General features: G+C 49.2%; 3 protein-coding genes across 3 annotated transcripts; 1 reads left to right on the forward strand and 2 right to left on the reverse strand.

The window, feature by feature from the left end:
• The first annotated feature begins 41,780 nt into the window (after positions 1-41,780).
• MMP24 (matrix metallopeptidase 24) lies at positions 41,781-84,167 on the forward strand. The gene is made up of 9 exons (XM_063172130.1): positions 41,781-41,879; positions 44,256-44,404; positions 50,302-50,418; positions 52,417-52,721; positions 69,512-69,673; positions 77,555-77,769; positions 79,069-79,207; positions 80,104-80,370; positions 81,639-84,167. Exons 1-9 carry the CDS (start codon positions 41,781-41,783, stop codon positions 81,974-81,976), a joined length of 1,791 nt encoding a protein of 596 aa, XP_063028200.1. The 3' UTR covers positions 81,977-84,167.
• Positions 84,168-86,456: 2,289 nt separating this feature from the next.
• On the reverse strand, positions 86,457-93,729 carry EIF6 (eukaryotic translation initiation factor 6). Its single transcript, XM_063172131.1, has 6 exons — positions 93,374-93,729; positions 93,214-93,299; positions 92,297-92,472; positions 90,912-91,088; positions 88,942-89,123; positions 86,457-87,822 (listed from the first exon to the last, which is right to left on the reverse strand). Exons 1-6 carry the CDS (start codon positions 93,478-93,480, stop codon positions 87,813-87,815), a joined length of 738 nt encoding a protein of 245 aa, XP_063028201.1. The 5' UTR covers positions 93,481-93,729; the 3' UTR covers positions 86,457-87,812.
• Positions 93,730-94,609: 880 nt separating this feature from the next.
• On the reverse strand, positions 94,610-117,462 carry FAM83C (family with sequence similarity 83 member C). Its single transcript, XM_063171975.1, has 4 exons — positions 116,722-117,462; positions 109,558-109,725; positions 105,188-105,312; positions 94,610-95,954 (listed from the first exon to the last, which is right to left on the reverse strand). Exons 1-4 carry the CDS (start codon positions 117,274-117,276, stop codon positions 95,024-95,026), a joined length of 1,779 nt encoding a protein of 592 aa, XP_063028045.1. The 5' UTR covers positions 117,277-117,462; the 3' UTR covers positions 94,610-95,023.
• Positions 117,463-122,653: the final 5,191 nt, after the last annotated feature.

Here is a 122,653-nt window from a genome sequence, read left to right on the forward strand (position 1 = left end):
GGTTGTCCACTAAATGCATTGTTCCCATGAAGCTGGAGTATTCCGATGGCCCAGGCAGTGTAAGGCTCCAGCCCATTTGCACTGTGCAACTGACCTTGTCAGGGTCATTATGCTGTCCATCCCTTGCAAAATGTTTCTCCATTACTGACATTTGTCTCAGAGTTGGAGGTTAGGATTTTTCCTTTTATTTCTTTCTCTTAGGATATTTTCTCCTGTTTGTTGCTAAGAGATTGATACTTAAGAGAATGAAAGATGTGGCTAAGAGGAGGAGGAGGCAGAAGGGGAGTGTCTTACTGTAGGGGTTTTCTCTTGGGAAGGGCAGGGATACAACAAGATTGTGGCCAGGGGGTGAGGGGCTAGGCTCTGCCCCTATCACTCTCTCGAGGTCAGAGGAGGGGCTGCCTGGAGGATGTTATGAGTAAAAAAAGACTTACTCATTTTTTTTAGAAGAAATGTTGCTGAGTTACAAGTTGAGTTGGGAGCTGATTGCTGGCCGAGGAGAGTTCTTTGTTAGCTGCATGTTGTAACCACCTGTTAAGTGTCAGTCGTTATAAACCCTCTTTTGTTGAGAATTCCCCTTTTTGTATCAGTACTGCCCTGCCTAAAGCCAGGTTGATGGCCCTTCTCGGAAAGTGCAAGGAAGAGACATCAGAGTACATGCAGATAACCTCAGACCCAGAATTCAACAAGAGAGGACTCCCACCAAACTTACCAAAAGACCCCAAAACCAATGAGCCAACACAGAATTAAGAGGTCAAAGTGATGTCTGGACGTGAGGAACAAAGTACAAGAGCCTGCAGAGACGCTGAGACCCTTTGTTGCCCCTCGCCCTAGCTAAGGAAGGACCCCGGCGAGAGGCAGGGCCCTGGGAGGCAAACCCAAACGTTGTAACATGGGGTTTACCCACACTGCTCAGGTGAGGATAGAACCCCCACAGCCCTGCCCCCTAGGGGACTAAGCTGAGCATTCCTCCTCCTCCAAGGCACTCCTGGGAGCGATGACAGCGAAACCACCAACCGGTCAAGCCTCCCAACCTTGAACTGATCACTTTTAATAAAGGCATTAAAAAGAAGAAAAGATCTCCTGCCCTGTTTATTTCAGAGGATTCTCTGCCACTATAGAGCTTTTGTCCTGCCACTGCTTCTCCTACCATGGCTCGCTGCTGCCAAGGTTCCTGCTGCAGTCCATTTCTCCAGCCGGAGGTGCAGCGGGCCCGGCCGTCCCTGAGGGTTCCCAAGGCAGCCCCTTGCGCATCCCTTCCGCCAGCCCGGCCGCCATTGCCGTGCGCAGAGAGGCGGCCGAGCTCGCGCCACAGCGCCCCCTGCAGCCCCGGGGGAATCATCGCCCCGCCCTGCCCGGCCAGGAGCCACCAGCGCCCCTGCTGGCTGTGCCCGGAACTGCAGCGCAGGGGAAGGGGCCTGCAGCCGCGACAAGGCCGGCCCTGGGGCTCTGCGTCTGCTCGTCGGTGCTGCCGGGCTTGGGGTTGGTTTGCCACGTTATACACACACACGCTAGTAAGGAACTGCTATTCCTCTTCTCCTGTCTTTGCCTGTAAGCCCCATCATTTCAAAGTTATACTAATTTAGAGGGAAAGGGGTCATATTTTCCATTCTAAGGGAGCTTCCTGCCTTCCTTGGCAGACCCCTGTCTTTCAAACCAAGACACTCAGACACTGGATCCTTTCCTTCCTGGTCTTCAAGGGCTTTTTATGATGCTGTTTCTACAGGCTGTCCCTGTAAACAAAAATCTCTCCTTCATTTGTTATAAGCTGCTCCCAGAGAGAAAGGGGCCTTAAATTTTCATCCTTTACCTGTTTTTCAATTGCTGCAGCAATTTTTTCCCCAAATTGCAGAAAAGGCTCTTTAAGACCTTGTCTTATAGTGACATTTCTTGGTTTTGGAGCTGCCATTTCCATTGTTTTACTGATAGGACTCATACCTAATTGTTGAGCCTGTGTTAAAACCAGGGGATCCCATCATGCCTGTAAATCTGGATTAGAAAAAGGCCCTTGACCAAGCAAAACATCAACTCCTACAGCATGGCGAGGGTCCTGCTGAGGTAGTTGCATATTATTTAAAGCTGTTCGCTCGGCTAATTGCCTCCAATTGTCTTGAAATATTCCATACTGCACTGGTTGAAACAAAACTGCAGCCAAATGCACAATATCATAGGGAGACAGCAAATCTGTATTAATAATACTGATTAATTGCATTACTTCAGCAGAATTAATACCAAATTTAGCTACTTTAGACTGAAGATCGTGCACAACCTTCCATGCAAAAACCTCATAACTATCATTTTGTCCAGAATTAGGAACTGTTTTAAACACAGGAATAGCCATTTTACCATTAGCAACATCCATATCAACAGCATCTGAGCCCTTTGGTGGGCCTATTTTCTCCACTAAATCCCAGTCTCCTATCTCATCTGCTTTCCTTTTAACATATTCCCAACACTGAAAAGAATGACAAACAGTTACAATAACACTATCAGAAGGCAGAGTTTTTGAAACACCAAGCTTATTTCTATTACCAGTTTTACCAAGCTTATTTCTACTACCAGTTTTACTAAGCTTCTCTCTATTACCAGTTTTACAGCAATCAGAAGTATGCATTAATTCAGACCTTTTAATCCCTGTAATTTCCTCATTGTCACTATCAGAATCAGAAGTCAAAGGAGGAAAAAGAGTTAATATTTCCTTATGTTTGTGCAGTTCAGAATCAGAAGCAGAAGCAAAGGAGCAGATGGCTCAATTTGTTTCTTTTTTAAGGTCATCTTAGCCAGCCGCTGTGCCAAGGACTCAGAGTTAGATTTAACATTGAGTTCAGCTAGTTACTCTGTGAGTGAGGGGTACATGGATTTAAAGCCTTTTGCAGACAAACACGAAGAAGCCTTATCAACTTGTTGTCCATTTCCCGTAGCAACAGACCCAGCAACAGTCTCTGCAGAAAAAATCCCAGCAGAACTCTCAGGCTGAGCTTCTCCCCTTTGCTGCTCCCCAGCAACTTCAAGTTCCTCCTCCGATTCCCTTTCTACCTCCTCCAAGTCTTTTTTATTCTGCTCCACTTTCCACTCCTTTAAGGTGTTATAAAGCAACCTCCCAGTAGAAGATAAATCTGCAGCTGCTTTTTCCCCATTCTGAATTACTTCCCAGAGTGTTTCTCCAACTTCTTTCCAAGATCTAACACTAAAAGTAGTAGTTACATCAGTCTTAAACTTTTGAGACTTTGCCCATATTAAAATATTACACAGAGCATAGTCTGTTGTTTTAACTCCTTTTCTTTTGAAGAAAGTTTTCCATGTAGATAAAACAATCTGTTCTTCACTTGTTAAATGATTTCCCATTGTTTCAAGCAGCTCACCTCTTTTCCAGGTGTCAGAATCAGATCTGGACTGACAGCTGCAGCCCACTGCTCTCAGCTTGACTGGGCTCTGACCTCACTGCCCCTCGCCTGGCAGTTCCATCATGCCAGGTAGGCACCAAATGTCACTGTTAAGCTGGATGTGACATACATACGTGATCAGGGTCCAAAAGGAAAAAGGTTTTTTTATTCTGCATGTTCTCCAGTTTATATACTCTTAACAAAACGTGCTCTTAAGTCATTAACTACATCACAATAACCTATTATATTCATTGGTGCAAAGCAATTAGCGTCAATATCATTGGCAAAAGTTTTACAGAAATTTAATAAGGCACGTATACACATCTACTTAGGCATGTGGTCTAGCTACAAAAAGTTTCATGTTTCTTTTCTAATCGGTTTCCATGCTGGCGGCATTGTCTTCTTCCTTGCTGTGGATGCACTCAAAAATCATCTATTGTTATTTCTTCTATTAACTCAGCTTTGCCTGGAGGTCAGCTGTCAAGGTCCTCCATATGCAAGCTATTCCATCCTCCCCTTCTCGACTGTCTAAATTCTCCACAGCTGGGTGCCCCCAGTCCAAAGCCACTAGTCTCCCAGCAGACATCTGATATAAACCTTCTTAATATATTCTCTCATTTCCCCTGTCTATCCACTAGTTTACTGAATTCACAAACTCTCACGAGTCGAGCCCAAATCACTGAAGCAAAGGAGTTCCTCCTATCTGTCTGTCCAGATTGGATTTTCAGATCAAAACTACCCCTATTATGTTTACAAACACAAACCCCGTATTTAAAACCACAAGTGAGCCCTTAGCAAAGTCTCCAAACAAACCAGTTCAACGACTTCACACTCAATGTGTGCTACACTTACAACTTTTGGCACAAGATAACAGTGTTGCCTCAAAAATACACCACAGCTCCAAACATGACTACAACAACACAATCTTCTTATTCCCGAGGGAAACATTTCACACAATCTAACAATCCAAATACATTACACTAAAGCACTCAACTTCTATTTTTCAAATTCCGCAAACATAAACACCCTTTTACTGTGAACACCATCTGTTACCATAAATTCCATCCCCCATAACTAAAACACAGACACACACACAGTCACACTGGGGAGGGGATTTTATTAAGGATCATGCACCTCACTCACTTTGTTTCAGTCACCCAAAAGGGGAACCGTGGGCCCAAGCTCCCACTTGCATCATGCTAACAGCACGTCTCAACAAATGCTCTCACAATTGTTTTCACTGTCAGGACACATTCACAACAGCACAACCACTTTAGATTTGCCCTTATGACTGGTAGCCCCAATTGCTACCAGACTGAGCCCTATACAATGAAACAAATGGCAAAATCCTCTTCTGTCAGCAACAGAAGCCCAAGCTCTGCACAACAGTTCAACAAATCTTTCTGCTGACAACCAGATTTCAACTGCAACTTCAGTCTGCAAGCACACTACAGAGGCACAAGTTGTGCATGGAACGTCTCCCACGACTTACCAAATGGCCTTTCCTGACCAGGCGCATGCCTTACAGACCACTGCGTACAACTGTTAAATTTTTAAACATACCATTTTGTCCAGAGTTTTAGGAGTCAGGGGTCCTTGTCTGCTGCTGGATGAACAGTCTGGGCAGCAGAGGCGGCTTTTCCAGGAATATCCCTGGGGTCATCCCGAGGACATCCATGTCCTGAGCTACTCTCACAGCCGAGCAGAGTTTCCTCCTGACTTGGCTCGCCAACTGAATCGTTAGAACCGAAAATCACGGACAAAGACTCTCTAAACTCATCGAATTTAGAAAGTGTTATGCTTATTATGCAGCAGGCGGCACTGTAGGGGTCATCCCCCAAAATGCGTGACTGTGCCACACAAGGATTTTTGGCCTCTATTTATTTCCCAAAATAATACATATGCATAACCATAACCCCAGCACCTCCCATCCCCGCTTTGTATTAAAATGAGTTTATTATTCCCTCATGCCTGCGCAATTTTTCTCTTGAATTGGGTGGGTGATCTCAAACTGGATCAGTGATCCTAAGGATGAAGTCAGGAAAGTCTTCGTCAGGTCTCTGGGACCCTCTGACACAATCCAAGCCCCTCTGCTTCATGATGGATTGACATAGAGTCCAGGTGATGAGCATTGTCCTGGTTTCAATAATGGTTCCTACAATGGTTCACTTGCTCTACTTTCTTCCACAAATGAGTTCATAATATAACAGTTAGCTTTAGCTTAAGCATCTTATAATTCATTAACCTATCGCTGGTGTATCTAACTTCAATGTGAATTGCCTCTAAATCTGAGCTGAAATCTTAGTGCTTTAAAATCATTGTTTAATTGGTTGTTGCTCTTGTCTCTGCCCCTTTATAGCAGTAGATATCTATATCTCACTGTCTTTGTTCCTTGACCCCTCCAGAGGGTCGGTGAAATAAACTACCACTGGAAACCAATACAATGAAACTCCCTGCCACTGTCGTCATCGATAATCAGCTGCTGCGCATGAGTGTGGTGTTTGCTGCGTGCTTGGTGGTGCACTCTCCTTGTGGGGACACTTTAGGTAGATTGCAACAACCAACCATCTGCCCACAATGCAACATGCACCCTCCTGGAGCTCTCTCCAGCTGGCAGAGGAGAGGAGCCAAAGGGACGAGCACTTGCACCAAGCCCTTCCATACCTGGACAGGCCACAGGAGTCCCTGGGCTCTGCTCCCTGTGCGCAGCAGGGCTGCCTTGGCCAGAACACACACTCCCATTTCAGGCCTATGTGGGGCAACAGTGTCCGGCAGCTTCGGGCTGATCCCCTTGCTCCCGGCTCCCTCCTGGCCATGGCCAGAGCCGGCTGGCATGGCCCTGCCTCCGGCGTCTCCTCGGCTCCCCAAAGATCCGGGATCTGACCGTGCCTCTGTTCCTCTCTCTTGCAGCCCTTGAAGACAAGGCAGAGGACATCAGCCCTGCCACCAGCAGCCTGGCTCTCGAAACAGCCTTTGTCCTCCGGGCTGTGGAGAGAGCTCCGGGCTCCATCTTGCAGAAGGTGCAAGATCAGTTTCGCAGGGCCCGCAAGAAACGGCCTTGTCTCTGGGGCCACAGCTGGCTGTGCTGCTGGCGCTCTGAGGAGAGCTGATTTGAGAGGCTCTCTGTCTGCTGGGGCCCCCTGAGCCAGAGGGGATTTTTCTTGAGGATTGGTTTTCTTCCTTCTTTTTCATTCTTTTTTAGGCTATAAATATAGAATATGTTCTAATACTCAGACTCCCAGGAGCTCTCCTTGGTGCCCAGCATCCGCAGGGCACGGGGAATGAGGGAAAAACGGCTCCTTGTGCCAAGTGAGCTGCCCAGGTGTGCAGTGGGGAAGGGAAAATGGCCAGAAGGCCCTTGGCCTTTGGTGGTTCTGCTGAAGCCTTTGTGCTGGCCACAGAGCGGCTGGGCAGGGGCCGGAGCTGCAGGGATCGCTGCCGGCATGGTGCCTGGAGATGGCCACAAGCCCTCCTGCCCAGCCAGGAAGGGCCATCTGTGTCCTCCTGCCCGTGTGTTGCTGGCTGCATTGCTGAGGCCTCTGAGGTGCCTCTCAATGCGGCTCCCTTGGAGCTCCCTTGGGGCTGCGCCACTGCCAGGCACCTGGGCCGGGCTGGGGGAGACCCTGAGGGGACGACGGGACAGTGGGAGGCCGTGAAGGCATGAGGTGCTGCCGAGGCGCTGACGGGACAAGGCGCTGGGAAGGCACGAGCGCCCTGTGAGAGGGAGTGGGTGGCAGGAGGCTCCAAGGGGACAGGAGGCCCCTGAGGGGCTGCGCTGCTGGGAAGCCCTGAGGAATTGGGTGTCATCCTTGTTCCTGACAGCCGGCTGCTCTGGCGCTTCCCCAGAGAGGCTCCCACGCCTGGGGCAGAAGCCCTGGAGGCTGGGCCTCAGCAGGAGGGTGGGGACACCCCAAGGTGCCCAAACTGGGCTGGCTGGGAACACGGAGGGCAAGGGGGCCCTGCCGGGGCACGGTCACTGGGTGCTGCCAGGGCAGTGGGCAGAGCAGGGCTGGCGGCCAGCCCGGGCCCCCGCGGCTGCCCAGGCCATGGTGCTGAGGATGAGGCCCTCCTGACACAGAGCTCTGGGCCCAAAGAGCTTCTGTCTCCGTGGCCAGGGCGGCGATGTCTCCTCGAGCAGGGCTGCTGAGTCGCTGCTGCCAAAGCGCCTCTGGACGCCACAGAAACAGCACCAGAGCGTGCACAGGAACAGCAGCACCCCGAACGCTGGCACCTGCTCCAGGAGGCGTCTGCACCAGCCGCCATTCCAAAGGGGCCATGCTGTGGGCACTATTGCACGTGGTTTAGCAAAAGGCTTCAGCACGCTCGGCCACAATGGCTTTCTCTTGGCTTGCCAGCCTCACAGCAATGCTTGGCAGCTGCTGCTGCAGCCTGTGCCCCTGACTGACTACAATGGCTGTGCTTGAGGGCAGACTCGCCTTCCACTGGCGGGTGTCCCAAGGCAGCGACATTGATGCGATTGTGAGAGGCAGCACGAGCCCTGAGCTGCAGTTGCCATCCCTCTCCTCCATGCAGGCACCTTAAAAACATGTGCCTGAACTTCCAACCTAAATCCTGGACTGGCTTGGAACAAAGGAAGCAGCAGGAGGCGCTGAAGAAAGGCAGGCACTTGTGGCCACCATTCAGGGCTGGAGGGAAGCACTTTGCTGTCTGCTGAGGACATGGCTCGCTTAACGAGCTCAGGCTTGGCTGCTGGAAGATCCAGCTTTGCTCTTGCTGGAGCCCATTCCCTACCACCAATGCATGGGCTTCCATCGTTCCTGAATCAAGTCTGCTGGACCTGTGGGCAACAAGTCTGTCCTGTGTGCATCTGACAGTAGAAAAGAGCAGGACATGGCTGCTTCCAGCACTTGTCTTGGCTGCTCCTTCATGGTGCTTGCACCACCATCAGAGACACAGAACGGCTTCTCCTCCCAGAGTTATCCCTATCCTCTGCACTTCCCCAGGTGTCTGTCTTGTTGTTCACCGGGGACCTCCCTGTTTGTGGCCGTCCATTGCCGTGCTCAGCAGGCAGCCAGTTGTGTTTGCATGGAAGCTGCCACAGGAAGAAACGCAATAAGTGGACAGTTGAATAGCAGAGGCTGGTCCAATTATTTTTCCTTCCGAGTGCAAGACAGACAGAAAAGCACAAGGAAACATGACAGTGTTTTCCTGGTGTCTTTTTGTCCTGTGAAATTCAGAAGCTGCTGGTCTTTCTGTGCTACTCCTAATCCCTTCCTTGAAAAAATCATTCCAGGAAGGAGCAACACCAGCTGACACGTGCCAAGTGTTGCCACCAGTTGCTCCAGGTGCTCCTCCCAAGAGCCCCTGTAGGATGGAGCACAGCCCCCAGTGCACGTCGGCTTTGGCTGCCCTCTGGCAGAGAAGCCCTCTCGAGGCACAGGTCTCTGGGGCAGGAGATGGGCAGCAGCGCTGCCAGGGCTCGGGGGGACTCTGCTTTGGCGGGGACTCTGCCACACCTGCTGATGTCAGTGCTCCCTGAGCCCCAGGGCTCAGAGCAGCATTTGTGCCCTGGCTCACACGTTCCTTGCCTCTGTCACACGGCCACACTTTGCACCAGTGTCACTGAGTCCTGTTCAGACGATGTCTTTGCCTTTCAGAGTCACTTTGCATTGGCATGTCGGGCACTGATTGGTAATACATTGTGTCCAAAATTTCTGCCAGACCCCTGTGGAACCAAACCCCCACCCCTTTGTTCAGCTATGAAGGGTGCAGATATGGGTGCTCTCAGGAAAAGCATTGTTATAAATACATAGTATAATATGGACTTTTTGCAAATATTTAAATGGATTCTATATGTGTATTAGAATAACTTTTCTATAAAAATATAGAGTTTTTTCAGTTCTACACTAAACCTTGACATAGTAGTCAAATGGGTGATATAATATGCCTGTGTTAAACTGCCTGCTTGGTTGGGATAACATTCAATGAACATATGATGGAGACCCCTCTTGCTGACATGCCAGTTATCAGCACTGACCATCTGTAGAAAGAATGGACCAAAGCCCAAACTGGAGGTGATAACAAGGGTGTGCTCAAACCATAGCCATGAAATGCACATGCTCTGAAAAGGTGGACCTGAGGAGGAGCCATGATAAACAATTCTTGGAACATGTAAACTACTTTGGGGAAAAGTTTAAATATGCTTAACTGGTTATGACTGTGCAGTAGGCTAATGCAGTAGAAAGGGTATGTAAAGGACATCTCTGAAAGAGCAGGTGTGCTCTTGGCTGAATGCCAAGCACCTGGCCACAAAAAAAATTTGCTTTATTTGACTCTTATTGTCCTTTATTCAACTTTTAAATTTTACAGGAGAGTGAATCTCATTTTTCACAATGGGATGTGTAAAATGGGACTTGAGGTACTCAAATGCCTCAAGAATGCACCAAAAAACCCAAGCACCACATTCCGCTCATGCCTGGGCTGGTGGTCCAGCAGCTCAAGCAGAAGAGTCCTCCAGGAGCTCAGGGGAGCAGCAGCCCTCATGCTGAGGCACAGCCTGTGGAGAAAGGGGTCAGTGGCCCAAATGTGTGCTCCGGAAATCAGAGCTGGGTTCCTAAATCCCATTGGAAGTCTCTATAATAGACCTGTGGTGGCTGAGGGATGTAGGTGGGAAGGGTTTGGCAGCCTTGAGCTGGACTTGTTGATGCTCTGAGCTCTGTTGTGTGTGGGAGCCTGTTCCTTTCCCCTTGCCCAAGGGCAGAGTGTTGGTGAGGGCTGGAGTTGGAGGCTGTGTGTGCCCCGAGAGCCGGTACCGTGGGGCTGCAGGTGCTCCTGCCAGCGTGGGCTTGTCTGAGCGGGGCCTTGTGCCTCTTTCAGGTGTCCCTGCTGCAGTCACAGCTGGCCCAAGAGTGACAGCAGCGGCAGAACTGCACTGAGAGCTGTGCAAGGACCAGGCAGGAGCTGTCAGACCTTCACCAGGAGCTGTGATGCTCCTTTGCAACTGTGCAAGGAGCCCAAAGCTGCTCTTGTGGAAGCTGAGACTTGAAGCTGCATCGCTCTCTGAACCTTAACTTGGCACTGACATCCTTGGGCCGTGTGTCTCTGGAGAGACAGGCCTTACAGAAGGCAGGTGCAGCTCTTCTATTCCATGCAGGAGGTGTGCCTTGCTCAGAAGCCAATTTCTGTAAACAGGGGCACAAAAATCCTCCCTAGGACACAGATGAACACTGTCAAAGATGAGGGCAAAAAATACCTGCCAAAGCTTCTGCAAAGAAACCCATTTGGTTCTTGAAGGTCTGTTTTAGTGAGGAATCTTTGATGGAAGCAGCAAGACTTTTCTTCTACCTACAAGACCTAGTGATTTATTGCCAAACAGAGAGCAGGGAAAAAATGCACTCGTGGCTGTCTCAGAATTCTTAATCTATTTTGTGAGCCTTAAACACTGCACCTCTTGGGTTTTCTCTGTAGAAATTTGAAAAGCCACAGAAACACCATGCTTCCTCCTCATATTGCTGTTCTAAAGGCAAAGCTTTACTTTCCATGAATATTTGTAGGCACCAAGAATTTTTTAGGCTTTTTCTTTCATGTACCCCTTGTCAGGGAAGACAGAAGAATTCCTGTGACTCAGGAATTAAGCGCATCCCTAAAGAGCCTGCAGGTCTTGAGGATGCTGAGCCTTCAAACTGACTTCTGAGCCAGGTCCCTGCCCAGCTGCCCAGGAGGCCTCTGGGGACCCAAGGGAGGCAGGGCCCGTGCCAGGACCAGCAGGGAGCTGGGATGGGGGGAGAGCCAGGTAGGGCCTCTCCAACAGCCCCTGGAATGCTGGGCTTTGGGCCCTGGCAGCCATCACAAAGGCCATGGAATGTTGGGGGTATGACCCTGGCAACTGTCACAAAGGCCATGGAATGCTGGGGGTTGGATCCTGGCAACAATCAACAGCTCCTGGCTATTGGGGTTTGTACCCTGGAGCTGTCAACAGCTCGTGAACTTTGGGGCTTGGACCTTGCAAAGGCCAAGGGCACTTTGTGCTATTGACCCTGCAAAGGCCAAGAACCTTTAGAAATTGGTGTTTACACCTTGCAAAGGCCGAGGGCCTTTGGATATTGGTGTTCATACCCTGCAAAGGCCAGGGGCCTTTGGGCACTGGGGTTTAGAACCTGCATAGACCAAGGGCCTTTGGTCACTGATAGTTTCTCACTCTTCGTGCGAGGGGCGGATGGAGACCCGGAGGGTGAGTGACAAAGCCACTGCTCTCCTTGCACCAAGCCCAGCCGGGACCTGGCAGGGCCTGGGCTGCGCCTCGGGGAACAGTTCCCTTTGGGATTAGCAAGGGATTGACAGTTGGCTGTTGCAGAGCTGGCAGCAGCTGTGGTGCTTGCCCTGGGGACAGGCCTGGCAGGGAATGGGGGGCTCCTGGCTATCCCCAAGCACAGCCACATCTCCTCCACTGTCCTTGTCCCACTGGAGGCCATGGGCACAAAGAAGGGAGCAGCTTTACATTGCCTTCCCCTCACCCAAATTACAGCACAGCCTCAGTGCTTCCCAGAGTCAAGAATGAGTTTCTCCCTGACATCTCCAAAATGATCCCCAGTGGCTTAGAGAAGGTCACAAGGATGATAGGAAGATGCTGCAAGGGCTGGAGCACCTGTGCCAAGGGGAAAGGATTCAAGAGTTGGGGTTGTCCAGGCTGGAGAAGGTTCCAGGGTGACCTTAGAGTCCCTTCCAATGCATGAAAGGGCTTCAAGAGAGCTGGAGAGGGACTTAAGCCAGGGGCCTGCAGGGACAGGACAAAGCTTCCCACTGAGACATGGCAAGGATGGATGGGAGGGAATTCTGCCCTCTGAGGGTGCTGAGGCCCTGGCACAGCTTGCCCAGAGAAGCTGTGGCTGTTCCTGGATCCCTGGGGGTGTTCATGGCCAGGTTGAATTGGGCTCTGGGCAGTTCCCCTTCTGGTGTTCTTAGAAGTGATGAGACACCTTGCAGCATGTTGGTTTGTGGTGCTGTCAAAGTCCTGGGCTGAAAATATTGCCAAGGAGGGGAGGAAGAGCTCAGCTGGAAGTGCTGTGCTCTGGGACAGGCTGGGAAGCACTTAGAGGCAACTGCCTCAGGGGCAGCCATGCAGTCTGAGTGTGCTCTTCCCTGTGCACTTGCAGGGAGCTCGAGGGCTTTCTCACCAGGGACGTTCCTCCAGAGCCCCTGAGGTGAGTAAACTGTGCTGAGCTCACTGGCCTTTTGAAACTGGTTCTCCATGAATGGACACTGGTTCTTGTGGGATCAGAAGAGGCATCTCAGTGCTACTTTGGAACAGGAACAGAATATCTGACTAACAGCTGGATGTGGGCTTTCAGGTGCTGGTAGACAACGGTGACAGCATGGACAATTCCATCATCCGCACCGACAATCCTGGAAACATCCTCTCAACTCTGACATCCACTGACGAGCAGCATCCCTTTGAATTGGCTCGGGAAGCTACAGAGAATTGTGAGCGCATGTGGCAACAGTTTGATCAAGTAGAAGCGAGAACCCAGAGGATCAGAAGCCAATACCAGATCATAGACTCGCTGCTAGAAGAAATCAGAAGGTGAGCATTTCCTCCTCCTCCTCCTTCTGCATTCCAGAGGCAAACTGCTTCCAGGTCTGGGAGGTCAGAGGTGTCCTGGGTGAAGAAATCACCTTCCCACCATCTGTAGGCCTCAGTGTGGCTCTCGAGCATTGTCCTGTCTGGGTTTTTCATGCTCTACTGTGACTCCCAAGGCTGTCTGGGAAATGCAGAGCCATGTTGGAATAGAAGACTCCTTCCTTTTGTCGCTGCTGCTTCCCTGAATTCTGTTCTTTGCGTGCCCCTGCCCAGCCACTGCTTCTGGCTGAAGGAAGGCAAAATCCTGCCTTCCTTTCCCTTTGCCTCTGGAGGATTTCCTTGGGAGGGAAAGAGCAAGGTCTTCCTTAGCCCACTGCCCCCAGATCCATCCTGGAGTGCTGAAAATGGCATTGCTGACTCTTCAGGCCTCTTGCTTCTTCTGACTGAGCCTTGTCTCTGCAGTGACTGTGCAAACTTTGAGAAGTCCAAGGAAATGCTGCTGCAATGCACTGGAATCCCGGAGACAGGAGCCTTTTGTCTGCAGCAGAAGAACACCATGCAGCAGAAGGAAGCATCAGCCCAGGCAGAAGAGGCAGAGCAGCAGGACAGGATGGAGGTTGGTTTTGGAAATGAGACTGGTTTTCTCTTGAAAACTTGTCTTGCTCCTTCTTGTACAGTGGAGGACTTGGCTGCACTCTAGGGACAAGAGCCATCCTTGCAGAGGCAGCTGGAAGTCAAGAGGCAGACACTGGAGGATTTGAAGCTTGAGAGGGATGTGCTGGAGCAAGAGAGGGATGATGTCAGCAGGGCTCTGAACACCTTATTGCTAGGCAGCACCTGTGGGAGTGGGAGTTGTGGCAGCCAGATCAGCTCAGATGCTCTTTCTGGCACTGGAAGACAGGCACACTGCTGTGCACACTCTGGCTCAAGATGGCACACGCATTTCTTAGCCAGGGATATGCATGTTCATCAGCAAAGTGTTGCATGCTTCTGCAAAATGTGTTGCTTTGGGCAGCCACAGAGCCTCTAAAAGAGGGAAGGGAGCTGGGGAAACTTTGAGCCCAGAGCACAGGTGCTCCTTGTCCTCTGGCTGCCTGTCAGGTGGCTCTGGCTGGCTCTGCACAGGGCTCTCCAGGAAGGGCTCCAGCTGTACCTTGTCCCACTTGCAGGTTTCCCAGGAGCAAGAGTCATCGAGCCAGTGTCTGGAGCAGCTGAGCCAGGAATCCTCTGGCCAAGGCCATGAAGTGGCCCAGGTGGGCAGAGAGGAGGAGCTGCTGGCCCAGAGGGCTGACCTTGAGGGCCGACTGGCAGCCAGTGAGGGGCTCCGAGAAGACCTTTCCAGGCAGCTGGCAGAGACCAGGTAAAGGAAGGGAGCTGAGCCTTTTCAGATGTTTTTACATTGCATGGACAGAATACAGAAGAGTCTCAAAAACAAAACAAAACAAACAAAACAAACAAAACAAACAAAACAAAACAAAACATGAAAATAAACAAACAAAAAAAAAACCAAAAAACCCCCAAAAAAACATAATAAAAACATGATATGAAGTTTATTTTTCTGGCACGTAGAGCCAGAAAAGCTTTCATGAGCCTTGGGCTCCTGTTTGTGCCACCGAGCACACTCCTGTGGGATGTCAAACGCAATCCAGCCAGCCCTGAACTGAGGAGTACTTCAACCATGCAGATGCTGAGTGAAACCTCAAGTTTCTCTTGGGTTTGGTTCCTCGTTCTGGGCATTGAACATCCCTCGTTCCTTTCCATGTAGCTTGCCATGATCCTGATCTTCAGACCAGGAAGCTTCATCTTCAGCATTCCAGGCTCTTACCTTGCCACGCTGGGAGTAGCACGCTGCCATTCAGGGTGGAGCCAGAGGCTCCTGCTGAAAATCTTGAGGCATTTCTGCTTCCAAGCACACTCTTGAGCCGTGAGGGACAGGATGTAGTGCTGGTTAGAGAGCAGCAGGGAAAGCTCTTTGGAATTCTCAACAGCCTCTGGGCATTCTTGCTGATTGTTGATGGGCACCCAGCTGCCAAACCTGCCAAGGTCCCTTTGCATGGTCCCTCTCACTGTGTAAGGAAGGACAAGTCCCTTGGGCTCCTGCCTGCTTGTTCAGCAACACTCAAATAAAGGCAGCAAGTCTACTGCTTGACCTTGCAGGGGTTTAATCTGCCAGTCTCTGCATTCAGGTAGTTGTAATTTGGACAAAAAACTGTTCTGTTTATTTGCAAGTGCTGCCATGACCATGAAATTTTACTGGATCTGCAAAGTAGTTCTGAAGGCTTGTTAAATACAGGGTGTCTGGAAGATGATGTACCTTTCTGTCCATTATCAAGAGCATTAAAAAGTCAGGAGTCAGCCAGGACAAGAGTCTGTTCTGTCCCCCTGCAGAGCAGCTTGGAAGTGCTGATGAGAGAAGGGCTGTGAGCAGGGCCTGGGCTTTTGCTTGTTGCTCCAGCCTGTTTGGGCACAGCTACCCAGAGTCATAGGTCAGGAACAGCAAGTGAAGGTTTGGCTGTTGAGGCCAAGTTGGGCTGGGCAGGCTGTGCTAGGCCAGGCCATAAGGAAGGCCTGGGCAGTCCCTCAGAGGCCCTGCTCTGCTCTGGAAATGGCCCAGATGTGCCTTCTCTGGACAAGTTTCCAGGTGACCCATTTTCCATCCTCAGGCGTGGGGATCTTGAGCCACGTCGTCCTGGAATAAGCGGCTGTGGGTGTCTGGAGCAAGCAACTCATGTCTGTCCATATTTGCAACTTGTAGGTCAGCAAAGGAGAGCCTGCAATCCAGGCTGTTTGCTGCTCAGCAGCAGATATCACAGCTGGAGATCACCAGGAACCATCTGGAAACTCAAGTGCTCACAGTCACACAGGCCAAGGAGGTGATTGAAGGTGAGAACCTCGTGTGCTTTGTTTGTGGTGCTGCCCCTGCCTAGAGAAGCTGAGCACCCTGCAAAGCTGACTCTGTCCAGAGAGCTTCTGAGGAGTGGTGGGGCTGGAGACACTGAAAGGGCCTGAGGTCAGTAAAGTCAGTAAAGAGCGTGACTCTTGCTCTTGGCCATGTTTGCAGGAGAAGTGAAGGGCCTGCAACGTGAGATGGAAGCAGAGAGAGCTCTCAGGAGGCAGGAACAGGAAGACACAGCTCAACAGCTCCTGCAGGCAGAGCAGCAGCATCAGGAAAGCCTCAGGCTTCAGGGAACTGCTCAGCAACTGGAAATAAAGAAGCTCCTGCAAGACCTGGTAGGGGACAATATGCTTCTGAATTGTCCAAGCCAGCCCTGTGGGCTGGTGTAGCACAAGCAGAGGCTGAGGGTGTGAAATGGCAGCAATTCTCTGCCAGAGGCCTCCCGCTGCTGGGCTGGGCAGCAGAGCCAGCAGCTGAGACTCGGAGGAGCATGAAGGCCCCCAGGATGGTGCTGGGACAGTAAATGCAGCCATGGCTTCAGGGAGGGTGTAAGAGGAGATCCAGAACAGGTTGGGCTGTGCCCACCCAAAGCGTGGCAGCCCAGGGCAGGATCATCCCTGAGTCCCACCTGCCACAGAGCAGATGCCAACGTGGAGCAGATGCCAACAGTGCTGCAGGCTGCAGCCTTGGGAACTTGTTTCTTTTCTTGCTTCCATGGTGGACAGAGGGATTAGCTTTGGGCTGGAAGCAAATGGAACAGGCCCCTTTGTCCCTGGTCCTTCAGTCCTTGTGACTGGGGCAGCAGAGAGGGGAAGGTGACACCTTCTCTTCTGAGTGCTTGGACTCGGTGCTTGGGAAGGTCTTTGCCAGCAGAAGGGATTCCACAAGTCTGTGATTCCTGCACCTGCTGAGCCTCCTTTTGAATTCCCTGACAGGACACAGTTTCTGGTGTGCAGAAAGCCAGTGCTGTTGTCTTTTCCAGTTGGGGGTTGTGGGAGGGATGGAGCTTCACATCTTTCAGCCACGAGCTTGCCTGGGACTTCATCTTGCAAATTTTTCCTCCCCTCCTCAGGCAAGTGAGCGTGAAAGGCACCGTGCAGAGATGCAGGAGACGCTGGAGCAATGGGAAAAAGAGAAGGCAGGGAGAGAGCAGGAGCACAAGAAGGAGCTGTCTGAGATGAGGCAGAAAGTTGCCACCCTGCTGGCACAACAAGAAGAGGAACAAACTAGATTTGAAAATGCCAAGCAAGAGGTAATGATTGTGAAAGGAGAGAGAACTGGTGTGAGTTTTTGCAAGGCTGGAGCTGTGGAAGATGGCAGGATATGGGGCTGTGGGGAGCATGCCCTCCGTGTCATCTGCACTGAATTAGGGGAGGTGAAAGCTGAACGGGGCTGTCTTTGGCACCAGGAATGAGCCCTCTCATAGGAAGCCAGGCAGAAACATCAGCTGTCAGCTGAGAGTTTTGTGCTGCTCTTGTGCTCTGTTGTTCTAAGATGTACCTCAGGGTACCTTCTCTGCTCTCCTTCTGCTGCCCTTTTGGTGTGTACTGGTAGATGTTCATGGCCAAGGTGAGTTTGTAGGACTTTTCTTTTGTGGGCATGCAGAGGGTGCAGCAAGAATGCTGACCAGAGAACAATCTCTTTAAAGGCTTGCCTGGAGTATTTCTGAACAGCAATGCAGAGATGTCTTCTGGGCTGTGTTTTAAGTCACTTCCTGGGTAGCTGTGTCTCCCCCAGGGCAGGCAGTGGCCCAGGGCAGCAGCAGCCAAGGGCTCTGAGAGCACAGGAGCCCATCAGTCTTTGCCCCTTGCCACGGGGATGTTGCAGGAGGAGTGTGAAGCCGTCTGCTCTTTCCTCCTGTGCAGGTCCTGCTGGAAGAGCAGAAGGAGAAGAGTGCTTTATCAGAGGCACTGCTCCAAACTCAGGGAGAGCTCAGCCGAGCCCGCCAGCAGGCCCAGCAGCTCAGGCAGGAGGTGACAGAGCAGCAAGAGAAGGGGCAGGTAAGTGTGAGTAGGCAGGCAACAGAGGGCAGGGCAGTGACAAGGGCACAAAAGGCAGCTCCTGGGACTGAGGAAGCAAGGGCTGCTTCAGGCCCGGGGAGCACAGAGCCTGGTAAGCTCCAGAGCTCAGCCCCAGGAAGGAAGGCTTGCAGTGGAAGCAGAGCTGGGTACAGAAGCCAAAAGAAGCAGCCGAGGGAATGGGATTTTGAGGCAGCAAGTGGAAAAAGCTGAGCCTGAGGGCAGGTGCCAGGAAGTGGCTCTGCATTTTGTTGCCAGACCATGAAGGCAAATCTGCAAGCTGAGCTGGAGGAAGCTCACAGTGAAGCCCAGGCAGCGCAGAGGAGGCACAAGGAAGAGCTACAAGGCCTCAAAGAGGAAATGAATCTCCTCCTTGAGCAGAGGGAGGCTCTACAAAAGCAGGTGAGTGTTGTATTGCACTTCATAATCTGTGTCAGAAATAGGTTGACGCTTTTCCTTTAATTTTAACAGAAAAAGGGGGAGGTGTTGTATTGCACTAAATAGTTCATTTAGTTGCTGTTTTTGCACCGGGGGATTAGAGTATTTGCACTGAGTGGTTGTCATATTGCACTGAATAGTTGATGTTATATCACATGGTTTGTTTTCCCCCCATCAAATGGTCTCTCCTTCAACCGCCCCAGTACCCCCCCGGTGGTCTCTTCCTGGGGTACCCCTCCCCTCCCCACTCCTCACTGGTATCCCATGGGCTGTGGACCTCTTCCTCTGCCCCCACTCACTCCCCCGGGCATAAACGTCCCCTGTAACCAGGGAACGCCCTCTTCTGCCATCTGTCCATCTGAAGTGTCTCTTGGAATAAAGAGAGAATGTTACCACATGCAGAAGAATGCTTCTCAATCTTTTGCTTTTGTCTGTGTAAGACCGTGTGGGCTGGGGTCAATAGTTAGCCAGAGTAGACCCCAAACAGCCCGTCCGAGACACAGTCTAACAGGTGAGTGAGAGAGCAGTGGCACTGCAGTCATGCAGCGAGGGGTCTGTGGCCTTCTTGCTTTTCCACGGCAGAGCAGCAGCTGCTGGGCTGAGCCCTGGGGCTGTCTCGTGCTCTGGGGGCTCCATGGCAGCTGCTCTGAAGGACACTCAGTGCTCTGCTGAATGTCAGCTGCTGCTCTGCACAGCTGGGCTAGTCCTCTGTGCTGTTGGCCAGCAAGCAGCAGCATGGATTCCTGCTGGCCTCTTCTTGCTCGCCTTGCTTTGGCAGGTGCTTTCTCAGGTGCCCTTGGTGCTGGGCCACTTAGAGCCTGAAACAAGTTGTCCATATCCTTTCTGAATCTGGTGCTCTCAGGACAGGGAGGAGAGGAAAGTTGTCCTTTACCTTTGCTCACAGCCTGTGCTGTGGCTGACAGTGACTGTAGCTGTGGCTGTAGCCTCTGACTGCTTTGTTCTGTTTGATTGGAGGTGGCAGAGTTGACATCTCAGCTGGCAGCCTCCCGAGAGTGCCAGAAAAGGACTGTGCAGAGAGCCCAGCAAGATGTGAGGGAGGCCCAGGAAGAGTCCAGGCAGAAGCTGCTGGAGGCTGAGCAGATGCAGAAGATGCTGGAGGAGGCAGAACATCAGAACAAGGAGCTGCAAGTGCATCTGGAGTACCTGGAGAGGGAATGGATTCAATGGGAAGAAGTGGCTCAGCAAAATTCAGAATTGCAGGCTTCTGTCAATGCCCTAGAGAGGGAAAAAAACAGGTAAATGAAATTCTGGGGGACTCTGCATTGTGGTGAATGGATTCCCTCTTTGCCATCTTTGCACCTGCCAGGGCCTCTCTCAGCATTTCCTAAGTGGCGGATTCTGAAATCTGCATGTAGACACATGTAATTGTCTGGATGTTGAGTTTCATTTTCTTTACTTTTAAGCCTTCAGATAGAGTTTTTCTGAAGAAAAGAGCTTTGGGGTAGACCTTTCCCTCTAGGGGATATTGTGTTGTTAGGTGGGGGTGTTGACACTGCCCCAGCTGCACTGTAAGGAGCTGGATCCATCCATCAGCTCCACCTTGGGGCCTGTAACTTGAAGCCTTTGGAGTCTGGATCAGCCTGGCATCTGATGCTTTTTCTGGGCAGAACCATTTTAAGGCCCTGATTGCTGCTCTAGGCCAGATTGGCCTCGGAGGCAGCCCAGAAACAAGAATGTCTCTGTTGCATCGTTCCTCATCAAATGTCCCCCGGTGCCTGCAGGGGGTCAAGCAGGGTCCCTGCCACCCTGCACAGTCACAGGCATTTCTGACTGTGCAAAGAATGCAAGAAACAGGACCAAGGTATGGGGGGCTCCTGCAGCCAATCAAGTCCTGCCAGGCTTCAGTGCCACAGGATTCTTCTTCCAAGAAGAAGACAAAGGAAAGGCAGGGCACTCCTGCTTGCCTGGAGCCTTCTGCATCTTCCATGAGGTTGTGCTCCAAGTCTCTGTTGCCACTTTGGCCTTTGTTTCTCCAGCTGAAAGTAGGATGGGTGCTGGTGAATGTTAGGGAACTTGCCAGAGATGCCCTGGCTCTAGGGTGCTGCTCTCCCTACCTGGATATGTAAGATGGGGGAGGAAATTTCTCTTTCATGCTGACCAAACCTCCCTGCTTTGGAGCCTGGTTAGTGAGAAGGAAATTGTTCCTCTCCCCTAATGTCTTCATTGCAAGACTTTGTTGGGTTTGTATTCACATTCCCATCTCAAAAAGAAGGTAGGGCATGGAGGCAGGAACTCACTGTTCTTTCAGGGACAAAAGCAGAGCAGGCACATTCTGGACTGGGACTGCAGGGCGAACAAAGAGCCAAGTTGTTGAGACAAACCTCATCAGGCAGAGCAGTTTTTCCCTGAGGTGTGGAGGTGCAAATCCTAAGAGTTGATAAAATGTGATATCATTTAGTAATGAGTCACTTGCTTCCCTTCCAGGTTGATTCTGTCTCTGGAGGAAAAGAATGTGTGCCTTACAACACTGGAAGTACAGAACTTGGTGCTGAAAAATCAGGTGTCTCAGTGTCAATCTGCTCTTCAGGAGACAGAGCAGCTCTATTCTGAGCATAGAAGAGAACTGCTGGGGCTCAACACACAGGTATGCTGTGCAGTGGCATCCTCTTCCCCAGGGACACACAGCAGCACCTTTGCCTTGGAGGCCCCAACCTCTTTCCCCTCCCAGCAGCATCCACAGCTGCCGTGTTCTGCCCGGGGCTGCTGCTGCACCCTGAGCCTGAGGCTGGATCTGGTGTCAGCTGCAGAAGTTTTCCCCCATCCTCTCCCGGGTCCCAGCAGGAAATGTGGGAGGAGAAGCAGCAGCAGACTCCTCTGGAGCTTCTCTGTCCCTCTGTTAGCAGTGTTGTCCCAGACAGAGTTGGTGCCTGTGCCAGGCTCTGAGCAATGTGGGGACACAGAGGTGGCTGTGGCAGGCTGGGCAGGGCACTTCCAGCACAGCCAGTTCAGCCGCTGTTCAGAGCTGCAGCCCAAGGATGCCCATTGCCTCCCTTTCCCTGTTTTCTCTCCATTTGTCTCCATTGCAATCCTTGCTTCTGTGCATTCTGGTTTTGGCTTGAAGTCATTTCTCCTCCATTGCTCTCCCTGGGGCCCACTCTGTGGCCTCAGGAGCAGCCCTGTCCCTGAGGCCCTGTGCATCCATCTTCCAGGCCTGGGCCCTGCTGGAGGCAGTGAAGGAGAAGGGAGCTTGCCTTGAACCTCGACAGAAGCAGCTGGAAACTGACGTGTCTGAGCTGTGCATGAGGCTCCAGCGCTCTGACCAAAGAGCACAGGCCATTGTCACACAGTGTAACGCCTTGGAGCTGGAGCTGAGGAAAAGACAGGCTCAGAGAGACAATCTCACGGCTCGCAATAGGGAGCTGCTGAAACAGCTGGAGCAAAGTGTGCAAGGTACAGCTTCTCCTCTACAATCCACTGCCCCATGCTCTCTCTCATCAGCGGAGATCTCACTGATGCCTCGCAGAGGAAAAGTGCCCAGAGATGGCAGAGGGCAAAAACAGCCAGCAGGAGATTTCTCCATCCAAGTGCCAGTGAAAGCATTCTCCTGAGAAACATGCTGTGGCTGGCAGTGCCATCTGGCTGTGCTAGGGCTGATCCCGTGCACAGCTGGTGCCTCTCAGGTGCCGTGTCTGTGCTAAGGAGCTGTAGCTGGATGCCTCAGCTCCATTGCCCCAAACTCCAGGCCCTGCCAGAGTCTCCAGGCTATCGGCCTCTCTGGAGCAGTGCTGCACAGGCATCCCCTCTCCTTTGTCTTGGCTTGCTCACTCTGCACAAGGCCAAGAGCAAACACACTTTCCTATCCCTCAGAAACTTGTCCCTTTCATTCCTGCCTTTTTCTGTGCCTGGAATTTTCCTTCATTTCTGTCAGCTTTGGAGCCTTTGTGGGCTTAGAGCCTGGCAAACTCAGGCAGGTAGAGAAGACAGTGCTGTTGAATCTGCAGGATGCACATCAGTTTAACTCGACTTTTCTTTTCCCCTCCTCCTTCCCCTTCCCTCCTGCAGCAATGTTGAAGGCAGAACACCAGAAAATCTCTCTAGAAAGCACCCAGAAGAAAGACGTCATTGCCCTGAATGAAGAGGATGTGACTCATGGTCACTCTCTGCAGAGGAAATCTGAAAAGCTGGAGAAGGAAAGGAAAGATATGCTGGTGAGATTGGCAGATGCCACAAAGTGCCATTTCCTAGCTATGTTTGGACCTTGTGTTCATAGTTCTAAAGAGCACCTTTTCTCAATTTACCTTTTGTAATTGAATTTTTCTGAATAAGGAGGAGAAGATGTTGTAGTCATGGCAAAGCCAGTTAATGCTGAGAATGCTGATTTTCCTCCATGCTGGGCTTCTCTGCCCTAGGACCTTTAGTTCTCAATGTCCTCAGTGTCCCCACTGACATTGCATGGCTTGGGGAACTCCTGGTATCCAATTCCATGTTCAGATTTCTAAATACCTGGATCTGGAAGGAGGGGGAGAATCCCAAGTTTGCTGTTAATAGAAAGGTGTTTGTCCTTGGCCATTGGAGAGCAGCCAGTGGGGAGAGAGAAGAGGAAAGGCAAGTGCTGATCCCCAGCAGGACGTGTGCCTGCAAGGGGAGAACTCGTCCTGAGTGGCAGCAGAGAATGACAGACTGATGTGGCCATTGCTGCTGCCAGAGAGGGCAGTGGGGCTCTGGGGGATGGAGCCATGGAAACTCTACACAGGAGAGGTGGGAAACCACTGCTGTCAGCCCAAGGGCAGGGAATGAAAGGCTGGGGCTGTTTGCTCTTCCCTTCCTCCCTGATGGAGAGCACACCCTCGTGGCACTGCCTGAATCCTGCTTAGCGTGCACTTGCAATCCTGGCTGCAGTTCTGGCAGCTCCTGCCCAAAGGAGCACTGGAGTGGAGCTGCAGGAGGTCAGGGAAGGGCAGAAGGGAAGCTGGGACGGGCTGAGTGAGCTGGGAAAGATGCAGCATCAAGGGGGGCCCAGCAAAGCTCTGCAGCATCCCGAGGGGCAGAGAGAGAGGGGCAGCCTGTGCCTGCCCCTGCAGCAGGAGTCCAGATCTGGTATGAAAAGCAAAGGGAGAGAGGGAATGAGTGACCCTTTTTCTCCCCGTTTTGGCAGTATGAACGGGAATTGTACCAGCAGCAGACGAGAGATCTGGAAAAGAAGAATGAAACGCATGCACCTGAGATGAGAAATCATAAGAGAAATACTCAGGAATTGGAGGTGGAGTGGGAAGACCTGCAGGAAGATTTGGAGCATGGTGCTGCTGCTTTGAAGAAATTGAGGGACACAACTCAAGTACTGAGTTCTGCACTCAACAAGTGTGAACTTGCCAAAGGGGCTCTGAAGAAAGACTTAGACATCCTGAAGGGAAAGACTTCTATCCAGGCAGGCACTGGCATTGACCTTCAGTCCACTCCAGTGTCCCTGACTTATTCCAGAGATGTTTCCCATGAAGAGGTGGGTCTCTATCCCTGTCAGTCCCATTGGGTAAAGCAGCCTGGGCAGCAGCAGGCAGCCTTCTCTGTGTGCCTGACTCCAGCCAGAGGCCATTGACTGCCAGATTGTTTCCTGGCACACCTGGAATGACTGATCCAGCTCTGGAGCTTGCTGCTCAAACCAGCTCAAGGCCAAAAGCTGGGCATGGGGAGCTGCTTCTCCTGTGCCTGTAAAAGGGGAAACATGGGGATCTGGATTTGGTGTGAGAAAGAAGGGAGCAGGTGAGCAGAATGATGGACTTAAGCCGGCTGAGTTTTGGATCAATGGCTGAAAATGTTCAGCAAAGCTGGTGCTTAGAGGAAATTGTATTGGCACTTGTGGAAGATGCAGTGTTTTTGGGGGACAACCCAGAGTTTGGAGTAGGGATGTTGTAGGGAAGGAGCTGTCTGGTCCCGGGCAAGGCAGCAGGGCCTGACACAGCACTTCCAAGGTAACAGTGCCAGAGGCTTCTGGCAGGCCAGGCTATCAGAGCTGCATGGGGCAGGTGCTGTGAAACTTTGAGCCCAGAGCACAGGTGCTCCTTGTCCTCTGGCTGCCTGTCAGGTGGCTCTGGCTGGCTCTGCACAGGGCTCCCCAGGAAGGGCTCCAGCTGTACCTTGTCCCACTTGCAGGTTTCCCAGGAGCAAGAGTCATCGAGCCGGTGTGTGGAGCAGCTGAGCCAGGAATCCTCTGGCCAAGGGCATGAAGTGGCCCAGGTGGGCAGAGAGGAGGAGCTGGTGGCCCAGAAGGCTGATCTTGAGGGGCGACTGGCAGCCAGCAAGGGACTTAGACAAAACCTTGCCAGGCGGCTGGCAAAGACCAGGTAAAGGCAGGGAATTGAACCGTTTCAGATGTTTTTACATTGCATGGACCAAATATGGAAGAGTCTCAAAAAAAAAAATTAGGCCACAATGTGAAGGTAATCTTTCCGGCATGTAAAGGCAGCAAAGTTCTTGTGAGCCTTGGGCTCCTGGTTGTGCCGCCAAGCACACTCTTGTGGGATGTCAAACGCAATCCAGCCAGACATGAACTGAGGAGTACTTCAACCATGCAGATGCAGAGTGATACTCAAGTTTCTCTTGGGTTTGGTTCCTTGTTCTGGGCACTGAACATCCCTCGTTCCTTTCCAAGTAGCTTGATATGATCCTGATCTTCAGACCAGGAAGCTTCATCTTCAGCATTCCAGGCTCTTACCTTGGCACACTGGGAGTAGCACGCTGCCATTCAGGGTGGAGCCAGAGGCTTCTGCTGAAAATCTTGAGGCATTTCTGCTTCCAAGCACACTCTTGAGCCGTGAGGGACAGGATGTAGTGCTGGTTAGAGAGCAGCAGGGAAAGCTCTTTGGAATTCTCAACAGCCTCTGGGCATTCTTGCTGATTGTTGATGGGCACCCAGCTGCCAAACCTGCCAAGGTCCTTTTGCATGGTCCCTCTCACTGTGTAAGGAAGGACAAGTCCCTTGAGCTCCTGCCTGCTTGTTCAGCAACACTCAAATAAAGGCAGCAAGTCTACTGCTTGACCTTGCAGGGGTTTAATCTGCCAGTCTCTGCATTCAGGTAGTTGTAATTTGGACAAAAAACTGTTCTGATTTTTCACAAGTGCTGCCATGACCATGAGATTTTACTGGATATGCAAAATACTTCTGAAGCCTCATTAAACACGGGGTGTTTGGAAGATGATGTACCTTTCTGTCCATTATCAAGAGCATTAAATGTCAGGAGTCAGCCAGGACAAGAGTCTGTTCTGTCCCCCTGCAGAGCAGCTTGGAAGTGCTGATGAGAGAAGGGCTGTGAGCAGGGCCTGGGCTTTTGCTTGTTGCTCCAGCCTGTTTGGGCACAGCTACCCAGAGTCATAGGTCAGGAACAGCAAGTGAAGGTTTGGCTGTTGTGGCCAAGTTGGGCTGGGCAGTCTGTGCTAGGCCAGGCCATAAGGAAGGCCTGGGCAGTCCCTCAGAGGCCCTGCTCTGCTCTGGAAATGGCCCAGATGTGCCTTCTCTGGACAAGTTTCCAGGTGACCCATTTTCCATCCTCAGGCGTGGGGATCTTGAGCCACGTCGTCCTGGAATAAGCGGCTGTGGGTGTCTGGAGCAAGCAACTCATGTCTGTCCATATTTGCAACTTGTAGGTTAGCAAAGGAGAGGCTGCAATCCAGGCTGTGTGCTGCTCAGCAGCAGATATCACAGCTGGAGATCACCAGGAACCATCTGGAGGCTCAAGTGCTCACAGTCACACAGGCCAAGGAGGTGATTGAAGGTGAGAACCTCGTGTGCTTTGTTTGTGGTGCTGCCCCTGCCTAGAGAAGCTCAGCACCCTGCAAAGCTGACTCTGTCCAGAGAGCTTCTGAGGAGTGGTGGGGCTGGAGACACTGAAAGGGCCTGAGGTCAGTAAAGTCAGTAAAGAGCGTGACTCTTGCTCTTGGCCATGTTTGCAGGAGAAGTGAAGGGCCTGCAACGTGAGATGGAAGCAGAGAGAGCTCTCAGGAGGCAGGAACAGGAAGACACAGCTCAACAGCTCCTGCAGGCAGAGCAGCAGCATCAGGAAAGCCTCAGGCTTCAGGGAACTGCTCAGCAACTGGAAATAAAGAAGCTCCTGCAAGACCTGGTAGGGGACAATATGCTTCTGAATTGTCCAAGCCAGCCCTGTGGGCTGGTGTAGCACAAGCAGAGGCTGAGGGTGTGAAATGGCAGCAATTCTCTGCCAGAGGCCTCCCGCTGCTGGGCTGGGCAGCAGAGCCAGCAGCTGAGACTCGGAGGAGCATGAAGGCCCCCAGGATGGTGCTGGGACAGTAAATGCAGCCATGGCTTCAGGGAGGGTGTAAGAGGAGATCCAGAACAGGTTGGGCTGTGCCCACCCAAAGCGTGGCAGCCCAGGGCAGGATCATCCCTGAGTCCCACCTGCCACAGAGCAGATGCCAACGTGGAGCAGATGCCAACAGTGCTGCTGGCTGCAGCCTTGGGAACTTGTTTCTTTTCTTGCTGTGCTTCCATGGTGGACAGAGGGATTAGCTTTGGGCTGGAAGCAAATGGAACAGGCCCCTTGTCCCTGGTCCTTCAGTCCGTGTGACTGGGGCAGCAGAGAGGGGAAGGTGACACCTCCTCTTCTGAGTGCTTGGACTCGGTGCTTGGGAAGGTCTTTGCCAGCAGAAGGGATTCCACAAGTCTGTGATTCCTGCACCTGCTGAGCCTCCTTTTGAATTCCCTGACAGGACACAGTTTCTGATGTGCAGAAAGCCAGTGCTGTTGTCTTTTCCAGTTGGGGGTTGTGGGAGGGATGGAGCTTCACATCTTTCAGCCACGAGCTTGCCTGGGACTTCATCTTGCAAATTTTTCCTCCCCTCCTCAGGCAAGTGAGCGTGAAAGGCACCGTGCAGAGATGCAGGAGACGCTGGAGCAATGGGAAAAAGAGAAGGCAGGGAGAGAGCAGGAGCACAAGAAGGAGCTGTCTGAGATGAGGCAGAAAGTTGCCACCCTGCTGGCACAACAAGAAGAGGAACAAACTAGATTTGAAAATGCCAAGCAAGAGGTAATGATTGTGAAAGGAGAGAGAACTGGTGTGAGTTTTTGCAAGGCTGGAGCTGTGGAAGATGGCAGGATATGGGGCTGTGTGGAGCATGCCCTCCGTGTCATCTGCACTGAATTAGGAGAGGTGAAAGCTGAACGGGGCTGTCTTTGGCACCAGGAATGAGCCCTCTCATAGGAAGCCAGGCAGAAACATCAGCTGTCAGCTGAGAGTTTTGTGCTGCTCTTGTGCTCTGTTGTTCTAAGATGTACCTCAGGGTATCTTCTCTGCTCTCCTTCTGCTGCCCTTTTGGTGTGTACTGGTAGATGTTCATGGCCAAGGTGAGTTTGTAGGACTTTTCTTTTGTGGGCATGCAGAGGGTGCAGCAAGAATGCTGACCAGAGAACAATCTCTTTAAAGGCTTGCCTGGAGTATTTCTGAACAGCAATGCAGAGATGTCTTCTGGGCTGTGTTTTAAGTCACTTCCTGGGTAGCTGTGTCTCCCCCAGGGCAGGCAGTGGCCCAGGGCAGCAGCAGCCAAGGGCTCTGAGAGCACAGGAGCCCATCAGTCTTTGCCCCTTGCCACGGGGATGTGTCAGGAAGAGTGTGAAGCCGTCTGCTCTTTCCTCCTGTGCAGGTCCTGCTGGAAGAGCAGAAGGAGAAGAGTGCTTTATCAGAGGCACTGCTCCAAACTCAGGGAGAGCTCAGCCGAGCCCGCCAGCAGGTCCAGCAGCTCAGGCAGGAGGTGACAGAGCAGCAAGAGAAGGGGCAGGTAAGTGTGAGTAGGCAGGCAACAGAGGGCAGGGCAGTGACAAGGGCACAAAAGGCAGCTCCTGGGACTGAGGAAGCAAGGGCTGCTTCAGGCCCGGGGAGCACAGAGCCTGGTAAGCTCCAGAGCTCAGCCCCAGGAAGGAAGGCTTGCAGTGGAAGCAGAGCTGGGTACAGAAGCCAAAAGAAGCAGCCGAGGGAATGGGATTTTGAGGCAGCAAGTGGAAAAAGCTGAGCCTGAGGGCAGGTGCCAGGAAGTGGCTCTGCATTTTGTTGCCAGACCATGAAGGCAAATCTGCAAGCTGAGCTGGAGGAAGCTCACAGTGAAGCCCAGGCAGCGCAGAGGAGGCACAAGGAAGAGCTACAAGGCCTCAAAGAGGAAATGAATCTCCTCCTTGAGCAGAGGGAGGCTCTACAAAAGCAGGTGAGTGTTGTATTGCACTTCATAATCTGTGTCAGAAATAGGTTGACGCTTTTCCTTTAATTTTAACAGAAAAAGGGGGAGGTGTTGTATTGCACTAAATAGTTCATTTAGTTGCTGTTTTTGCACCGGGGGATTAGAGTATTTGCACTGAGTGGTTGTCATATTGCACTGAATAGTTGATGTTATATCACATGGTTTGTTTTCCCCCCATCAAATGGTCTCTCCTTCAACCGCCCCAGTACCCCCCCGGTGGTCTCTTCCTGGGGTACCCCTCCCCTCCCCACTCCTCACTGGTATCCCATGGGCTGTGGACCTCTTCCTCTGCCCCCACTCACTCCCCCGGGCATAAACGTCCCCTGTAACCAGGGAACGCCCTCTTCTGCCATCTGTCCATCTGAAGTGTCTCTTGGAATAAAGAGAGAATGTTACCACATGCAGAAGAATGCTTCTCAATCTTTTGCTTTTGTCTGTGTAAGACCGTGTGGGCTGGGGTCAATAGTTAGCCAGAGTAGACCCCAAACAGCCCGTCCGAGACACAGTCTAACAGGTGAGTGAGAGAGCAGTGGCACTGCAGTCATGCAGCGAGGGGTCTGTGGCCTTCTTGCTTTTCCACGGCAGAGCAGCAGCTGCTGGGCTGAGCCCTGGGGCTGTCTCGTGCTCTGGGGGCTCCATGGCAGCTGCTCTGAAGGACACTCAGTGCTCTGCTGAATGTCAGCTGCTGCTCTGCACAGCTGGGCTAGTCCTCTGTGCTGTTGGCCAGCAAGCAGCAGCATGGATTCCTGCTGGCCTCTTCTTGCTAGCCTTGCTTTGGCAGGTGCTTTCTCAGGTGCCCTTGGTGCTGGGCCACTTAGAGCCTGAAACAAGTTGTCCATATCCTTTCTGAATCTGGTGCTCTCAGGACAGGGAGGAGAGGAAAGTTGTCCTTTACCTTTGCTCACAGCCTGTGCTGTGGCTGACAGTGGCTGTAGCTGTGGCTGTAGCCTCTGACTGCTTTGTTCTGTTTGATTGGAGGTGGCAGAGTTGACATCTCAGCTGGCAGCCTCCCGAGAGTGCCAGGAAAGGACTGTGCAGAGAGCCCAGCAAGATGGGAGGGAGACCCAGGATGAGTCCACTCAGAAGCTGCTGGAGGCTGAGCAGATGCAGAAGATACTGGAGGAGGCAGAACATCAGAACAAGGAGCTGCAAGTGCATCTGGAGTACCTGGAGAGGGAATGGATTCAATGGGAAGAAGTGGCTCAGCAAAATTCAGAATTGCAGGCTTCTGTCAATGCCCTAGAGAGGGAAAAAAACAGGTAAATGAAATTCTGGGGGACTCTGCATTGTGGTGAATGGATTCCCTCTTTGCCATCTTTGCACCTGCCAGGGCCTCTCTCAGCATTTCCTAAGTGGCGGATTCTGAAATCTGCATGTAGACACATGTAATTGTCTGGATGTTGAGTTTCATTTTCTTTACTTTTAAGCCTTCAGATAGAGTTTTTCTGAAGAAAAAAGCTTTGGGGTAGACCTTTCCCTCTAGGGGATATTGTGTTGTTAGGTAGGGGTGTTGACACTGCCCCAGCTGCACTGTAAGGAGCTGGATCCATCCATCAGCTCCACCTTGGGGCCTGTAACTTGAAGCCTTTGGAGTCTGGATCAGCCTGGCATCTGATGCTTTTTCTGGGCAGAACCATCTTAGGGCCCTGATTGCTGCTCTGGGCCAGATTGGCCTCGGAGGCAGCCCAGAAACAAGAATGTCTCTGTTGCATCGTTCCTCATCAAATGTCCCCCGGGGCCTGCAGGGGGTCAAGCAGGGTCCCTGCCACCCTGCACAGTCACAGGCATTTCTGACTGTGCAAAGAATGCAAGAAACAGGACCAAGGTATGGGGGGCTCCTGCAGCCGATCAAGTCCTGCCAGGCTTCAGTGCCACAGGATTCTTCTTCCAAGAAGAAGACAAAGGAAAGGCAGGGCACTCCTGCTTGCCTGGAGCCTTCTGCATCTTCCATGAGGTTGTGCTCCAAGTCTCTGTTGCCACTTTGGCCTTTGTTTCTCCAGCTGAAAGTAGGATGGGTGCTGGTGAATGTTAGGGAACTTGCCAGAGATGCCCTGGCTCTAGGGTGCTGCTCTTCCTACCTGGATATGTAAGATGGAGGAGGAAATGTCTCTTCCATGCTGACCAAACCTCCCTGCTTTGGAGCCTGTTTAGTCAGAAGGAAATTGTTCCTCTCCCCTAATGTCTTCATTGCAAGACTTTGTTGGGTTTGTATTCACATTCCCATCTCAAAAAGAAGGTAGGGCATGGAGGCAGGAACTCACTGTTCTTTCAGGGACAAAAGCAGAGCAGGCACATTCTGGGCTGTGACCGCAGGGGGAACAAAGAGCCAAGTTGTTGAGACAAACCTCATCAGGCAGAGCAGTTTTTCCCTGAGGTGTGGAGGTGCAAGTCCTAAGAGTTGATAAAATGTGATATCATTTAGTAATGAGTGGCTTGCTTCCCTTCCAGGCTGATTCTGTCTCTGGAGGAAAAGAATGTGTGCCTCAGGACACTGGAAGAACAGAACCTGACACTGAACAATCAGGTATCTCAGTGTCAATCTGCTCTACAGCATGCTGAACAGCTCTCTTCAAACCGTGCTGGACAACTGCGGGAGCTCAACAAACAGGTAAGCTGTGCAGTGGCATCCTCTTCCCCAGGGACACACAACAGCACCTTTGCCTTGGAGGCCCCAACCTCTTTCCCCTCCCAGCAGCATCCACAGCTGCCGTGTTCTGCCCGGGGCTGCTGCTGCACCCTGAGCCTGAGGCTGGATCTGGTGTCAGCTGCAGAAGTTTTCCCCCATCCTCTCCCGGGTCCCAGCAGGAAATGTGGGAGGAGAAGCAGCAGCAGACTCCTCTGGAGCTTCTCTGTCCCTCTGTTAGCAGTGTTGTCCCAGACAGAGTTGGTGCCTGTGCCAGGCTCTGAGCAATGTGGGGACACAGAGGTGGCTGTGGCAGGCTGGGCAGGGCACTTCCAGCACAGCCAGTTCAGCCGCTGTTCAAAGCTGCAGCCCAAGGATGCCCCTTGCCTCCCTTTCCCTGTTTTCTCTCCATTTGTCTCCATTGCAATCCTTGCTTCTGTGCCTTCTGGGTTTGTCTTGAAGTCACTTCTCCTCCGTTGCTCTACCTGCGGCCCACTCTGCTGCCTCAGGAGCAGCCCTGTCCCTGAGGCCCTGTGCATCCATCTTCCAGATCCAGGCCCTGCAGGATGCAGTGCTGCAGATGGAGGCTTCCCAGGCAGCTCGGCAGAAACAGCTGCTGAAGGAGCTGGAGGAATCCCAGGCAGGAGAACGCTCTTTGAGGGACTCTGTGCACGTGCTGGAGGCTGAGGTGTCTGAGCTGCGTGTGAAGCTCCAGAGATCTGATGACAAAGCTCTTGCCTTGGCCATACAGTCTAAGGCTGTGGAGTTGGAGCTGAGGAAGACAAAAGTTCAGAGCGAAAACCTCAGAGCCCGCAACCTGGAGCTGCAGAAGGAGTTGGAGGAAATTGAGCGAGGTACAGCTTCTCCTTTCCCACTCACTGCCCCATGCTGTCTCACCAGCTGAGGAGCTGTAGCTGGAGGCCCCATTCCCCCCAAACTCCAGGCCCTGCCAGAGTCTCCAGGCTATTGGCCTCTCTGGAGCAGGGCTGCACAGGCATGCCCTCTCCTTTGTCTCTCTTGGCTTGCTCACCGTGTACAAGGCCAAGGGCAAACACATTTTCCTATCCCTCAGAAACTTGTCCCTTTCATTCCTGCCTTTTTCTCTGCTTGGAAATTTTCTTCATTTCTGTCAGCTTTGGAGTCTTTGTGGGCTTAGGGCCTGGCAAACACAGTCAGGTAGAGAAGACAGTGCTGTTGTCTCTGCAGGGTGCACATCAGTTTGCCTTTCCTTTGCTTGTGTCTTTCTCCTTCTCCTTTCCCCTTTCCTTCTGCAGATTGGTGGAAGGAGGAAACCAAGCACAACTCTCGAGAAACTGCTCTGGAGAAAGAGGCCACTGAAAGGCAGCAAGAGGCTGTGGCTCTCCGTCAGGAGGTGGCATCTCTGAGGATGAAACTGGAAAAGCTGGAGAAGGAAAGGAAGAATGTGCTGGTGAGATTGGCAGATGCCACAAAGTGCCTTTTCCTACCTATGGTTGGGCCTTGTGTTCATAGTTCTAAAGAGCACCTTTTCTCAGTTTAACTTTTGTAATTGCATTCTTCTGAATAAGGAGGAGAAGATGTTGTAGTCATGGCAAAGCCAGTTAATGCTGAGGCTGCTGCTGGTTTTCCTCCATGCTGGGCTTCTCTGCCCTAGGACCTTTAGTTCTCAATGTCCTCAGTGTCCCCATTGACATTGCATGGTTTGGGGAACTCCTGGTGTCCAATCCCATGTTCAGATTTCTAAATACCTGGATCTGGAAGGAGGGGGAGAGTCCCAGGTTTGCTGTTAATAGAAAGGTGTTTGTCCTTGGCCATTGGAGAGCAGCCAGTGGGGAGAGAGAAGAGGAAAGGCAAGTGCTGATCCCCAGCAGGACGTGTGCCTGCAAGGGGAGAACTCGTCCTGAGTGGCAGCAGAGAATGACAGACTGATGTGGCCATTGCTGCTGCCAGAGAGGGCAGTGGGGCTCTGGGGGATGGAGCCATGGGAACTCTACACAGGAGAGGTGGGAAACCACTGCTGTCAGCCCAAGGGCAGGGAATGAAAGGCTGGGGTTCTTTGCTCTTCCCTTCCTCCCTGATGGAGAGCACACCCTCGTGGCACTGCCTGAATCCTGCTTAGCGTGCACTTGCAATCCTGGCTGCAGTTCTGGCAGCTCCTGCCCAAAGGAGCACTGGAGTGGAGCTGCAGGAGGTCAGGGAAGGGCAGAAGGGAAGCTGGGACGGGCTGAGTGAGCTGGGAAAGATGCAGCATCAAGGGGGGCCCAGCAAAGCTCTGCAGCATCCCGAGGGGCAGAGAGAGAGGGGCAGCCTGTGCCTGCCCCTGCAGCAGGAGTCCAGATCTGGTATGAAAAGCAAAGGGAGAGAGGGAATGAGTGACCCTTTTTCTCCCCGTTTTGGCAGCATGAACGGGAATTGTACCAGCAGCAGATGAGAGATCTGGAAAAGAAGAATGAAATGCATTCACTCAACATGCAAAGTCAGCAGGAAAGATTTCAACACTTGGATAGTGAAAAGGAAACCATGCAGGAAGATTTGGAGCACAGTGCTGCTGCGTTGAATGAAAGAGGGCGCACTCTGAGTGCTGCACTGACCAAGTTTAAAATTGCCAAAGGGGCTCTGCAGAAACACTTGGCCTTCCTGAAGGGAAAGACTTCTATCCAGGCAGGCACTGGCATTGACCTTCAGTCCACTCCAGTGTCCCTGACTTATTCCAGAGATGTTTCCCATGAAGAGGTGGGTCTCTATCCCTGTCAGTCCCATTGGGTAAAGCAGCCTGGGCAGCAGCAGGCAGCCTTCTCTGTGTGCCTGACTCCAGCCAGAGGCCACTGACTGCCAGATTGTTTCCTGGCACACCCAGAATGACTTATCCAGCTCTGGGGCTTGCTGTTCAAACATCTCCAGGCCAAAAGCTGGGCATGGGGAGCTGCTTCTCCTGTGCCCACAAAAGGGGAGGCAACACGTAGGGGTTTGGAATTGGTGTGGGAAGGAATGGAGCAGGTGAGCAGAGTGATGAAATAAACCCAGCTGAGTTTTGTACCGAGAGGGCTGAACAGCAGCTGCACTGCTGGTGCTTTGAGGATGCTTCATGAGATGGAGATTTCTGAGGGACAGCTTCTGTGGTGTTTGAAATATGGCAATCATCTCCTCTCTGAACACCCAGCAGGCTGTTGGAGCACAAGAGAAGCAGCTGTTATGTGGCTCAAGGACCAGCCTGGAATCTAAGAAACCGCTTGCATCAGCAGAGAAGGAGAAGAGAGAGAGGCCTGAATTATCCACTGTGCACAGGAGAAGTGGTGAGCAGGTAAATTGGGCTTTGACAGCCTCTGCAGAGCCTCAGGCTCCTCTGGAACAGAAGCCTGTGGTGTCACGAAAGAAGAGTTAGAGGAATTTCAAGTCCTCGGCATTGCTTCAAGTCTCATTTTTCCCCTGGGCTTGGTTGCCCACACTGTGCTCTGCTCCCATGTGGAATGCTCTGATGTTTGGGAGAGGGAGAATTTGCTCCCTGACCCTGGGCTGCCTGTGCAGGAGCTTGCTGTTCAAACATCTCCAGGCCAAAGCTGGGCATGGGGAGCTGCTTCTCCTGTGCCCACAAAAGGGGAGGCAACACGTAGGGGTTTGGAATTGGTGTGGGAAGGAATGGAGCAGGTGAGCAGAGTGATGAAATAAACCCAGCTGAGTTTTGTACCGAGAGGGCTGAACAGCAGCTGCACTGCTGGTGCTTTGAGGATGCTTCATGAGATGGAGATTTCTGAGGGACAGCTTCTGTGGTGTTTGAAATATGGCAATCATCTCCTCTCTGAACACCCAGCAGGCTGTTGGAGCACAAGAGAAGCAGCTGTTACCTGGCTCAAGGACCAGCCTGGAATCTAAGAAACCACTTGCATCAGCAGAGAAGGAGAAGAGAGAGAGGCCTGAATTATCCACTGTGCACAGGAGAAGTGGTGAGCAGGTAAATTGGGCTTTGACAGCCTCTGCAGAGCCTCAGGCTCCTCTGGAACAGAAGCCTGTGGTGTCACGAAAGAAGAGTTAGAGGAGTTTCAAGTCCTCGGCATTGCTTCAAGGCTCATTTTTCCCCTGGGCTTGGTTGACCACATTGTGCTCTGCTCCCATGTGGAATGCTCTGATGTTTGGGAGAGGGAGAATTTGCTCCCTGACCCTGGGCTGCCTGTGCAGGAGCTTGCTGTTCAAACATCTCCAGGCCAAAGCTGGGCATGGGGAGCTGCTTCTCCTGTGCCCACAAAAGGGGAGGCAACACGTAGGGGTTTGGAATTGGTGTGGGAAGGAATGGAGCAGGTGAGCAGAGTGATGAACTAACCCAGCTGAGTTTTGTACCAAGGGGGCTCAACAGCAGCTGCACTGCTGGTGCTTCGAGGATGCTTCATGAGATGGAGATTTCTGAGGGACAGCTTCTGTGGTGTTTGAAATATGGCAATCATCTCCTCTCTGAACACCCAGCAGGCTGTTGGAGCACAAGAGGAGCAGCTGTTACCTGGCTCAAGGACCAGCCTGGAATCTAAGAAACCACTTGCATCAGCAGAGAAGGAGAAGAGAGAGAGGCCTGAATTATCCACTGTGCACAGGAGAAGTGGTGAGCAGGTAAATTGGGCTTTGACTGCCTCTGCAGAGCCTCAGGCTCCTCTGGAACTTGGCACCTTAGGCCAGGCAGTGCCTTGGAGACCTCTGCTTGTTCCCTTGCCTCTCCCTGTCCCTGCTGTGGCCCAGCCCTTTGTTTGCTCTCTCTCTTGTGGCAGCCCATGGCTTTCACAAGGGCTTTCACTGCGCTGCCTCCCTCCCTGGCCCCGTGTCCCTGCACACACACACTGGCCTCTCTTGCACAGCCTCCAGCGAGAGCTTTCTGCCCCCAGTGTGGTCTGGTGCAGTTCAGGGTCTCAGAGCAGGGATCTCCTTCCTTGATGTCCAGAGGTGCTTTTGCTCCATGTTTGCTGACAGGTTTCTGTGACCCTCTCTCCCATCCAATGTGCAGGTGGACCCTGAAAGGAGAAGAATCAGAACTTTTAGGAGAGTGTTCCCTCCAGACTACTATACCTTGCCTGTCCATGACTCTACCGATAATAATTGGTCGACTTCTGAAATAGAAGAGTCCTCCAGTAGCTCAGAGGAGCAGCAGCCTCTGTGTTGAGGCACAGCCTGTGGAGAAAGGGGTCAGTGGCCCAAATGTGTGCTCTGGAAATCAGAGCTGGGTTCCTAAATCCCTTTGGGAGTCTCTATAATAGACCTGTGGTGGCTGAGGGATGTAGGTGGGAAGGGTTTGGCAGCCTTGAGCTGGACTTGTTGATGCTCTGAGCTCTGTTGTGTGTGGGAGCCTGTTCCTTTCCCCTTGCCCAAGGGCAGAGTGTTGGTGAGGGCTGGAGTTGGAGGCTGTGTGTGCCCCGAGAGCCGGTACCGTGGGGCTGCAGGTGCTCCTGCCAGTGTGGGCTTGTCTGAGCGGGGCCTTGTGCCTCTTTCAGGTGTCCCTGCTGCAGTCACAGCTGGCCCAAGAGCGACAGCACCACCTGGAGAGCTGTGCAGGGAGCAGGCGGGAGACACAAGGTGCAGAAGGGACCTCCTTGCTTCCTGAACGTCTCAGAGAGGAGCCAGGCTGCAGCTGGATGCCGTCTTAGACTTAGTCAGTAGTTTATGTTTAAAGGATAGTATAGGTGTAATTGAACCTTTATACAACTCTGTTCCATAGGATTAAGGACATATTTATAGGAAAATAAAGAGTTTATTATGATCATGAATAAACTAAAAGATCTTTGTCAGGGCTATTTACTACCCAGTGCAGAACGATAAATTCCATTATAGTGCATTATATCTGAAGCAACATTGAAGCAATTCCAGTCAAGCCCGCAAAATCAAGTCTTAATTAAAGATTGATGCTACTCACCCAAAACCAATGACCATGGGAAAACATTCCTCTCAGCCTCAAGGCGTGACCTTGATGAGCATCCTCACTCCAGGGAGGAATCTGCAGAAGGGAGACGTGTGCCACGAAGCACTTTGGTGGGGGCAGGAGAAAGCTGCCATGTGTGGAGCTTTTTCATTTGTCCTTAGGAAGCTGCAGCCCGTTTGTTCTCAGAGTGACAGAATCTCAGGCTGGGGGAGGCTGGAGGCACCTCTGGAGGTCACCTTGCCCAGCCCCTGCTCCATCAGGGCCAGCCAGAGCCGGCTGCCCAGGGTGTGTCCAGGTGGCTTTTGAGTCTCTGCAGGGATGGAGACTCCCCCAGCTCCCCGGGCACCTGCGGCAGTGCTCGGCCACCCTGCCAGTGCAGCAGCGTCTCCTGAGCTCGGAGGGCCCCTCCTGTGGGTCACTCTGTGCCCGAGGCCCCCGGGGCTGTCCCTGGCCCTGTCCCCTCTGCAGCCTCCCCCTGGCTTTTCATGCCCAGGCATGAGATGCCCTGAGCCTGCTCTGCTCCAGGCTGGGCAGTGCCAGCTCTCTCAGCCTCTCCTCATGGCAGAGACGCTGCAGTCCCTCCATCAGCTTCATGGCCCTGTGCTGGACTCTGTCCAGTCTGTCCCTGTGTCCCGTCCTGGGCAGCCCAGCTCTGGGCCCAGCACTCCAGGGCTGCCTCACTGCAGTGGAGCAGAGGGAAAGGATCCCCTCCCTCTGCCAGCTCTGACACAGCTCCCAGTGCAGCCCAGGACGCTGTTCTGCATTGCTGCAGGAGCACATTGCTGCCCCATGGGCATCCTGGTGTCCAGCAGAACCCTGCCAAACTTCAGGTTTCCAACTGGGTGGCCCCCAGCAGTCACCGCTGCCTGTGGTTGTTCCTTGCCAAGGACAGGACTCAGCACTTGTCATTGAACTGTCCCCCTTGTTGAACTGTCCCTCTGCATGGCAGCACTTCTCTCTGGCAGATCAGCCACTGCTCCTGGTGTGTGGGAGGGCACAGCCTGGCCCCCTCACCCAGTTCAGTAACAAAGGTGTCAGGAAGGACTGGACTCAGCATTGTCCTTCCAGCATCCTCTGCTAGATTCTGTGCCACTGATCATCAGGGTTCCAAGAAGGTAGAGTCTGTACAAGGCATCTTTGCTTGTACGTATAAATTCAGAAAGAATAGGCCGGATTTACAACAGGAATTTTGGCTCCATATCTTATGTGGGAAAAATGGAATGATCCATGCTCCCTCTCACTGGTGGTGGGTAAAGTGGTCCTATTGTTGGTGGCAGTGGATGTCACCTGCACAGGAACTGTGCCAGACTGGTGTGACATACTGTGGGAAGGAGCACTCTGAGGGAGGTAAAAGCTGGGCTGTAGAGATCATTCCAAGACTCTTCTTCAAGCCGTAGAAGTCCCAGTTTTGTGAAGATCAGGAACAATTCCTAGGCAAGGGCTGAAGCTGCATACATCTGTGAGTTCCTTTACCTCCTAGGTCAATTTCTCCATTAATGATAGCAGATTGTCCTGGTTGAAAAGACAGATGTCTTCCAAGGAAGCTGGGAATCTTCCTGGAATGGAGAGATAGGCCCCTCCCTCCAAATCATTATAGCTTGAAAATACTGGGCCTCCAGGCAAAGATATGGGAAGAGAAATATCAGTTCTTCACTAGAATATAAAGATATGTATATGTAGGTGAAGAGGAGAGAACAAGCAGCAGCGCCCCCAAAGCAAAGCCAGACTCTTCCCACCCGTTGGGCAGTTCTGCCTTTGCTGTAGTTCTGAGCACACCCGGCAGAGGGCGCTGTGAGCTGAGGCGGGGCAGAGGGGCGGCAGTGACTCTGCCCTGGCTCCAGGGGGCGCTGTCGGCCCCGGCGGCCTCAGGGGCCACGGCTGCGAGCCCTGAGCCAGCCCCGGGGTTAACGGCAGCCTCGGGGACACAGGCAAGCTGGGGCTCTGCTTTTCCCAGCTTCTCACCTGCCTTTTGCAGGATCCTGGCGATGGCAGCTCTGCTCTGGTTCCAGTCAAGCAGCCCCTGGGGCTCCCTCTCTCCAGAGAGAGAGAGAATAGCTGGGGTGGTCCCATTTCCCATGAAGCACCCACACAGATGGTGAGGATCTTCCTTGGTGATGGCGAGTGTGTAAAAGTCTCCGTCAACCAGCAGCTGCAGCAAGCAATGGGCTCACCTATGGAGGGCAAGGAGAATTCTGAAGCAGTGCCGGATCAAGCACCAAAAGCTGCCCAGAGTGCCCTGCTCCTAGCATGGCCAGCTGGTTCTTCCCTCAGCAAGCCAGTGCCCAACCCTGCCCTCCCTTCCTGGAATTTTCCAGTGGAATGGGAGAGTCATTGGCCAGTTCTTTTGCATCTCAGTTGCCCCACAGGCAATTCATTCCCCACAGGCATCAACTGCTCTCTCCTCGCCACATCCCCCTTTTCAAGTAACACATGAGAGAAAATTCACCAAAAAAACCACCCCAAACACACACCATTTTCCACCCTGAATTCTTTCCATACCAACATGCTACATCAAACTTTGACTTTTAAACTATATACATCGATGTATTATCCTAATTATATACGTACATACGTAACATGCAGATATGGATACTGGCACAATGTTTTGGGTAATTCACCCCAAAAACAAGGTCCCCTGGAGATATGCATTGTGTTTATCCATCTTTCTGCATCACCCACCAAGTCCAGTCCAGTCCCTGAGCAAAGACAACCCCACACGTGCATTTGTCTTTGCTCAAGGCAGAATTAATCCCAATAGTCTTTCCTAGCACCCCTCTCATGTGCACCACCAGAACTTTGTCTCCACCAGCTGTGCACAGGGGTTTGCATTGGGCATGGCCAGCTTGGTTGGTGGAATCTCTGCTATTAGCTAACCATGCAGCCTTTGCTAAATGCAGCTCCCACTGCTTGAGGGTCCCATCCCCCCATTGCCTTCAATGTGTTTTTGAAGAGTTCATTGCACTGCTGACCTTTCCTGGCCGCTGGTGCATGGTCGGGAATGTGATACACCCACTCCATGCCAGGTTCTCTAGCCCAGGTGTTGATAAGACTGTCCTTGAGATGAGTCCCTTTGTTGGACTCAGTTCTCTCACAGGTGCCATGCCTCCAAAGGAGCTGCTTTTCAAGGCCCAGCATGGTGTTCTGGGCAGTGCCATGAGGCACAGGGTAGGTCTCCAACCATCCAGTGCTGGCTTCTACCACTGGGAGCATGTAGCACTTGCCTTGGCTGGTTGGAGGCAGCCTGATGTAGTCAATCTGCCAGGCCTGGCCATACTTCTGTTGGAACCATGGCCCCCATACCACAGGGGCTTCACCCGCCCAGCTTTCTTGATGGCAGCTCCTGTCTCACAGTCATGGATCACCTGGGAGATGCTGCCCATGCTTACATGCATCCCTGGCTCTTGTGTCCACCTGGAGGTGGCATCTTTGCCCTGATGGCCTGAGGCACCATGGGCCCATCTAGCTGTGAACAACTGTCCCTTGTGTTGCCAATCCAATCCTATCTGTAACACCTCCTTTTTTGCAGACAGGACAGAGTGCTGCCCTGAGGAGCCCCCGCAGGGCACACTCATTTCTTGCTGAGCAGAAACCAGTTTAACTCACACCCCCAGGAAGGTTTAACCAGACCTCTGTAGTTCTAGAATTTTGAAAAAAAAGATCAGTTCAGCTTTGTAGTACATTTGGGTCACAGTAAGGATTCTCAGAAGCGTCTAAAAGCTCCATGTCAGCTGGCATAGACTGTGTTGTTGAGAGCATAGGGTTGTCCCTGCAGAGAAATACAATGAAGTTTACAGAGCAGAACTGTAGGAGCTCAGGGAGAGTGGGAGGAAGGGGTTCTCTGCCCAAAGTCCTGGCAGGGGCTGGTGGTCAGAGGGGACACAGGAACAGGCTGCTGCCTGCCTCCATCCTCACAGTCCCTCTGGTTACACAGTATGGCCCAAATGGAATGTGGGCTTGTCATTCCTATTCCAGGAGAGGGCAGGAAAAAAAGAAAACTCAGAACTAAGAGTGATTTTGCTGGGCTGAAGCAGCAGAGGGAAGATCTTCTGGCTGCTGGTACTGTTCAGTGCTTACCTGGCTAAGAAGAGGCTCCAAGGTGCCAAGCTGCTCCGGGGCAGAATTGGCTGCCTGCAGCAAGCAATTCCCTCCCTGCAAGCAGACCGAACTGCGGGGGAACAGGAGAGAGCTATGATTTGGCCTGGCAGCAGGGAAGGGCTCCTGTAGCCTGTGAGAGATGGGGCTGGTTGTGCAGGTGTCAGGGGGAGTCCTGCTGATCCTGATGTGCTGGAAGTGTCTTGGGAAATGGGGTGCAATTGGAAGGAGAGAGACTGGTGAAGTTCGTGGCTGAGCTTGATCCGCCGCCCGCTACCTCTGGTACATAGCAGTTCATCTGGGAAGGCCTTCCACAAGCTAGAGCTAGTAAATATCTGCACGACACAGCCCTCATTCCCTGAGGAATGTCCCTGCTGACCGCCCGTCCAGCTGTCCCGCTGTCGGCTACCCGCAGCCGGTATCACATTCTTTCCGGAGACAGTCACACCGAATAACAGCCTTTCTTAAGAAAACTCTGCATATTCCTTGCAACACGCCGGCCGGTCACGGCGACCCGCGGCCGCACTCCGCGCAGGGCAACCCCCGGCCGACCGGCAGAGGAAGCAGCGGATTCCGCTGCCCGCCTTCCCTTTCCCTTTCCTCTTTCGCCGTCCCCCTTCCCCCTTCTCCTTCCGGGCAGCCGCGCAGCCGCAGCCGCGGCGCCGGGGCCGGAGCGCTCCGAGCCGCGCTGGTGCTGAGCCGGGCCCGGGCCCCGCCGCGGCCATGGCGCGCTGCCCGCGCCGGGCGCTGGGCGCGGCGGGGCCGCTGCTGCCGCTGCTCTGCGCGCTGCTCCGCGCCGCCGCCGACACCAGCACCGGCCGGGTAGGTCCGCGAGCGGGGCCGGGCGGGGCCGCCGCTGCCACCGGCGTCCCGGGGCCGCGATGTGCGCCGGGTGTCTCGGGGTGGGCCGGAAAGCTGAGCGGGCAGCGGTTCCTCCGCCTCCTCCGCCAGAAGCCTTCCATCATCTCCCGCAGGGCCGGGCTGAGCTCGGGTGTGCGGGCACAGCTCCTCCGCCCGCGCCTCGGCAGGTTGGGACCGGCCGGAGAAGCAGCCGTACTCCTCCTGTGTGATCATAAGCTTCAGTCTCCGGGAGCAGCTTCTCGGGGTGGCCATCGTGTGGTGCCCCGTTCCCGCTGCCGCCTCCGAGTGCGGCCGGGAGCTAAGGGGTTTACGCGAGGGCAGCCCCGCTCCGAGCTGTTTTGGTTACTGTGCTCTCGCTGCTCCAGGCGAGCTAATGTTGGTTATAATGAATTGTCCCAGCATTGTTGTGCTTGTCAGAGGCCAAGGCAGGGATAGCAGATGGTCTTGGAGCAGTTTTGCAGCTTGGCTTTGTCTGAAGCCATTGGTGATGTCTGTGTTTAGTAGCGTTGTATGTGCCCTTTGTGAACTTGGGCATGCCCGGTCCGTGCTCTCGTGTCGCTTCCCTGCCCCACCCGCAGCACTGCCTCCGGCTCTGGGGCTCCTGACACAAGACCATTAGGGAGCTGCTGGTGCTCGGCCAGAGGAGGCCATGGAGATGTTCCGAGAGCTGGAGCTCCACTGCTCTGAGCCAGGCCGGAGAGCTGAGGATGTTCACCTGGAGACGAAAAGTCTCTGAGGAGACAGTACAGCCCCTTCCAGTGCCCAAAGGGGCTCCAAGAGAGCTGGAGAGGGACTTTGGACAAGGGTCTGGAGGAACAGACACAGGGACTGGCTTCCTACTCCCAGCAGGCAGGGTTAGGTGGGATTTTGGGAAGGAACGTGAGGGTGAGGAGGTACAGGGTGCCCAGAGCAGCTGTGGCTGCCCCATCCCTGGAGGTGTCCAAGGCCAGGTTGGACAGGGCTTGGAGCAACCAACAAGACCATAGTGGCAGATGTCCCTGCCTACAGCAGGGGAGTGGAATGAGATGGGCTTCTAGCCCTTCTATGATTCTTTCTCCTGCTTTGGAAGCAGGGCGGTTCCCTCTCCCTAATGGCTTCTGGCATCTCCTTGTTGCCACAAAGAAACAGGGATTGTTGTCCCACTTTTGCTTCTCCTGACTTGAGCCCCTTTCCTGCTCCTATGTTATGTTAAGGGAGAGCAAGCATCTTCCCTCCCCCTTCCCTGAGCGATCATGCTGTCAGTGGGAGAGCAGGTCAGGCAGATGATTTACCAGTGCTGATGTGGTGAGGAGTGTCCTGTGGGTCACATTGATTGGGGAAAAGCTTACAGGATATATGCTGGTCTCATAATAATCCTGGTCTAAGAATTGAATCAACCAGAAGAATGAAGCACTAGGGAGTGTGCACGAAAAGTTATGGAGAAAAGTTCATGAAAACAAGTTTTTATTCTGCTACTGCTATTGTTGATGTTGTTGTTATTGTTACTTAATGTTCTGGTTTCTCCTCATATCAAAGTGAGGGAGGGGACGACAGGAGAGGAAAAAAAATCCTGAATAATTGTATAATAATAATTGTCGAAAATGTTGTCCTTGGCATTTTGACAAGTTTGATATGCAGTTTTATCTAAGGCTGCATTTTAGGTGGAGGCAGGGAGAAGGGACAGAACTCCTTGAGGAGAGTTGGCTATTTTCCTGTTCTGACAGTTGGCTAGTATTACTATTAGTTGAGGAAACACCCACCTAATCAAGTTGTTTGATTTTTTTGTGTGTGTTTTAGGTTTCTTGGTGATTTTGTTGCTGTTGTTTGTTTGTTTGTTTGTTTTGGTTCATTTGGGTTTTTTTAGAATTACTCCTGTGTTCGTTTGCAAATGCAAAGGTGAACTCGTGTTTCCAGGGATTTCTCAGGACTGTTAAGCTGTTTTCTTGGAATGATGGGCCAGAGACAGCAGTGTGTAGTGGGCTCTTGGGAGCTTGCTGCTGTGGGGACTGAGGAGTCTCATGGTGGCAAGAGGACAGGGTACGCAGGAAGTCCCTGGAACAACAACAAAGCTTCTTGGGCATTTCTGGTGCTCAAAAGATTTAAGTCTGCCCCAATTGCTCAGTACAGATGATGCTCATTTTTAAGTGGCAGGTCTACCTGTCCTGTCAGGACAGGTGATATTAAGCTGGGTCTTCAGCCCTTCCTAGGAATCATCTGATATTACCAAACCTAACCAAAAAAAGAGAGATGACTGAATATTTTGGGCTAGTTTGTCACTTTTTCTTTTGAGGAAATGTTCTGAACTGTTATGTTGAAAAATTACTGTGGCATCTTACCATCTGTTTCTTTCTTTTTCAGGGTTGGTTAAAAACTTATGGCTACTTACTTCCATCTGACAGCCAAATGTCTCCCTTGCAGTCAGGAAAAGCTGTGCAGTCTGCAGTTGCCACTATGCAACAGTTTTATGGAATCCCAGTAACAGGAGTTTTGGACCAGACAACTCTTGAGTAAGATTAATATAGGCTACTTTTGTCTTTCTCTTTCTTAATGCACTGTCATATTTCAGTATGAAATATGTATTTCATACTGACAGTATTTTTTGTGAGTGTGAGGAGAAGTTCTTGTTACTGTTGTTCTTTGAGCAGAGATCCCCATTGCTGGTGCACAATCAAAGCCTGAATCCCGTGAGCTTTTGAAAGTGGAAGACATCAAGGATTTAATTTACTTCCATCTCTGTCTGAATTTAGGTTAAAATTCTGGCTCCATAAATGGCTTCTAATCTATTTCCTAATTAATGGATTTGTTCATCTCCGTAGATGTTATTTGTGGAGATGCATAGTTTGAACTGAAGTGAGTTATTGTAGTCTGATGATGGTAGTCAAGGCTGCTTAGCTGCCCACAGTTGCCATTTGTTGGACATTGGATGTTTTCTGCTGGATGTTGGCCATGCGTTGTTGTTGGTGGTCAGGGTTTTGATAGCTCAGATGCATTGGTGTAAATTGCCAGGGCTGGAGGGAATTTGGTTTTTCATCTTCTCTTCAATGTGGGCTCCAAAGGGTGGTGTGGAAGTGGCTCCTTGTCTGGCTGCCGGGTGTTGTGTAGCGGCTGGATCCATCTGCTGTTGGTCTGGGGAGCATCTGCTAACTACAGCAGAATGCAGAGGAGGTCTTACTGAGGCTGTCTGGGGAAAAAAGCGTCTCATGGTGAGCAAAAAGAGAAAGTCCGATGGAACTTGCTTGGGCCCTGCCTTGCTACATTAGGAGACCCTTTCAGAGCATGCTCTGCCTGGTTCTTCATCTCTCCTCAGTGGGCGTGCTGCTGGCAAAAGGGGTGTGGTAGCCCAAAAGAAAGGGCCATAAAGTAACCAAATTAAAAGTAACCAAAGTAAAGAACAAAGTGGCTTGGTTTTATGCCTTCCAGACTGCAAGAAGAGGGAGAAATAGAAGAAATCAGTGAGTTGGACAGGAGGGGATCATTCTGGGCTGGGACTACCTCTCTAGTGAATGTAGCATTCCCTCCGTTAGCTCACAGGAAAAGCCCCTTGTTCTCCATTGAGGAACAGAGAGAATCCTGTATGCTTTTCAAATTACTTGAAAACAAAGTGCTTTTTAAAGGTGGGGATTTTCCTCTGAGATCTCTTTGCTATTTATAACATGGTTTGTAGGTGAATGCTGAAGCAGAGCCATCGAGCAATGCTCTGTGTGTGCAGTTGGTGTGTAGAAGCTTGGATTTGGGATGCTGATGATTTGGAAAGGGATAGGGAAAGAAGAGGCTGTGATACTGGGGTACTAGTTTGGAAAGTTAAGGAGCTGCTTCTGCTGTCTTGTGGGTGACAGGGGAAGGGTGCAAACTGCGAGTGGGAGTCCCTGCTTTAATAAGTAAAAGTTTTTCTGAAAGAAAGGAAGGTATTGCCCACATTTTAAGACTTTGTATTTATAGGCAGGGCTTGATCAGTGCATGAACACCCAAAGGCTGATGAGTGGAAAACCCAGATGGTTCCCTCTTCTGAAACTCAAGTCTCGAAAGCTTGAGACCTCAGCTCCAACCAAACACTGGTGTGCTTTGGAGGCATGTTGGGTTGCTCTGCCTCCATCTGTCCTGAGTCAGTGGGTCCATATGTTGTATGGCAGGGTGGAATTTGCCTAGAATTTGGATGAAGGGGAAAAGAGGTCCAGATTGCTGTTAGCAGTGAGCCTGTCGTTTGAGCTGGAGGGGCATCTGCCTGGGCTGTGTTGGGCTGTCACTTCCTCAGACCTGGCTGTGGAGGCTGAGCAGGAGGAAGAGAGCTGGCAAGGCAGCCTGCCTCCAAGGGCTCTGAATTACTCAAGCATTCACTGAGCCATTGTTTCAGTCTGTGTTAGGAGTTTTGAGATTGCAATTAGGAATTTTTCTGTCACTTCTGTCAGTGTCATAAGTTCTGTCTCTTTAAAGTGACTTTAAGAATCAGAGTTATTTACACTTACTGTGGAAGGCTAAAGTTTCTTATCTCCTTTCACACATGCCCTCAAATCTGGAGCTTGTTTTTTCCTCCAAGATTGGTACCCAAGCATGTGGAAGCCACCATGCAGGTGCTGCTAGTGGGAGATGAGAAGAAGCATCACCACAGGTGATGCTTTTTAGTACCCAAACGGAAGTTTGAGTGGGGGTCCATTCAGCAGAAGATAAGTAGTTTCCTGTAAAGAGAGCAGGGAGAACACATAAAACAGCTTCTCCAGACCCTGCAACTGATGATGCCTCAGCAAATCTTGTGTCTGCCTGCAGCTGGTGGGCTGAACTGTGGTTTTGTGAGCAGCTGGGCAAGGAAATAATCCTGGAGCATGCTGGAGAGAAGGCACAATAGTGCTGAACAAAAGTGGTGATTTGTCTCTGTCATGGTCAATCACATGGCCTTAGAAGGAACCAAGAAATGATCTTACTTCTGTTGGAAGCATCTTGTGCTTTGTCTGGAGCTTGTTGTGCAGGTCTGTCACCTTGGGGTGCACCACAGCTGTTTAAAGATACCACTCCCACCGGCTCAAGAGTAGGGGATTGGGAGTGACAGCTCCTTCTCTTTAGGAGAGTCTTGTGAAAGGCTTGGAGCCTGAGCTGGGGAGAGCAGCTGTATCTGGACAAGAACTGGATGTCACTGCTTTTGGAAATTGCTTGTTTCCTGATGCCAAGCAGCTGGAGGAATGCAGTAGTCTGTGCCTCAAGAGTGCCAAGTATAAATTTTGATGATCCAGTGTTAGTGGTGTTCCCATTTAAAAAAATAAAGAGAGGGGAATCAACCATAAGTATCTGAATCTTGCTTCAAGTAATTGTCTTTTGTTGTTTCTGATGTGATGATTTCCCCTGGAAATCGAGTGGGGTATCCAAACTGCTCAGTAGAGAATGACTATCATAAAGCTCAGCTACAGATGATTGGCAGCAGCAGCTACAGCTTTGTGGATATTTTGCCACAGACCTGGTCTGCTGAGAGGAGGAGAGATGGCTGCATTTGTACCATGTGATGAGAGCAGGGCCCATATGTCTGGGAAGTAAGTTGAAGCAGGGAACTGATCCAGATAAACATTCTCAGCTTGACATTAGCTCAGGCTGACGACAGCTCGGGTGCTGCTGAGCTCCAACCAGGTAGCTGAGCTCTGTTCCTTGGCTTCACACAGGCAGTATCTGAGCTCTGGAACAAACTGTGGGGGAATATGGGGGTTCAGACAGCCTAAGTTAAATAGGGTATTTATATAGTTTAAATGAGGAGTTAGGGGCCATGGGCAGCATGAGTCTCAGTAGCTCTACCTTGGAAGCTTTGACTCAAGAAATCCTTGAAGGCCCAGGGGTTGGTATTGCAGCTTCCTCTGGAACAGCCCCATTCTCCTGTGCCTGTACCTGGAGCTGGCAGACAGGCAGGGAATTTGGCTGTTGGAGGGCATTCACTTTCTGTGGGGTCTCTGTGCAGTTCTGGCTTTGATAACAATGGGCTGAGCCGTGAGGGGGTTAATTCATGTGGCCAGCTGGGCACAGGGCAAGTGTTGGGAGCTTGGCAAGGTGTTCTTACAGGACACAGATGCTGAGGTGTGAGGTCCTGCTGGTGTGCCAGCACTGCCCTGGACAGCCCCAGTGACTTCTCTACACACGCAGGCTGGTTTGGTAGTACTGCTGTGTTAATTCTTTATCTTCTAGATGATACTGGTAAGTATAAAACAGAAAGTAATTTTCTGACTGTAGTCAGGGCCTGATGATGGTGGTGTTCAGGCTACTGGAGTTCCCATGAAGCTCAAGAGGTGAAAACCTGATTCAGACTATGGCTTGTGTAAGGTTATGATGAAAACATTGTATCATAACATATGAGTGGAACTGAAAAAGACCCTGACAACTCAGGAGGTCATCTGGGAGAATACGGGTTACAGAAAGCTTGAGGTCTCTTTAGGAAAGTGCTAGAAGCAATGCAAAAGAGCACAAATAAAGGACACTTGGAAAAACACAGTGTGTTCAGGTTGAATTGATATTTCTAAAAGCAAATCTTAGATGTACTGATTTTATTTGAAGGTGGCAGCAGTTGTGTGGGCAAGACAGATCCAATTTCCACAGGTTGCCTGGATTTCTGAAAGATGTACAGTGCTGATAAATGTGAGGTGATGTAAGTGGGGAAGATCTGTGCTGGCTTTATATACACAGCTTGGGTTCTTGTCAGGTACAGTGCAATGTGTATAACAGCTCTCATTTGCTCTGTTCTTGGTGGGGAGACGATGACAGATGACAGCATTGAAATTTATAAGCAACCAGAATGACATACAGGAATTGGAATCAGGAAAGGGCTGCATGGCTGCCTGAATAGGGAGCAGGTGTGTGTGTTCTGAAAGAATTTTCTGCTGAGGCACAGTGTCTGTGTGTCTGGTTGGTTTTAATTTAAAAGGTGTCCAAAAGTCTTGTAAACCATCTACTGGTGATGGGAGACTCTCCCTTCCTGAAGGTCTGGGATTAATATTTTTTGGTGAATAAGATGTACATTGTTTAGGCACAAGTGTGGACTGCTTGCCATTGGCTGGCTGCAGTTGATGGAGGAGTGTCTGCATTTGGAGACCAAAAATTGTCCCCTGGATAACCAAGGATGTAGGAGAAACCTTACTGAGGAGGGGGGAGAGAATTTGCTGTCCTGTGAAAAATGGGCCAGCGCTGGCTAGAATGCTTTTCCGTGGCATGTCCTGCAAAGTGTTCTTAAGAGCTTTGTGTCACTTGTCTTTGCCATCAGAGTGGGTGGATCAAATGCATGAAATGCCTGAAGAAGTCCAGTGGCTGAGGCAGTGCCAGTCTGCTTAGGGGGAGGCTCTGGCCAGAGATTGCTTGTGTTGTTCCTGGGCTCTGCTCTCCTGGGATGCACTGCAGAGTCTCAGAGGGTGTGACTGGGCACCTGTGGAGACTAGTGCTTGTAGTTCCTCAGCCTCTGCCCTTGTCTCCTTCTTCCCCAGCTGCCACATGCAGTGATGGGCAGATTTGTTCCTCCATAAGCCACTTCTGGCTTCTCTGGAGTGTGTCCACATGAGCAAGTGTAATTTGAGGAACAGTCTATTTCTCCTTGATTCTGTCAGAGAATCATTGAAGGAGGGTCTTGAGTTCATCTACTCTGACCCTCTGCTGAAACAGGGACGTCTAGAGCAGGCTGCCCAGGACCATCTCCAGTTGGGTCATGAGTATCTTCAAGGATGGAGATTCTGCCACTTCTCTGGGCAACCTCTGCGAGTGTTTGACCACCCCCAAGCTGCTGTAAGAAAGAAACAAAAGATCTGTCAAGGCTGGAGGTAAAGGAGGTAGGGAAGGAGAGTGGACTTCTGTGATAATACTGCCTGGATCCCTGTGCAAGGGACTTTGCTCTTGCAGTTCACTTGGCAATAGAGACTAGAGTTTCCTGCATCATGAGTGACATCAAGAGTCAGGGGTTATGGAAGACCTGTTCTGGTCATTCCAGGTGAAAGCCTTAGTTATTATCTGGGAGGGCTGTGTTTGCACTTGTTCAGTTTTACCTAGTGAGGTATGAACTGGATTTTTTTCAGTGGCACAGGACACTTTACCAAAAGGAGAGTGGATCCAGTGGGTGATAGGTGAGTTTGATGCCAGAGGACACCCACCTGCAATTTTGATTTGGATCTCTTGTGGCATTATCGTGATTGAGCTCTTGTTGAACTTAGGGACAGCCTGATCTGGGCTCTGTGTTTCCACAAGGAAAAGTGAAGTGGCTTTGGTGTGTGGATTGCCAGCAGAGGTGGGTAGCACAGCCCTGTGCAGAGGACAAACCTGACAAAGGGAGGACTGAACCCTTCTTGCTGTCAGCACTGGCCATCTCTCAGAGGTCTTCCAGTCACCCCCCGAGTTGTTTGGAATCTCTTTTCCAAACTCTTAGTGTAGCTTGTTGTTTTGTTCCCTTTACTTGCAGGTGGATGAAGAAGCCTCGATGCGGAGTTCCGGACCATCCCCACCTGCGTCGCAGCCGGAGGAAAAAGCGGTACGCGCTCACTGGCCAGAAGTGGAGACAGAAGCACATAACCTACAGGTACAGCCCCCTCCCTCCCCCTTCTGGATGGGGAAAACATGGTCTGGACTGGTTTGGCATGCAGAGTTTGTCAGTACTTTTAAATTGAAGCTGGATCCTCCCTGTAATGTCTAGTCTGGGCTTTGGTTCTCAGAATGTGATGGGGGAGAATACTGTCAGAGCACTGGAGTAACTGAAGAGTGTTATCAAGTCTGTTATTATTTATTAGAAAATAACTGATCAGTAAAGGCACCTGAATTGCAGCCATCAGTGGTGTCATTTTGGTAGAAAAATCTTAGTAAAAGGCCCTTTTTCTTCTGTTAGAAATCTAAAGCTCTAGCCTTTAGATCATGTGTCACCTTTAACAAACTATTAAAGCAAAAGGAACATCAGTGTTTGGGGATGAGATGCTTTCTCCTTCTCCTGATTTGCAACATTTATTTTTGCAGAGGTTTTATTTTTGCTCCTGTAGTAGAACTCTTGCTTTTATCCAGACTTAGGCCAGCTGAGGTTAGGCCAGCTGGGGTGAGCTACAGTATCAGGGGGGTGTTGCAGAGGGGCAGTTGTTTCCCAGAGGGGTGTTCTGAGTCAGTCAGGCTGTGAGCTTTTGGAAGGCAGTTGCTGAAAGATGGTCAGTGGAGGTTCCTGGCAATAGGAATGTCACTTCAAATTAAAACTAACCCACCCTCTAGTTGAAATTGCAGACTTTTAAGTTGTTTGGAGGGGGAAAGGAGATTGCAAAAAAGTGAAAATTAGTGATGTAGTCATTAAGAAGATCTGGGTAAGACTAAGACAGAAAGAACGTGTCTAGTGAAGAGGTAGAAATGTGAGTGACCAGCACAGGAAAAGTACCAGAATGTGTAGGAAAGAACATGATGGTGTGAAGGGAAAGAGGATCAGGGAATGGGGCTCTGTCTCTTCCGCCAAGAATTCTGAGAAAGGAGGAGGATGCTTCAAGTTACAATGAGGGGCTACAGAGACTGGGAGGAAGGACTAGTTCTGGGCACTAGTTCAAAGCTTCCACCAATAATAATTGCTTTAACTCAAATTGTAAAGGGACACCTTCTGTATGCAAAGGTCTGAGAATCAGATCCTTCTTCTAATCTTTTTCTGGACCATAGGGGAAAGTGGTATGGAGTCATATAAATAAAATAAGTCTTAAGCATATGCATAAGCAAGAGAAGCAGCTTGGCAGATGACTGCACTGCTGCCCTTGTCAAACCAGTAGTTGTTTGGCTTTCCAATTTCAGTATTTGTTGTGTGCATTCAAGTGATGGGTGTCTGGATTCACCGCTGAATGTGTTACAGTGTGTTTATATTAAATTGAGCCAGCTTCATTAAAGACTGAAAATTGTTCCCATGGCATAGATACTTTATATTCCCCAAGTCAAGTTTAATATATCATGAGGCTATTATGTGCACATGCACAAAACATCTCATGAAGAGTATTTTTAACATAAGGTTTAGAATTATGGGACATTTAGGTGCAGTTAAATGCCCCTTACTCTCCCCAAACTCTGTATCTTTAGCTCTCATGGACTTGGGCTGCACAAAACTGGCAGATCCATCACCCTTATGACCTCTAGAATATTTTAAGTAGTTTGGAGAATGAAGCAGGTCATATAAGTAAGGTTGTGTAGTTTACTGCAAGTTTGTTTCTCAAAATGTATTTTAGTGATCCGTTTTTTTCATGTAGTAGATTCCGTCTTAGCATAACTTCAGACAAAATCTGAAGTAATTTACATTTTAAAAAAAGTTACTCAGCTGTCTACACCCAGATTTGAAAGGTTTTTAGGAAGTGATCCAAAATCAACCAAAGCATTATGAAGGTTCTTGCTAATAAATGTAGAATTCAGATCAGGGTGGTAGTTCTGTTGGTAACTTTCTTTGTAACAGCCAAACTTTGCATGCACAGAGTAAAAAAACTTCCTGTGGGAAGTTGAAACTGTGTGGTTATGTATTGATAAGTCTCAGATGTGTTCTGCAAATTGAAACATCCCTTCTTTCTCATTCCCACAGTGTACACAACTACACCCCCAAGGTTGGCGAGATCGATACCAGGAGAGCCATTCGTCAGGCCTTTGATGTTTGGCAGAGAGTGACACCACTTACCTTTGAGGAGGTCCCTTACCATGAAATTAAAAATGACAGAAAGGAGGCAGATATTATGATCTTTTTTGCTTCTGGTTTCCATGGAGACAGTTCTCCGTTTGATGGAGAAGGTGGATTCCTGGCTCATGCTTACTTTCCTGGACCAGGAATTGGAGGAGACACTCACTTTGACTCAGATGAGCCATGGACCCTGGGAAATTCTAACCATGATGGTAAGAGTGCAGGTCATCTTACCAGCAAGGATAAGTTGGATGCAGACACACTGACAGGCTTTCAACTAGAAAGTATTTGCTTGGTGGAGTTTTCACCTCCCATACAGTGGTTCAGGTGCTTTCTAAATACATATTCTATCTTAAATGGGAAAATGATAGTATTTATTTGTTTGTGGCTGTGCATGGTGTGAATTTTAGGAGTGAAGAGAAGAGTGTGTCTGCTAGCTTCTTACATCTCTCAAGATTTGGGCCTTAATTGCTCCAAAAACCACAACTCTGGGAGGAAAAAGATGAATAAAATAGTGTTGAAATTGTATCAAATTAAATACTTTCCAAGGGCAAATAAAGTTAGTTGTAAAGGTGAATAGAAAGTTGAGAGTGAAGACATTTTGAATTGCCAATTTGTTTTGATCCATATTTGTTTTCTCATACTCTGGAATTCCTTATTCTGTCAGAGTTTGGGGCTGGCTGAAAATGTTAAGGGAGGCTGATGATTGGGACAACTCTTTATCTTAATAAGCATGAAGAGTCTGCGTCTTTCTAGCTTTATCTTACTGTCTAAAGGCAATGAGCTCTTTCTGTTCTATTTTCAAACCTTTGATTGAGGATAGTGATGTCTTGTAAAAAGTTTAGGCTGATAATCAGAATTTCACAGTGGCCTCACCAAATATCTCTCCATTTTCCACAGTCCTAATGGTTTGGGAAGAACGAGGTGTCCTCAAGCCTTCAGGGATTCAAACCCATGTTTTAAATTTTGATAAGGACTAAAAGTTTACTTGGACTGTAAATATGTCTTGGTTTTTGAACTATATAAAAGCAGCAGTATTGTGCTCATGATGCCTAAGGACATAGGCAGAAGTGATGTCTTTCTTTAGACCAAAAAGTGTTGTTTTAAAAGAAAAAGCTTTCAGGCACACAAGCCACTTTCAGGCCTGGCTTAAAAGTGACAGCTTGCTTTCAGACTGGGTTGCAAATGGGGAAAATCCCTCAGAGTTGAGAGTTGGTGTCAGATCATCTCTGCCAGGAAGTGGAGCTGTCAGGTTCAGCGAGGGAGTGCTGATTTGTAGGAAAGCAGAAATGAGACAATACTTGTCTTTGTAGGGAAAGAGGAGCAATGTTTCCTGGCATGTGCAAATGACTACAGGAGGTGTAGGCTGAGAAAGGGAGGTGGGGTGTGGTGAGTGGGAGAGTGTGGAGACTGTGGGAAATGATAATGTGGCTGAGAAAAGCTGTGTTTTGCTGTCTTGGAATGTTAGCAAGTTTTATTCCTAGGTTTGTGGCTGGAGGGCTCCCTGCAGGATCAGGAGTGACAGACAGGCAGAGACTGAGTGGTTTCTGTGTGAGAGCTGCAGCAGTGAGGTGTGTCTGTGTGTGCCAGTGCTCTGTGCCACTTCAGTCTGGTCTCAGCAGTTATTTGAGCTGAGCTGTGGCAGTGTGGGAGCCCCAGGTATTGGATATGACTTCCCAGGAAAGCTCCTGTATGAGACCTGGGGGTGCTGGTGTCTGGGGTAGAAGGTCCTTGCAGGAAGGTGGAAGGGAAGGTTTTGACAACTTGTTCTTGCTTTTTTCTATTCTCATTTTCTGCACAAAATGCTTCCTTCTGAGATAAGCTTAGCAAGGTTGGGTGCCAGCTTAAAGGCTGGCAGGGATGGCTCTGCAGAAAATATTCCATCCCTTGGTAGGATGTTCCACCATAGGTGGTCACTTCTTTGAGGATATCTTTAATGCAGTTTTTAGGATGATGTTTGAGTGCAATGCATACAATGAGTAGAGTGTCTCTCTTTTTATAAAAGCTTTTTTATGCTATTCTTATCCATATGGCTCTTTCAAAAACATGCTGTATTTCTCTGCTGTTCTGAGTGACTGTCATGAGTGGTGTCCTCAAAGTTCATGAATTGGTATTTGATGGGCTGGTGTGCTCTTTGTGTAAGAATTGATAGAGGAATTGAGATTTCCTTTTCAGAGGATGTCACCTGTGCATTTACTGTGCTGCACAGACTGGGCTGCACAGGCTCTTTTCAGAAGTCACCAGTGAGGAAGCTGAGAATGGTGGGGTTGTATTTGACCCTTCCATCTGTGGGAAGTGTTGGTGGTAGGAGAATTTGATGTTTTGAAGGTGACAGGGGTAAGGCTGTAGTCAGAGCATTATAGACATGTTGTTTTTGGTTTTGCCTGCATCCTTATTTTTGGTGTGCAGTTGTGAAGGTGTCCTGCTTCCTCCCTGGGTGGTCCAGGCCTCTTCAGGGAGGAGTTTCCTTCTGTTTCACTGTTCCTTGTCACTGGAGCACTCACTAGCTTCAGGTTCACAGCTCTGATGTGTTCTATTTGAAATGCTTTTAGGAGGGCTTTGAAGAGTATCTTCTTGGTCAGAGGTTTACTGCTCAGTTCACTGCCAATTTTCATTGAAAATAAGTTATTAGAGGGGACAATATAATCTGTTTAACAGGAAGTGTTTCTTCAAATATGATCTTGCTTGTCCTTAAGATATGTATTTTCTGACAACAGGATTGATCAGTCTGGAATTGAAGAAGCCTCAGTAAAAGAACAAGAAAAGCCCAACCAAAAATCATTAGCAAAGCTCTCATTTATTCACGTGCAAAAGAGGAACTGGTTTGGCCATTCAGTATCTGTTCAATGATTATAAGAGTCTTGAAATAAGATTGAAGTAACAGTGGTATCTTTTCATCAACCCACAAAATACCACAGTGTAAAATGTTCACTCCTGACAAGAATGTGTCTTAGTTGGAGGGAAAAGTTGAGCCATCTACCTTAGAGCTCTCTTAGCCTTGCACTTGGGAAGGTAAATCTCCTGTCAGCAGAGCAGAATGCTGAAACTGCTGCCATAGATCCTTAGAACATTTTGCTGACCTCTCACCCATAAAGTTTTATTACAATTATTCCAGTCTGAATCCTTGCTTTTCTGAGTCTGCATCTGTTTCACTGTGTTGTGGCACCTGCAGAGATCCAGTGCATCTGTGTTTGGAAGCAGCTCTCACCCCACAGAAGAGCTGCTTTGCAGTCTTCACTAGCAGTACAAATTATATGGATAGAAGTGAAGTGTTTCACATGAAATTTCATCCACTCAGGAAAAATAAGAATGATTTGATTTGAGCAGATCTTTCTATGCAAATAGCCATCTCAAATTTGTACATGGAGAATGTGGTATATCCTGTTGATGAAAGCTTCTGTCTTGTAAAGAGGCCTTGTGGTAATCCACTGGGGTTATTGACAACTTTATCATCCCAGCTAGGATATAGTTAGTTGGGATTTATATACTCATTATCACTTTGCATTGTTATTATTATACTGATTTTGCCCTCGTGGACAGCATGTCCACTGCCACATCCCTTAAAATTATTGGTGTAATCATAATAGCTGTGATGCAGTTGCTTGTCCTCTTGAGCCCTTGGTAACAGGGGCACATGAACCAACCCTTCTGTTTTCTTCTGCTGTGAAGAATGACCCCTGCATAGGCTTTCAAAGTGAATGCAAAGTTTCCTTCCCCCTGGATATTACAGTTCCACTCAGACATTCAGTTTCATTAGCCAAGTAAGATTGTACTTTCAATTTATGGTTGCTGATTTATCTTCATAATTGTACTGCCTTCTCTGGCATTCTCATAAGTAAGCTCTGGAAGATTAATTTAGATAATCTTATGATGAAGATGGGCAAAACCAGGTAGGAGGTTGAACTCCTGGAGTGGCTCTTATTAACTGGGACCATGGGATAAAGAATTTGTTTGTTTTCCCATGAAAATGTTGATGAGAGCAGCTGGAAGCACAAAGCAGAACATTGGAATTTGGAGGAAACAAGGGAAATCAGAGAAGTCATGCAGCAAACAAGATGCAACTGAAAAAGAGAGGGCACATTCAGAGATAAATCATCTACAGAACCCCACATGAGGAGCAGCTGGCACGGTCACAGTGGTGGGGGCTGACCTTGTGATTTTCCTGGAATGTGCTCTTCAATAGGGATGAAAGCAGCTGTTGGCTGCTTAGCTGGCCCCAGCCCTGTTGGGCTTTGGTGCCTGGCAGCTGGAGGCAGGTGAGGCTGTGTTGGAGTCCCTGTCCCTCAGCAGGACCTGGGCTGCAGCTGCCCCCTGCCCACGGGACCCCTCTTGGCTGCTCACATGCAGCATTTGGAACCTGCACGTGTCAGCACAGCCTCAGTTCCCAGTGCTGGTTTTATCAAAAGAACACCAGACTTTCCTCTCCTTTCTTGAGGTTTTGGGCATTTTTTACTTGAAATGCGCTGTAGAAACAGCCAAGCAGGCTTTGAACTGCTCGCCTCAAGACTCACAGCACCAGCACGTTGCTCAAGCAGCAAAAGCCTGAAAGGGGATTGTCACGGTTTGACGCTGGTGCAATGTGAGGGCCTCCATGAAAATAACTTCTCCCTGGTGTCTGCAGTGAGATGGGACCAGGAATAGAGCAAAACAGGCTCTCACTTAGAAATAAAGAAGAGAAAACTTTATTAACTTACAACTATATGTAAAAAGAAGCACACAGAAAGAATGAAAACCTTCCAAAAGCATTTCCTCCTCTCCCCCACCAAAAAATTCACTTCCTCTCAAACCACAACACTGATGAACAGACTTGGCAGGGCTGGGGTCTCTCTCCCTTGGCTCCTAACTTGGCCCAAGCATAGAGGAGATGCATGGAATACATTATTAACTGGCCAAATTGAACACTTGCTAGCCTTTATATGGAAATAATAGTTATAGATGTATGTAACTCCACAGTTGAAAAGGAATCCTGAGCGACTGAAAGTTCTGTCACTTTAAATATCCACATGACACATAGAGCTCTTACACACCTCTGACAACTCAAACATTATTTTGATCCAGATTAATTACAGAAAGTAAATTTTTATCTCCAGTTTAACATTACAAACAGTATTAATAATAATCCCAGGGAAATCTCCTTCCTGCTGTTTTAAAAACAAAAATACATTGCTGTTATGCATGTCACTAACACCATACCACTAAATCTGTGGTGTCTGTTAACCCCCTGCATGTAGATTAGAGAATCTTTTTAATACTAAGGTGAGGTAAGACCTGGGGTATCCATACTCTGCCAGGGATCACTAGATTTTATTTATTTCACCATGCCCACAGTTGGCCTCTAAGAGCCTCCCTGTCATCTGTTGTCATGTGGCATTGTGGCTGGGAGTGTGCCCAGGGCAGCCACTTCAGCTCCTTCAGGAAACACCCACAGCTGATGAATTATTTCTGTACCAGCTCCAGTGTGGCTCAGCTTCACATTGTGTGGTCACTGTACAGACCACAGGGTTCATCTTCCAGTGCCTCTCTTCCACACCTGTACCAAGTTTTCTCTGTAAATGTTGGATGACCACTGTGGCAGCTTTTTAGATGTTGGCAAGAAATGCTGAGCTTTGCTAACAGCAAGTAAACAAATCTTATAATTATTCCAACTGATTGTGTCCCCCACAGATCCCAGTGGGTTCCTGCAGAGACTTCTTTGGAAAGCTTCCTGTTCATGGCTTCTGAGAGAAAGCCAACCAAAAATACTGCCAGAGTTTGCAGGACACTGGCAGAAGCAGTACAGGAGATGAGATTTCCCAGGTCACCTTCAATTAATTCAGTGCTAATTCAGCACAGGAGCTCTGGAGGAAAAGGGCCTGAAGCACCTTTGGGAAGGTTCTGTCAGCCACAGAGCAGAGGAACTGGAGAGCTTTTTCCCTGTGATTCTGCCACAAGGAGAAGCATTGTTTCAGTGGACACAGCAGAGCAAGCACTCCTGGAGTCACCATCTGGACATGGCATATGTTCAGGAACCTGACCAGGTTTTTCAGGACAGCCAAATATTGTCTAGGCTGACGAATGTGAATATTCAGCAAGGATCTGAAGGAGAAAATTTTGATTAGGATAGCTAATTTTGGAGCTTACTGACAGCCAGTGATCATGACAGGCCTGTTTGGGGAATGCAGAGCTTTAAGCCAACATTTGCTGATCAGTGTGTTCAAAGCACTGTCTCACTAGAGGTTTGCTGTTTTCTGTCCTGTCAGTATTAACATCACAGACCTCCTTGATTCTTTGGACATTTGTATCCCTGTAAGCAAGATGAAACCAGGGGAGATGGGCTTGGTCAGCCTAGTGAGGAGGATGGGGAGGAAGCATCTAATAAAAGTCCTCTTTTACCTGAGGAGATATTAGGGAGAGGAGGGAGACACACTCTCTTGGAGATGGAGGAACAGAAAAAGGAACAAAAGGCAAGGGGCACAAGCTGCAACAAGAAAAACTCCACCTGGGGTGTAAGGTAAAAACTTCTTCAGCTGCAGAGTGGTAGAACTCAGAGGCTGCACCTGGAGAGGCTGTGGGGACTCCATCCTTTGAGACTTTTGGAACATGGCTGGATGATGTCCTGAGCAACCTGATGTAGTTTGGGGATTAGTCCTGCTTGAAGCAGAAAGATAAACTTGGTGGCTTCCAGCCATGCCTTTCAATCTACATTTTTCCATAATTCTTTAGTGCTGCCATAGACAGAATTTGAGTTCCTAGAACTTGAAAGCAAATTGTAGTTATTTCCCATGGCAGCTCTGAGCCATAACAAGGTATTCAGCTCATAAAATTCTCTGTTTCTATCAGCTAGTTCCCTTCTAAAAACAGGACTGTTTAACATTGAAATTGCTCATGAGGGAGGACTGGTGATGCTCACAGGTGCATGAAAAGGTAGCTGGCAATATTTTTTGCCAGCTGCTTGATCATTTTGAAGAAACACCTCTGACTGTTCCTTTTTATTTTTTTCTTTTTTCCATGCCTGAATGTACAAAGTTTCTGGAGCATTGACTAGACTAATCCTATAAACATAGAATGTATGTTAGAATATCCAGCAGATTCTCTGGTATTTAGGGTGGGATGTATCAGTAGGTTTGGCTTTTTCTAGGTAAAAACTAGTCATACAATTTTTCTTTATCAAAGACTTCCAGGTGTTTCCAGTCACTTTGGAAACACTGCTGGCTAAACATGATTTATCCTATTTGTTTTGTTTGATTACAGTTGTGATATTTTATGTGGGGGGAGGGAACTAAGAGGAATGCAGAGTACCCAGCTGTAGCTTTCTTGTTGTGTTTGAGATTTGTGTTGGTATCCATTTTCCTAGATTGACTCTCTACTCTCTGCTTGCTTCCCACTTACCTGACTTGTGCAAGTGCAGTGCCTGCTGGAAAAAGAAAATGCACCTTAACCCCTGTGCCTTCACCCAGCAAATTGCCAGAACTTGGCAGTCTTCTCTCCTTGATTAATTCCTGTTTCCTCTGCGTCTTGCCTCGCTTTCTCTCATTTCTTACTTATTTTACCACTTTTTCTCATGTTCATTTTCTACGGAGGTACTGAGATTGGCAATCTACAGAGAACATGTGCAATTTTTGTGCTGTTTGGCTGCTAAGTAGATTTTTAATTTTCTTTCTTTGATTTCTCAGATACAGAACATGTTCACATCTAAAGAGTTTTGTTCTAACAAATGGCCTTTTGAATCCATCATTATTTTTCAGGCTTTTGACACTGTTGTTGAAAATGAGCATCAGCGTTTTCCAGAGCAAAAACCAGAGCTGCTTTGAAGTTACTCACGAGTCCCTTAACACAGAAGACCTGGAAGACTTTCATGTACACGTTGGAAGTCAAGTGGGGCATAAATTGTATTAAAATTTCAATTTATTCTCTCATGCCTTTTGATGATACATCACCAGGTCATGCTGTTGCTTGGTATTTTGTTCACTGAAGACCAGTTCAGTGTTTAATCTCCAGGACATACCTATTTAACACTGGTTTCACCCTTTAGCTGCTTGGAGAGAGACTCCTTCCCATAAGCCAGAGCTCTCTCACATCCTGTGCTAATATTGAACAGATTTGAGCAAGGATAAAAACACATGATTTCCAGACAGCCAGCCACAGTAAAAAGAAATCAAATCAGGCAGCTTAAATCAGCAGCAGTTTGAGATTATACTCCTGTTCTGTCAACCTGAAGGAGAAGAGAGGAAGCCCATCAGCACTTGGGGAAGATTTGTGTCTTCAGATTCTCCTCTCCACCCCTGGACAGCTTCTCTGTAAGTAATACTTTCTTTTGGTGTGTTTGCTGTCATTGTACAAACAGGGCAGTGGCTTCACAATGCAGGCTGGATTTTAAAGCTTGGCAGTGCTAGTTATTGATTACAGCTGAGATTCATTAATAAGGGTCACCTCCAAATTCCAAATGTTCAAAACACTGTACTTGTCAATACCTGAGGTTCACAGTGTTCTTTAAAGAAAAATGTTAGCCCATTGCATTTGTTACTAGTCTTTCAATACACAGAGTATGAATATAGTTATGTAGGTATTTGGAGTCCTATTAATTTATGTATAACCAAAATTAATATTATTTTAATATTTTAAAATATTTTACTTCTTTTCACAGAGAATCAAATACTCTGGGATTCACAGTAAAGAGCCAGTAAGGACCAAAATGGTGTGTCATTCCCTTAAAAAGGAAGAAGAAGAAAAACAAAACTGTGGAAAAAAACAGGTCACAAGAATCAAGGTGAACCAACAAAAATTCTCTTTTTATCACTTTCCTTTTGTAAAGCAGAAACTGATGATGTGAAATGAGCCAAAACAGAGCTGTGTCTTTAATAAAGTTGTGTCGTTCCACTTGCTGAAGGGCAGAGGAGAAAAACAACAGGCCATCAGGAAGAAAAGAAAATAAAAATAGAGGAATTCTTGAAAAGACTTTGTGAGTCATCAGAGGCAGATTGTAGCATCAGCAGGGAAATGACACCCAGTACTCTGGATTTTGACATCACACACAAGCAGCAGACTTGGGAGGTGCTTAAATTACTTTTTTCTTTGCTGTTTCTGAAGGAGAGCTCACAGTGTGAAAACAGTTTGACTAGCATTGCCTTCTCTACCCAAATCCACCAGAATATCATTCTGAGGGGGAGATCTCTTCCATCCCCGCTCTCTTGTGTCTCAGTCCTACTCAGCCTCACAGCCCCATCAGGAACGTCTGTGTTAGGGGAGCACAAAGACAGAAAGTCTCCTGCTCCAGAGAACACCCTGGCTGTGGCACAGAGCTGCTCTTACAGCCTCCAGAGCAACACTTGCTCTGTTGTCAGCATCAGGAATTAAATATCATTTCAACTTGATGGGCAAAAAAGGATTCCAAATGTCACAGACTGGATTGTCCATACTGCCTATGCCAAGGCCTGGGATTTTTTAGTTACCTTCCAGTGTTTCCACAGCTGGCTCAGAACTTAATTCTGTCAGTAGATTCTGCTGTTTAAATACTTTTAAAGTAGAAACAATAGCTCATTTTCAAGACTGATGGAATGAAGGTCATACCTACACTTTTTTGTGTTTCTATGATTTTTTTTTCTTTACTGCTTTACCATCTGTTCTACCAAATTCTCTGCTGGTATAGGCAAATAGGAATTTTCATTTTGGGATTAGTAATTCTTTGATATTGAATTGTTTATGGAACTACAACCTACATTTGTGAAAGATGGCTTTAATTTTTCAGCAGAACGCTTGCTCCACTGACTGTCACGCTGCTGAGCAGCAGAAATGGCACAACTGCCCCTCCCTCTGGCTGCCCCCTCTGTCAATATTGGTCTCACCATTCCAGACCATTAGTTTGTATTTTTCCTCTTGAGTTTCTACAGGAGGTTGTGCTCATAGTCCCCTCTGTGCATGTCAAATAAAGCACAGCTTGCACCATTAGTAAGGTGTATAGCACAGCTACCAGCCCTGATTTGCACACTGCCTTTGGGCAGTAAAGGCAAATTACCTTTCACGATGGTAACGTGATGTGGTTCTTGTCCTTCTGCAGTCCCTTGGTCTCATGGGGATCAGTTTAATATGGCTGTGGTGCAATTGCTGTTAAAACTGCAGATCACTCCTTCTTTCTGCAGGGAAGCTTTTCAGAGTTTTCAGTAATTCCTTAAGAAGCAACACATAATTGCTTATGAACAGAGGAACGCCTGTATTTCATTTTAACATGTATTTTCTTCCTTTCTAGATAGAAAAGCTGTTTTCCACAGGATTCCACAGAGCAGTATCACCCCTTCTTCAGGGTCTTCAGAAGATTGGAAAGCTTTCCTTGAGCAGAGAGTGTCGTGGAGGTGAATGGAGGAGCACAGACAAATCACATCTTCTTCTCTTGGACAGGTCAGACCTGCCAAGTCTGAAGATGGAAGAACCAATGCACAGCTTAGAGTAGCCCTAAAGCTTCTTTAAGTTGTGCTTGGGAAACAATTGTCTCTGCGTGGCTGTTGGGGTGGAAGGAACATAAGCATGTTTAGTTCACACCATCTCTTCTGTAATTACCTGAGGCATGCTATTGTCACACACAATCAATCCTCTGACTTCTTAAGTATCATTCTTACTTTAATAAAATTTCAAAATATAACCCTCGTATGTCTTTTTGTGTCTGAGTACACTGCAATATGTAGATTTGTTGGAAGAGTGATACAGTTCATAAAGGATAAAACTAACATTACAAAGAGCAGAGATTCAGTCTCTTTTCTGCTGTTAATCAGATATGCAATATTGTTGGTACTTCTGTTGTCTTAGAAGCTGTGTCCTGGATTTACAGTCCCCAGTGCAGTGTGCTCTCCAGAGCCTACCCACATGCACAGCTGAGGGATAAACACTGATGGCAGTGGCTGATACACTGCCCTGATGGAGTCTGTGACCTGCTGCTGTGTGCTGACAGGCATTTCAGCAACCTACAGGAATTATTCAGTGAGTTACATAGCCAAATTAATTGTTTTGGTATGGATTTCTATATTTTAAAGGAATGACACTGTACAGGAAGGCATGTGCTGGCAACTTCACAAAGAACAGCTGTCTCAAGGTGTCTCTGTTACCTATTGAATGGTTTTTCCAGAGGAAGATTAAAATCAAAGAATCAGGAGGGGTGGAGTTTGAGAGTTACAGGAAGTTAATACATAAATAGTTTATCTATGATTCCAGTGTTCTCTGTTGTAATAAAACCATGTCTTTCTTTATTCTGCAGGGAAAAGTAGAATGTTACAAACAATTTGAGAGGCCTTTCACCAAAGATCTGGGTTTAATGTGGGATTATATTGCAGTTTATCTAAAGTAAGGTGGCTCATCTGGGAGCACACCAGCTAATGAGGTGTGCACACAGATTGTTTTTACTTAAGAAAATTAAACTTAAACCTATGTTTCAAGTTGTATAGAGCCATTGAGCTGGATGTAAGGTAAGCAGTGTATTCACCTGTGTGTCATCCCAGGATGCTTTTATAGTGCTATAGGTGTGTCCTCAGTTGTCATTTTCTGTGGTGATAACATGCTGGTAAGGAAAACACATCAGCAGCTTCAAAACTAAATTAGCTGTGTTTCTTTGTGTTTGGTATAGCAGGTCAAACTGTTACATTCAATGAGCCAACTTACCCCTCCAGTTTTACAGAGTCATCCTCTCTCTGGTGCTCACTGGTGGACTTTTGGCTGCCTCCTGAGAGCTGGGAAGGGGAAGCTCAGGCAGGTCTCTGACCAGGCCTGTTTGTTTTGTACAGATGGTGCAAATGAGCAAAAGTTGTTGTATTCCTCTTGGGACTGTTTCCTCCAAGTACAGATCCTTCCTAACCCTACTGTTTTACCCAGGTCCTGAGATACTCTGAGTGGAAGTTTTTCTTGTTACTTGAGTGGGTTGAGCAGGAAATTAAGGAGCTGTATCCCATTGCTTGACCATGTTTCCATGGCAAAGCATCAAGCTAGGCTGATGCTAGCCTAGCATCCATCTGAATCTTTCTCCAAGAGGATGGACACTATGGGGAATGCTTTTGTATAAGAAATGTGGAGAACTGGAAGGTCAGAGACCTTCCTGTACATTCAAGAACCAACAGAAACAATGTGGGAGGTACAAGCTCCTTTCCAGACTTGTCCAGCTCAGCAATGGGTGAGAACACAGAGAGCCCTCAGAGCCCCAGGCCGAGTTCTGTGGAAGGAGAGAAAGAACTACACTGGTGGTTTTATACCTCAGTATTTTCTTTTCAGAGCAAATCCTAGCCTACCCCTTCAAAAGGAGCAACGTGTTCTCTTCCATGCTATGGAATTTGCTCCCATTAGCAAATTAAAAGGAATTTGTTCCTTAACAATGTTATTGATTGAGTGACCCTTCAAGAGAAAACAGGATGATGAATCCAGAGCTGGATTTTTGAGAACTCTGGGCTTCTGAAATGGTCTTAAGGCTTCTCTCTCCCATCTCCTCCTCCCATGAAATGCTGTTTCACTTGTTCTCTGAGAATGATGTGGTTGTCTCAGACCCAGGACCCCCTTAGAGTGTGCAGCAGGATGGAGAAAGGAGATAACAGGGGCATGCTGGAAGAAAAAGATCAGCAGATGTGTCTGGGAGGAGGCCAGAATAGAAATATGAGGGGATTAAACAGAGGTGAGAGATTTTTTGGCCAGGGCAGGGAGCAGAAGGAGAGGGAGCTGTGTGTGCTTCTGCCACGGCTGCCTTTCAGCAAAAGGAGATGAGAAGCAACCACAGCAGTGAGAATCAGGGCACTTGGAGAGAGCTAAGGGGAGCTTCTTGTCCTGCTTTCTGTGGAGATCAGTTCACTTCCTAGGAATTCTCTTGAGCTCTACTTCCTCTGCTCCAGCCATTGCCCAGGGTTTATCCCTGCTTTGGTTCGGGTGGCATCCTGGCCATGGAGGAGGAGAACTTTTCCACTCCACTGCTGACCTGCCTGCTGTGCTGTGCTGGAACTGGGACAGTTTATTTCTTGGAGTTTCTTATCTCTAGTTGCAACAAGGCTTCCCAGCCAACATTTTCTGTGCTCTGTGACATCCTCACACACAACTGCCAGCCAGAATGGTGGTTTAAAACTGGACAGCAGCAGCTGTTTTCCACAGCTGTTTTTCCAGGAATATTTCCTAAGCATAGCTGGGAAAAGGTGTGTATGTGTTCCATAGGGGAGGAGCTGGCCTGACCACCGTGGTGGTTGAGGTACTTCCTCAGAAATGAGCCTTCATCTTGCTGATCATCACAGAACTCTTACTGGTTATCTCACTGGTGATCAAAGAACAAACAATGATCTGCTGGACCTGACAGCTGAAGAAGTGTGGGTAGTATGAAGATCAGCTGCATACTGGGCTGTGGTAACCACGAGATGGACAAGTATTGGAATATGAATCCCAATATTACCAAGTTAGATTGTGCCTGGGCCAGTCTGACCCTCGCTGCCGGGCCAAAGGCAGCAACTGCGGTGTATCACCCCAGAGATACCTTGGCTTGCTGGAGATTGCAGCTGGGCACTGAACAAGTCCAGGCTTGTTAGGAACCCCGTTTACCTCAGGAGGAATGGCTTCAGGCGATGGTGAAGAGAAAAAGGAGAGGATTCTGCTGGAGGGTTTAATGTCCAGAGGTTTATTCCATGGTTACAGAGGTCTGAACGTGAGCAACTGCTCCAACAGAATCCGGCCACATGGTCTGATCACCTTTTTAAGCTCAGGGACAGGGGGAGGGGAGGGACAGGTGAGCCACCAACCAGGTGAGAGGGGCAGGGTCTCAGGGGAAGATGACACCCAGACAGGCCAATGACCTCTGGGCACAGGGGCATCCTTTGAACTTGACCAACCACACGACGCCTTGCTGGAATGTTAAGCCTGAGTGACGGGACTCACTCAGCAGGGGGGCAAGGGGGAAGAGGTACAGGCACACCTGGGAGGTGACCTGGAAGTCTAAAATGGGACATTACAGCACACCGCAACAGACAAGTTCAGGATTTGTGTCAGAGGAGCTGCATGAGATCAGTGCTGACTAATACCTTGATGGAATTACATCAGTGATGCAGCAGAGTGCACATTCAGTGACTTTGAAGATTGTCACTGTGATATTTTCTGAAAAATACCTTCGCCAGGATTTCTTCTCCTGGGAAGCTGAGAAGTCTCAGTGAAAAAGGAAAACAATTTTATCTCATTTGCTTCTCCTGTGTTTGCTGCTTTGGAATGTGCTTTGGAGATTGTTTATCCAACATGTGAATTGTTTTGACTTAATGACCAATCATGGTCCAGCTGTGTTGGGACTCTGGCAAGTCACAGGTTTTTCATAAGTATCTTGTTAAGCCTTCTGTAAGAATCCTTTCTCTAATCTTTAGTATAGTTTAGTATAGCATTCTTTAATATAATATCATAAAATGATAAATTAACCTTCTAAGAACATGTAGTCATTCATAATTTCCTTCCTGCCATGGAGGACCCCAGAAAATACCACAGAAGATGACAGGGACTTTGGAGGAGTGTTTGATAACACTGCCCGGTGATGCCTTTGTTCAGAGACCTCGAGAGGCTGGAGGAGCAGCCTGACAGGAGCCATGGGAAGGTGAGGAATGCACAGCCCTGCCCCTGGACTGCTGGTGGCCCAGGGCCTGGAAGCAGCTTTGCAGAGAAGGACCTGGGGCTCCTGGTTGGCAGCAGGTGGAACATGAGTCATGAGCAAGGAGATGATCCTTCCTTTCCACCTGACACACCTGGAGAGCCCTGTGCACCCCAGTGTGAGAAACTTGACACTCAAACCTGACCAGACAATTGGCTTTACCTGACCTTGCTTGAGCTGGGCACTGGACCAGACAATCTCCAGAGGCGCCTTCCAGCCTCAACCATCCTGTGAGTCTGTGGGATTCATTTTACTCCTATAAAGTGGGCTGGCATTTACTTTGGGCAGAAACAGATGATTGAAAGCTATTTTAAACTAATCTAACTTAAGTTAGTGTTTGATCTTGTGCTCCTAGTGAAGGATTAGCATACAGAGGCAAGTCACTTCCATAGATTTATATGTACCCTTACACAGAGACAGGTTCTAGATCTGCTGGCAGCACCAGTACTGCAGGTACTTCAGCAAGGAGGGAAATGCCACCAAGGGAAGGTGAGGGAAGATGTCCCTGAGCACGGGCAGAGCCTGTGAGCCCGTGCTGAGCAGTCTCATGAGGTCAGCTCTGTACTGAGTGACCTTTGCTGTGGGCTTCCACATGTGAATAGTTGTGGCAGCAGTGAAAATTATGCTTTCACTGGCATTTAGCTGATACAGGAGACTAAGTCCATTCAGTTTTGCAAAAGGACATTGATTCTCTGAATCCCATTTGGAATCTGGGTGCAGCTTTGAAGCTTGAGTGTTTTTGAAAACCTGTGAGGAATGATCAGTCCTCCAACCTTTGCCATAAAACTACTTCATGGATTTTATATTGTGCTGTTGGACATTGTATTAAACTGTTCTGCACACACCAGAATTTTCAGCAACAGATGAGAAAAAATTACTAAGTAGGTATTTACTTGAATTTCCCAAATACAGAAATTCTAAAATTTCCCATAAATGTGTGGCTAAATTTTAGGCTTTATATGTTTTTGGACAATTGTATTTGAAAATTTATTTGGAATGCATTTGTATATTTTAATGCGTCTTGCATATTCAGATGCTTTAACCATCCATCTCAAATGTTTAGAACATTTAACCATTTTGGGGTGGTATGTGTGGCTGAGGAGCACTGCTTGGTACTGACTTCAGGTATCTTCATCTGCTGGCAAAGCTCCCTGCTGAGGAGGCTCACAGACCCCTGAAACTGCTTTGTCATGTTTTTATGGGTAACAGTGAAGCAATAACTGTTTAAAAAGTGGGGATGGTTCTGTGTGTGTCACTGTTGCAACTCCTGTCTCAGGCAGAGCTCAGCACAGAGCTGAGCTTTGTTCAGCTGGAGGCGTGAGGAAGCTCTTTGGAGACACTGACAACTGATTGCAAATGCTCTTGGTTTCTGCCTTGCCATAAAAACCCAAAACCAGAGGAGCCCAAATTCAGGCAGAATTGAGGGCTCAGACATTTTACTGCTGTGAGGAGACCCTTACATCCATTCTTGTTGGCTGTGTCTTCCTCCCTGCACAGCACTGCTGGGCCACTTCCCAGTGCCCTTATGGAGCAGGACACCCAGGGACCGCTCTGGATCAAAGGGATGAGGGTCCAGGCCCGTGGGGCTGAAGAGGAATGTGTGCCTGTAGAGTTGAAGGTACCCCCACGTGGCACTGCTCCCAGCTTCTGCCCCACACAGGGCTCCTCAGCCCTCCTGCCTCCTGCCAGGAAGAGTCCTGGCCCTTCTCTCCTCCTTCTTCCTTCTGTCTTCTGCCACTGGGATCCAGCCCAACCTGCTCCCTGTGTGGGAGTGGGGCAGGATGGAGCTGCCTGTGCTCAGCTCCTGCACACGTGGCAGTGCCAGGGGTCCAGCAGAGTGAAAGCCCTTGCTGGAGGGGATGGGGCTGCCCATGTGGGACAGTGAATGTTACCCTGCTCTTCTCTGTCCTTCCTCCTGCCTTGCCAGGTGCCTGTAGACCTACCCTGCCATTTGTTGGTCCAGAGCTGATCAGAGAATGGCACCAGAGGACCCAGAAGGGGCACAAGGCACTCACCCCACCACTGAATAGCTGACTGTGCTCTCACCTCTCCTGGCAGCACTCTGATAAGGAGCCAGTGGTGTCAGTGACCATTTTGATGGCCATTTTCTGTAATCTCTCTACAAAGGAGTCTACAGTCAGTATCCCTTCACTCCAGGCACTGCCTGTTTTACCTGCTCTGGGGCTGGCAGCCTCTGGCCCATTCTTTGACAATGGCTAAAGGCTGTGCAGACTTTTGGGACTAAACCCATCTCCAGGAGCTGACCCTGCCACTGTGACCTGCTGTGCAGTAGGAGAGCAAAGCATTTGCTTCTGGCTTTATGGGCAAGAGGGGCTTGGGATGGGCTGAGGGTTGGCTGTGTGGTGCTGACCGGGCTGTGCCTTCCCCCCACAGGGAACGATCTTTTCCTGGTTGCTGTCCACGAGCTGGGGCACGCGCTGGGGCTGGAGCACTCCAACGATCCCAGCGCTATCATGGCTCCTTTCTACCAGTACATGGAGACACACAACTTCAAACTGCCCCAGGACGACCTCCAAGGGATTCAGAAAATCTATGGTGAGCAACCCTGCCTACTTCTTTCCTTACACCAGCCTTGAGCCTAGGGAGCGTTTTACAACTCACCCCTGCGTGCTGCAGATGGGGGCTGCATTTCCTTGCCAGAGCTGAGTGGGGAACTACTTAAAGCCCTGCTTAAAGCCCTTCATCCAGGACTAAGTGCCAGATGACTGCACAGGTCAGGAGAACCAAACCTCTGTGATTCCCCTGCTGCTCCCTCCCTCACTGTGCCCCCCTGCTGCAGAGGGTTTGCTGTACCCAAGGTTTGTCCATTAGGAACGACCAGTGCAAATAAAGGAAAAGAATGCAAAGAGCCTGGAACACCAAGGAAAGGTAAAAAGTATTTTTGCTCTTCTTTTTTTCTCATTATTTATAAGGTAAGGGAAAGAAAGTTTGGATCTGCTTAGGGAACACTTTGCTTGCTTCAATCTCCAGCTGAACATGTTGTACAGCATGTGCCACAAAGATATTGGACTCAAGGGAAATAGAAAAGGAGCAGAGATTATGGGAGAAAGCCTAGAGGCTGCATGTAATGTGGTGCCATGTGATTGGATCATGGATACCAGGGTGTGAGGACAGGAATTCACAGAATTATTGGCTGAAGGAGACTCTGAGAGCAAAGAGAAATCCAGGTTTTAGGAACACAAGGGGAGACTGAGACTGATGGCCACAGTCTGTGGCAACCTGTGATAAATAGGTTTCATCAAACATCCCTGATTTCATTCTTAGTGGAAAGTACAAGTTTGACAGAGAGGTTACCTAATAAATGCAGCCCAGAGCAGTTGTGCTGTGTAACTGTGCAGCTGGAGTCAAATATCAGCTCCCAGAAGCAGCAGGGCAGACATGGTGTGAATTAAAGGTGAAAAAAATACTTGTGAGGTGGTGGTCACTGGGAAAGCTGGTGTTTCTCAGGGCTTGCTGCAGAGCTTGGTGGCAGGCCTGGCACTCAATGTTTCCGTCCATGGTCTGCCAGTGAATTTGAGATTGCTGCTAATAAAATGTGTGCCAAGACCTGTGAGACTCTAAAGCAGTGTAGCAAGACTTTAGACATCTAAATTGCATCTCAGCTGTTTGAGTCAGATTTGGTGTTTGATTTCTGTGACTGGATTGAGATTCATTGTTTAAATGCAGATGCCTGGAAAAGTCTTTTTCTGGGCTAATTTCTCTGACTTGTGAGGGCAGTGGGGAAAACCAGGCATTTGTAGAGAGCAGTCCAGCCTCAGTGTGAGGCACATATCCAAGTAAGGTCCAACATCTAAAATAAGATGGCTTAAAATACACCCAGGATAACTATCTCATCTCATTGCTGCATCTTCTTATTGATCATTACCAGGTGAAGTTGCATGTTAATTGTCCTGTGGTATTGTTTAATTATGACTACTGTAACACAGTTAAACACAGTTACATGTTCTGGTGCTCAGGATAGCAGAGGCTCTGGAGGGTTTTGAAATAAATTGCTGGGGTAGTCAGTGTTAAACTTTCATTAAGTAATAGATCTAAGTGTTAATTTTTGAAAGCTGCCAAAATGCCATTATGCTGTTTCTATTTTGAAATGTTGATTTAGTTCCTGTGAACTTTGATTAATCAGAAAGAAAAAAACCTGCAATTTATTGCAGACAGTGGAAGTACAATCAAGAAAAAATGACTGGTTTCTCTGTTTTCAGACATGTTTTTGGAAAGGGAGCAGATAAGGAGCTGACAGCCTTCCTGCTTCACTTTTGGGATTCAAACCAAGACCAGCAGGGGCTGAGCTGGGACCAGCACTCCCCAGAATGGGGCTCTGGGGCCCTGGAGCTGGGATGGGCTGGGGATGGTGTTGGGGGTTGTAGAGATAACTCATCCTGTGGGGAGAAGAAGGAGCAGCTTCTGCAGCAGGAGCTTTCCTTCCCCAGGGAGAGATTTCAGCCCTTGGTACAGAGTTACTGTCCAAAAATCAAAGTTGAATTTAAAATTAGGTTTTCCACTTATGGTTCACAAAGAAATTTTGGAAAATGTGATGTTTCTCCCTGGAACTAATGGTGAAAGAACAGAACCCTTCATCTGATCTCAAAACTGAGAAGGGCCTGCTGAAATATCCTTTCTGTAGCTTTAGCAGGAACATTCAACTAATGTATTTTATTTCCACAGTGCCACTCTGCTTTGTTGTGCCTTGGGAATACCAAAAGCCCATCTACCAGAGAACCTCTCCAAAATCCAAAATCTCCTGCTTTCCTGCTGCTTTGACATTCTCTAACACAGCAGCATGTGCTCAATATGTATTATTTAGCTACCTACTCTGGAAAGTCAGACACAGAGCCACTGTCTTGCCTGTAGGGTCCTTTTAAAAAAATAGTTATAATCAAAACTTCCAATTTTTAATTCTACTGAAGTTCCTAGAACAAAGAACAGAGGCTCTACTAAAGCTGAAGTCCATTTTGCTGCCTTTTGAAAATGATGCATTTCAAATGTGGTTTATATTGTGTCTGTGTTTATCCATTAAAAAAGAAACATGTTCAGATCTGTCATATAATGACTTCTTGAATTTTTAATTTATTTTCTGCTGAATTTATTTCAAAACTCACTCTCAGAGCCAGTAGGTGATGTGAACTCTTGTTTGTGCTTCATGCTGATCAGTATAAGATCAATGTTTAAAATGATAATTCCATTTTGAGCTGCTGAGAGCAAGGCCAGCAGCTCCCAGTGTGACAGAGCTGTGACACCAGTCAGCAACATTCCCATCTCCTGAGAGCTCCTTCCTGCAGCACATTGCTTGGCAAAACAAGGAAATAGCAGGGCTCTACTTTGTGTGTGTTTTTCAGAAGGGTTTCCCCCTCTGCATTTATGTGCCTGTGTCACAAGTGACATGCCCAGGAGGGAATTAAACTGGAAGTGACACCAGTTTGGAGGTCCCCTGGATGTCCTGCTGAGCTGCCTTTCCTTTGCTGGAGCTGGGGCTGCAGGTGGAGAGGGCAGAGCTGTGGCTGTGTGACAGGGCCTGAGCTGGTCCCTCTGCAGCCCTGTCCTGGCAGGAGGGCTCAGGGCTCTCCCAGGTGACAACTGGCAGGACAAAAGGAAACAGCCTCCAGTTGTGTCAGGGCAGTTTCAGCCTGGGTATTAGGGAGAATTTATTCACTAGAAGGGTGGTCAGGCACGGGAACAGCTGCCCAGGGCAGTGGTAGAGCCACGTCCCATTCAGAAAATGTGTGGATGTGGCACTTGGTGACACGGTTTGGTGGTGAGCTTGGCAGTGCCGGGTTAAGGGTTGGACTCGATCACCTCAGAGGGCTTTTCAGCCTGAATGATCCTGTGATTCCATGATTTTCACATGCTGCTCTCTGTACTGGTCTACAGGGGGTGACAAGGGAGCCTCCCATGGCAGTGGCTCCTGCGGCCCTGTCTGAGGGCCTGGCCTGAGGTACAGGGAAAGCTCATGATGTGCACAGGGCTGGTTGGCCAGGCCAGCCTTCCAGGCCTGTCAGAGCCTGAGGTCTCAAAGGGGAGGTCTCCCAATCACTCAAAGGTAGACCTGGCCATTAACCCTGGAGACAGCCTCAAAGATCTGGGACATCCCAAACCTCACTGAGGAACTCCCAGCCTCACACATCTTCAGGAGAAGAGATCCCACTCATGGCACATGCTGAGGGCTGAGGTCCAGAGGGGACATGAAACCACTGCAGGCCCTGCCTGAGGAACTGGACAGCACCAGCTCTGACGTCCAGAATCAGCTGGGCACAGTGTCCATGTGCAACCAAGGCCTTCTGCCGGCCTCACCCCCTCAGTGCAGCCCTTCCATCACCTCCCCTTTTCCAGTGGCAGCCATGGAGATTCTTGTAACCTGCAGACCCTTGTGACCATCCCAGGACACTTGTGAGCTGCACACATGTGTGAGATGGCTTGTGAGGGAACAGCAGAAAGACCTGGTGGAGAATTTCCATGTGGTGATACTGCACTGTGAGTGGGACCATCAGAGCAAGCTTTGCTGTCATGTGGGACCTGGAAATGTTCTCTGGTAATGTCCTCTTGGACATGGGGAGGAAACAGAGTAACATCCAAGACCTCATCTGTAGAAGCTGCAGGATTTGGGACTTGTGGATCCGTGCCCCATGGTCCTGTGCTCCCAGGAGGAGAGAAGAAGGAAAATGCTTGGCAGTCAGGAATCTGTAGGGATGTGCCCTGGTGCCACATCTCTGGCACATTGCAGAGATACCTGACACCCTCTCTATGTTGCATCACTTCATTTGCACCTTTCCTCCTGTCCACAGACTCTGTTGGACCCAGCAGAAAACACCAGACTCCAGCTCTGGTGCATCCACAGAGCCTCCCTCACCTGCTGAATGCCAGATCTTCATTCCCACTCCTCTGAAACACAGGGAGCAGCTGCCTGGCTCCCAGTGCTGTCCTTGGGCTCACCTGGATGACTCTGCCAGAGGGGAGGCTGAGAGGGAGCCCATCTCTCCTGGGAGGTTTCTCAGCTGGTGGAAAAACACTGGTGTGTGTTATGGCTGGGCAGAAAATACTTTTTTCATCCTACAGATTCTTCTGAGTATAGAAAAATGTTCTGTTTTTCTGTGGAGCAGATGTCAGGCTTCTGAAAGCTTTTCCAGAAGGAAACTGGAGCATCTTGCAGAGCCCTAACCTCTCATCATTTGCCTGCCTAAGCCTGGGAGTTTCTGACCCAGTTTTCTGGCACCAAGTGCAGGGTGAATCCAGAGCCCAGGAAAGCATTCCTTTGGCTCAGAGCAAGAATGTCTGCTCTGGACTCTGCTCTGGACAGAGCATTCACCTGTCTCCCAGGTGAAAGTTCTGTCACCTGGGTGGCAGCTGTCATCCAGAGGAGAATGTCTGTGTGAGAAGGGCTTGAGAAAAACCTTCCTGCCACCCAGTGATGATCATGGGGGCCTTGACTGTTCCCCCCTTGTTCTGTGGGTGCTGTGGCCTGTTCTGCACTGTGGCATGGTCCCAAGCTAACTGGGACATCTTAGCTCACTTCAGCCCTGAAGGCTGAACCCAGAGGTGCAAAGTGCTCTGCTCTGTGGGTGAGTTTGTCAAGGGACGAGGAGCCCTTCCTGCACTTGGAGTTCTGTGGACAATCTCTGGCCCCTGAGGCAGCTTGTTGGCAGCTACATCATGTGGTGTGAGCAGGGGCCTCTCTGCACCGCCCTGGAGCCTGCAGAGCAGCTCCAGGTGGTTTCTCTTGCTCTCCCTGGCTCCCTTGGATCATAGGTTGAGGAGCCTTGCCTGTGTCCCTGGACAGCTCCACAAACACACTGGCAGCTCAGCTTTTTCAAACCAGAACCTCCCTTGAGTTATTCAAACCATAACAGTTGTTTGGAGGAGAGTTTTCTTCTCAGAGTGAAGAAGATAAGGACAGGTCTTTGTTTGCAAGTGGTTCTCTCCCCTGAGCTGACCCAAAGCCTCCTCTGTGCTGGCAGACCTGGGAGCTGCTGTCTGGGACTGGCTGAGCCAGGCAGGTGCTGTGCAGCTTAGGGAACACTCTGTCAATAGCCAGGAGGACAGTACAATTATATTTTGTCCTCAACTATCGACACAGTGGCTCCTAAATGCCTCCTCTCTCTGTGTTATCTTCACAGGTCACCTTGGTATTCAGATGGGCTGCGACAGAGGAAGCATGAAGGGAGGAGGCTAAGTGCCAGTGGTGGAAGTCACACTCTAAAGGTGATCTGCTGTGACCCAAAAGCTTTCTGACATCCTTTGCCTTGCTTCTGATAGAGAGGAAGAAACTCTTCTTCTCCACAGAGTGTCTGTAGAGTCCCAGCAAGCTGCTTCCCTCCAGAATGGAGATTTCCAGCTCCAGGAGATTTCTTACCTGCTTCCCGTGGGGAAGTGGCTGCAGGATCAGTCCCAGGCATGGACTTGGCTCTGCTGCTGGGATCACACATGATAGCTAGGTGACTCTGTTCAGGCCCATTTGCACTCCCATGCAATAACCTCTCTCACTTAGATTTTTCTAATTAGAAACTTTTCCTCCGTCTGATTCTTTGAAGCTGCTCAGAAGTGTAGTGGCAGAGGATGTGGTTTGTGTGCTCTGCTGCCTGCTCAGGCTGGTGGATGTGATCAGTCTCTGCATTAATTACCACAGTGCCAGCACATCTTAAGTGACTTTTTGCTCACACACTCAGGTGAACCTGTTCCATCCTGCCTTGAGCTGTTACTGTGATGGAGTCTGGAAATAGGAATGACCAGTGGCCTTTCCCAATGGATGGGGTCTGCTCATTCTGCTTTTTTGCCAGGTTGGACTCTGCAGTGCCTCCCTTATGAGGGACCACCTTCTCCACCAAAGGACAGGCTGTGCTTCTGCTTCCCATCCCCCCATAGCTGTGCACCAAATTCTGCCTGAGTGGCACTTGCACCTGAGGATTTCCATGTTTTTATGTTTCGCTCCTCTGCTCTTTGCATGTGCACAGCTGAGGGATCACCTCCCACCCTAAGCCGCACTCAGGGACTAAGTGGAGGCAGCAGATAAAAACGAAAATGCAGTCTAGAGAGACAAATCTTCAATCAGAATGAATTAGAAGGCCTAGGTTATAAAAACAAAAATGAGTGCAAGGTAGCAAGGAAACATCCATGGCTAGCAGAGAAGGACAGTAAGAGGAATATTTGAAGTGAAATGGCAAAGTCTGCATCCAAGCAGGTTTCAGATCCCCTGCAGCATGTGTGGGAAGCCTTGCCAGGGCTGGTTTGGCCACGGCCAGCATTGAGTACACACAGGGCCAGCTTCCCTTGTTGGGCCTGACTTGAGATCTCTTCACTGGTCTAGAAAACGTTTTCCTTAAAGCAAATCCCTGGTTCATCTGAATCTTTGCTGCTTGGCATCATCCTGACCACGGTGTGCACAACTGCTTCTGCCATGCCAGTTCTTCAGTGGCATTTTAGGGCTGATTAAAACCTTTACATTGGTGCCCTGGGTTGCAGGTGCTGTGACTCTTCCAGGCTGTGAAGATGAGCCTTGTCCAGGGCCAGTGTTCACCTCCAGCTGGGGTGCAGCTCCTTGGCCCCAGTGTGTGACACTGAAACAGCACCCATGACAGCAGCTCCCATGGTGGGGCTTTGTCCTACAGGCTCAGAATGAAATTGAAACCATGATCCCTGCAAATAAACCATCTTCACATCTCAAGCCCACTAAAATCCCTTGCTCTAGTGGCCTTCTGTTTATTGCCATCTTAACTCGTGGCCTTCTCTGAGAAGCAACAGGACGTGACTCTCTGAGTGAGATTTGGTCCAGATTTAACACTAACAGTTAATGAAAATATCCTGTGGCAAGAGGCTGTTTAAGACCTCTGCTCCAGTGTAGCTCACTTGTATTTTTATTTCTCTGGCCCTGTCAGATCCCAGAGCTGAGTTTGGGAAGGATGGAAAGGGAGAGCTGTGCTGGGAGGTTGTCAGCTGGGTGGGATGAGGTCCCTTGTCACAGCTGCTCACCAGGGACAGCACAGGTTGGTCACTGCTGTGTAATGAAGGGTTCCCTGCAGTTCTCCTTACAATGTAGCATTGGTTTTCACACCCTCTTTTTTTTTCTAGTTTTGCTTTGGTTTCTAGGGTTTTTCTTGCCTTTTTTTATGGTCTACTAAACAGTTCTATTCAAGGGTTACCACCTTTCATTTCAGTTGCAAACATGACTGGTGTGGCTCTTTCTTCCTTTTAGCTCCAGCCTCCTTGGGAAGACCTACAAAAACATTCTGGCTCTTCTTCAGTTCTTATCACTTGTCTGTTTTGGGACAGTTTTCACATGTGGATGCATCTTGTTCTGCTCCCCATTTCTAGGGAATGAGCTCTGCATCAGGAGCACCCTGGCAGTGCTGTCCATCCAGCCTGGAGCCTTTTAAAGCTTACAGAAAACACAAGCTTGTCCACTTTGCTAAATATATTCCTTTTCACTTCTAGGTCCTCCTATAGAGCCCCTGGAGCCAACCAGGCCTTTACCAACTCTTCCTGTTCGCAGAATTCACTCCACTTCAGAGAGAAAGCACGAGAGGCAGCCACGACCCGCCAGCCCTCCCCTGGGTGACAGGCCAGCCCTCCCTGGCTCCAAACCAAACATCTGTGATGGCAACTTTAACACTGTGGCTCTCTTTAGAGGAGAAATGTTTGTTTTCAAGGTACTGAGAATTCCCACTTACCCATGAGTCTTCCCTTAATTTGATTGCTGGAAAAGGTTAATAGAAGTATTTGGTAGTGAGATTTGAAACGTCTGTGAAAATAGCTCTGTTCCTCGGAGGGTGATGACTGAGAAATATTGGAAGGAAATGTGAACAGATTGGTTCTGTAATATTTGGAAACAATGCCTGACGGGATTTACAGAATGCCCAGGCATCCTGTGCTCCAAAATGTGAACTGGGTGCATTGGCAGAGAATTCAGATGCCACCAAGCCTGAGAGGAGCCCCCTGTAAAGCCAGGAAGCAATACCAGTACCATGGGTAACCATTAGAGGGGTTGGGTTGGGAGGGACATTAAAGATCACCTTGTCCCACCCCCTGCCATGGACAGGGACACCTTCCACTGTCCACCATGCCCTGTCCAAGCCGGCCTGAAACACTTTCAGGGATGGGGCAGCCACAGCTTCTCTGGGAGCAGCCTCATTGTCTCAGAGGTGACATGCATGGAACCGGGGCTCTGGGAGCACTCAGCCTACCTGGGGAGTTGGAGTCAACCTTTCTTGTACAGCACAGCCCTTGCTCAATAACCCATTAGAGTACCAATGGAATATGGACATCCATGATACCATTCCCAAAATATCAGCAGTTTTATCTCTGCCCAATGGGTGTGAAGTGTGGAAAGGGACATATTGAAGGTTATTAAATGGACAAACCACATCAGTTGCAGAAGATTTCTGAAATGAAACTAGTTGAAGGTTGGGATGGTATCTCGGAGGAGTGTCAAAGGTTCTGTCCTGCTCATGCTCATCCCAGAGCATCCCCTGCAGCTTTAAGCAATGATAGAATATCTAAAGGGATATTTCGTGCTTCCTTTGTGCCTTTAAACCTTGTGTGTTTCACACAGTCACCAGGTGATGTTCAGGCTGTCTGGCTCTCCTGGGCTCCAGGAGCTTCAGCTGAACCAGGACAAGCATGACACCTCAGTGACAAGACATGGAGAGGTCACAATGCTTACAGCTGTGGACTCACTTCCCCCTGCTCCTTTCCCCTCTCCTTCTTTCCACCCATTTCCACAGCCCCATCAATCAACATCTCCCCCTTTGTGCTGCCATCTTCCCCCCACAGCACCTCCCACACTGGAGACAGTGTTGGGCTGGGTTGGAGCTGTCACCTGAGGCAGGACTTGTGTCCATAATGGTTGTGAGGCCTGGGCAAGGATTAGCAGAGCTGGATGCTGGACCCAGCCAGGTCTGACTGCAAGACAAGAGTGCTCAGTCTCAAGAGGCTTCTGGTTTTCTCAGGATCGCTGGTTCTGGCGTCTGCGCAACAACCGCGTGCAGGAGGGGTACCCCATGCAGATTGAGCAGTTCTGGAAGGGCCTCCCTGCCAAGATCGACGCTGCCTATGAGCGCTCTGATGGCAAATTCGTTTTCTTCAAAGGTACAGTACAGCTCAGCACGAGCCAGACACTCCTGCCTCAGCTCTGGCTGCTTCTGTGGCGTGAAAATGTGGAAAACGGGTACACTGCACCCTTGCCCTTCTCTGAGGGGACACTTCAAGCAGCCACTGATCCTTAAAATACAGTTCAGTGTGGGCTGGCCTTGCCAGGACCATCTCTGTGTAGAGTTAATATCAATTAGGGGAAGTTGGCTTTCATGTGACAAGAAACAGCTCCTATTTCCCAGCGAGTGCCAGTGCCCTGCTTATCTCCTTGAACACCTTTTGCCAGGGCATTGAGCCCTCTCCAGGTGCAGGGCACTCCCAAACCTCATTTCTGGACAATTGTCTCCTAAAGAGACAAAATGACCAACCTTACGCTGGGGCCCACTTTAGCTCCTTGTATGGTGGCTGTGCCTGAACAGGATCCTGTACCTTGAGAGCAAATGGTGAGCAAGGAAGAGTGGCTGGACAGCATGGCTGGTACAAAAACACAGAACCTGGGCTTCTGCATTTGTGTCTGCAACGGCAGTACCTCAGCTTTCTAAACTGTACTAAAACTTGAGAGGCTCAAGGAAAGGCAACAGAAATGTCTGAAAAGCTTGGGCTGATCAACAGCTCAGCCTGAGCAAAGGATGGCAGACAGGGGATGAGAAAGTCTGAAATCATGACTGGCATGAGAAGGTAAATGGGAAAGGGCTGTTCAGCAGCTCTCCCAAAACCAGAGCTGAGAAGCAGCAGATGAAATGAGGTTTCAAATTCAAAATGAAGCTTTTCACAGATTGCAGTTAAGCCTGGAAGCCCTCAAGATGCTGCAGTCCACTGGTTGGTTTAGGTTCATATCGATCCGACTCCTAACAGGCCAATGTGTTTGTTGTTGTGTCCCTGCTCATCTCTAGGAGATAAGTACTGGGTTTTTAAGGAGGTGACGGCAGAGCCGGGGTACCCTCACAGCCTGGTGGAGCTGGGGAGCTGCCTGCCCCGCGAGGGCATCGACACCGCGCTGCGCTGGGAGCCCGTGGGCAAAACCTACTTCTTCAAAGGGGACAGGTACTGGAGGTACAACGAGGACAAGAGAGCAACGGACCCAGGCTACCCCAAGCCCATCACCGTGTGGAGAGGAATCCCTCAGGCTCCTCAGGGGGCATTCATCAGCAAGGAAGGCTGTATGTGTCTGCAGGCATTGCACCTGTTAGATCGGGAAGAGCTGGTCTGTGCTGGGAGCTGGGTGGTTGGATGTGGAGTGTTTTGAGTATTTTCTCATCCAGGAATCAAGTCTCAGAAGCCCTGGGGTCACCTGGGCTTTGTGAGCAGCAGCAGTCTGAGATTCTTCCTGGCCCTCATCCCAACCCACACACTTCCTCAGCTGCTAAACCACAATTGGGACAATCCAGCTCTGCGGGAATGGGACTTTTTCTGCCACAACAGACCCTACCCAACTTTTCCTGGGCCCTGGTTCTGGGGGTGCTGGAACTTACATTTCCTCCTAATCTACCTGTAGTGAGCTCTGGCTCTCTGCTAAAGGCTCCAGCCTGTCTGATGTCAGTAGTTAGCCTTGAAGTTATGCTCTGAGTAGGGGCTTGGCGCTCCAGGGGCTCCTTCCAACACATTTCTTTCTCTGATTTGAAGATTTCCTCCTCCAGTAAAGGAAAGAGCTAACAGAAGGGGTTTGTGCCATTGAGGCTGTGTTCAAATTTGGAGCTGTGGTGTGAGAGGAGGGCTGTAGGGCTGGGCCAGGCTTTGGGGAATGGCAGTGAGAGTCAGTTAAGCTGGGGAACAGTGCAGGAGACCAATACTTTGACCACAGCTCCCTTCTCCTGTTCTCTTATTTTCTAATAACTTGAAAGTCAATAGAAAATGGGTCATCTGGGGAGAGGGAGGTGCTTCAAACAACATGTAGCATAAAGCATCACCCTTGTATTAGCAGTAGAACAACACTCCTCCTTAACACAGGCCAAATCTTCGGGATTCTGTGGCAAAAGGATTCATCTTACTCAGCATTTGTTCCCTCAGGCTGAATGAACAGAAACAGGATGTTCTTCCAAACACTGTCATATCCAGACACATGCTGGCACCCTGCAGATGATGTTTATCACTTAGCAATGATGAGCACATATTTACAGATACCTTAGTTAAAAAATACCTCACTGCAGAACCTTTCCTTTCAAGATTGTAGAGTTTTAATTCCCAGCTTGTCTTGGCCAAGGGGAATGGTGTTCCATGGGTAATGTTGAACATGCTTGCCAGGGTTACAGCTTCTCCTTTAAATCCCACCTCCAAAACCACCTTCACTTTCCAATGGCTGGGGAATGTTCTGGATAAATGTGTTTTATTGACTTAGGTATTGTCTGTCTTTAGGCTCCCTTAAAGTCCTCCCACAAGCACAGCTCACCAACAGGAAATAGTGAGTAATACTCTCTGTTTTGTCTCCTAGTTTACACCTACTTTTACAAAGGGAAGGAGTACTGGAAGTTCGATAACCAGAGGCTGAGTGTGGAGCCAGGCTACCCCAGGTCGATCCTCAAGGACTGGATGGGCTGTAACCAGAAGGAAGTTGAGCGGAGCAAGGACCGGCGCCTCCCGCACGACGACGTGGACATCATGGTGACAATAAATGACGTGCCCAGCACTGTCAATGCCATCGCAGTGGTGATCCCCTGCATCCTGTCTCTGTGTATCCTTGTCCTGGTATACACAATCTTCCAGTTTAAAAACAAAGAGGTGCAGCAAAATGTCGTGTACTACAAAAGACCTGTCCAGGAATGGGTATGACACAGCCTGCTGCACATTTCAACTCATTGAGCTGATGAGGACTATGGACACACACAAAAAAGTGGAAAAAAATGCATTGAAAAGCCTACCAAACAAAACTACTTCAGTGACCTACAAGTTTTGGACACCCTGGGATGGAAATAAGCAGGAAAACTGGAAAAAATACAGGCAGGCAGCCTTGCAGTGTGGAGCCTCTTTCCTTTGTACTGCTTTGGTCACCTGCCAGCCACGGTGCCATCCACCGGCTCGCTCTGCCAGCACCAGAGTCTTTGAGACAGGTTTCAACTGATCTGGGAAACTTCCTTCAGTTCCCTGCACCAGTGCTCCCTGTTAAACCCAGCATTCTCCAGTGTAGCTAAACCACCTCTGAACAGAACCATTTTTTTAATAGCTCTCTCATAAATGAATTAAGATCATGAAATCAATGAACAAGAACAATTTCAGTGTCATAAGCAGAAGACATTCTGATGCTGAATCATTCTAAAAAATCTTCTTAGTTTATTAAAAAATCCAGGGATGTACCTGGATACGATTTTCCAATACCTGCTGGTCAGATGTTTTGTACATTCATAACTAATCAATGCTGCCACTCAGCACAGTGCACGAGGAACCACCAAGCACTCAAAGAGGTACCGGAGTGCGGAGCAGAAGCTCAAGAAGCACCAAACCAGACACCTGGCAACATTAAGCCCTAGACTGGGACAATCTGAAGACAAAGTAATTGGGTCTTAAATAACAACCAAACCAATCATGGTTTTTGTTTTGGGAGCCACTCATGAAAGAAATATTTAAATGTCATGTAAGTTGGTTTAAGCTCCCGCCAGCAAGAACCCAGGAACCAATGGTTACCAAAATACGGGGAATGAGTATAGACAGACTGCACTCTGCCCGTTCAGACACTGGGAAAAGATGAGTTGTTGTTCCGTGGCATGTGTAACTAGATTGTGGAATTTGTATGTTGGGTTTCAGGAGAATGGAAATGTTTGTTTGGAGTGAGGTCGTCATTATATTTTGGTGAAATAATCAAGGTTCGGTAAGAATTAGGCCTGTTTATAAAACTAAATCCAACCCCTGTAGATGTTACAAACGTTGTATGCCTTCAGAATTTGGGGGTTTGTTTTGCCCACTTCTTCACAGGCAAATATTTGGCAAGGACCAAAGGAAGCATGCCACACAGTAGAATGAGTTTACCATGTTTGACAGAGCCATAAAAATCAGGTAAAGGCAAGAAAAATACCTTAACTTTCAGCTAGTGACTTTCCACAGATCTCTTCCTACAACAGTAGCTTCTGCTTGTCCCTCTTACTTGTGAGTGGTTCAGGACATTGTGCCCTAGCCACAAACTTTTGATTTTCGTGTTGATGCTGATATTTTTACCATTTTGAATAAGAGTGGAAGAGCCTTTTGCAGTGCAGTGTAATGGTGAAGCCCAGCACTGTACAGAAGTGCCATCCATGTCAGCACAGGAATTGCTTTGCCCGCTCACCATGGGGAACAGGTGATTAGCCTAAACCCCCTGCCTATAACTGAATTTTATTGAGTGCAATGAAGTGCAATGCACAGAATGTCCACTTAGTATAGAAAATTACAGCTTTGTAATGTCAGCTCTTAAAAAAAAAAACCCCAAGGACAACAAACACGCTAAAACTATTCCTAATTACAATGAGGAACAAAGCAGCAGAGATCGTTAGCATTCTGGATTGCTAATTAGTGCTCAAATATTGCTCTGGTGAAGCAGGATAGACACTTAGATTCGTCTGGTGAAGCCCACTAGGACTGCATTAACATGTGGTCTCAAACTGTATTTTGTCCTTCATAACTGATTTCCATAGCCAAGCTGTTTATTGTGTTTAAACATAAACTATTACCAACATATTACAAAGTAAGTGAGAAGCTCGTAGATGCAAAACTTTGAACTGTAGTGACAAAACGTGCTAACGTCTCACGGTGAGTGAAGGAGTGCGAAGGACCAAAGGAAACCAGAGCTCCTGATCAGACAGCCCCACGCTACTCCGCGTTGCTCTGTGCACCAGAGGTGTGGTGGGACACACCACGGCCACCACGGCCACCTGGCACCTCGGTCTCATCTGTACGCTGCCATCTCGCCGGGACTGCGACAGCCCAAACCTTTGAGCAACTTCCAACAGCCATCATTAAAAAAAAAAATTATTAAAAAAAATAATTTACAAGGGAGAGCAGTGTCTGGGTTTGTTTGTATTTTATCCCACTCACCCCAAAGTTAGGGTTTTGGCCTGCCCAAAGAAGGAGCGATCGAGCAGAGCAGTGCCCTGTGCCCGAGGTGGCTGCAGCAAGGTGAGCTGCTGCCCTGGGCTGCCAAAACCCAGCCCCAGCTGCTGCTCCACAGAGCCACAGAAATACCCCAGGGCCTTTTCCACCTGCCCTGTGCCCCCTCCTGGGGCAGGTGTTACATATGGGAGTTGCCAGGGGGTGAGAACAGCCCTCTGCAGCCACAGGGGGCTGCAGGAGGGGAGGCAGCTTTCCTCCAGCACAATCCCATTCATTATCACCTCTGTTTTGCTAAGATCAGCCCATGGGCAGTCCTGGGGTAACTTGGGCACAAACATGGGGGTTTTTTTGTGTGTAAGGGACAGTTCCCACCCTGAGCTGTTTGCAGGGATCCTACAGGAGCACTGGGCTTGCTGCCTATCAGCCTGGCCAAAGCTCTCTGTGGGCAGGGGCTGCGTTCCAGCTCCTGTCCAGAAATGCGGGACACATTGTTCCCACACGGGAGCAGGGATCAGCAGAGCTAATTCAGCTCTAACAAGCAAAAGGCTGTTTTGTGTTTGTGATCCTGCTCTGCAGCATGGGGATTTGGAGAGCCCAGGGACCTTGGAACACGCAGGACAAACTGCCAGCCACACTCAATATGCTATTTGGGTTTTTTTCCCGTTTTTGACTACTTTGAACAATTTCATCACCATTGAGGTTCACTTTCACAGGCTTGTTTTTTACATTTTACATCCTCTGTAAAGGATCCTAACAAGTTTTTGGCCATTAAAGCACACACAGCTACGCACCCCAAGACCTTCCCACTGAACCCACTTATGAGACTTTCATAACATTCACCTCAAGGCTAGATTCCAGCCCTTCTCATAGCATCACCTATTTGTCCAGCACTCCTTCAGTTCCTCTGAATGTTCCTGCAACCCTTCCCAGCACCTGAAGTCACATGTTGCCTTTGCCTGATGGCAAAGGTGCCATGTGGCTTTAGTCATGCTGTGTAACCCACACCTTTGTAGCTCAATTTAAGAATCCCAAGAACCCATAGCATCCAAGTTCTGGCAACATTTGATTTGACTGACTATTGAACATACAATTTTATTGACTATTCCTTAACACCTGTTGGCATCATCAGCACACATGCTGTGCTGCCTTGGAGATGAAAGCCATGGAAAAGGGGCAGGCAGGGGCTGCACTGTGCTTGTGCTGTCCCCTGGAATCCTGCCATTCTGGAGCCCTTCACCTGGGCTCTCATGTCACCCTTGCTGTGACACAGTGCTGCACTCAGCCTCCTCAGCACCCTGCTCCTGCCAGCTCTGGCACTGCAGGGCAGATCTCAGGGCAACCAATGGGTAGCAGTATGAGAGTTTCACCCTTCCTTTCCCCAGCCTCTTTTGGAGTTTGAGACCCAAAATCTAATGTAGATGTGCATTATTCCAGAATATCTACTTGCAGAAACACTGTGCAACACTTGCATCTCATCTACACACAGAGCTCAGGATGAAGATGCATTATATACATTCCAGATAATGCTGCTCTGGGCTCTTTGGGCTTTGTTTTCCTCATTAGCTTCAGACATTGTTTGCTTTCTTGACCATTACTGAACCCAGAGCATGTCTGTTCCAATGTGGACCTTCAATCAGGAGTGTGCTCTTGCACTGCTCAGAGCTCACCACTACTGGGTGAAATTTGGATTCTTAACCACAATCTGCTTCACTTCACACTCAACTGCAGTTTCCCTTTCTATCCAGTCCTCATCCTTACTAGTCTAAGTCAGTGTGACCAAAATTCCCTGCCCTAATCCATTGACTTTCCTAAACCAGGCAAGAGGACTTCCCTCATTCCATGGGATCACTGACCCAAGGTCCCCAAATGCCTTTTGAAAATACAACAGTACAAGAGACCCTTTCCCTATCCCTGTGGACTCTTAAAAGAGCTGCCTAAGTCCTGTGGGACACAACTTGCCATTAAAACACCACGCTTATCCTCTCTCATGATCTGTGTTTCTAAACCCATTCTTCATTACAGTTTGTTTTCCTTGTACACAGCTCCATCTCACTAGCTCAGGATACCCACAGAGACACATTTAAAACAGGTATCACATTTGCTCCCCCCAAGAGCTGAGCCCTGTGAGGTGGCCAAGGAGAAGCAGCTTCTCACTCTAAACCTGAGACAGGCTGAGGGGAGACTTGGAGTCAGGGCCAAGACAGGTGGTGCATATTAAAGGGCTGATATCTGATCACAGATGATCATGGCAATCTTTATTTTGAAGTTTAAGGAGTAACCTGTTAATCAGCCAAATCTTACAAAGTCTTTCCTGAACATCCAGACAGTAAAACAAAAATGGAAATTTGCTCAATTTTCTACAAAGCCCAAAGCAGCTGGGCCAAAAAGAGCTCTGCCCATACAGCCCACAGGTCACTATACCCCAAGAGAACTCAGCTGAGAGCAAGGCAGCTTGCTCCAGTGTGGAGACAAGTGAGAGCTTCCTCTTACCCTCAGGATGGAAATGGAGGTACTTCTGTGCCTTCAGTGCACCCTTAATGGACAAGCAGGAAAGCAACTGAAATGAGATATCCTGACTAACAGCTGTGTAGAAAGAAATTACAATCTTCTGCCTGAAAGCAGCACCTACAGCAGCTTTCATCTGGGCACAGGCAGAGCTCCTCATGAGGTAGCTCCCAAATCTGTAGCCCTTGACTGACTGACTGCTCAGAACCATGCTATTTAACCTCTGTCTCCAAGGTGACTCCAGACAAGGTGGTCCAAATCCATTGAGATTTGCTGATTTTTCTAAGAGTTTCCCATTGTAGGGGGTGAACTCCTGCAGGATAAATTAAGCCCACTGGCAAATGTGTCTTTTGGGCCCTCTCCTGCAGGTGCCCCAGAAGCAGCACAGGTGACACCAGGTCAAACATTGACCCTGGAGGTCCAGGGACTCCCACACTGTTATTGTTAAAAGCCCTTGGATTGACACTGAAAAACTCCAGTTTTTAACCAAGCTGATCACTTCAGAATCACCATCCCTTGGAAACAGATGCAAGTGATGGCAAAAGAGCAGGTGATAATTTTTGAATTATTTTGTGGATTTTTGAATTATTTTGTGGCAAGTAAACTACTGTATTTTTGGTACTGGACATACAAAGGGGTCTTACATGTACCTAGAGCAGAAACACCACTCAAGCAGGAGTGTGGAAAGAGAGGGCAGTACACGTAGTGCCAAAACAAACTCTGTGCAGCAGGACTCTGGTGCAAGACTTAAGGCAAAATAATCTCTAGTGATCAACATCCAAGAGCCACAAGAGTAAATATTGTGGGGTAATCTGAGGGGCTCAGTTGGCATCACAGAACCAGAAAGCAGAGCTGAAGAACTGAGCAAAGGGATAGAGAGCATTCCTTATTTGTAACTTATGCATGTTATTTGTCAGTTTTTGTGGTAACAGTTTACAAAAGATGACAAACATTTGGTTTTGTAGCCTCTCCTTTGGGTCAGGCCTGCAGAAACATCATCAGAAGTTCTGGATGTCTGTGATCCAAAGTGCAGCTCAACACTTCACTCCTTAGGAGCTTTCTGGGAAGTAGGAACCAACACTGCTCATGTCAGGCTAAAAGACAAAACAGAAAGAAGGTTTAGTTGTGCCAGAATGCAGAAGGCATTTCAAAATACCAGCTTCAGTCAGTTCTCACCTTCCCATTACAAAGGCACAGAAGAAATTTCCCTTTCTAGGAAAAGGAAAGCAAGGGTAAGAGGGAAGAAAGATGTGGCTGCTAACAGCCAGCCACAGGATCAGACCTCTCAGGCTGGCAAAGGCAAAATGCACATTCAGCCTGGCCCAGGTAATGATCTACAGCTCAGAGCAGGCTTAATTACAGCTCTGATATGCTCACAGACATCAAGACTTTGTACCCAAAGTGTAACAGGGCAATGAATAATTTAAAGGGCTTTCTACTGAAGGAACTCTTTATGCCATAAACAATTCCCAGACTGTGGCTGAGAACTCAGCAACCAAGTTACAATGCTCAGGAAGTTCAGGAACACACTTTCAGCACCACATCAGTGGTGCTCAGAGTTGGAACTCAGGGCCCAAAATCAGTTCCCACAGGACATTCATCTATGCTTCTGCCTAAATGTAAAAACATTTGCTTATGAAAAATATTTACATACATTAATGAACGGGGAAGGCCCCATATCATCATCAGTCCAGATGGAAAAAAACATCTGCCTCACATTAAAAACTAACTTGAACAAAGCCTTTAGCAAAAAGGCTTAAAAAAAAATTCAAGTTAGCAGTTTTAAATGTAAGAGGTCTGTGGCAGCAGCTGCTGACACGTTCCATGGTCTTTTTGGCTCCAGAAATGGTTACAGCTAGCATTTGAAATAACAGTTGAATAACTACAGTGATCAAAAGCCAAGATGACAAGCAAAGTCACTGATATTTTAACTTTTAAAATAAGATTTGTTTTAAAAAACTGATTTATGCCATAGCTGAGCACTGAACAGTTTGGAAAGAAAATCTGCCGCTGAAACAGATGTTAGTTCTCACAAAAAGGATTCTCATTACAACAGCATATTTCATAACCCAATGAGTAACTGCTGCCAGTAACCAACAAAAGGGGAGAAGTAGTGAAAAAATGATGATTAAAGCAGACAGATCAAGTGTGAAACCAGCTGCCTTTATAACAAAATCTTGCCTGTTCTGCCCACGACTCTGGATCCTCCTTACCTGTCAATGAGGGAATCCCTCATGTTGGTGGCGATGGTGCTGGGCTGAGCCTCGTTGAGCCTGAAGATGCTCTCGATGACAGAGAGCTCGGTGCTGGTGGTGTCCAGCCCGCAGAAGGCGCACCAGTCATTGACCACCATCCCCGCGGCGATCACCTCGCTGCCGCGGTTCACCGTGCCCGCCTGCGGACACAGCGGCCGTGAGAGGGGCTGCCACAGCTGCTCACAGTGCCACCCTGCCTGCCACAGCTGCTCACAGTGCCTGGCACAGCTGCTCACAGTGCCTGGCACAGCTGCTCACAGTGCCCTGCCACAGCTCCTCACAGTGCCACACCGCCTGCCACAGCTCCTCACAGTGCCACACCGCCTGCCACAGCTCCTCACAGTGCCACACCGCCTGCCACAGCTCCTCACAGTGCCCTGCCACAGCTCCTCACAGTGCCACCCTGCCTGCCACAGCTCCTCACAGTGCCACACCGCCTGCCACAGCTCCTCACAGTGCCACCCTGCCTGCCACAGCTCCTCACAGTGCCTGCCACAGCTCCTCACAGTGCCCTGCCACAGCTCCTCACATTGCCACCCTGCCTGCCACAGCTCCTCACAGTGCTCTGCCACAGCTCCTCACAGTGCCACCCTGCCTGCCACAGCTCCTCACAGTGCCACACCGCCTGCCACAGCTCCTCACAGTGCCTGCCACAGCTCCTCACAGTGCCCTGCCACAGCTCCTCACATTGCCACACCGCCTGCCACAGCTCCTCACAGTGCCTGCCACAGCTCCTCACAGTGCCACACTGCCTGGCATAACTCTTCACAGTGCCCTGGCACAGCTCCTTACACTGCCCTGGCACAGCTCCTCACAGTGCCTGCCACAGCTCCTCACACTGCCCTGGCACAGCTCCTCCTCAAACCGCCTGGCACAGCTCCTCACACTGCCCTGGCACAGCTCCTCACACTGCCCTGGCACAGCTCCTCACACTGCCCTGGCACAGCTCTTTGTTGGGGGGCTCAGCTTACACTGCTGAAAAGAGCAACTCTGCCACCAGCAAAGTTCTGAAGGTGTCAGATGAAATGATTAAGGAACAGCCTTTACTCTCTGGTGAGAAACTGGTGTGGCATTCAGTGACAGAGAATCCAAGGAGCAGGAAGGATAACAGCATTCACACATCCAACTGAGCAGGCAAAGGAGTTTCTTACTTAATCTTTTTAAAAACTGGCTAAAAATGCAGGTGTTAGAATGGTAGGTGCTGCTGCCTAGTTTTGTTCCCAACAAGCCTCTCCTGTCAAAAGGCAAGCTGAGTGAACATTCAGTCAATGCAGTCAAACCTCCCTCAACACTCACCACAACTGGCACAGTGATAGTGGCAAGAAAGGCTCTTTTGCAAGGTCTATTCCAGCAGGGTAGCACAGCAGCAGAAGGGCAAACCCCGGGAAAAGAGGATGAACCACGTGGAGCAGGCAGCCTATAAAGGGGAAGGGCAGAGGGGCCTGGCCTCCAGGGGAAGGGGGGTGGCCACCAGGAATGCCCAGCCAGTGACAGGGGAAGGAGAAACCAGAGGAAGTTGTGACACCAAGTCCATGGGGGAGTCTGTTTTTCCCTTTGGGAGGGCTAACTCTATGGTAAGTAGTTAATGTTTCCAGGGCTGAGGGCTTGGGGACTGACCAAAGGGAGAGAGTTCATGGGACGCTACAACTGGCTTCAGCCAAACCACAAACAGCCTCACATTCTGTATCTGCACAACGTGCACAATCCCAGCAGAGCAACATTTCAGAGGGCAGCTAAAAGCACTGAGCAGCTTATGCAGACTCAGGAAGGATTAGAAATTGTATTGAAGACTTGGTTCAAGTCTTTTCCTCACCTCCCACTCAAAATCACTTCACAGAAAAAATCTATCTGGGAGCCCCTGAGCTGGAGAAACATTGCACTGGAGCTGGGAGGGAATGGGAGCAGCAAACACTCCACAAAGGCCTTACCACGAGTGGGACCTGCAGCAAAGAAGAGAGCTCATCCTGGTCATCGATGGAAGTCTTGGGGTGCACGATTCCTCCCTGGTTACTGAACACACAGTAACTTCCAACCAGCACCTGGTCTGCTACAGTTTGTCTGAACACCTCCACCTTCAGCACATCCGCCAGGATCTCTTCTGTCTCCTGCAAACGGAAGGAGGATAAAGCCTTCAGCCAAATGGAATTGTGGAGTGGGAAGTGAAGCTATTCCTGCACAGAGCCCTCAGCTGGGAGCCTCTCACACTGCACAGCCCAGTGCAACCCAGCCACAATAACACACACAGCCAAGCTCCACACTCTGCACCTTCCCAGCTTCCTGTGCCACTACAAACACAACCTCCTGCCTCTGCTGGAAAGTGCCCAAATCCCCCCTCTCTGCTGGCAGTACATCACTTGTATCAATTCTCAGCAAACCAGTCCTCTTTGCTCCCAAACCACATGGACAAAATGGTCTAATGCTCCCCATAACTCTAACAACTCTTTTCCTCTTCTGATTTCACTGTGAATTATTTTGATTTCTCTCTCTTTGGCCATCTTACATTACTTTTTACACTTTTTAAAAACATAAGAGTACAAAGCCTTCTCCCATCCCCTTATTTTTCCTTTTGCACTCCTGCCACTAAGCTGGAAGCAAACACTGTCAGGACCTGCAGCCACACAACACATCACTCTCAATGCCATTCAGGTTCCTGTTCTCAGGCATAAAATGGGAGTGACATTGTCTCCTCTGCCCTTATTTTAAACTCTCATACAAGAACCTTCTATTTTTCTTTCAGACCCCTGTAATGATGCACATCCGTGGTCTCTTTCAGCTATGACATGCTCTGACTCATTCAGCTGTAGCTTGTAACTCCTCCTGCACTCCTCCTTATGCCCCTGATTAGACCCATGCACACTCCGCCTCACCCAATTTTATGCACCCAAAGCAAACTCCACCCAATGATCACTGATTCACAGAATGCTTTGGGTTGGAGGGACCTTAAAACTCATCTCATTCCACCTCCTGCCATGGGCAGGGACACCTTCCACCACACCAGATTGCCCCAACCCCCATTCAACCTGCCCTTGGCACTTCCAGGGGTGGGGCTTGGAGCTTCTCTGGACAATCTGTTCCAGACTCTCACCACTCTGTCAGGGAAGAATTTCCTGCCACCATCCCATCTAGCCCTGCCCTCAGTCAGTGGGGAGCTGATCCCCCTTGCCCTGCCCTGTGACACACAGGACCCCTCCCACTCCCTCCCTTCTCCAAAGCACCTCCACCCCCTCTGCACCACAGGGAACAATTCCAGCCTCAGCCAGGGCAGCATTTCCCAGCCCCGCTCTGGATGAGGGAGCATCCCAGAGCCCTGTACCCTGTCCAGGTCGGGGTGCACCAGGGCCACGTAGTCGTTGCAGGTGGTGACGTTGCCCAGGGCCGAGAGCCGCTCCTCCACGCGCTGGATGCGCACGGAGTCGGGGAGGCTGTTCCTGATGTGCTGCAGCTCCTGGTCTGTCGTGCTGCTCGGCACCAGTAGCCCGTGCCTGTTCCCTAGCAGGACAGCAGGAAACAGGACAGAATGAAAATAATGTTCCCACAGGGTGTGTCAGCACTGCCCTGCTGTTCACACATGGCTTCAGCTGCTCGTGCTCTGTGCACTTCTTTCAAGCCCAGAATTCAGCCTAGGAGATGTAAAAATAATGAGCACCTCAGGAAAGGAAAAGCCAGGCTGAAGCTCAGAGTGTGGGTGAAAGGCACTATCGTTACCCCCTTCTCTCTTCCAACAGGACAAAAGGAGCCCCCAGGCTCTCAGTGAGACACTTAACAAGGAACTCTCCGTGCAGATGCCACCTGCCCTACAAAAGGCCCAGGGCTACTGTTTATGTGACTGTGGCAGCACGGCTGAATGGTCGAAGAACAAGCAAGAACCTGATCAGAACTAACAGGTCTCACCAGGCACAGACACGTGAAAGGCTTTTCCCTGACTCACATTCGGTATCGCCTCCCCCTCCCTGGCCACCGAGGAGCAGCCGAGCTCCCCCGGCCCCGAGAGCCAACACCCCACCCCGGCTCCGGGCGAGTCTCTGTTTGCCTCCTTCCTTCACAGAACCAGCCGGGTTGGAAAAGACCTTTGAGCTCATCCTTCCCTCTGCTCACACACTCGAGGCATTAAAACCCTCGAGGGCGAGGGGCGCTGCCCCACGGGCCCCCAGGCACGGCTCAGCCCCGCTGCGGCTCCGAGCGAACCGCGACCCCTCCCCGTCCCCGCCGAGGCTCCCCCGGCTCACGTACCCACACACATCCTGCCGATGATGCGGCAGCCGGCGATGGAGGCGTGAACCACCGGGATGGTCCCGAAGAGCTCCCCCTCGAACACGCTGCAAGGAGAAAGCGCCGCGTCAGGGCCGGGCCGGGCCGCGGGCAGGGCCGGGCCGGGCCGGGCCCGCCTCACCTGTAGAAGTTCTCGGAGCCGCCGATGGCCACGAGACAATAGGCGTTGGTGAGCTTGGCGAAGCAGCCCAGCTCGTTGTTGTTCTCGAAGCTGGCGCGGACCGCCATGGCAGGAACGGGAATGCGAGCGGGGCCGGGAATGGGAGCGGGAATGGAGCCGGGAACGGGACTAAGAAGGGAGCCGAGAAGGGGAATGGGAACGGAGCTGCCTCCGGGAAGGAAGCCGGAACGGGACCAAGATTGGGGCGAGAACGGGAACTGGGCGGGGCCGGGGCCGGGAAGGAGCTGAAGCGGGAACAGGAACGGGAACGGGAACAAGGACGGGCCGCGGCGGCTCCGAGCGCCTCCGCCGGAACCACGAGGCGCCGCCGATTCCGCTTCCGGCAGGGCGCACGCGGGGCAGAGCGGCACCGGCCGCCCCTGTTGGGGACAGCGCCCCCAAGCGGCCGGGAGGTGAGAGCGCCCAGGGCGCGCCGCCGTGAGGGGAGCGGGGCGGGACCCGCTGAGGGACCGAGCGGGACCGGGACTGGTCTAGGAGGGACCGGCCTGTGGCGGGAGCACCGCCCCAGGCACCGCTCGCCGGCTGGGGCCCCGCCACGGCCCTGTGGGACACGACCCGTTCCCGTGTGCCGGATCCCGCCTGGGGCTGGGCCGGCTCGTGTGTACCTACAGCCTGGAGAGGCCGTCACGGGTCCAGGGGCGGCATTCGCTGTCCTTGTCCCTGGTGTCCATCACTGTCCCTGTGCCAGGTGTGCCATGGCTGTCCCTGTCCCTGTGCCGGTGCCAGCCGTGCTGTGCTTGTCTCTGTCCCTGTGCCAGGTGTGCCATGGTTGTCCCTGGCCACTGTGGGCCACCCCCTCTGTGTACAGCCCGGCCCATGCCCTGGTGCTCCCCAGATTCTGGCGCTGTCCCTGTCCCAACAGGAGCCATGCCTGGGCGCCCCTGCCCTGCTGACACCTGTGGTGTAGGACAGCAGATGTGTCACCTGTGAGCTGACAGGCCACCCGCGACCCGGCTGCCACCCGAGTGCCTCGCTCGTGTGTAGGGGCCACCTGTGTCAGCTCCCACCAGTGTTCAGGTGTGACCCCATCCGTGTGCTGACACCTCTGCCGTGCCAATGTCAGCCGTGTGCAGATGCCAAACATGCACCCAGACACGTCCCTGTCCCCTCCTGGCCTGGCACGGCTCAGCACGGCCTCACCCCCTCCACCAGGACCCAACACAGCTTTTTCCAGCAGAACAACTCCTTTATTTTTCACATCCCCTGCCTTTGGCCATTTCATTTTCACCATATGGATACAGGGAGAGGAATTGCTCAGCATGGAGAGAACCAGGGCTCACCCTGAAGACCTCAGTGGCCAGTTTCCAGATGTAGCAATGGCTTTGCTGTAAGTTTTGGGGAAATGGTTCTATCCCAAATGGGTAAAAAGAATGTGGGTTATATTTATGTGCTTTTCTCTCTCCTGCCACAATCCTGTAATTGAAAATTTGAGCTGCAGTTGCTAATCTCGTCTGAATCAGTCATCTACATAGATTGGACACATTTTAACAGGAACAAGACTAATGTTTTGATTCCAAGCCCCAGGCATGATGATTGGCGGGGAAAAGCAGCCCCTGGAAAATCAGAGCAGAGGCCAGCTGGAGGCCCAGGTCAGAGTTCAAACCGACTGTGTATGTGTTTGGATTTTAGTTTGTTGTACTTGGTGATCAGGTCCAGCTTGCTGTGCCCCAGAGTCATTCTCTTCTCCGCCCCGTACGCGCTGTTCTTTTCCAGCAGCACATCCTCTGGGAACTTGTCATAGCAAGGCACTACGGACTTTTTATCCCGTTTGAGGTGGTTGTATGGGGAGAAAAGGTCAAGATGGCCATGTCCAGGGCTCTGTCTCTTTTCTACCCCGTAAACCATGTTCTCATTTTCAGCTGGCAGCTCCCCAGAGGTGGCCACAGGTGCTCTCTGCTTCAGGCTGCTCCCATTGCTGCTGGTGCCCTCTGACAGGGACTGCAGTGGCTGCCCTGCTCTCGGCGGGGAGCAGTGGCTGCTGCTGGCCTTAGTGTCCCCCTGGTCACCAGGTTTATTGGAGTAAGGCTCCGGCTGCAGGAATGTCCTTGCTATGATGAGGTTTGATTTGGAATACAAGACTGGGATGGGTTTATTTGGAGGACTGTTTGCCGAGTCTGGTGGTTCTTCTTGCTGTTTAGGGCAAGTGGGCCTCAGGAATGTGTCCTCTTTCCCCTTCTTATTGCCAGAATCAGAGCTGGAATCTTGCTTTTCCTGGTGTGCGCTGCAGCTGGAGTTTTTCATGAAGGGAGACACTTTTATGCTCCTGATGCTCACATTGGAAAGGCTGCTGGAAGGGCTCAGGGTCTCAGTATCATTTCCCTGAGTGGGTTTTAGAAGACAGTTGTCAACTTTTGAGGTATTCCAAGAAGAGAGACATGTCCCGGGATCTGGCACACAGAAGCTGGTCACTGCTCTGGACTCTGCGTACAAGAACCGGAATTCCTTCTCAAACTCTGCAACAATTTGCCCGCGGAAGTGGGTCACCAGGCCAGTGTGGACTTGGCTGCAAAGCCAGGTGAAACTGCAGGAAAAGAAACAAAACACATGTTAACTTCAGTTCACAGAGTGCCAGAATTCCCAGCATGGATTTTCACATTCCAGTGATGGATTCCTACCCGCTTTGTGAGATTGCTCATGGACATGAATGTGCTTATCAATAAGTACAAAAGAACAACCCTAAAGTGGTTGTTTGATTTCTGCTGGGGGTCCCCTGCTCTTCACTCGCCTTGGCAGGAGCTGTGTTCTCATGTCCTGATATCCATGATGGGCTTGTAGGAGCTGCCTGGGCAGGCAGGAAATGAGGAACTGCCTTGAGGAGTGGAGGTCTCCAGAGACTACAGGAATACCTCAGGACAGGAAGGATGATGATGTTTGCTACAAGTATTGCTGTGGGATTCCCAAATGCAATAGAAGTTAATTCTTGGCTCAACAAGTCCAATCCCTGCCCTCACAGTTAAGTGTTTTGGGATTTTTTGTGGGAGTTCATCACATTCTACCCTAAAACCAAACTGGTTTTGCCCTAGCTGGGTAAAAACTTTCATTAATTGCAACTCTGCAAATTTTCCTTATCTGTTTAACCCTACCTCTTGTTTATCCCCAAACTGTAACCTAATTAGCTCTTCCCCAATATAGGTACAGATTGTAACCACATTCTCTTCATCTTCCTTTTTCTGATTAAGCAGGGAAGTTCCTCTCCAGAGTGGGATCCCCAGGCTCCTGGTCATCCCAGTCATCAGCTGATTTTTTATTCTTGCTATAGTCTAACCAGACCAGTACACTGAATGTGTCAAATGAACCAGAATTTTCAGAGGTGGCAGTACCAGCTGAGGGCTGCATTATTGGCTGCTAAAGCAAGACACTGATTCTGAAGAGCTGGGTAAAATTACAGGAGCTCCAGGAGAGCAATTGTCATGAGACAATACATTCTCAAGTAAATGTAATTTCAGGACAAGATACTGGCACTGTGTTTTCGGACCTCATCAATGTTTAGCTCGCAAGAAAGCCATTTGGGAATTTCTAGTAGGAAACACAGCTCCTGGCCAGTCCCTGAGCACTCTGCAGTTGTTTTGAGTCAGACTGGTGTTTAGTATGTTGACACTCAGCAATCACACACCAAAGAGAAACATAATATGGGAAAAATACTCTGCTGCTTCATATCAAACCAGGTAAATTAGGTAAGAATGCAAAAGTAGTAAAAGAGAGAAAAGATCTTTGTGGGTGGCATGAAGAGTACTCAGAAATACCATCCTGGAGGCTCAAAGCAAACACATCCCTTCACAGAGATATTAGGGTGACAAAATCAAACCAGAAACTCCCTGGGATTGCTAAATGACAGAGGAGAAGCTCCAGAGAGATCATCTTTGAAAAAGGTTGGGTCACATATTGCAAAAGGGGGAAGAAGAAATATTCAGCTTTTTTGAGGCACATGGTGCATGTGCAACAGGAGTGTTCAGATAATTCCTCTGCATCCCTTTACTGTACAGGAGCTTGGGCTGCCCTGAGTCCCCTTGGCACAGAACACAAGGGAGGATCAGTCTCCTGTTGAGATCTCTGTAGAAGAGATTAGAAAACATCAACAGAGCAGATATCAGCACTTGGGCAGGAGCAGGGATCATCAACATAAGAGCATCCAGGGAATGCCAGGATGAAATAGCTCAGCTCCTAACCAGGCTGTGCTATCTCCCACTTGAAAGGGCTCTGGCTATCGGGAGAGTGGCAGGGTGCTAATGTGATATAATGGTTTTTATGTTATAGACAATTAAGTCTCACAAATTAGATAGACATAAGTTGTGTAAATACTCAAATTAGTAGAGACTCTTCTAAAGAATACAATTAATGGCCATATAGGAAATATGAGATAACAAGCTGAAATGCAGCTTTGGCAAAGGAATGTTATCTCTCAGAAAGCCCTGAGAGTTCTTTGAGGAATTCCAGGAGTCCAGACAGGGGAGTTTTCATGGTTCAACACTGTCAAAGGCATCTGTCCCAGGGCACTTCCTGGCTCCACTGATGCCTCTGGCCCCGGTTTGGGCATTCCTGTGTCCCACTTTCCCATGCCGACCCAATGAGGTCCTGCTCACTCTGTGTCATGACAGGATCTGGAAGGAATCATCCAAGTCCCCTGGTGGCACAGCCCTCCTTGCCACAGCACAGGTTTCCAGGATGTGAAATGAGGTCTTGCAGCTGTGGCTATTCCCATCTCTGCAAACTGATAAAGAACATTTTCTTCCCTGACTGGCATAGCCAGGGAATGATTTCTGGTATAAAAATGAGGCACTGGATGAACTTCACAAGTTAAAAATCGAATACAGACAGGAAGAAGTGCTGTGCCTTGCACAACCCAACACCCACGTGGGCTTTGCAGCTCCTCCTGCTGCAGGCCACCCTGGATGCTAAAAGATCATAGGAGCTTCCAAGACCTGCAGGATTTTCCTGACATTATTTTTCCCCTATAACAAACAGCTGCTCACAGCCGTTCTAGATCACCCTGGGACACAAGGACTCAGAGAGGACGGCTGTAGGGTCGGATCCCGTCCGTGCCTGCTTTCGGGCTCTGCGGGAGCGGTGCAGCTCAGCCCTTGGCCGGGAGATGGAGGTGCAGCATCAGCCCCTGCCCGGGGCTCTGCCGTGCGGGCGGGGCAGGAGCGGGAAGAGCACCTGCGGTGTTCCACAAGTCTCCGTCTCAGCAGCATTTTCGACACCCGGATTCGTTCGCTGCGTGCCCCCCTGCACAGCCGTCACTGCTCTGGTCTCACGGTGGCCTTTGCCTGTCCTCAGCTGTTTGAACAGGTGACTCCACATCTCCACACTCAGCCTCTCTGCTTTAGCTCTTTCCAACAGACGAGATACCAATCTGCAGCAGAAGATTTTTTTCTTCTTTCAATAGTTTCTCAAACTCATTTTTATTGCTCTTCTGTCACTTGGGCTGTCAAAGCCATTCTTTGCTTTCCATATGCCAATACAAACTTGTGTTTTGTTTTTGCTCATGGCTAAATGCATGTACCACATAACATTCATTACTAGACCTTTGATTTCAAGTGACATTTTCTTTGATAAGAAACAGCAGCCTGCCTTTGTTGCAGCAACCTCTTTTAGCTTGCTCCCAACACACTTGAAATAATTTCCATTCCTTGATTCTCATCTTTGTTTTGATCCAAACCAGTGCAATGTACTCATTAATTTGGGCACCCATGTCTGTTATCTCTTATTTCTTATTCATCCTTCCAGCAGCAGACCTTGTCTCTTTCTCCTGGATTCACTTTTTAATTACACACCTGAGGACTTGCTCTTCCCTGCTTCGGTGTGCCCACTCATCTCCTGGCAATGTCACTGCATTGCTGCGTGTGTCACCTGGGGTTCCCTTGCTGATGCACTGTGCTTCCTAGTCCTTACACACTCCCTTTCTGCTTAATTAGAATTTCTTTCTTGAGGTGAGTCCTCATCAAGCTAGATCTGAAAATCCCTCTTCAAAGCTCTTTCCTCTTGCTGGGGCCATGGACACCTGTGAGTATAAGCACCTTTCTTTGAAAGAAATGCCAGGCTTCCTTTAGCTTCAAACCCATGTAACTTTATCTGTCCATTGCCAAACACTTCTGTACTTCAGTTTTATTTCTCCTGAAGCCATGCATGGAAGATTTTGCACTCTTGTAAACTTTCACCTCTCATTTTTCGGTTTCAGCTGCTGTGTCAGCTTCAATCCCAGATCTTGAGTTTCTCCCTACAGCAAACACTGGGCTCCTTCCTCTCTGTGCCCATGGCAGGACACAACCATACCGTGGCCATCTGTCATTTTCAGCAGGGAAATTTAATCTCCTCTAAGGCAACTCAGCCACATAACTCTCTTTCAGGCTGACAATACCAGTCTGGTTCTAGTCTATATTTCCTGTTCAAGATCCTGTTTAGCTCTAGCTCCTATTGGCCCTTGGGTTCTTCTCACCTGCTGAAACAGTGAAAATCTTAAGTGCTCAAATAAACACTCTATTTCTTGTTACCCAGAATAAACCTAAATAGCTATATACTTAATTACATTTAGGATTTTAGATTATTGCTTTGTCTAGATACCTCAGTCTAGTTTTTCTCTTTTATTTAGAAGAAATACCATGTTAGTAAGTGAAAACATAGGAGTTGAAGAGTCTAAACTGATTTGCCTGCATTTGTTTAAGATAAGAGCTGTGAGCTTGGCTTCCATATTTAGAGAGTGCTGCAAAAATGTGCTTGATCTGTACCAAGAGACAGCATTTTTTAAATTTATCCTGATATGTTTATCAGAATAAATTAAAGAATCATGAAATCACAGAACATCCTGAGTGGGAATGGACCCACTGGGATCATGCAATCGAACCCCTGGCCCTGCACAGACACCCCAACAGCCCCACCCTGGGCACCCCTGGCAGCTCCTGGAGCTCTGGCAGCCTCGGGGCCGTGCCCATTCCCTGGGGAGCCTGGGCAGTGCCAGCACCCTCTGGGGAAGAGCCTTTTCCTGATGTCCAGGCTAAACCCCCTGACACAGCTCCATGTGGTTTTTATTGTATCAATGAATAAACCTGTGAGAGCAGAGGGACAGTTACACTGTTTCTGCATAGTTGGATCCTTTTCTTCATTGCTCATCTCCTCGTTGCAGAGCTGCCAGGCTGGAGTGACCCAATGGACAGCAGGGTGCTGTGGATTGCTACAGACCAAAGCTGGGATATGTAGAGGGTCACACAGTTAGGGATCCCCCACTTCACTTTAAAAACAAATGCAAGAAAACTGTATTCTGATAAAAGGACAGGATGGAAATCAGTGACACTTGGGTAAGGAATTAGAATCAATGGAGAACATCTGAACAAATAAAGCTTTGTTTAGAAAAGTGCACGGTGGCTGTACTGGGGACTTTCTGAGCAGAGTGCTGATGGTAAATAAGCCACGTTGAGGGAGTGCTGAGATACTAAGAAGGCAGAAAACCAAGGAAAACAGAGGGATAAAGGGAGATCCTGCCAGGCTGAACGGGGACCACAATGAGGAGAGTTGCCAAAACTGCATTTTAGACACTATAAATGACTACTTGTTGGTAAAACTAACCAGAAAGCCAACAAAAGGAGAAACAACATTACCAGTCCAGAGAGTTTCTTTGGGAAGTTCACTCAGCAAAAAATAACCATGACCTAGCCATATCAAATATTCTTTCAGGACCAAAATAATCCACAACACTAATGCTTAACTTCAAAGAGAAAGTGAGGAATGCTATTAAAAAGAAATTTAAAAGAGCAATCAAAAAGTTTAAATGCTTGAGGCAGCAAGAAGATTGTTTAAAGATGCTATGTTAGAGTCTCAGAGAAAATGTACCTATCAAAATAAAGACATTTTAAATCATCTAAAAATCTCACCATAGTTAAAAGGTGCATTAAATGAAAATATTAAAGCAGAAAGCCTTCATAAACTGAAGTCAGCGATTTTTCAATTATAAACCAGAGAATAACCTATCATTTAATATTGAACATAGTAGCAGAGGAATGGAAAGTTTTAAATGTGAACCTTTTAAAGAGCTCCTGGAAAACTGCAAACCAGCCAGTCCTATTTCCATACTGAACAAACTGGTAGAAGCAAATAGAGAGTAAAATGATTAGATGCATAAATAACTATAATCATAATGCTGAAGACTCAGCATGTTTTTGTGGAAGGAAGCCATGCCTCAAAAGCCTCTTGCAGATCTTTGAGGGAGGCAGCAAGCACACAGATGTGCTTGATATATCAAACGTGAACTTTCAAAGAGATTTTGACATGGTCACTCAGCAAAGACAATTTTTGTTGTTGGAAAAATTAAGTGATCAAGAAACACATACAAAGGAAAGTCTTCCCAACAAGTAGAAACTGATTAAAAATACAAACACTAGCAGTGGGTTCCATTTACCCATTGAAAAACCACAAGTTTTGTACTGGGATCAATGCTGTTCAACATGTTGAGAAAAGTACTAAAAAATGGTAGAAACTGTCCATGTCAGACCTCATGACAAAATTATTGTGAATCAGAAGAAAACTGTATAAACAGAAGCTGCAAGAGGATTTTATGGTAAGGGGAGGAATATGTGACAAAATTATGGACAATTCAATGTCAATAAATTCAACCTCTGGATACAAGAAATGACTGGAAAGCCAAGGATATTTCACCGGGAGAAGAGATGATTCACACGAGGGATTATAATGGAGGAGGACAAAATCATGGATGCAGCCAAGAAAGTTAATAGGAAACACTGTTTTTCTGTGCCCAGGTTGTGGGAATTTGGGGACATCAAATATCATTTTCTGGCAGCAGGTCTACTGTAAACACCACAGACCACTTCTTCACACAAAACATAAATTAAACTGCATAACCCATTGCCAGGGGGTATCATGGAGGCCAGACACAGTGGGAAAGAGTGTCCTACAGCAAACTGAACATAGAGAAGCACATACAACATAAAACCCCAGAGTTCTGAAACCTCTGATCCTTGCACACAGCATTGCCGGACTGCAAAACTTGCTGCTGGGTAAGAACACTCCTACCCTTGTCCCTGTATCATCCTGAGACACCCCTGGTTCCACTCTGGATCTTTGGCTTTACTCAGTAACTGTTCTCATCCTTTGCATCTGGCTTTCCCATCTGCAGGGACAGTAATCTAAATATCTCCTATACAGGTTGCACTATACCAGAAGCAGACACCCTGATTTTCTGCGTGAAAGTGTTTCTGACAAATGAACAAACTCCTCAAGAAGAGACTGTCTCTGTTAGTCCAGAACATCCTGTGCTTACTGGCACAGCACAGGATAAGGTGTAAAACCCTATTTAACTGAAATTCTATCTTCCAGAATTCCAGAAGTTTCAGCTCTGCAGAGCTCTGTAGAAAGGGAGCACATGAGAGCCCCCAGTCCCTGCCCTTCACAGCACAGGGAGGAACTGACCCAGAGAGCTGCACCTGCATTTTAAGCAATACCCTGACTCTGGGCCACAGGAAAATCAGATGTTCCTCCAGCTGTACAGTTCAATCCAGCTGACACATGCTCAGCTTTAGTCATCCAAAAATGAGTGATCTTGATGAGTTATGCAATCCCTGCCCCTGGAGCCAATGGAGATGGATAGAGGGATTTAAAAGATGAGTATATGTGACATGGGTTAGTTGTGGGCTCAGCAGTGCTGAGGGAACAATTGGACTCAAGGCTCTTAAAGGGCTTTTCCACCTGTGATTCACTCCATTGTTTTTCAGTGTCTTAGGATGGTAAAAATGCCACCAGACAATGCTCTCCATGTTGTTTAGAGATTTGACACAACCAGTTTCAACTATATACTCCCATTTTTCATTCATTTTGCCTGAGTTTGATGAGGTGAGACCTCCACTCTTGGAGATGATGAAGTCAACACCAGAGGAGAAGGTGCAGCTTGAAGCTACAGCACTGATGAGGACACTGGTAGCCTGAGGGTCCAGCATGTGCTCACAGAGAGATGGAAACTGAGAGAAAGGAAGAGGGAGAGCAGCGTTCAAGGAGATCTGGTGGAAGAAGAATAAAAGTGTTGACAGGACAACAAATTCACAGAGCAGGCTTGTCCTGAGGAGCTGCATTGTTTGTGAAGGATCATATAATGTTCAACAGTGTGAAAATACCATGGGGAGGATCTGCTGGTGGAAAAGTAACTAAATAGAGTCTAGTAATAAAAATATAGGACAAGAACAGTAGTCCTGATCTTCTGATCAGAACTGTAGAGAACAATGTTAACTGAGATCACAGAGGCTGCAAAATTAGGATGGGCAGCAACAGGGGGAGATTTCATCCATTCATACACATACAGGTTAATGCTTCACTGGGATGAACCATGGAGAAAAACTTTTTGGAAGCAATAAATGATTACATGCCAGAATTAACTAGTCTAAATTGTTTGACCCACAAGAAAAGATGTGATTCAGGATGTGGTCTGGAATGGGGCATAAGACTTGGTTCCAGAGGCAGAAGTGGAGGAACCCGTTTGTAAGAATGATCACAACACCGTTTTAACTCTTTAGTGGAGAGCAAGCTAAATAAATGCAGCATGTGGAGGTTCAATTTCAAGAAAGGTAACTATGTAAAAATGCAGCAGTCTGTCAAAAAGAGCTGAAAGGGAGCAGACCAAAAAGCCCCAGGATGACTGGGGCTGTATGTTGTTCACAAATGCTGTACTGGCAATGAAGGAATCATGGGCTCATTTGAGGATGTCACAAGAGTGATGGCAAAGCCACAGCTGAGAACCTCAATGAACTTCCTGCATCCATCACTGGTGCTGGTGGCACTGAGATGTGCTTCACTCCTGCGTATCAGCGCCACCAGGAAGGCCAAGGGCTGAGAGGTTCCCCTGTGATCCCACCTACAGAGAGGGCTCTGAGTGCAGTCCTGAGGCTCACACACCCCTGGAGCTGCCCTCTACCCTGGGGCATGCAGAGCATGCTGAGAAGAACAAGATTCCTGCTAGCATGGAGAATCACAGCCTCTTGGAAAAGGACAACAGGGCAAAGACAAGCCCAGCTCACCAACCTGCTGGAGTTTGGTGAGGGAGCCAATGAGCACATGGATGCCCTCAGGCCTGGAGGGGTGCAGTGAAATTCCCCGGCTTGCAGGTGATCCTCAGGTCCTTCAGGTGGTTGGATACCTCACTGAAGGTGAGCAAACCCAGAAGAACCTCACAGAAATGAGCAAGTGAACAAATATGTGGCAGATGAACTTCAGTAAAAAAAAATGTGGTGTATCCATTGGGGAAAATTATCTGTATGATGCTGAACCTGGAACAGCTCAGGAAGTTGTCTGACATCATCAGCTCAGAGTGCCACAGCGACTGAAACATGCAGTGAGCGTTGGCCCCTGCCAGCAAGGGCCACAATCACAATCCAGAGTCTGGGCATCTTTGAGCCCTCTGGAAGACCTCAGTGCAGCCTATCAGGGAGCCACATGCAGTTCTTGTCTCTGCACCTCGAGAAGGAGGTAGTGAGGTCACAGAGGGTGCAGAAAAACAGAATTAAAAAGGCTGAGGGATGCAGCAGCCACTGTATGAGGAGAGACTTCTGAAAAGTTTGAGGTCTTCACTTCAGGTAAGAAAAGGGCAGGGAGGGTGAATAAGATGGAGGTTTGGAAAACTGTGAAAGCCCTGACTGAGGTGAATGCAGGGCAGCTCTTGAACCAGCATGCAGCACCAGGAGATACATTATTCGGTATTTTGGTAAGGATATTTCCTCAGTGTCACCAGTCTCTGCCACAGTAGTTGCTATATTTTCTTACCTGTATGTACCAGCAAGAACTTGGTCACAATCAACCAGGACAAACTTCTCCAGAACCTGGCCTGCAAATTTCTTGCCTGCTTTGCTGTAGTACGTGTCTCCGCTCAGGCACCTTATGCGCATGTTCTGAAACCAAAGCAGGGAGAGTTGGTAAGGGGCCATGTACTGAGCTAAACTGGGATGTTCCCTTGTGCATCACTGCTGGACTTTAGCTCATGCTCTGCTCTAAGAGGTAGAACTCAGCAAGGCATTAAGTATTTCTTGGCTCCTACATACCAAATATTTTGTCACACTGCCTGCTTCTACGGGATAAAAAACACAAAAATTAACAAGTTGCACTTGAGTGCAAATTCTGGTTTGAAAAAAACTTTGGAGAATCCTATGAGCCTACAGATCATTTCTGACATATGTAAAACTATCCAATTTCTTCCAGATTATTAATGATATTCAGCACCCCACTAGCTGGTGGCTCCGCATTAAGTAAATTTTGATGCATAACAACTAGCTAGTTTCTAATCAATAAAGTGTGCTGCTCTGATTTTATACAATTACAGGCTTAAAACTAAAACATCACTCAATGAAAAAAGACTTAGAGGAATATCTACATTTTAAGGAATTCCTTTTACCAATACATTTTAAAATTATATTAACATTTTCAGCTGCTATACTCAATTGAAGCAGACCTGGTGCTCCACTGCAAATACTTCTCTGATACAACCTTGACCTGTGAAACCAACTGCCCAGAATAAACTGGGTTATATGGCTCTTGGTATCCATTGGGAGCCTCTTTCATAACGCAAGGTGTTTGCCCATAATAGAAGTTATTTGCACCTCAGGTGAGGAAGGCAGAAGAGCAGAACAGTCACTGGAAGTTGTTAGTGACCTGCTCTGTGTGATACAGTGCCAAACAAAACATCTGGCATGTAAATAAACATCCCCAAGGCTACACCTCGTTGGGGCTGCCAGGTCATCCCTTCCTGCCCTCCAGGCCAGCTCCCCTGACACCTGTCACACCTCTGGTACAGCAGGAGCTGTCACAAGCTGTCACCACCTGCACTTGACCAGGCAGACCCCTCTGTGGGCAGCCCATTCCTGCCGAGCATCAGCCCAGCTATGGCCAAAGCCCTAGAGCAGCTGGTGGGGCTGATTTGCTCCTGGCAGAGCTGGGTGCTCAGGGAATGTGGCGCTGCCCCTCCACCATCCAGCAGGTTTCTGGCCAGGCCAGGCAAGGGACAAGCACCAGCAGAGATTTGCCGGCATGTGTTCCCCGCAGAGAGCATCCCACACCCCTTCCAGCCCTCCGGAGCTGTCCCTGGGCACCCCGGTGCCCCCTTCGCCTTCCTCCCACGGGGCTCAGGGCAGGGACCTTCGGGGTGAGGAGGGAGCAGGGCAGGGACTCTGCGGCTTCTTCTGCTGTCAGGGTCCCCACGAGCAGGAGCTGAGCTTCCCTCCAGGAGCACCGCCAGGTGGGAAAGGCTCAGATCCCACACTGCAGTGAGGGTCTGCAGGTGAGAAAGGCAGAAGCAGCAGCAGCAGCAAATCTGCTCCTGACCAGAGCCCATCCAGGCTCTCTCTTGCAGTGGGCAATGGCAGCTGGGGACAGCAGGGAGAGGGCAATCATTTATGATGCTGCCCCTAGTATTGCCCCTGTTTTCTGCTCAGGGGATTTCCTGAGCTTCTTGTAGTTTGTGTCAGTGGGAAGCCCACCATTATCTCTTCTCCATGTGCTTTTCCACTCTTCTCTTGAGTTCATGGAAACCTCTAGCAAGCACAGAGCTGAAGCTTCAGAATTTTGACATTGTGGCTTTCACTTGTTGACTTTTTATGTCCCAGAACATATCCTCATCTGCCACACATGAAAAGGGAGAAATCTTTTCCCCATAATGACAGTCTTTGGAACAAGCTACCCAGAGAGACTGTGCAGTCTCCTCACTTGGAGATCTGCCAGATGAGACCAGGTAAAGTGACCTCACAGGTGACACTGTTTTGAGTGGGAGGCCGGGCTGATGACATCCTAAGGTCCCTGACAACTTGCATGAACCTGTGATCCTCTGAAATGACACCACAAGTTGCTGATCCAGACCAAGATAACACTGGATACTTGGTGAGGTCTTCACCTTATCCTGTGGCCATTCAGCACAGGGATTTTTTTCTTCCAGTGGTAAAGTTTCAGTAATACTGGTTTTCACTGGGAGGAGCTTCCTCCCCCCCACCTCCTTCCTGGAGAAGTTAAAACAACTTCAGGTAAATTCCATAAATTTGCCACCATAGTATTTCTTCACCCCCTTTATCCTTTCCAAGGCTGGGTGAATTTTTGATATCTGGTTCATTTCCATCATAATCTTCCTCCTCTTGTCAATCCAGACCCTGAATAATCCCCACAAGATGAGAATCCTGAAGTCTTGCAGGAAAGACACCCGGGTACTACTCTTGCTCCATCCAAACAGTAGCTCCAGGTTCAGCAGACAGGTGTTTGAAAACTCCAAGTTAAGGCTTCTGCTGTCTCTGCTGCCAGTGCTCCACACAGGATTTTCCGATGCTCAGCACTGGAATTTGCCACCAGCAGACTCACATGTTGTTTTCAGAATTAAGATGCTGGAGGAGCAATTACACCAAATTCCCCATTCAAACCCAAATTGTCACCAATTATTCCAAATGGAGATTTACTGCCACATCCTGTCACAACTTGGAGGCAGGAATAAAATATGTACCCTCATTCCACTCAGATGTGTATTCAGCCTGCAGGTAATGGACTGCACAGGTGCATCAGGTGAGAGACACTTCAGATGGAGAGCTGCTAGTGAGTCATGGAATGGGGAGCAGGTGTTAATTACCCTTCAAGCACACGACATGACATCAGGCATAACAAAGAGACACAGACATCTCCACAGATATAAACTCATTCTAATTTTAATTTTAACAATGGCTACCTCTTGGACAAGAAGGAATAAAATATATTTTGGAGAGATGGAATTCATCTGAATGCACCGGGTCACTTCAGTGTGGAAGCTCTTTATGAAAACAAACATGCTCCAGCAAGGAGGAGTTTTCCCCAAGAGCTGCCATCTCAAGGGTCAGGATGAAATGGGTCTGGCTTGTAAGAAACAAGACAGGACAGAGCTTCACCAGCACCGTGGAAGAATCACAGAATCATTGAGATTGGGAAATACATCCAAGGTGATCAAGTCCAACGTTATCAACAGAACCAGAGCATTGAGTGCTTCTCTAAAGAAGCCTCTGTAAATTAACCTTTGTGTAGACAGGTTAAAAATCAGGGAAAACTAAGACACCTTAACTGCATCTATTTCTAATATCCTGTAAAACATTGTTTTTGCATTGTCCCTAGCTTATTTTTAGCTAGGAATACCTTTGAGCTAACTGGAAAATTTCCAAGTGTTCTCCACAAAAATGAAGGGAAAACCCATGAAACTGGAGGCTGGAGTGGAGTCAGTGCTCCAGGGAATCCTGCACACCTAGGGAAGGAGCACAGCCAGCACCGCTGACCTTACAGGAATAACAAATGACAACAAAAAATCAACTTCCATTGAGAGGTGGTGGCCAGAAATGGGGATCAGCAGGATACAGGGGTGCATCTCTGAGTCTGCAAGTTCCCAAGAGAGCTTATGGCACTGTCACATTCATTTTTACTGTTTATCTGCTCTGGGCACCACATGCTGGGTGATGGGCACCCACTCAGCAGGAATCAGGATTTTCATAAATCCAAATCATAGGCTCACAACTGAATTGCAAAGCCTAAAAGCAAAGCTTAACGTGAGATTTTTAACCTGTGGGTTCAGCAGAAGGAAGTGATGGGGTTTGCATCAGGACATCTGAGGGGACTCACTGCTTCCCTTACCCTCCCAGCTATTGCCCTGCAGGAGCTCTGGGCAGAATTTAAATCCCTGAGGATTTAGGGATCTGAATATGAGCAATTTTAGTCTTGCAATTCTATGTCCTAGAGCAGGGGCTGTGTTCTTTTCCCCCATGTCCAGATGATACAGGTTCACATAAACTAATTTTCCAGGCCTCCCCCTGCATCTCTGCACCAGCTCAGCAAAGTGTTCAGCAACTCACTGCATCTCATTGGCCCCAACTTCACACTCCCTGCATGGAAAACTGAAATGAGGACCATAAAACATCCATATATGGGACTAGGAGTCTCCTGCATGCCTTCCTCTGTGCTTCCAGACAGATCTCAATTTCCTAGAGCAAACAGCCTTGGTTCCCTAGCCTGGGACAGGGAGGGAAGGGATAGATTGTGGGGAAAGGGATGAGTCCTAGGGACCAGGCAGGGGGAACAGAACGCAGGGTACATAAATTTATAAATTCCAAGACCTGTTTATCATATCCAGTGTGTGACTGAAAACTTACTGGGAAGCTGTCCTGAGTTAGAGCCATTTTATTGCACATTTCCACAAAATGCTTCAAGTACTCTTCATCCAGGATCAGGTAAACGGGGATGTGCCGTCTGCTTGAGGCCTCCAGCAGGTCACACAGAATTTCCATGTCTGTGAACAGATCCATCACAATTGCTATCACCTGGCCAGAGAGAAGAGGTGTGGGGGGAAAGAAACACAAGAGATTGTTGAAATCTCGTGCCCAAGTGAATTGTGCTTTAAACTATGTGCTATAAACTATTCAAACCTCCTGAGTTACTGAGATGCCGTGGCCACCTGAATGGAGATGATTCTGGACCTTTGTGTTTAAGGTCCAGAATTTAGTTTAATTTGTGGTTAGCTGCCACAGCCCTTACCCTGCTGTGGCAGCTAAAATCAAATTTTAATAACTGTGAAGACAATTCCCACCTGGGTACCTCCTGTCTCATCTGCTATTCACAGAAAGGAATAGCTGAAAGGGTAACGCATGCACAAACTCTGAATTTCAGTGGTCCAACAAGTATGTGTTGCCTTAAGATAATATGCCAAGAATAAAGCATATAAACAAGAGTTGAGACTGAGCAAAATCATTGTTCAATCAGCAAGAGTGACTCTACATGACTAATTAAGATTAATACAAAAAAGTACAATTTTTTTCAAGACAGACACACTACCAGGTGAGGGAGAAGGTACTGTGATAAAGTATGTGCAAATCCTCGTGTCAAGATTAGATCCTAGGAGTGCCTAGACAAAATCTGAGAATAATGTGTGTGGAAAGGATCCCTCCCCTTTCCCTGCTGGCAGAACTCCTGCTCATGCAGCCAGGGATGCAAGAGATGGATATGAAACCTGACAGGAGGAAGAAGGAATAATGCTAAGATTATTAAAAAATAAAAATATATGTATCGCAATAAAGTGAAGATAAGGTCTTCAAGGAAGGAGTTTAAAATAGGAAAAGAATTTTAAAGGGACATGCCAGTTCTTTAAAGAATGAGGTTTGAAAAGACCATGGCAATCCATCCCGCTGTGGAGATAGAGTGGGAGGCAGCAGAATGTCACGGCTACATGAATTCTACAAAATCTGGAATGAAAATGCAGAAAACAGAAGGTAAATGATGACAAGCAGTTACTACACGTGAGTTGACCCAAGACCAGACAATCCAAAGTATAGAATGACCTGCAACAAGAACAATGCATGAAGGGAAATCAGCCATAAATAGATTCAGATGGGGTTGGAGACCCTGTTGCTCTGTTCCTCAGGGAATGAAGTTGCCAGCAGACAACGCTGAGGGGACCCTTATTTGGATGAGGAAGTGACTGTTGGGATCCATCTGTTGGCTGTCACTGTCAGGGTCAGGGGGATGCCTTGGAGAAGGCAGGAACTGACAGGAGAGCGCTTGCTGAGCAGGATAATTTGTCACTGCACCTGAGGGTGCAGAGCACCTGGTGACTCAGACCTTGAAGCATTAGCAGTTAACACTGAGAACTCATGGCAGATGGGAACACACTGCATGATGGAAAAGGGTAGGGGAGGATTTACCATCAGCCACACTTCTTTTCAAAAGCTGAAAAAAACCAGTAAAACTACTGCCCAAGTACTTTGGTCCAAGTCTTACCATATCATAGTGAATAAGGTAACTGGTGCTGGTAAGTTGGGTGTATAGCCCTGATTTGTGTTTCTGCACCTGGCAGAGAATGCCCAAACAAAGATGACTCAAAGCTCACTAAATTTGGGAGTGAAGCTCCAGTAACCTATTCTGCTTCTCAGTGCTCATGCCCTGCACCACACCTGGCACAGAAAACCCAGCCAGCCCTGCTGCCATCGTGCCCCCATGAGGAGGGAGCCTGTGCTCCAGCACCTCTGCTGCCTGTGTTACGTGCATGGCCACAAATGCAGCTCTCCATAGTCCAAATCACCCCATGGATCTCACCCCTGCAGGGTGAGCCTTCCTCTGCCACTGCTGCTCACCTGCTGCTCACCTTCAAACCAAGAGCTAAATGCAGCAGATGGCAGTGAGGTCAGATTTTACATGTGCAGTGGTTCAAGCTGTAAATAGGAACAGGGAAAATTGCAATCATGGCATGGGGCTGACCGGGAATAGCTTCAGAAAAGAGGAGAGGAGCTCCAAGTTTAACTGTCCTTGGATTTGTGCTCCAGACTGCCACACTGGCCCAGATTGCTCCCTGCCCAGCAGCTCCTCTGCTCTGTTTTCATTAATAAGCTGCCTCGTTCCAGGCTCACACTTATGGCCTCAGAGCAGTCACAGGCAGAGTAGGGCCCCTGAGCTTCCCTGTGCTCTCCAGCCCAGTCTTCTGCTTGGGGGCTGGCTGCTCTCAGCCTGTCCCGGCCATGGAGAGACCTTTGCATGGAGCCACAGGGGAGAGGACAGCAATGTCAGAAGGCTGATTCCTGCTCCCTTGGGGACTGAGCCCTTTTGCAGATGGACAAAGATACTGTGGCTCTGTTTTGTCCCCAAAACCCATCCCTGTGATGATGCCCAATACATTGTCATCGGTCCTCAATATCTTGCAGGAGACCCCAGGCCCAGCTCACCACAGCAGGGTTGGGGAAGAACCTTCCCAGAGGATGGTGCAATCCCAGACATCCATGTGGGACACAAGACAGCTGTTAAGAGCTAAAAATCATTCCTGCTGTCCAGGCCAAAACCACATCTCCACCCTCTCACCCTGGCCCTGGCAGATACAGGCTCTAGAACCTGACTCCAAAGGGCCCCTCTTCTGTAGCCCTTGCCAGTGTTGTCTTCCCAGAAGCCTTCAAGGGTTTGGAAAACTTCTCCTCTCTTGAAACGTGCCCATCTCATGGAGAGCAGAGTCAGTGTGAAGGAGCTCTGCAAGCACCGAGAAGCATCTTCAACTTCCCAAATTAATGTTGCTGCTGGTCTATCTGCATAAGGTACCACTGAGACTCACAGTATAAAAGGACTTTGCCACATCTCTCCAAGCTGTCCTGCAGCCAAAGGCCAACTGCAATTTAGCCAAATTTCTTTGATGGGTCACACATCCTCTGATGATGAAGCACCATGAAAAACGATAGCCCAGACCTTGTATAAAGCCTCAGGCAAGTCCCTCTCAGCCAGACTTCACCTCATGATATTTGAGCTCATCTCAAGCTTAGGTTTGAGGCAGGTTTGTCCTGGGGAAGTCTGTCTGCTTGGGAAGTCAGTGTGATGGAGTCAAGGAAGACCAAAGCTCCTTTGTCCCCAGATCCCACATGCTGGGACCTGTACATGCAAGGCCTGTACCCGGGATGCACAGGAGATCCACACCACTTGCTTTCCTCTGCCAGTGCTTGCAGGCTTTGGCAGGGCTGGTTGCCACAGTTCAGGCTGATCCTTGGCCCAGACCAGCACTGCTAGGGCCTCAGTGCTCCCCGTGAGAGGATGGGGCTGAGCAGGCGGCACACACAGCACAGAGTCATCGTGGCAGCCGATGCCAGGCTGGATGCAGAGAGCCCCAGGCAGCAGGGCCAGCCTGTGCAAGCTGGGTGCAGCCCTGATCGTCACACTCAGCCTTTCCAAAGCGGGTCTTGGCTTGGTCTGGAGGTGGAGCAGGCTGCAGCTCTGCTCACACCTTCCTTCCCAGTGCTCCCAGTGTGCAGCACAGCCGGTGCTGGCAGGAAGGACAGAGCCCGTGTGCTGCACTGGGCACAGAGGGGAGGCTGTGCCCTCCCTGCAGGGGGAGATGCCTGTGCGGGGCTGCTCTTTATAACTGTGGGTATCCATAAGGGCTCTGAGATCAGCACACCCTTTTGGAAATCAAAGCAGGCAGCTCTTAAAATAACATCAGATCAACCCCAAAGCCAAGAAATTTTGGGGGAAGAAGACCCTGGAAGTTTTTTCCCCTCAAATTCCCTAAAGCAGTGGGAGTTCAGTATCCAAGTACCATCTGCAATTCAGGCTCCAAACAGCTCATGTCTCACATTTAAAGCTTTGGGCATTCAAGTCAGTCAGACCATACAAACCTAAACCTGTGTCAGTGCCTCCAGCCCCTCTGTGTCAATGGTGGGGGCTGCAAGGCTGGCTCGGGGCATCCCTGCTCCTCACCATGCCCACCCCAACCTCTGAGCCCATGGCTTGGCCTTGGCAGGTTAGGATGTTACAGACACAGCTGCCCCACAGGCTTTAAAAAGATTCACACCTTGCCATTGTAGGGTTAAACCATGACATTTCCAAACGCACTTCTGGAAACTCACAATTCAGCAATTACTGGAGTCATCACTTTAGGAATTACAGCACTTACCAGATCCCCACTGGGGTTTGCCATCTGTCTGGTTTGTAACCAGCACAGCTGGTTTTACTGGTATTTGCCAATAGCAGTGTGGTTTGGGTCATTACTGCAGTGGTGCCATTTGATCTCTTGCTTCCCTGGGGACCATCAGGGACCCTTCTCCCACCAGGCACAGACAGAGTTCAAGGGGCACAAGAGGGGTGAAAAAAGCAGCATGGACAGTTCAAACCAGATTGGAGCTTTTCCAGCAAGAGCAAAATTTTAATAGCATTATCAAATGAAGGCAAAGGTGTGGCTGTGCTGCATCTTCTTATGTCTGCAAAGAGAAAAGCTCAAATCTGAACATCAGTCTTCAAAGAGAACTGGCTAAACACAGCGAAGGCAAAAGACCAACCTCACCAGCCAAAGATACCCATGAAACAAATGCTCCCTTTGCTAATTTGTCAGCACAAACATGCTGTTGCAAGAGATGTCAGCTGATGTTGTTCTGTGTGACTCTACCGGGAAGAAGCAAACAGCATTTCAAGACACACACCTCCTTGGCTGCAGGACCTGGGGAAAGCAGCTGGGGATCTCAACATCTTTCCCACATCACACCAGCACTGTGTCCCCCATGGGAGGAGAAACTCTCTAAAAGAGGGATTTATGACAACAGCTAAAATTCTAGTGGCAAAAATATTGGAAATGTAGAAACAGCAGCTGCAAACCAATAACCAGGCAGTTCTCCAAATGGTTCATACTGGCACTTCAAGCAAAGGAAGTTTTTACCTCTGGTAGTAGCTCTTTTGTCAATTAGACACATAAGTAACATCCTTTTGGATGGTTTGTTGAGCAAAATGACTCAGTACGTACTTTAATATGGATAACTGAGCTTGTGAGTGAGCTGGAGTTGCCATCAATCATAGAGTTAATCATGGGAAGCACTGGCTAGAGCTGCTAACCCAAAAGCCAGTAGAACACCAGTAATAAATCAGTAAGATACTTAAAAACTCATTCTCACATTTTGCACAACAGTAAAAAACACTGTGGGAAACCTCCAACTCAAACATGAAGGGCAGAAGATTGTCAGGTCTTTGTCAACCCAAGCAAAGAAAGCAACAAGCTCAGAATGTACTGAAAGTACAATAAAGCAGCCACTGCCCAGGCAACTTGCCCATAGAAACTGAGAAGTTCTTGTGAAGTGAGAAAGCAGCAAGATGTTTTTCCTGTGGCTTAAAGGATCATTATATCACTGAAGATCCGGGACACGTGCTGAGTGAGGGGAGGACACTTCTTGGTAGTCATTTACTCTGTGCATTCTACCATGACTGTGCCTTAATCCCCACTCCTGACAAGGATGGGGTCAGTATCACAGAACGTTTCAGATCATTTAAGCTACCATAAATCAGCTGCCTGCAAGGACAAACAAAGCTTTTTGTCACTTATTTCCTGGACCAAAACTTCCTGTAATTGCCTATCAGATGCAGTGGAAGCTCAGGCATTTAGCAAGGGCTGCTTACAACTGAGCAGCAGTTCATGTGGCAAAATGGTCTTTTGGGCAAAAGAAAAAAGATTCCCATTCACCTCATATCAAACCCAAACTTCACTGATATCTGGCTCTTTGAGGATGTTTTAATGCTGTGCAGCAATCTGAGCTGCTTGGAATACACAAATTCATTTGCTCAGCTCAGCTGAGGGTTATAGAAGAACACACTTGAGCTGCAGTGATCCAGGTGATTCCTTATCTCCAGCTTTTACACAAGCAACAATGAATATAAGGAGTGACTGCAGTTAAATAGGAAACTACTGGAGTGATAAGAGGAACTGCCAGAAGTGGACTGGTTAAAGTGAACTTTGCTCTAAATGTTTCTTCAATAACTCAACACAAATACTACAAAAGAAGATTGATGTGAAACAGCTGAAAAGAACCATGAAGAGAACAAAAAGCTGAAAATGTGTCTGAGATAGTTGTCTGAGCTGCTGCTTTCACACAGAGTACAGTGGCAAAGCGAAAGAAACAACAAGCAGCATAATTGAGTGAATAAATTCATGCCAGCATTGTGCTTGGTAGGCAGGCACTGTAATCATCCAGTTTTTATTACATCCGAGGGTTGTAATAACACACCAGAAACTGTGCAATGGGGCAAAATGGGCTGATCTTACTCATCCCTGGGGAGGCACAGACATCAAACCTAAGAGACAGGATTCTAACTTAATTCAAACCACTGGCAGGGATTTTCAGTCCCACAAATTTACTCAGGTCATATGTGGTGAGGTCCTGGCCTAGGTTACCCAGAGAAGCTGTGGCTGCTCCATCCTTGGTAATGTCCAAGGCCAGGGTGGACAGGGCTTGGAGCAACCTGGGATAGTGGAAGGTGTCCCTGCCCATGGCAGGGCATGGAATGAGATTGTCCTTAAGGCTCCTTCCAACACAAGCAAAAAATTCTGAGATTTTCTCTGTGACAGCAGCTCACCAGTGGTATTGTCTTGTCCAGCTTAAAATGATGTCCAGGGCTCGAGAAGAGCCCTGGCTGTGCAGAGGGAGGAGAGGTGGGAGGACACACAGAGCCAGGGACACACAGAGCCAGGGACACTGCAGAGCCAGGGACACAGGGCTGGCTGGGACACACAGAGCCAGGGACACTACAGGCCCTGCCTGCACACCACTGGGCTCTGGGACTGCTGTGCATCCCTGGAGCTGTAGACACAGAACCTGCGAGGGCACTGCCTGCATGATGTGAAATCCCAGGCAGAAAGAAATGACAAGGAAGGAAAGGAGCAGAGCAGCTACAGGTCTGCTGCAGGAAAAGCAATGCCATCATGCCAGACATGGAGAGAGCAGCGACAGCGTGGAGCGTGTGGTCACAGGTGTGGGAGCAGCCCCGGGCGCTGTGGCACAGGGCTCCCCTCAGGGACACAGCTCTGTACGTACCGTCCGCGCCCGGCTGATCAGAGACCGGACCAGATCCTTAATGCTGTTCGTTTTGTTTCTTTGGAAAATCACAGTGGCCTGAGTCTGGCCAGACAGCGTGAGGAGAGGAGTCCCTGGCCAGCCCAGCTCCAGCTCCGGAGGGAGCACGTCTGACATGAGGGGGAAGTAGGTGCCCGATGTCAGTTCAGAGTTGAGGGAGACCCTGTCTCCAGTGTCCGCATCACCGGGGTCAGCTTCTTTGTCTTTCATTGCACTGGGGTCTGGGAAGCTTTGGTTCCTCTGATGGCTGATGTATTCCATGTCCAAGGCGGACAGAAATGGCAGCTCCCTCTCCTCGGCGATGGCGCTCAGGTAGCCGCGCTCGCCCTGCTCGAGGAAGGCGTCGATGGCCAGCCTGGCCGTCTCGCTGTGCTGGAGCACCAGCGGGGTGGGCTCCCTCCACCACGGCTTCTTCAGCTGCTCCAGGCGGCTCTTCAGTGGCCCAGACACCCCTTGCTGGCTCCCATAGCTGCGGGGGAGCTGGGGCCTCACCTCGACTGCCAGGTAGTTGAACATGACTGGAGCTGCTGATGCCGAGAGGTGTCTCTCCTGCTGGATTAGTCCTGTGTCCGTCTTCACGTCGTTTCTGCCCCTCCTGCGCTCCTGAGCTCCTCCCAACAGGTTCCTCCAGGATTCAGCATAAGCTCAACTCCTTAATCACCAGGTACAGCCTCCCACTCTGGGGAGGAGCCGCCTTTCCCAGCTCCCTCGCCCGGCTTCCCCAGACACACACACCTGGTACTCGGGGCTCAGAGCGTCCCTTTTGCAAGAGGAAGAATATCAACTCTTCAAGCTGCTCCTTCCTTTTCCTTGTAACTGATTAATCTGCTGTTCTCCCCTTCTCTTCCCGTCCCTAGAGAGGTCCCCACCCTTGGCCTAGCAGGCTCTAACCTGTTTTGTCCCTCACTGTGCTCGCAGTGGAAATGCAGATGCTGGAACTTGTTCCTGCTTAAAATTTGTTCCAAATCAAACACGCTGCTTAGTGTCAGTTATAATGAAACACAAATATCCCAAGTGGGTAATCAGACTCAGCAGAGAAACTTACTCATCCCTGAGCCACAGATAATGCTCCTCCTTAGTATTTCTTGGGAGCTTGGCTCTGCTACACCAGAACAGTCTATTTCTTGACACACAGAGTCATGGTGTTTGTAGGAATCCCAGCAGGAATCTTGGTCATTAGATGCTGCAGGCGAGAGGAGCAATATTTCACATGCTCATTTAGCATCTCCCTGGAAATCCTTCAAGGACATTCAGCCTTAGGAGTCTGGTGCTGTGTGAATGATGATACTGCCCACATGCTGCTTATTGGGGATTAGTTAATTCCAGCTTCCCAAATGCATCATGGAGTTATTTTTGGAGGAACAGTACAGGCAGACATTGCTATATGAATTAAGGCACCGTTTAGGAACACACCAGGAGAACACAAGGTGTGAAGAACTGCAGAGCAGCAGAGATCAGCTCACCTTGGAGCTACTGAACTCCACACAGGCAACCAGGGAATGAAAAACTGGCTGGAGAGTTGATGTAATCAATTAGCCTTTTATGTACAAAATCCCCTGGGATTAAATTAAATTAAGCAATGTAAAAGCTAAATGTGTGCCCTGGAATAATCATGGGCATGGAATAATAGTCAATGGAGTAGGGACAGCCATGCCTGAGTGTGAACCAGCACATCCAGACACCAGGCTCTAAAACAGCTGTGATGAATCATGTCCCCAAGGGACTGTCACTCTCCATGGACTACAGCTGAGTGGGATGGTTAGTTTGGATTAGCTGTCTGGTCTCTGGATGCCTGAATTCAGGATGAAGCCTCAGCAGGACTGCAAATGGCAAGAACACGGCATTGATTGAATCAGAAAACAGAAGTTGGCTGCCAGTTGGCTGTGAGCAAGGACAAAGTAGGGGTGGGACAAAACTATGACAAAGCTGCTGGCACAGAAGTGTTTGAGGTGAATGTAAACGTTAGAAAAGCTTAAAGACTAACTTAAAATGTGTGGTGAACAGCCAACCCAGTGTAAGGAAGTTTGGGGGAGTAACAAAGGGAAGGAGCTGTAACATGGTGAGTGTTTTTCTGGAGCTGCTTTGCCAGGGTGATAACAGAAGTGTACCATCACCCTACTTTTTGCCTTCCTAAAGAGCTTAAAAGAGTGTGAATTTTAAAAGAACTAATCAAATGCATATTTTCTGCTGCTGATTCTGTAAAGGAGATTTGTAAAGGGATTTGCACTGTTTGGTAATGATCTTCTCTCCCTCCAGTAATTTCTCATGTCCTCAGCACATGAAAGCACACGCGATGTAAACATCTCCAGCCCAGCTTGTCAGGCTGGGCTCCTCCAGGGTTGGTGGGGAGAGGCAGAGACTTCCAGGAGTCAGTTACCTCACCCTGCAGCAGACACCTGGAACAGGTTGGATGAAATGTGCCTGGGAAGCTCTTATCTCCCCCCACTGACAGCAGGAGCTCGGGCTGCCCAAGTCAGTGACAGAGGTTTGCCATGCAGACATCTAAAATTAGATGTGTCCTGTCCCTGCTGTCTGGCAAAAGGGCTCTAATTGGCACTCCAGAGGCTGATTGGCCAACACAGGATGTGGGAATCTCATCAGCCCATTTTTGCCAGCTAAAACCTGGGATCTTATCTGGAAGTCTTGTCTACACACCTTCTGCAATCAACAGAGAAGGACAAGGGGAAAATTCCCTCTGGCTGAACGCACGCCCCAAGTGCCACTGCCAAGTCCATGTCCCTGGGCAGCTCTGCTCTGGCTGATAACTGAGCTCAGCCAAGCATTAGGCAATACTTCATTCTTCCATCCCACAGATGTTCTTGGAGCTCAGCAAACACAAACACCTTGCCTGGGCTGTCCACAGAATGTACCTGCTGCTTCCTCTTCACGCACACATGGAGGCAGCCTGCCAGTCTGTTTCCTGATAGATCTTGGAGAGCACTCACCCGGCAACACAAGAAGCCAGATTTGCTTTTTTCCCCCCTCTATTTCAGACTGAAACCCAGTCTTCCATCTCAAAATATCAGGGTGCTCTTTGGTGCTGTACCAGCATTTCTGGAAGGCACTGCACAGCAGTGCTCCACTGCAGAATTCACTGGCCAGATGCACTCAGCCAGCACAGCTGGATGAGACAAGTCCCAATTTTAGTTCCTGCACTGAGCTCTGTCAGCACTGAACCCACAGAGCAAAGTCAAATCTCCCCATTTTTTGTCCAACATTCCCAACCATGGTGTTACACAATCCAAGCACAGTGGCAGGACATGAATTCTGTGTTTCATTTTTACCATTCATTTGTTAAGACCCTCTCAAGTCAGGGGAGAGGCAGCCTCACACCGGCACAGCTGAAGGGGGGCACTGGACACCAGTTTCCAGCCAGAGGCCAAATGATGCAACACAAAGGATGTCAGGGGAGGCAGGGACCCCCCAGCCCTGCTGCCCCTGCCCAGGGGTGTGCCCAGCACAGAGGTTCTGTCCCTTTGCAGCCCCAAGGTCTCCACACCCCTGTGCCATGCAGGGAAGCCAACGTGAGTCCATGGAGCTGCTGTGGTGCAGCCCTGAGCTGCCCAGGGGGCTGATGCACAGCTGCCAGGAGAGGGACACAGAGCTGCTTCCTTCAGCTGCTGCCCCGTACTGAACATGGGAAAAGCACTTCCAGACACCCCTTCTGTGTCTCCTTCCAAAGGGAATCCACAGAGACAGAACTGGGTGTTGTAATATCACTGGCTCTGGCTACCAGCAGGAAGAGGGTGCACAGGGAAGGATGTGGCACATTGAGTAAATCTGCCTAAGATGCCTGGTTTTGACAGGATGTGGAGCAGCCTGGGAGCTGGCAGGTGGGATGAGGCATGAAGGATCCCAGCTCATGTGATGCAGTCATTAATGAAGGCTCTGAGTGCACAGGATTCCTCAGTTCTACAATGAGCACGAGGGAGCTCTCACCTCTGGAGGAGCTGCAGCAGCTCCCAGCAGGATCCAGGCTCAGCAGCTTGAGCAGGGCCCTCCCAGGTGAACACACCTGCACCAGACAGCAACAGCAGGACAGAAGATGTTGCTGGTTACAGATGTTGCTCTTTACATGACAAGTTAAAATGAGGAAGTTTGCCTTGGGAAAAAAATAACAAAATGCCTTTTTTTTTTTTAATACACAGAAAGCTCCCTGAAAGATTAAAAAAATTGAAGGCAGTATTTGGGAGTGTTTCCACTAATCTGCCCCAGGTCCCTCTGACAGTTCTATTGCCACTTGACCTGAACTCCCTGGCTGCTCCCAGCAAATCACATCGGAGCAGCCACAGAGATGTAACAGCAGAAGGTGGAATCACTCCCATGTGAGCAAATGGTGGAATCACTCCCATGTGAGCTCTGCATTCCCAGGGGAAGGATGAGGCCCAGCCATCTCTTCTGTGCCACAAATGAGCAGAGCAAGCTGCCCAGCAGGTTGAATGACTGTAAGCAAAACAAGCACTCCCTCAACATGTTCAGCAACTTCAGGAAGACACACATAGGATGCACAGGGCAGCCCTGGGCGCCTGAAGAAGGGGCAGTGGTCAAAAAACCCTCACCAGAGGAGTCTGGGAAGGATCACAGGATTGTTAACACTCAACTGCACCCTCAGGGTGGAGGAGGCCGGGCAGCCCATGGCACCCGCAGGTGACAGTCCCTCTGCAGGCAGAGGAGGGGCAGGCACTGTGTAAGCAGCAGAGCCCACTGGTCACCCCTGCTGAGCCTCAGGGTCTCTCCTATGTCCTTGCCAGCTTTCCCAGGCTCTCACATAAGCTGCTGCCCTCTCCTTGCCTTCTCAGACCTTCACAACATGCTGAGGGCCAGGCTGTGCAGACACAAAGTGCCCAAAGATGCTGATCCTGTTCCAGTGGCACAGGGACATCGTCGCCCAGAGAGCTGGGACAGGTGTGCCCCCAGCCTGGGAGAGCTGGACACAGTGCAGGTCAGCGAGAAGGACAGGACACAGGTTCATCACAGCTTCTTGCAGAGAAAAGAGCAAAGAAGCCTTGATTAGAGTTCAGTAATCAGGGAGACAACAGAGATCAGACAAAGCAGGGCAGATGTGAAGAGGCAGATGGGGAGGGAAGGAACCCATACAGAGAAGTTTCCACCAGGAACCCTGGACAATGCTCTCAGGCACAGGGTGGGATTCCTGGGGTCCTGTGCACAGGCAGGAGCTGGACTCAGTGATCCTGGTGGGTGCCTTCCAGGTCAGAGTGTTCCATGATTCTATAATTCTAAATTAGCTGCCACCAGCATCAGCCAAGAAAAATGCTTGTGCACAAGGCTGTGGCCAGGACCAAACCCCACACTGGGGCCTGAAATAACCACTGCATTTGTGCCACAGCTCTCTTAGCAGAAGAATTAGGAAGACACAGCAGTTCTAGCTATGGATTAACTTAAACACTTACAATTCCCTACAGTGGGACTTTTCTCTTCCTGGAAGGAAGGCAGCACCCAGTGCAGCTCGGAGCTCAATGCCTCATTCAGCACCCCTGGAGAGGGGATCAGCAAACCTCTCCAGATGCTCAAGCAGGACTTCAGCATGTTCCTGGGATGCAGGCAACCACCAGGATTAAACCATTCTCCAACAAGTAGGAGAATGTGGAAAACACAAGTGGGTCACAGGGTAGGGCATGGCGCCCACTGCTCCTCAGAGTGGTGCCAGGCAGTGGCAGTGGCAGTGGCACAGGTCACAGGGACCAAGCTTGCACAACCAGTCCCCTCCCAGCTGATGCTCACACCCCCAGCTTTGCTACTCTTCACCTACTGTACATTCATCTCATTTACAGCTCTGGTTCTTAGCTCTGGTTCTTGTTCTGTGTCCAGTTTCTGTTTCCCACATTTGCTGAGGCATGGGCAGGGAGACAGGACAGTGGTTAATTCTGACTGC

This window comes from Melospiza melodia, chromosome 19 (assembly GCF_035770615.1).
Source record: "Melospiza melodia melodia isolate bMelMel2 chromosome 19, bMelMel2.pri, whole genome shotgun sequence".
Taxonomy (NCBI): Eukaryota; Metazoa; Chordata; class Aves; order Passeriformes; family Passerellidae; genus Melospiza; species Melospiza melodia.

Excerpts from the sequence above, each read along its gene's own strand:
- MMP24 (XM_063172130.1), top strand. The coding sequence starts at position 41,781 with ATGGCGCGCTGCCCGCGCCGGGCGCTGGGCGCGGCGGGGCCGCTGCTG. Across the intron at positions 52,722-69,511 it reads GGGAAATTCTAACCATGATG|GGAACGATCTTTTCCTGGTT; the intron begins GTAAGAGTGCAG and ends TTCCCCCCACAG. Across the intron at positions 80,371-81,638 it reads ATTCATCAGCAAGGAAGGCT|TTTACACCTACTTTTACAAA; the intron begins GTATGTGTCTGC and ends TTTGTCTCCTAG.
- FAM83C (XM_063171975.1), bottom strand. The coding sequence starts at position 117,276 with ATGTTCAACTACCTGGCAGTCGAGGTGAGGCCCCAGCTCCCCCGCAGC. Across the intron at positions 105,313-109,557 it reads TAACTCAGGACAGCTTCCCA|AACATGCGCATAAGGTGCCT; the intron begins GTAAGTTTTCAG and ends CTTTGGTTTCAG. Across the intron at positions 95,955-105,187 it reads GTTCTTGCTGGTACATACAG|TTTCACCTGGCTTTGCAGCC; the intron begins GTAAGAAAATAT and ends CTTTTCCTGCAG.
- EIF6 (XM_063172131.1), bottom strand. The coding sequence starts at position 93,480 with ATGGCGGTCCGCGCCAGCTTCGAGAACAACAACGAGCTGGGCTGCTTC. Across the intron at positions 92,473-93,213 it reads CATCGGCAGGATGTGTGTGG|GGAACAGGCACGGGCTACTG; the intron begins GTACGTGAGCCG and ends CTGTCCTGCTAG. Across the intron at positions 89,124-90,911 it reads TGCTGCAGGTCCCACTCGTG|GCGGGCACGGTGAACCGCGG; the intron begins GTAAGGCCTTTG and ends CTGTGTCCGCAG.